The 144179-nt window shown below is 38.0% G+C and overlaps 2 protein-coding genes and 1 pseudogene across 2 annotated transcripts; 2 read left to right on the forward strand and 1 right to left on the reverse strand.

The window, feature by feature from the left end:
• Nucleotides 1-34958: 34958 nt before the first annotated feature.
• On the reverse strand, nt 34959-69917 carry LOC149151032 (S-type anion channel SLAH3 pseudogene; annotated as a pseudogene).
• A 1898-nt stretch (nt 69918-71815) lies between these two features.
• Nucleotides 71816-75465, forward strand: LOC149151033 (uncharacterized). Its single transcript, XM_089440089.1, has 3 exons — nt 71816-72405; nt 72647-72876; nt 74799-75465. Exons 1-3 carry the CDS (start codon nt 72036-72038, stop codon nt 75078-75080), a joined length of 882 nt encoding a protein of 293 aa, XP_089296215.1. The 5' UTR covers nt 71816-72035; the 3' UTR covers nt 75081-75465.
• A 46305-nt stretch (nt 75466-121770) lies between these two features.
• Nucleotides 121771-124690, forward strand: LOC149151034 (uncharacterized). Its single transcript, XM_089441014.1, has 3 exons — nt 121771-122424; nt 122650-122879; nt 124033-124690. The coding sequence occupies exons 1-3, from the start codon at nt 122049-122051 to the stop codon at nt 124312-124314; spliced, it is 888 nt and encodes a 295-aa protein (XP_089297140.1). The 5' UTR covers nt 121771-122048; the 3' UTR covers nt 124315-124690.
• The last annotated feature ends 19489 nt before the right edge of the window (nt 124691-144179 follow it).

Here is a 144179-nt window from a genome sequence, read left to right on the forward strand (position 1 = left end):
TAATTTTTATTTTTTTATTTTAAGTTTTACTTAAGTTAAATTTTCTCTTAATTTACTTCTTTCTTATTTTATTCCTTTTTACTTTTTGATAACTTTACTTATTTTTACTATTTTTATAGTTCTCTTAGTTAACTCTTTCTTGTTTTATTTTACGTTTTGTTAACTTTACTTATTGTTACTATTTTATAGTTTACTTTTATATATACTTATTTAGAACTCTAGTATTGTTATTTACTATTTTATTTATTTGTTTGTTATTATATTTCTTCATTATTTATTATTTATTTACTCTTATTATCTTTTCTTTATTGTTTATTATTTATTTGCTTATATTTTAATATTATATTATTATTATTATTATTATTATTGGACATTACATACTCTCCCTCTTTAAGGAACTTCGTTCTGAAATTAAATTGAATTATTTAACATTTTATTTATTTAGTTATTTATTACTTCATGTTTGCCCTACACCCTCTATTGAACTAGTATAACCATCAGGCATCGAAAGTTTTCACAACGCCTAGGAAATCTCAATGAATCTCTGTCATTTTCCCACTTTAACTATGCATAAGCCTCATCAATCTATATCCTAGCCCAAGGTTGGCCCCAAGGCTTGCGCTCGGCTCAGACCTCATCTGCCCCAAGGCGGGCATCTAGTACGGTACTCAATGACTTCGAGCATCTCGCAAGGTTGGCCCACTCCCTCCACACCTACCAAAGTGCACAACCCCAGGCATCGAAGTCCTTACACCCCCACCAGACTTCAACATCCCAATCCAATACCAGGCACCTAGCCTACAATATCAGGCACATGGCCTCCTCAAGATGGTCCCATAGTCCTTCAAGAGCTATCCATCAAGAGTTATACAAGACAAAGGAACCACTGACATATGTAGTGTTGATTGAGTTTTTCCCCAACCCATATGGTGTTACATATTCTCCCTCGCAAGTATGGGCTCCTACGAGATCATCAAATAAACCGGCCTTCTGGGCCCATTTGTGGATTTCCTGTCCATCGCCAGATCTCAACATACATCCAATGCATTAGCAATAACCATAGTATCATAGAAAATAATCCACATGTCAATTCTTGCATTTCATCGTGATAACAAAACATCATTGTTAATCATCACATTTTGAATAGTAAAGTATTGCATACTCTTGCATATCATAAAATCAACATGTGATTACCACATAAAGTACCCTCATAAATTATAACATCAACATATCAACATCAAACACATATCATGACATCACATAATAAACGAAGCACATGTCAATATAACCTCATATCATAATCCCTATGCCACATTTTTCATATCATATACATCCATCATGAGCATACAACATCATTGTCATAACAAAAATAAATAAATAAGAACCACATGTGCATCGTTATCCTCATACCATCATATCATGAAACCTCATCCAACATTATACTCAACGACCCTATTTGACATAACAGTTAACTAAACCATAATTGAAATCATAGTGTACGATTTATATGTATCAATAAAATTTAAACAATAAGACATGATCTAGATGCTCCATAAAAGTATCTACCTTAGCTAAGTTATGCACTCCTATCTAGTTCATCACACAATTTAATCAAATAGATAAGGAAAGTCATTAAAAATAACATATACATCTTCCCAGGTTGTTGGCCCTAGGCTATATTGGTCCCACTGGCCTTGACTTGCTAAAACTCACGATTCCTAAGTCAATGAACCCGGCGGTCCAGTATACAGAATGGTTCGACCAGAAGGACTCCCTCCTTGGAAATTTGCGGACTCCAAAACAGTGGCTTGGTGCTCATCCTGATGATGGTTTACAATGACATGAATTCGATGTTGGGTCTGTGGTTTTTCTCCTTTTTCTTGATGTCCTTGTTGTCTCAGCCCAACTTGATACTTCGGACAATCCCTTTTATAATGTGGACCCCCACATTCCAAACATTCTAATTGGACTTGATCCCCTATCTGTCATTGTCCTTCGCCACTAAATCCTCTACCCCCACTGTTAGTTCTTCTCAAGTAGGGTTGACCCCTACGTCCTCCTGAAGGCAACCCAAAAGTTGCACTAACAATCTGGGCAACATTGTTTTGTCCTTCATGGAATCCATATGGGTGCCCCCCTGGTCTATTTACCATCGATGTGGGGTGTTCCCTCTCTGTATTCCCATCAACCACCATTCACTTTTTCATATTTATCGTCCTCGGGACTTGTTTGGCTAAACTAGTGGTTACTGCCATAGTGGTGGGTTTCCACATGGCGACCTCTGCTTGGACCAAAGGATCGAATCCATGCAAGAATCTTTCATCTTGACATTTATCATCTGCTATATAGTCCACATGATGGACCAATGCATAAAATTCAGCTTCATAGTCCTCGATAGATCTACCATTTTTTTGCACTACATGAAAAGCCCCTACTTGTTGGTGTTTGTACTCCTCTGATAGGTACCTAGTTCTAAAGGCTTCTTCAAACATTTCCCAAGTAACTTGCAATGGGGTGACTTGCATCTTTGTTTCTTCATTTACCCACCATAATAGAGCTTCTCCTTTTAGTAGACTCATTGTTATTTGGGCCTTTTCCCTTGAAGTGTATGCCTTAAAGCTAAGTGCTCTTTTGACACCAATTACCCATGCTTATGCTTTTGAACCCCTCTCTTGACTTGTGAACTCTGGTAATTTGGATTTTTGGACTTCTTTCATAATATCAAGGTTTGTTTGTCCATCTTCAGCATTGAACTCAAAATTTAGCTCTTGTCTTTGTTTTCGTTCGAACTCTCCTCCTTTACCTTGAACATTTCTTTGACCTTGTCCTTGGCTTGTGACCCAATCCTTAAAGATATTTGTCATTTCCCCATGGGAACGTAATATAGCTTGCTCAGCACGGGTTCCAATCTTTGTAATGGCGGGAGGTGGGTTTTCCACCTCAAGGGTGACTTGGGTTTGTCTTCGACGCTTAGGAGCCATGATCTCCCCTATATCGAATCAAGTTTGAATTCTACATCACTTGCAATGTTACATTTATCCAATACAACATTGCATAGAAAATTCACACTTACAAAAAGAATAGCCCATTGCGACCATATAATAAGCATTTATAAAAATAATAATCATTAAATGATAATTTCATAATCATTCATTATTCTCTAATCATAATTCATAAAATAATTAAAATAACTAAAACCCTAACTTCATACCTAATACCATAAAATATCAATAAATTTAAGTTTTTAAACTCGTTGATTTTTTTTTCACATCTTTCAACAATCATATTTGCTATTTTTTTTTTAACATTATATATATATATATATATATATATATATTAAGAATACCTTGATTTATTAAAAATACCTTCAACAAATATATACCTTTATCATATATATTGTTAATATCATAAAACATATATAAATAACTTTTCCACGCTATTAACTAATATTTAATCTTAAAGATGGGGAGTAAAATATGTTCATATAATGAATGAAATACAATTATAACAACACCCCAAAACAAATATAAAACACACTTATATAGAATTTTGATAAAAGTGAGACCTTGGTTTGAATAATCATGCAGTGTTATTTTAATTACTCCATTAATATATAATAAGAATATATTTATTCTCTTTTTCCTATATAATAATATATTTATCTTTTAATTAATTTAAATATATTATTAGTCGGTCATTTCTCAACAAAATTTTGAAATATCATAAGCTTTGGAATACCACACGGTTTAATAAAATTCTAATTCTGACCGAAAATCGTAGCTCAGATGAGAGTGCTTTTTTTTGGAAAGAGTTATAATATATTAAAAGTATGCATGCACGCAATGTTATGCATATAACATCAATGTTATAAACTTACTTTTTTTAATAGGATATATTTTTGTTATATTAGTAGATTCTTATGTGCCACAGGCTTGATCATCTACTTTTCAAGGAGAAGGTTGTTAAAGCTTCAATTGGTCTGGGATAGGGTTTCAATAATTTTGTAGAATTGAAAGTCTTACATCTCTTTCTCTGTTGGCTTATTCTTAGAAATGTGAGAGAAGCTCAGATTTTCGGGGACTCAATGAATGTTGTGAAGTGGTTTAATGGGGCTCAGCGCTGCAGCAATCTTACTCTGATTCCCCTGTTTAAAGAAGTTTCTCGCCTCAAGAGTCGTTTCATGGAGATCTCCCTCAGTCATATCTTTCGGGAAAGGAATTTCGACGCGGACCGCCTTTCCAAAGCAGGTGTTGAGCTTGATATGGGGTCGTGGTCTGTCTCGGAGGATGAAAATGGGGTGGTTCGATCTGTCGAACAACCTATCTTCGTTTAAAATTTTTCCATCAGTTCTTCGGTTTTTGTACATAATTTGTATGGGTTTATTTTGTTTTTTGCTACCATACCTTTCTGTAGAATTTCTTCTGGTTTCTTGGGTTGTTTTCCTTAATCGTGGAGGCCCGGGAAGCTGCTCTCTCTTCTTTACTTTTCTGTCGTGCGAGAATCCTTCAAGTGTTCACTGTGGATTCTCGAGGTCAATGTATTTATACTGATCTCTTTGCGTTTTTTCCTGCGTGATTATGTTCCCGGGAAGCGTGGTTTTTCTGGAGGAGTCGTCCTTCATGTATTGGCTTGTTGAGCGTTTTACACAACAAGCTGGTTTCGGCAGCCGGCTGAGACTTTCTCCCCTTCTCTGGTGGATTTAAGTCTCTTCGAATTGCTTGCATATTTTATGTAACCCTTTTTTAATAGAAGTTTGGCTTTTTTCTGTGAAAAAAAAAAATTCTTATGTGCCAAACAAAAAGTGCATGAATTTTATATTTAATAATAATAAAAGTTTTTATTTATTTAGAAATGTTATTTATTTAATAAGTTAGATAATAATTATTTTATTTAAAATGACTAATTTTAAAAAACATATATATAATTTTATATATTTTCATATATTATTTTAAATGTATATGAGTTTTTATTTTTCAAATTTATTTGACTAAATTTCCATAAGTAAAATTATTGATAAATTTGATTAAATAATTTTTTCAAAATTTTACCTAGAGGTCACATAGAGTCGACACCCGCTCTGATACCATATGTAACAACCTCGATTTAAGATATACAAATAATTACATCAAATTATATGATTAATAATCAACACAACTATTCCACTAATTAACATAGAATTTTTTAGAAATAGAAGCAAAGACAACTTAAATATAGCGATGATATTCCTTAGTTGTAATTTCGGAGTTGAACGTTAGTTGAATCCTGCTAATAGCAACAAAGTTTTGGGGACGACTCTCCACACAACTGTAGGCTCAGTTGCACAAAATCTTTCTACAACTGGCCACCCCCGAGCCCTCAATCAACGTACTACTACCAGGGAATCCTTTGTCTCACAACACTTTTCTCCCAAGAGAATGGATGATGGAATGATCTCTCATCTTCCTCATCGTCTATTAAATAGACCAAACATTGGAAAAGGAACCGCATGCACACATTCCATGTGTCAACATGCAATTTTTATTTTTTTATTTTAAGTTTTACTTAAGTTAAATTTTCTCTTAATTTATTTCTTTCTTATTTTATTCATTTTTACTTTTTGATAACTTTACTTATTTTTACTATTTTTATAGTTCTCTTAGTTAACTCTTTCTTATTTTATTTTACTTTTTGTTAACTTTACTTATTGTTACTAGTATTGTTATTTAGTATTTTATTTATTTGTTATTATTATATTTCTTCATTATTTATTATCTATTTACTATTATTATCGTTTCTTTATTGTTTATTATTTATTTTCTTATATTTTTATATTATATTATATTATATTATTATTATTATTTATTATTATTATTATTATTATTAGGGGACATTACATAATTCAACAATCATATTTGCATGACTGATATAGAATCATAAAATTTAGCAATCAACACATGTATGACTGAACTCCAAGCCCACTAACTCGAATTTACTGAGTTAACTGAGTGACAAGAGCCATGTCACACTAGTTAACTACCTCCAAGTTGTCTTGCTGATGTGGAAATTTGATTTACTCAATTTGACTAAGGCTAAAGTCAAATTGAGCCTTTCTTGCTACACTTTCTGATAATATTTAGATAGAAGGAGGGTCAACCACCAATTCCAAGGGCAATTAGTAATCTAATGGGACTTAACCAAACTAGAATTAGACCGCTTATAGTGATATTCACCTTGAAATAGTCCTTTTGAAGCAATTTACCTAAACCAATGGCTATATATTTGTGTATGTGTGTGCAAGAATACCTACATTAGATAGTTCTCACCATTGCAAAAATATACAACACAGATAACAACAATAAGCTTAAAAAACCCCTAAAACCTTTTGATAAACGTCAATTCTTATGATGGTGATTGTTTAATACTAGATTGATAGCTTGGGCATTAACGGCAAAGTTGAAAAAGACATCCCTAATGTTCAATTGTAACAAACATGTAAGAAATAAAACCATTTTGTACTAGTGAAACTTTGCCCAATTTAAAACAAGAATAAAAAAATGAATCAACGAAAGTGCAAGAATTAGGAACTAAACCATGCATCATAAGTAGACCAAACGAATTTGTTTTTAGCCATACAAACATGAAAACCTTATTGCCTAAAAAATATGATTGAATACAATCCCTCACATAATGAACACAAATAATCATTAACAATAAACCGTATGTGAACACAAATAATCATTAACCATAAACCCTACCTTGAACATCTTATGGCACTATGTGTTTTTGCATTCTTACTTAATAGTTAACTCCTCACGATAAACAAAAATATATTAATAATAATTATTGAATCACTAAGATAGTTATAATTTGACTTAGCAAGGCACACGAGTATGCTTAACCATACTTCCCTAAGAAGATTCACAACTTCTACTACATATTAGATGATGCAAGTTATAAGTTAGCAAAACACAAGAGCATGGCACAAGAGTATGCTTGACCAAACTTCCCTAAGAATATTTACAACTTCTAATGGATATTAAATGATGTAAGCTATAAGCACCCACTTTTATAAAAATATAAGAAGTTATTTTTAAAAAATCACCTTTAGATAGTTTTCATATATATATATATATATATAATTTAACCCTCTAATTTATAATTTCATATCAATCAAATATATTATAAAGTTATAATTTAATTATTTTATGTTTTGATTTTTTTTTATAATATTTTTTTTGAAATACATTTTTTGGTGATTTTTTTCTAGAGAAGTGTTGTAGCTCCTACAACCACCCTCCAAAAATTCTCCCATGCTTTGATTTTGGAGCCCCCCTTATGTCTACAGGAGCTTATCACTCATTGTCGTCAAGTATTCATGCTATGTTAAAGAATTATCTTTTCATGCAATGCTTGTGATGTCTTGTTTGACCCTGATTTGAACCTTTTGAAACATAAGCCATCGTTTTCCCCAACCTTACAACATTATCAGTCTTCCCTTCAAAAAATGTGCAAACCTGAGAGGTAGGCTAAACTTGAGCTCAGATACTGTGCAATCCTAAGACGCAGCCTGACCTTGAGCTCAGAAACTACACAAATCTTCTCCTACCCTCAGAAATTGTGCAATCCAATGAGCCAAGGAATTTCCTAGTCCCTTGTGGTTGAGAATTGCACAATCCTTCTTGGCAGTGTGAATGGCCAGTTTCCAGAAAAAACAAAAGGCAAAAAATCAATCTCTAGAAAATAGGGAGTGGTCAATTAGTTTCCTTAAGCGTGCCACAAGTTGTTTTTTGGACTTTCCGCCAAGTGATGCTTTTTCCTTGATTTTAGGCATGCGCGTCACAAACATTAACCCGCCTAGATCTATTTAATAGAAGACTCTGGAACTCATTTTCACATTTTATCTTGGAGCTCTAGCCTTCCCAAGGAGATCAAAGAACTTCCAGTCGAGTTTGAAGTGCTTTTTCGAGTAAGTTTTGAATGTGTCACTTTTATCATTTTTTTTCTGTCACTTTTTGTCGTTTCGTTTATATGAGTGATATTTTTCTTAGCTATTTTCATAGTAGCTGGCATTTTAACTTATATTAGCTTGTACAAGTGTTATTTTAGTCCGTCGTTCATGTTTTCCAAGTGTTGCATTGAGTCCTTGCTTTTTGCCCACTAGCAGTTACCACTGTTAGGTCAATTTTTTGCGTGTTCGTTTCTCCTCTTGCATGTTGGATCTTGGAACTTAATTTTCACTGGTCTAGCCTTCCCTTATTCAGATCTAAACTCTTGCTTGCACTATCACTACTTTCCCATTCCCTTCTCGAGCAGATCTTCCCTTTCTTGGACAACAGTTGTTATCTCCAACTACACATTTCGTAACTCTAAGGCTCAAGCCTCATGATTGGCCTCTAAAGACTGTGCAATTCACAATCCCTAGCTTGCCCAACTATGCATTTTGTAGTTCCAAGGCTCAAGCCCCACCCTTGGCCATTGAGACTATGCAATGCACAGTCTCTACCTCAGTCTGCCTAGACGAAGACTACACATTGTGCGGTCTCAAGCCTCAAGCCTCTCCCTTACCTGTTGAGACTGCACAATGTTGAGCCGGATTTAAACAAGAACGCAACAAATTATAGATATAACCATAAATACAAAGATGTAGTATAAATAACACTTCATTTCATTAATATCAAATATTGAAATATGCTTACAAACAGAATGGAAATAAGACTAGCTCGGGCGATGGTAGCTTATCTCTAAGAAGAGATATGGCGGCTACATGCCTCTGAACTGTGTTACAATGAGGCTCAAAGGCCTATTTATTAATGAGAAACAATGGAAAACCCTAAACATCCAAAAACATAACCTGGGAGATGAAGCGCCAAAACTGTGGGCCCCGTTTGGATAAATTGGTATATCAATTTCCCGGGGTCGTACTTTTGGAATATGATCTCCATTTTGCTATCATAATACCTCGTTTCAAAGAGCTCAAAGAGAAGGCCGAAAACAAATTAGCAAGCCAATTTGGGAGGTTTCAAGTCTCTCCGTTTTCCCTAAAAACATCGTTTAGGGCCTCAAAACGGCTCCAGAAGTTTAGGACCCGAAAAACTGCCAAAAATAGTAAATTGTGCTACAATTAAGGAAACCGAAAAACTGAAAGAGACAGTGTTGGGGGTCCAAGTGGAATAGGCAGGTGGCCACCAATATCCACCTGGATCATTCCTCCCCCCTTAAGAAGCAATGGTCCCCATTGCGTTGAGTTCCTCCATGAGATGAGGAAACTTCTACTGAACTTGGTCCCTGGTGAGCCACTTGCCCTAGTGAAGGAGTTGGCCTGCTTTGACAACTCGATATAGTTGGATCCTTTGTTGTTGGGTGTTCTTGATCTGCGTGTCCATGATCCAATCAGTTGTGGCTTGTTCCATGCAATCTGGATTTAACTCTGTAGGTGTGAGTTGTTCTGCAATGTCTGATGTGTCTAGCAATGGTGGGAAGTATGGTCGAAGGCGGTCCACATTGAACACTAGGTGTAGGCCAAGGAATGGGGGAATGTTGAGCTCAAATGCATCGTCTCCCACCGCCTTAGTAATGGTGTAAGGACCATATCGGAGTGGTCTGAGTTTCCGATAGGCTCCGGTAAGGCGTTCCTTTTGCAAATGCAACCAGACATTGTCGCCCACCTCAAACTTGTGTGGCACCCAATGTTGATCATGTCGCTGCTTGTACTTGGCATTTGATTTCTCTAAAATGTCGTGGACCTGTTGGCGGATATGTTGGATGTGCTCAATGAAGTTTTTTGCCTTATCAGTTTCAGACTGGAAATGAATCGAATCTGCATGAGAAGCTGCAAATGGCATGGCCACATCAATGGGACATAGTGGCTGGAATTCCAAGCCCACCTGAAAAGGGTTGTGGCTAGTCGAGCTGTGGAGATCCCAGTTATAGATGTGTTGGACATAGGGGAGGCTCTCATCCCATGTGTGTGGATTCTTTGAGTTGTACATGCACAGAATGTGTACGATAATCATGTTGACGACCTTTGCTTGGCCATCAGTTTGGCGATGGAAAGTTGTGGACTTAGTGAGCTTGGTGTCCAGCATCGACCAGAGACTGGACCAAACTATACTGAGGAACCTGTTGTCCCGATCTGAAATGATAGACTATGGGATCCCAAAGTGTACCCACACTCATTCAAATAAGAGTTTAACAGTGGCTTCTGCTGTGATATTCTTCTTGCAAGCCACCATAATGGCCATCTTCGAGAATCTGTCGACGACTACAAAAACACAGTCGTTGCCATGCTTAGTAAAAGGAAGGCCCCACATGTAATCCATGGAGATGGATTCCCAAGGTTGACTAGGGGTAGGCAGTGGAGTATAGAGGCCTTACTTCTTGATGTTCGGTTTGGCAATGGCGCAAGCAATGCGGGATCTGATGTACTTCCCGACACCCTGTCGAAGATTTGGCCAATAGAAATACTTCTGCAGTACGACCAGTGTTTTCTCGACCCCAAAATGACCAGCGGCCCGACTGTAGTGTGCTTCCCAAATCATCTTGGAGCACTCTCTTGAAGGAACACAAAGGTGTCCCAGGTGGCATAATAGGGCATCCTGGAGGTGAAAATCTAGAACTTGCTGACCCTCCAAGAGTGTCTGATATGTGTGGCCGAATTCTGGGTCACTTTTATAGAGAAGTTGCCAATCAGAAGTCTCATGCCCACAAGAGATGAGCACGGTGGTTAACACCATGATCGGTGGTCAGCTGAGGCAATCTGCAACATTATTGGTGCTTCCCTTCTTATACTTGATATTCAAATGGAACTGTTATAGGTATGTGGACCACTTATGATGGCGATCATTCTGCAACTTCCCTTGTGTCTGTATGAACTGCAGGGGCCGATGGTTTGTGTGGATGACCATTTCCTTCCCCAAAATGTAATGCTTCCATTGTTGGCAGGCCTGCATAATGGAATACATATCTTTTTCATAAGTGGGATACTTTCGGGCTGTGTGTGAAAGTGTCTCGCTATGATATGCCATTGGATGCCCCTGTTGAGTAAGGACTGCCCCAATTGCATAGTCAGAGGCATCTGCCTCGATCTCAAATGGTTGTTGCAAGTCTGGTAATGTGAGCACTGGTGCAGAGCAAAGGCAATGTTTCAACTCTGTGAATGCCTTCTGTTGAGATTCAGAAAAAAGAATTTTTCTTTTGCTCCTCCCTTGGTGACTTAACTCAAGGGCTAAGTGATATGAGAGAATCCAAACACGAAACTGCGGGAGAAATTGGCAAGTCTACCCAAAAATTTGCAGAGCTCTGTCAAAGTGGTTGGAGATGGTCAATCCCGGATGACTTGGATCTTGGATGGATCCACATGCACCCCCCATTCATCAATAATGTATCTTAGATACTGAACCTTGGTCATGCCAAAAGTGCATTTCTCCAAATTGGCACATAGCTTGTGTTGTCGTAGTGTTTGGAGATCCTGTCGGATGTGGTGGAGGTGTTCTTCCCAACTCTGGCTGAAGATTAGGATGTCATCCAAGTATACCACTCCAAATGAGTTGGTGAATGGCCACAAGATGTCATCCATCAGCCTCATGAAGGTTACAGGAGCATTTGTCAACCCGAAATGCATAACCAACCATTCGAAAAGGCCCTCCTTGGATTTGAAGGCAGTCTTCCACACATCGGAGGGTTCGATTGGTACCTGGTGATATCCTGACTTCAAGTCGATCTCGCTAAAATAATTTCCCCCCTTCAATTGGTCCAGAAGGTCATCAATCCATGGGATCAGGTACCTATTCTAGATAGTGATCGTGTTCAACGCCCGATAGTCAATACAGAGTCTCCAAGTCCCATCCTTCTTTTGTACCAACACGATCGGGATCCCATAGGGCATTGAACTCGGACGGATGTGGCCTTTCTGCAACAGCTCTTGAATATGCCTCTTGATTTCGTCGTTCTCCAGAACAGAGTGTCGATATATTGGTCCATTAGGCAGCGACGCACTTGGGGTCAGATCGATGAAGTGCAAGACTTGACAGTGCAGAGGCACCCCTACGGGGGAGGTGAAGATGTCCTCGTGCTCCTCCATGACCTTGCCCATATGTTGTTTTCGTGCAGAGGGGCCCTATCTGGAGGTCGTGGCCACCGTCTTCTTCTTTCCCAGAGGGCATATTATCAGGAAAACAAATTTCCCGGTTTTGGAAATGAGCTTACTGCATTGTTTTGCAGTAACCAAAGAGGTGGAAGTAGGCAGTCTACCTCCGGTAGCCTGTACAACTTATTTCCCAAAGTAATAATAACAACACGAGGCCTTGACTCATAGACATAATCTCGCTTCCATAAGTATGGTTGGACTAATAATACATCACAAACATTAAGGGGAGAAATGTCACATAATACCTCATCCGTGAAGGGCTTGATGCTGTATGGAAGGTGGCACTACTGGCTCACGCGAAGATACCGTCCTTGGTGAAGCCACCTGATGGTGTACGGTTGTGGATGTGTTGTGGTCGGTAAGCCTAGCCGCTTCATGACCTCTGCCGAAATGAGGTTCTTTTGGCTCACGCTATCAACATTGAGCTGTAGCAGGGAACCCTTTACCCACATCTGGGAGTGGAAGAGGCGCTTCTCCTCCTCTAGATCTTCGGGTTCCTCATTTTGGATCTTCGTGGTGGCAATGGTGGTGTTGGGCTCTGCATCGATAATCTGCTTCCCTTTGTCATTCCCCTTATCGGGTTCTAACTCAAAGTTGGAACATGCATCTGATTCCGAAGCCTTTAGCTCAGCCACCAGTGACTGCTTGGCTCGACACTCACTTGTGTTATGAGTGGAGCTCTTATGGAACTCACACCACTTTCTCGTGTCCTTCTTCGGCTTCACGGTGTTGTTCTTAGCTTGCGGCTTTGGTGGGTTGTCCTGGGTCGCCCCACCTTGGTTTTGTCCTTTGTTCTGTGGTTTGGGGGTACCTTTCCATTACTTCGGATTCACAAATCCAAAGTCTCGCTTCTTCTATTTAAAATTTTGCTCGATCTTGACGGCATATCGGTATATCGTGCCGAGCGAGGAGATGTTTAGGAACTCCATCTCGTCTTGGATGTACTTGTGTAGGTAGCTATGGTACTTGAGAACCAAATGGTTCTGAGAATCCTTGATACCCAACTTCGTGCGAAGGGTATGAAAAACATTGGTAAACTTTGGTACATCTTGGTCCCTTCCCTGTCGCAGAGTTGTCCACTTTATGTATTTATCCTCATAGCTCCCAACAGGGTAGTACTGCTCCTTAATGGCATCCCGGAATGAGTTTCAACTGGGTGTGGCTGAAAATAGTGAGTTCGTACTTTCATCCTTCTGCTCACAGTAGGTTTCCTACCAGTCCTTGACGTGGGGGGCTGCTTTGAGAAGTGCAAAAATGATCTTTTCCCGGCTAGAAAAATCATGAATGGAAAAATATCCTTCTAGTAGATTTAACCATTTATCTAGAGTGTCTGCATCTATTTGACCCTTAAATGTGGGAATTTCAAAGTTAACATGTACCTTAAAGGGTGTGGCGCTTCCAGACTAGCTGCCAGAAGTAGATATGTCGCCCTTGGGTAGTCGCTGAAGGATCTGAACAAAATTGTCCATCATCGCGTTCCTTTGTCGCTCGAGGGCTTCTTCGAGCAAGATTTTGATAGGATCTCCTACCCCCTCGTCTTTCTTTTCATCCGCCATGGGAGGCTGTCAGGATTTGCGAGGCTGGTCTTGCAAAGGTTCGACCAGTTCAAGCCCTAACTCCTTATATCCCGACCTCGTTGGGGACATGCAAAGAAAAATAGAGAAAGAGCAAACCGCTCTGATACCACTGATCCGGATTTAAACAGGAACACAACAAATTACAAATATAACCATAAATACAAAGATGTAGTAGAAATAACACTTCATTTCATTAATATCAAATACTGAAATATGCTTACAAACAGAATGGAAATAAGACTAGCTCGGGTGATGGTAGCTTATCTCTGAGAAGAGATGTGGCAGCTACATGCCTCTGAACTGTGTTACAATGAGGCTCAAATGCCTATTTATTATTGAGAAACAATGGAAAACCCTAAACATCCAAAAACCTAACCCTAGGAGATGAAGCGCCAAAATTGTGGGCCCCGTTTGGGTAAATTGGTACATCAACTTCCCGGGGTCGTAACTTTGGCATACGATCTTCATTTGGCTATCATAATACCTCGTTTCGAATATCTCAAAGAGAAGGCTAAAAATAAATGGGTAGGCCAATTCAAGACATTTCCAATCTCTCTGTTTTCCCTAAAAATGTCGTTTAGGGCCTCAAAACGGCTCCGGAAGTTCAGGACCCGAAAAACTGCCAAAAATAGTAAATTGTGCTACAATTAAGGAAACCGAAAAACTGAAAGAGATAGTGTTGGGGGTCCAAGTGGAATAGGCAGGTGGCCACCAATATCCACCTGGATCAAATGTGCAGTTCATGAAGTCAATCTCCCACCTTTAGCTCAGGGATTGTGTAATTTTTCCTCTCAGTGTGTGATTTGTTTCCTTGATCTTGCTTTGTGAGTTTTTTTGCTCAAGCTAAACTATGTTTTCCATGAGTTTGTTTCCTTGATCTTGCTTTGTGAGTTTTTTTGCTCAAGCTAACTTATGTTTTCCATGAGTGCATTCTTATACAGGTATTGCAATTTTTTAGCACTTCCCATTGTTAGTTATTGTTACTATGGCCCCTAAGTGATCTGTCTCAAAGGATATTATAGGAAACAACACCAGGGAGGTAGTTAAGAGTATTCCAGTCAAATTGCCTTTTTCGTCAGACACTCAACTACTTATAGAGAAAGATTCATACATTACATGGCATAAGGTGAATGAGGTGTTCTGAACAAGAAGTTTCAAAGTAGATCTTGAAAACTGATAGGTTTACATCAATGTCCAAAGGTCAGGATTACACAACATTGCATGCAAGTATCTAGTTTTTCTATACGCAGACATTGTCAACTACATTTTGTCACATACATATGCAAATACCATGAATCTTAACGATACTAGTAGACAAAGGCTTGCCTCCTTCATGGCACACGATTATCACCTTATGTATCATTTTACCGTCACCATAATCATTCATGGATTCCCACTTCTATGCAATCACCAACTACTTGAGCACAAAAGATGTTGTCAAAGGTTGGGTGAAAGAGCCAAAAAAGTTCCGTCAAACACTCACCAACACTTACAAGACCAAATATCTCAGGAAGGAATTTCAGTACTTTATAGTTCTATGTTGCAGGATCTATGGTCAACAAAGTACTAAAACCTTTCTCGAAGGCTGGGCATTCTTGCTGAATCAAATTGTGAATGAAGGAAAACCATTTAACTGGTTAGAATTGTTGGCTAAACAACTAAAGATCCATGTATTCAATGCCTAGAATCCTCCCAAGGGCAAGAAAGCTAGATTATACATGTCTGCCTACTTGTTGGATGCAATATGTGCTCAGAATTCATTTCCTAGCATGAGTTGTATCTAGTCACCAAGAGAAACTATCATGCACATTTAATGTAAGGTTCTTTTAGAGTGCAGCTACAAAGGATTAATTGAAAAGCTAATGGATCACCTCCTCATTCCATTGTATAAGATGATATTTTAGGAAGAACGACCTTACATGTCACGTGGGGCGATGGAATTAGTGTCAGAATTACTATATTGGTCGGAGTGTTTGGCAGTCAGAAGTCTCCACATCTTCTACCGAGGTATGACACTGACAAGTTGGTCATGCAAGAAGTTTCTTATCATCTTTCCATAGTGTTAACAACAGTGTTGCAGAGGAAGAAGAAAGCACATTGGCCCGCTCTTCCTTTGCAAATCGGGTTGTACGAGATCAAGAATATGAAGGTTAATGACACCGAAGGAAAGGAGATAAATAAGTTTTCATTTGGTCATTTAGACTTCAATATGTACGATCCTAGGAGTGTTTGTAAACAACATTGTGCAAGGATTCATTTCCAATGGCTGAGCGAGACTTTTGTTAGACTCTAGGAGGAGAAGATAAATAATGGTTACAATCCAGTAAAGCCTTGCGAACCAGTTAGCTTTGCAAGTACATCACAGGTTACTCCTCAGAAATAAGTCACTCCAAAATTAGGCCCAGCATAAAGGCGCAACCCAATGCGCATAAAGGGCAAGAGAAAGGTTGTGCATAGTCCAACGGGACAACGAAGCTGCAAAATGAAAGTAGATTCGATCATCTTGAAAGTGGCCATAGAAGTAGAGAAGAAGAGGAAAAATAGTAAGAAGGAGGAAGAACAAGAGAAGAAGAGAGTAGAATAAGAAAGACGGAGATTAGAAGAGGAAGAAGTAGCATGGAAGCAAGCAAAAGAAGAGCAGGAACAAAACCAGCTACTTGAAGAGCAGAGTAATCAGTTGCAGGATAATGAGATCACTCAAGAAATTGAAGATCTGATATTAATTCAAGAAATGGAGGTGGAACCAGAACCATTAAACCAATATTTAAATCTCATGTCGAGCACTCAGTAGGTCACCATTCAATCTCCCCCTCCTCTGACAGTAGAGCAAGCTCCAAGTGAAGAAGAGGAAATTGTTCCTCTTGATGATAGTCTAGTAATGGATACATACAATCTAACTTATGATGAGCTACAAAAGAAGATTTTACAAGCGAGAAAGAAACATTTTCCGGATGATCTCACATCTCCTTCATTCATCAGAGAAAGGGTGATTGTGACAAATACTAGAAACAATCCAGAAGCTTATTTTTGTAGCTAACTTGACCTTCCCAGGAGAAACAAAGTAAAATACAAGGTATCTAATGGCCGAGAACGAAAAGATGGAAAATATCTTACAGGTTGCAAGGAAATAAGTTGAACAACTCCGAGCAAAGGTCCAGAAAGAAGCTCCCACACAGGTATATCTAGAAGAACTTAAGGCAAACATACTTGGAGAAGTATCAACATCGGGAGATACCATAACCTTTATGAGGAGATTGTCATCATGTGTAAGGTAGTTTTCCACTTTCATGACATGCAACAAAAGTGCAAAGATAATGCTAAATCCCTCAAGGTTTTTCAAATAGCCATTGTTGTCATGCATGAGTGGTCAATGCAATACAAGGAGGCACCACCGAATTAAGAAAGAAAACAAGGCAATAGACTGATTTGGAGAAAGCACACGTTTGGATGCTCATATAAAGTAACAAACATATTGGCTCTTTCATCGATAACATTCAGACCTTATATGCATGATTATACAACATCATGGATTTCACGGTGAAATCACACAAGATCCCATCAGTTGCCTCACTCATCGAAGCCAAACGCAGGAATCAGGTCAAGTAGGAGGTTGAAGAATGCTTGGACCAACTTAGACATATTACTACCAAGGAATATCTTGAGGTGAACAGAAAAAATATGCAAAATTACATTGGTGGCCCTGTCCAGATCAATACCATGTTGCTCCTACTGAAGAAGGAAACTCAGACTAGTTCCAAGTCAGTGTACATGGATGTAATGGAGGCTAGAGTCTACTTCCAGCCTGATCCCATTGCATAGTTTGGGGAAGTCATCACACAGTACAAAGCTTGGTACCACTATGTGACTGAGAAACTTCAAGTTAAAGTGGCTGAGTTGGAGTTTTCCCAAACTCGGACTTGACTTGTTTTGTATTAGTAGGTTGTCTAGTTGACTCTACCCATTGTTGTCCTACATGGCTATGAGAATATTGTAATATTATTTTGTAATTAATTGTAAGTGAAATTCCAAGTGTTAATTATGGAATGTGAAGAGTCATTTTTTATTGAAGTCCAAAGGTCACGATTGAAGGAAGTCAAAGAGTCATGAGGGAAGTCCAAGAGTCACAAAAGGGAGATAAATAATCACCCATTTTGTTATAAATATTTCCTCATAACTCATATAATGGGCTTTTGGCTTAGCATAAAAATTTTAGGAGTTTTTTGAGAGCCTTGGCTTATCCTTAGCATAGATGGAGTATCTTTCTTTGGAGGAGCAGGTGTAGACTTCATGTTCCATTATTGGAAATAGTGGTTCGTCGATTGTATATGTATGCTTGGGACTTTCACTTTAATTAAAGCTCAGATCTGGCACGCTTTCATGCAGATGTTGTGAATATAGTAGGAATATTCTTGTTATGTTTGATATATATGTTATTTCATTTATGCTAAAACTTATGAATTATTTTTCTTGCATTAGTAAGAATCTTGTTGGATGAGTGTTGTGATTTATTTCAATCATGGTTATCGTGTCAACTATTTTGCAAGCTAACTTGTGATTCCTTTTACACTCTTGTGTTCCTTTCAAGTTGCGTATTATTACAGGCTTCTAAGGGGCTCACTTATTTTCCCCTTGTTGTGTTAGAACCTATCATGCATTGCACTTGACCCTTCACAGAGTTATAAAATTGTTGTATGAAAGTCACGAATACATCATTCTATGTGTTATTGCAACCACAACATACCATTAAAACCCACTACTTTGGAAACTAGATTGTATTCTGGATGAGGCTCCTACTCCAAACGACGTGAGGTCTAATTGGGACTTTATATCGAGGAGACCCCCTGAATGTTGGCAGGTCCAACACCGTCAACAAGAAGAAAAAACATCCTTTTTCATTAAGAAAAAAGGATCACAGTCTCTGCATAAAGCCCAATATAAATACCAAGCATAACCTTTTTAAACAACATCATAACCCAATTTATATGAAGAGACAACAGGTAAGAAATAAAAACTTGAGTGCTACATAAACTAGGAATATTAACACATAGAAACTAACAGGGGTCCAAAAAGTTTATATAACCAAAAGTTCCACCTTGAAGATGACCAATAAACTAAACAACCAACATCAAACAAAAAATTGATTTCCATAGCATAGGGTCGGAAGAAAACATATTGAGCTAAAAAAGATTGGAAGTGTTGAAGTTGTCAACCAGAGGGGAGTTGAAGTCTCCCTCTTTTTAAGAGCATAACACCATGACATTTTTCAAGGTATATGTATCCTTCCTCGACATGAAGCCCTCTCTTCGATAGAGTATCCCCTTGGTGATTCAATTCCCTGTAAATGTGTTGAAAAGAAAGTTGTTGGAAGTGGTCCTTTAAAGCACTGATTTTATCCATCCAACGTTGAAGGGTGATAGCATGAAGTTGATTATTTCCGTTTAACCACTTTATAACACACTCTGAATCTCCACATACCTGCACAGAATCAATATTAATGGATTTTGTGGCATAAATAAGAGCCCAACAAGTGAGGATCTATGCTTTTGTATTTTTACCCCTCCCAAGATTCAACCAAATATGTACAGAGGTGTTTCTAGGGAGGAGAATGATTGCACAACCTCCACATATTGTGCAATGTTAGGCCCCATCGAAAAAACCAGAATTTACCAACTAGGAAGCTAGAGGATATGTGATGAAGCAAGGCTTCCTGGGTTTCAAAGGGAAAAATTAATCAAAGAAGAAACCCAATATCTAAGGTAAAATCAAGTATATATTAATGGGAAAGCCTTCAAAGATCAGCTTATTGCGAACTTTCCAAATGCCCGAGGCAACGAAAATAGGTTAGGATTTAAATTTCCCCATTTTGATATTCCACCCATGGATACAAGTTTCCAAATAGTCGATCAGGCTACATTCCCATATATTGAGAGATGATACAACAACCTGCCACAAGGATTTTGAAAAATCACATAGGAATAAGAGGTGCTCAGTCGATTCCAATCCTCACTTGCATATAGAACAAAAATTATGTCCATTGAAGCCTTGACGGATCAAGTTGTCCTAGGTTAGAATCCTATTATCCAGTGCCAACTAGATAAAACACTTAAGTTTTAATGGATAAGGCCACTTCCAATTTTCAAACTCAACCATTTAGCCTCAAGAAAATCAACATCAATAGTGATTGCATCATATGAAAAGCTAGCAATGACCTTGCTTGAAGAGACGTTCCATTACCAAAAAATAACATCCTCTTTATCATTAAGAATTAGTCCACAACGAGACAAATTGAAGATGAAATCATCCCATTCAAGCACCAAAAATCCCTGTAATCCAATATTAGTAGATAGCTTCCACCTACCATTATACATGGTTTGTGAGTTTGGCAGAAAGGCTTGACCAAGCCTAAAGATGCCACTGGCATTGATCTAAGCAATAAGTTTAGACGAGATTTTATAAAAGGATGATCCCCCTATTAAGGGATCAATTCGAAGCCTGATTATGTTAACATTAATGATCTTCCAACCCAAAGACTTAGTGATCCATGGTACAACTGCCACTAGAACCCTCCATGTATTTGATCCTACAATGTAACACGAGGGATGGCCTGACCAAATCCATTTTGAGAATTTTCATTTATTAAATTACTATTAGAAATTATATTGCTCCATATGTCAAAGCTATTTATAACCCTCCATAACGTTTTCATATCCAAATCTAAATTGAACCAGTGGAGGTTCTTGAAACCCCATCCCCCACTACTTTTTGGCTAAGATAGTATCTCCCACTTAACCAAATGTAAACCATCCTTACTTGTATTTCCCGCCCACAGGGAGTTGAACATGGACTATCTGGTCCTCTTAACAGTTTATTTAGCAATTTTCAATAGAGAAATCCAATACACAATAATGCTTTCTAAAACCAATTTGACTAAGGTCATCCTCCCTCCAGTTGACAACCACTTATAGCACAAATTATTAATGTGTTAGCCAACACGCTTAAGGATACATTCCTAATCCTCCATTAGATAATAGTTAGGCTTGAGATGAAATCCTAAATAAGTAAAACCCTGCTCCAAACCAACCACCTTATATTGAAGTGATCCAGGCGAATCTAGAAATGATCAGAATTAAAAGATGGCTTTGGAAAAGCTTAAAAATCAAGGTCCTTGAATTGCAATAAAACTAGGATCGCATCAAAGAGCTTGTTACAATATTTCCAATGGCATAGATGACACTGAAATCCGAGTCTGTATGAAAAAGTTATTGCAGTTTGAAGTTTGTACCCAAAAAAAAAGTCAACTAGAGGGTGCCACATGGTGCACCCACAGGTTGCCACATGGAATCCCAATGAGCAAATCAGGTGGACCACAGTAGTTGATGTGGTAATATCACAAGTCTAAACATGGCATGTAGATTACAAAAGTGGCATATGATGTGGACCAATGAGAGCATGCCACATGGCACCTCAAATTAGGCCCAATTGGCCTTAGCATGGTGCAACCTACATTTTTGTCTTATTCTCATGGTTTGGGGAGTCATTACAATATGGTCATACGTATACCATATATTATATGGTTTGAAAACTATATTAAAACCAAAATTGGGAGTCCATGGGTTTTGAACCCAAAACCTCCCTGACAACAAGTAACTTAATATGACCAGGCCAACCATTGTTCCAACCACAAACTTTGTCTTGTTCAACCTCACACTTTGTTATAAAATGACATTCAAATGGTTCAAAGGGAACCATGGAGAATGATGGAGAATACACGAGAGATGAGAGTGCAGGCAGGGCAATGAAGACATGAATCTCAAGAATATTCTAGGAATATTGTCAGCACATATGTTAGGGAATATTCCCAAGAATATTCTCTATGAGGAATCTTTAAGATTCCGTGAGGGGAAATTTTTGACAGTGTCAGAATTATGTCAAGTTTATACTCAAATTAACCAGAATTTCACTAGGAGTCTGTTGGTGTCATCAGTTTCCTCATCTCAGCAGCATAATTTAAGTCAACATGTAGAAAATAATCTTTTTGGAACCTTTCAGATTCCCTAGAGACCCAAAAATGGTAGTTTTAGAACTAGGCCAACTTTATACTCATTTTTCTCAGCTTTTCTCAAGGAACACAATGGTGTGATCAGATTCTTCATTTGAGCATGTTGAGGCTCCATTTTGTCTAGATTTTCATACTTTTTGCAGAATCACTCTTATGCATGCACTAGGTGTTTATAGTCATTATTATCCTTTTTATGCATTATTGGGCTATTATCTAGAGGCATTCAGAGGCAACAAGTTATTGATCTATGAATTCCACTTGTTTTGTTAATTTGAAAATATTTGATGTGAAAATATCATTAATAATAGGCTCTCCTTATGGCAAGTGTACAATTCTTGTTCTAACAACATAGTTCTTGTTCCAGGAATGCAAATCTTGTTCTCACCTCCACAATTTTCATACATCGAGTTGTCATTTTGGAAAACGAGCATATGGGTTTTGAAGAGCAGAGGGTTGATGTGCTAATATGTTCCCTTGATCGCACCCAGGTTTTCCAGATAGCATATAAAGCAATGTTCAAAGTATGCGGTCAAATTATTTCTAGAAGCCATAAGGTTTAATAACAGTGTGATATGCCCATGGACAGATGGCGACGATTCCATGATTTGATACTGGTTTTTGTGGTTATATGGAACCTCAAATCGATGGCGATCTAGTCAATAATCAAACTCCTTATTTTGGTTCAAAATCGGTTTGCAGACTCTAAACTTATGTGTTGTGTAATCATGGATCCGGGTAGCTAAGAGGCATTGTTGTTATAAATATGAACACTGCGTATTGTGGGGGGGGAGATAGTTGTATTCTGTAAATTTTATTTTGAGAGACAGAGGTCAATTTTGTTGGGCAAGGAAGGGAGGAGTCTGTGCCCAGTGGGATGATCCCTTAGGGGGAACACTGGAGCTAAGCTCTGCATTGTTCAATGCTTACGTAACAAGATTTCAGTATTAATATAATCTAGCATTCGATTTTATCTTTGCATTTCTTCTGAATCTTCTAGGATTTTGATTTATCCTTTATAAGGGCAACGAGTTGGGTGGTTTGGGCCCACTAGCCAGTCCATTGCCCCATACCTCTTAGGATGTTTTCTGCATTCTATTTTGACAAATGCATAGTGTGTATGTGTGAATAACTCTTCTTTATGCTTTGATTATTCAAGATTTGTAATTTCATTCCATAGTTCTTTTTCATTACTCTGATCATTTGATTTTATTAATGATGTTGTTGTTTTCTTGGAATGTATTTCTATGAAGAATGAGACAGAGTATAGTAATGAATGTTTTCTTACTGCATCTCTCTTTTTTATTACAAGTGTGATACTTTCCCTGATCTCATTTGTTGCATAACAAGGATACAATGGCTTATTAAGAGTTCTGGTTGATTTAACTCATCGTGTAGCATTCATGACTGCCTTAAAACCATTATTTTAGATATGAAACTGATCCTCACACTCACTCCTGAAATCTTAATAATCAAATGCTAATATTAACATGAGGAGAGATTGTAATCTTGTTTTGTTGGCAAAGTGAAGCGCTCACAAAATTCTTAGAATGTCTTAAGGTTAAAAGTTGTGATTGATATTCCTTCATGCTACTTTAAGCAATACACATATCTTGTAGAATATTTCTATGTTGAAGAGAAAGTACTTAATGATTTTATAAGATCAGGGTGAGCTTGAAAGTAGCAGGAAATGTATTTATCTTATTTGTTCCTATTTCACACTTTCCTTACAGTTGAGTACTGAATTGTCTCCAGAGAAGCAGTGTATATATAGTCTAGATTCCTTTTAAAGCATTCAATGGTTTTCTCAGATTAGTTGGAATGAAGTTGCTTTATGCTTCCTAGTTTTATTTCATGCTTTCCATTTTTGCAACATAGCAAGTAATCCTTTAAGAGGCTTTACATTCTTTATTTCCTGAATGGTTTGTCAATTTGAGGAGAATCTACATTCCCTTGTCCCCTGGACAACTGAGGTAGACTTTCTACAGGAGTCACTCAACCCAGAGGAGAAGCCAAAAGTAGACTCATTGTGTGTTTACTTTTCCTTGAAGAATCTTGTTCCTTTTTTTGAATGATGCCTTTGAATTGTTTTCAAGAGCTTGATTTTTATTCCACAGATCCTTGAGGTCTTCTTCTGGCATATATTGTGCTACGCCTCTAAGTTTACCAACCCGGATTGACAATTTAAATGTTGGTGTAAATCTTGCATTTATATCGCTTGACATTTTGGCGTCATTGCCAGGGAGGCATTGTAGAATAAGGCCTCAACAATTTTTCATGCTTTTCCCTTTTCTTCGCAAATGAATTTTTAGATTAATGAGATTCCCCTTGCTTGCTGGAGCATACTGGATGGTATTGCTAAATAGATCACAAGCCAAGTTTTCTTTATTGCAAATGAGTTTTTTTCCTTTACTACAAAGTGTGATGCCTGATTTGTTTCTTTTACTGTAATAGAGTTTTTACTGCAAAGTGTGATGCTTGATTTACTGCAATTGAGTTTTTAAGAGTTACTTTTCTTAATACAAAGTATGATATTGGGTTGTTTTCTTTACTGCAATTGAGATTATTTGGTTTGCAAAGTGTGATTTTCTTGTTGGTTCGTTCCTTTTAGCTGCAATTGGACTTATGAGTTAGGTGTTCCTATTTTTCTGGTGTTGTAAGAACCTCGGGCTCTAAATCAATGTGCTAACAAGACCTTCCATCTAGTAGGAAAATGCTAGGAAGTGTGATGTTATTCCAATAATTATCTCAAATCTTAGTAGAAGCTAGGGTCTCTGCTTCACAGAAAGAACACATTTTAGCATCAATTAGAAATAGGTTTATTCCCCTGGAAGAAAAGACTCTTGAAGATCCAGAAGATTTTCCTAGGGAAATCGAGAAGCTAAGGATCATTCTTGATGAGGAGAAGCCATTAGAAGAAGAGAATGAAGAACATCCATCTGATCTAGCCTGCACTTTAGGGGATAAAAAGAGAAATTTGGAGGATTTGCATGATGACCAAGAGTATATGGATCCCATTGAATCTTGGTTTCAGATGACTATCAGTATCCACTCCTCCTTTATCATTCAACAATTTGTAGCATCACATCAGTTAATGCAACTAGTTCCTCATGTTCTGGTATTTTCTCAAATATACTTTTCAAATTTGAACATGAGTAAGATTATCCTCTTGTTGCGCACATGGTTGCATTGGAAGTACTCCTATACTTAAGAGGAAGTCTTCCACTTCTTAGGGTAGAGTAGGATAGAAGAATAAATCAATGCCATGAATAAAAATGTTACAACAATGTTATTAGGGCTCTGACTTCCAAAGTATGGCCACTAAAACTACTTTAATCCACATTGGTTTTTAACACACACATTTGTGGTAAGTCTTGTTGAGCATGATTCACTCTAATACCTCATGATTTTGCAAAAGTGACCATGATTAATCACTCTAATAAGTTTTCATCTGAGATATACAATTTCAATTTCCCTTAGAAGGTATCATTGGAAAACCTCCTATGGTAGACCGCTCTTGTAAAGATCATAATGAGCCATTCATGACAACACTAGCATTATTAACTCAAAGAATCTTTTAGTCATTATCTGGGACATCTTATTTAAATGAATCTTTAGGGTAGAGGAACTAGCCAATAATGATTAGTCATTTAAAACTTTTCATGCCATACCATACTCTTAAGGAGTAGATCTGCCTCCCCACTTATTAAGTAACCTTTGAAGTTAATGAATATCAGAGTTTACGAAGGATTGATTGGAGGATATGAGGTCTCATGATGAGTCGACCTACCACGATCATGAGATCTAACATGCATGACATTACTGATATTGGTCATCAAGCCGGAGTAATGGCTTTCAACTTAAAAGTTGGAATACAGGAGGTCTCATCACGAGCTGGCCTGTTCAACCATATTACTTCTTGTGAGTGGCACTACCATCAACTGGTTACCAATCCAGGACAATGGCCTTCATCTAAATTTTAAAATTAAATAAGATAACTCTGAATCTATATCTAGTAAGTGGGACACAGGCATTTCGTTGGGTCAAAAGACATCCCTATCGAGGTTATATATGCCTACGGGCAGTAGGCCCATGTTTGTGGTATTAAAATTAATTTGACATTATGATTTACTCGGTTATCTTTCTCTTTCCCTAAAACTCATCATTTTATTTCTTAGACAATGGTTTTAAGATGATTTGAGCATGATGCTTTGAGTTCTATTTTTTTCGAAAATTAGGAATCTTTAATGAATGTGGTACCCTTAGTGAAGGTAATTCTTCGTATTGGATTAAGAAGAAATTTATTTTTTCATCTGGATGACAACAAAATTTAGAGTGTTCAATGAAGAATTTGTTGATTGATCTAGGAAGGTGTCATCTTGTTCTATTTTTATTTCCCTTTTCTGGTATCATAACTCACTTCAATTTTTTAGGGTATTTAGAGTGATGAATTACTCAGTGATGATTACTCACAAGGTGTTGATGGACAAAAATGTGTGTTGATTGTGGCCGCCTCTAAATAATCACTACATGGCCTAGGTACATGATTGCTACAATAGGTGCAGGAATCTTGTGGTAGTCTTCTTGAAATTGCACCTTTTCAACAAAGATTTGATTTTTTTGATGTTAATAAGACTCTGAGCAAACAATAGAATTATGAAAATAAATCTATGACAAACAGGGAGTTCATTTAGGATGGGGCAACATGTATGTAATATCTATCATAATGGTGTAATAATTTTTCATAATGTTTTGTACAAAGTATTGCTTTCCTATACCTGATCTTGTTACATCAAAGATTTCTTCCCCTTGATAATTTTATCATTCTTGCACTCAATGCTTACATAAGGGTTGTAACACGGTTTAGTAGACACTATAATTATGTTGCAAACTTGATGGAAACTTTAAAAGGATGTATCAGTGTCTTGTTGATCATTAATCTTTAAGTAATTCCCCCCTCCCATCTTCCATGATTTTGCATTCGGTACTCCATGCCCTAGACTTTCAATAAATATAATGGTATATGCACAAATATTTTTGATGTGTCTGGTACTTTGATGATAAGTGTCTGTGCTAGAGATGCCCTGATTTTGTAATTATGATCTCTCTTTCTCCATGATCGGAATATCTGTCGAATGCTCATGCACATATAACAGTTATGGATTAGGGTAATTATGTTATAAGGACGAGGAGGCTATTCGAAATCACTTTTATAAAGAAGAAGTTCAATTCGAAAGCCCTATGACAAAGATGAAAACAGGGTTTGAGTTCCCATTCAATCCTCCTAGAGCGAAAACTATTGACCTTAATTCCACCAATCAACAGAGATCAAAAAGCTCCATTAATGATTATATATTGAGGAAGAAAGATAGGACGATAAAAAGATTGAAAAGGAAGATAAAGGAGCTTATTGTTCATGAGGAAAAATTAAAAGGAGAAAACAGAGATTTGTAGAAACTTTGTATTAAGATGCATAATAAAAACAACAAGCTGAGTGTTAAGAATGAGAAGTTGCGGAAGCTGGCCGGGGATTGGATCGAGCAAGCTAAGTATTATGCTACCCATACAGGATTTTTAAAGGGGAAATTAAAATGGTCAGAAGAACGAAGGGAAAGAACCTGAACATTTCAATTAATACAACAGGGCTCTAGGCCACAACTTTGCATTTTTGAAATTTTGAAATCCATCTTATGGTTTGGCTTGCACGAGGACATGCAAGAAGATCAACGTGGGGGAGTGTTAAGCCTCCATTTTGTCTAAATTTTCATACAGTTTTCAAAATAACTCTTATGCTTGCACTTGGTGTTTATAGTCATTATTATCCTTTTTATGCATTATTGGGCTATTATCTAGAAGCATTCAAAGGTAACAAGTTATTGATCTATGAATTCTTCTTGTTTTGTTATTTTGAAAAGATTTGATGTGAAAATATCGTTAATAGTAGGCTCTCCTTGTGGCAGGTGTACAGTTCTTGTTCTAACAGCACAGTTCATGTTCCAGCAGTGCAAATCCTGTTCTCACCTCCACGATTTTCATACATCAAGCTGTCATGATGGAAAACGAGCATATGGGTTTTGAAGAGCAGAGGGTCAATGTGCTGATGTGTTCCCTTGATCGCACCCAGGTCTTCCAGATAGCACATAAAACGATGGTCAAAGTATGCGGTCAAATTATTTCTAGAAGCCACGAGGTTTAATAACAATGTGATATGCCCATGGACACGATGGCGAGGATTCCATGATTTGATACTAGTTTTTGTGCTTATATGGAACCTCAGATCGATGGAGATCTAGTCAGTAATTGAACTCCTTATTTTGGTTCAGAATTAGTTTGTAGACTCTAAACTTATGTGTTGTGTAACCGTGGATCTGGGTAGCTGAGAGGCGTTGTTGTTATAAATATGAAAGTTTCATACTATAGGGGGGGGAGATAGTTGTATTATGTAAATTGTATTTTGAGAGATAGAGGTTGATTTCATTGGGCAAGGAAGGGAGGAGTCTGTGCCCAGTGGGATGATCCCTTAGGAGGACCACTGGTGCCAAGCTCTGCATTGTTTAATTCTTATGTAACAAGATTTCAGATTAATATAATCCGACATTCGATTTTGTGTTTGCATTTCTTCTTAATCTTCTGGGATTGTGATTTAGCCTTTACAAGGGCAATGAGATGGGTGGTTTGGGCCCACCAGCCAGTCCATTGCTCGATACCTCTTAGGATTTTTTCGACATTGTATTTTGACAAATGCATAGTGTGTAAGTGTGAATAACTCTTCTTTATGCTTTGATCATTTGAGTTTGATTAATGATGTCGTTGTTTTCTTGGAATTTATTTCTATTAAGACTGAGACAAAGTATAGGTAATGAATGTTTTCTCACTGCATCTCTCATTTTTATTACAAGTTAAGTGTGATACTTGCCCTGATCTCATTTTTTGCATAACAAGGATACAATGGATTATTAAGAGTTCTGGTTGATTTAACTCATCATGTAGCATTCATGACTGCCTTAAAACCATTATTTTAGATATGAAATTGATCCTCACACTCACTCCTGAAATATTAATAATAAAATGCTAAGATTAGCATGAGGAGAGATTGTAATCTTGTTTTATTGGCAAAGTGAAGTGCTCATAGAATTCTTAGAATGTCTTAAGGTTAAAAGTTGTGATTGATATTCCTTCATGCTGCTTTAAGCAATACACATATCTTGTAGAATCTTTTTGTGTTGAATAGAAATTACTTAATGATTTTATAAGATCGGGGTGAGCTTGAAAGCAGCAGGAAATGTATTTATCATTTGTTCCTATTACATACTTTCCTTACAGTTGAGTATTGAATTGTCTCCAAAGAAGCACTGTATATATAGTCTAGATTCCTTTTAAAGCATTCAATGGTTTTCTTAGATTAGTTGGAATGAATTTGCTTTATGCTTCCGTGTTTTATTTCATGCTTTCCATTTTTGCAACATAGAAAGTAATCCTTTAAGAGGTTTTGCATTCTTTATTTCCTGAATGGTTTGTCAATTTGAGGAGAATCTGCATTCCCTTGTCCCTTGGACAACTGAGGTAGACTTTCTGTAGGAGTCACTCAACCCAGAAGAGGAGCCAGAAGTAGATTCATAGTGTGTTTACTTTGCCTTGAAGAATATTGTTTCTTTTTCTGAATGATGCCTTTGAATTGTTTTCAAGAGCTTGAGTTTTATTCCACATATCCATGAGGTCTTATTCTGGCATATATTGTGCTACGCCTCTAAGTTTACCAACCCGGATTGACAATTTAAATGTTGGTGTAAATCTTGCATTTATACCGCTCAATAGAGCAATAGATTTCTAGTCAGCCCGTAAAAGAGAATCTTTGGGAAATATTTGAGATTCCTGAGGAGCCCAAACTTGACTGAGTCATAAATGGTTCGAGTTTATAGTCATATTTCCCGGTTTTTCGCCAAGAATTTAACCGTGTTGTCCATTTCCTCATCAGAGTTATGCATGTTCAAGCCGTCCCCGGAAGTGGAGGTATAAGATGGATTGATGCCATGTCTTCTTTTGATTCTTGATGAGATGATGATTTGATGTTGACATCTTTGTTTTCCATTTTGTTGGAGGACCTTTGTATGCCACTTCATGTGAGAGTTTGTTTTTTTCATGCTGAACGAGAGCTTGTATGAGTGAGAATTCTTATAGGAGAATGTCTTATGGAGGGACCTGCCACTCTAGTTAAGGGAGTTATTCCTTGTATTGAAAAATAATACATCACGTACTCATCATCAACTTGCAACATTTAATGAAGCGGCCTCCCACTCTTGACACAGGGCCCCTAGACGTAACCCACACTAGGTGAACTTTGTTATCATGTTGTGTATGTTCTTTGATTTGATGGTTGCATTTATTTTTCCTCTTATTTAAAGTGTGCACATGTGGTTTTTCATACCCTTTCACATGCAATTATGCTAATGTCACAAAAGTAAAAGATATTGGTTAATTCTGGTAGCTGAGAGAATCAAGATCAAGTTTGGTATCAGAGCAGTCTTCTCAGTGATGTGAATTGTGAGTGTGAATGATAACCAGATATTGAACGTGTAATGAGAAGGAAAATGGAGGATCACAAATACCTCTATGAGGACCTCTTCAGGATGGAACACATGGTAGATATAATGTATGCAGATTATGAGGAGAAAATGGAAAAAGAGGAACAAGAGAAAGAAAGAGAAGAGGATGATGCTCCATCTCCATCTTCAGATGAATATTCTTCTTCTTCATATTCTTCTCATCATTCAAATGAAGATATCAACGAGAGCCTTCAAGTAGAGAATGTTGAATTGAAGAGACTTCTACAAGAAGTAGAAGAGGAGAATTAGGGGAATTTTGAGGTCTAAAATGAGCCTCCTAAGAAAAATGTACAACCAAAATAAACTTTATAAGAACTAATAGGATTCAAGATGATGATGTAAACCATGGGGGATGATTCACCATTTTTGGAGTAAAAAAGTAAAAATATTAAGAGATAATAAAATAATCAAACTACTTTTTTTAACTCGTATTTTGAACTTATCTCCCTAAGGTTTTACTCAAATTTCGAGTGGGAATACTCGTTGGATGAAAAATTTAATTCCTAATCCAAGGAGTACCCATGTTGCATGCTTTTGATGGCCCATGCTACATGAAACATGAGAAATACATGAAAAAACGTGATTGCAATCACGTTTTCCATGTATTTCTCATTTTTCATGTAGTAGGGTCCATCGAAAGTATGCAACATGGGTACTCCTTGGATGAGGAATCAAATTTTGCATCCAACGAGTGTTTCCGCTCGAAATTTGAATAAACCCATAGGGAGATAAGTTGAAAATATGAGTTGAAAAAATAGTTTTTTCTTTTTTCCCTCTAAAATCTGATTATGTAATCTAATATTATTTTATTATTTCCACTATTATTTTATAATTCCCTTAGGAGGCCCATTTTAGACCTCAAAAGTCCCCTAATGAAGTAGATATTGCAATTTCAATACGAGCCACAGAAGAGGCCTTGGAAAAGTTGAAGTGCAACAAAGGCTTAGCGAAGCCATCATCACTTGCTTCAGAGGTAAACAATGTTGGTAATTCTTCAGTTTCAATTTCACATGATGTTATTTTTGTTGGAAGCATTGAGGTACCCATTTCAGGAACTAGCATGAGATTCCTTACCAAGATGGGGTATAAAGGAGGAGGACTTGGTGTTAATGGTCAAGGAATGACTCATTCATTGGAGGTTATACAAAGACCTCGATTTGCAGGATTGGGATACATTGAAGGAGAGTGTTTGAAGGTAGAAGAAGCAAGGGGTTCTTCACACAAAGAATCTAAGCCATTGTCAAAGCCAACGAGGAAAGTGTTAGAAAATTATATATTACAGAGCAATGGAAGACATATAATATTGCATAAATATAAACACAAAAAACACATAAAAACAAGAGAGACAAATATATACATGATTCACCCAATTTGGGCTACATCCGTTGTAATTCCCTACAGCAGATCCGTTGTAATTCCCTCTTTGCTCTCACACAATCTCATCTCTCTTTTTCGCTCAAAATACACATCTACATAGCCACAATACAATTCCCTCATATATAGCGAGGGGTTTCCTTCTAGGGAAAAAAAACCCTAAATTAAACATAACTTCTACTACCATATTTCCGCCTAATGAATGGCCCAGATTGACTACGCAATTACAACATTTTACAAGGCAATTTTACATCTTTTTTTTAGCTTCGGGGGTGTTGCCGCCCCCCCTAGACCCCCCTTGTAGCGCCCCCCCTAGACCCCCCTTGTAGCGCAAATAATGGGCGGCGTTGTTGCCACATTATGAAATGGGGTCTAATGTGGCGACACCTCTGAATAAAGAAGATAATCAGGCTCCACACCCAACAAAAAGAGTACGCTAAAAACATATCACAATCTTCCCGTGAGTGTGAGCATTGCAGAGGAAGAGCTAAGGAAATTTATTCTCGTCATATTTGCACCATAGACAACCAAGCAAGGTATAAAAGAGCTCATTATTCTAATGTTTATTTTCGTTACAAGAAGATTAATTATGAGCAGAACTTGTGGAGGCAATGTACTTTTTGTGGCTTGTATAACCATGTTGTTGCCAAGTGTTGGAAGAGAATGGTAGCAAGGAAGAGAACAAGACATTTAAAACCTTCTCCATATCAAGGAAGGAAGAAGGTCCTGCAGGTCTAGAGGAAAATTAATTTTTGCAGCCATTGTAACAAGCATGGACATCAGAGAGCCACATGTTCAGAGTTCCATATAGATCAGTGATTGAAGGACCAAAAAGAACCTAAAATGGAGCCTGTCAATGAAGCAAATCAAAGAGAAATCCAAGTACAAGTAGAGAGCCCATCAACCTGGTTGGTTAAGAGATGGTTAACATTTTAAAGTAGTTGAGCATGGCCACATTTGTAAATCATATGTTGCGAAATAATTGTAAAAGTGGTGAAGTGTTTGCCATCACTTATGAATGCAACAAGATGACATTTTTGGCCTTTTTTGTTGATAATTGGGTATTGGTTTCTTGTTAGGTTTTTGATGTAAACTTGACCAATTAGTGTGTTATAAAATCTTTGAAAGTATGGGGTTTGGTTGGGTCATGTTTGGTCTTGTAAAAGAACATGTATTTTGCAAGTTGTTCTACAGGTTTGCATAGAATACAAGTGTCGGTTGATCACTTATAGCTCTAAAGTACAAAGGTGAAGGAGAAAGAAGTGTGACCTATTAAGCCACTTGTTGTGCAGATGAGGGAGAAAAAAAAATTGCAGATTGTGTTCATGCTTTTGGAGGACCAAAATCTCCTCAATGGGGAGGAATGATTTAGGTGGCTCCAAAAATGCTCAAAATTCAAAGATGGCTTTAGAGAAGCTAAAAAATCAAGGTCCTTGGATTGAAATAAAACTAGGATCACATCGAAGATCTCGTCGCAAGATTTCTAACAACACAGACGAAACTAAAATCCGAAACTTTATGAGAAAGTTATTGCATTTTGAAGTTTGTACTAAACAGCGAAAAAAAAAAGTCAAAGTCAAAAGTCAACCAGAGCGTGCCACGTGGCTCTTCCACATGGCAGCGCAATCAGTAGACTAGGAGGACCATTATAGGTGATGTGGCAATATCACAAGTCGACACATGACATGTATGTGACAGAAGTGGCATATGATGTGGACCAATGAGAGCCTGCCACATGGCCCAACCACATGGTGCCACATGGCACCTCAAATTAGGCCCAAGTGACCTTAGCATGGTGCAACCTACAATTTTCTCTTATTCTCATGGTTTGGGGAGTTTTTGTCTTATTATCATGTTTGGGGAGTCATTACAATATGTCATACATATACCATATATTATATGGTTTGAAAACTATATTAAAACCAAAATTGGGAGTCCATGGGTTTTGAACCCAAATTCTTCCTAACAACAAGTAATTACGCCGAAAGGCGTTTTCTCTATGGAGTTGGCTGGGAAAAGACTATTCACCCCAACAATTCTCCTCGCTCCATTTTCTTCCTCCTCTATGCCATCAAAATTCAACATGTGGTCATCCTTTATCCCATCAAAAAGTCAACACATGGTCGTCAATCCCTTCGTTGTTTGTCCTTTAGGGGGTTCTTCCGCAAATTCTAGTTTACTCCACATGTAAAACTTCTTCTACTCCACATGTAAAAATTCTTCATTCGCGTACATGAAATTGGTTCTGGACTTGATCCCGTCGCATTGATTCGCACAGGCTTAAGTGACTCATGTAGTTGCAACTAGCCTCCATGGATGTCACATAAGAAGTGGCCACACCAAACATTTCATCCAGTGACCACACCTTGTCTTCTACCTTGCAAATAAAATTTGAGCTAGGTCTACTTCTTCTACCTTGTAAAGAAAATTTGAGCTAGGTCTACTTGAGGCGACTAGGAACAAGCATCCCTACCACAAAAATATACAACCAAATTATTACTCTGCCATGTTGGATATCTCTGCTCGATTCTAGATACAAAGTCCTAAACAAAAATCAACTGAAAATACCAATATTAGCACTCTAATGCTCATAAATCTAACACTTTTGATGCTTGGAGTCAATCCGGAAATAAGAAAATTGAGCTTGAGAAAATCACGGATTGAACACAGAGTCTTAGAGGATGGATTGAACACGGGGTACAATAAGATTCAGAGCGCTTACAAAGAATAAGAACATGCATCCCTGCCACAAAAATATACAACATTGCTATGCCTTATTACTTTGTCTTATATAGCGATAGACGAGAAATCCCCAAATTCAGATTCACGAGAGCCTCATTTCCAACTAGGTTTCAAGATTTTGACCCTGAAGATTTTGAACCTGAAAATATTATACCATGGAGTCAGAGATTAGGCCTATGATTCCAATACAGTGAATGCCAAAATACATAAATAAAATATAAGAAAAATTGTTACACTAGCAAACAAATCCATTACAGTAGAATGAATAGAGTTCTTCTGCCTACAAATGCTTAAGCATTCTGCTCTTATGAAAATTCACTAACTCAAAAAGTCTGGATGAACCAAAGAACAAAAATAGTTACAATGACCAAGAGAAGTAAAAAATATAGCTCCAACAAATATCCAAAGGTTTCTTGAAGAAAAATCTAAGCTTGTGCCTAAAGAAAAAGCTAAGCCTGCTCTAGGCTCGCTCATATAAGAAATTATAAATTAAGTCGAACCACCAGATAAGTATACATAAAAAGAGAAATGAAATAGGCGAACCTGGAAACATAGCCAAAGTCTCCTTGAATTTTTTCCCAAGCCACAGATGCTACACTAGGAGTCGCTATAAATAAGAAAAAAATAGGGTGAAGCTCTGTCACAAGAGACTCATTTGTGGGTAATCTTTGGTACATTGTCACAAAAGGTACTAGGTAATGGGCTAGCTCCATGGCAAAGAAAAAAATATCTCCCTCCTTCTACCTAGTTGTTGCTCCAAGCAATGCCCCAACAAAGTTTCCAACAATTGCCAAATAGTTTGAAGGATTAGCTACTTTAGATAATCTTCTACTACCTCCTGACATACACTGCATGTATATCTTTAGCTCCAAACAAAGTATAGGGGTCATAAAAACAAAACATATAGCAAGATGTAGAGTAGTTGTTATGTGTGGCAGCATCCCAATAGCTAAGAACATACAAGCTATCCATGGTGCAAAGAAGAAATTCACTCGAATTAGATGATCATATTCACGTCGAACTTGTTTCCATGTTTTTTTTCTAGCAAAGTTGAAGTATGTATTCAAAGAATTTTGTGTTATTGGTCCCTATGGATCTTCACCAACTTTCTAAGGTTGAAAAGAGACCTTCTTTGCTTGATCCATCTAAAATTTGGCAGGTGAAGATGGCATACTAATTGAAATTACATGGTAATGAAGAGGATTGCCTGGTATAGCAGGTGAACTTGGTAGTAATGGAGGATGGATAGTTTTAGACATGCTTGAGATTGTAGCTGCTTCATCAAAAATTCTCAATGGAGAAGTTAATTCTAGAGGAGAATTTGATGTTTCCTTGGTGATTGCTTGCGAAGGGTTTTCAATGTCATTATCACATTTATCAAACACACAAGTTGTTTTAGATGATATAAGCTACAATAATAATGGTAGATTTTCATGTGGTTCTCTTCCATATGAACTAACGATTTTAGTTGACTCCATATTGATGTATACTCCAGAATCTGCAGCAAACAAGAAACCATTGAGGCAATGGAGGAAAAATTAGTTGACTAACCAATTTATTGATTAAAATTTCTTGAGCAATTTCACAACACATGAAGATGGAAGTCGAACCCTCAACAACACAAACCTAGACGTGAATGTGATATTTAAAGCTGCAAGGCTCGTATTAATCTTTGTTAATCTGAATGTCCTCTCTTCTAAAGTATATGGTCCCACTCAAAATCTTATACCAAGTTATCGATCGCCACCTGAAATCACGTCAAGTACCCTAATTTTTTGCACACTTCATTTTCTAGCTAGCAGGGGCTTTTTTTTAGCCTTAATGGTAGGAAATTCTCTCAACGTGCAGGAATGCAAATGGACAGAGAAAGCAACTTCCATCAGCGAGATGGTGCTACCTCAGCTACAGATGAGAGATACGGATTCATGAACCACACTTCCTACTGATCAATTTGCGACGCTTGTTGTAATGTCAAAAAAGATAACTATTGCATTCAGACAACTGATGGCATAAAGTAGTGGGAACCTTGTCCAAAAAAACAAATTCATGTTAAAGTTAATCAATTAGGTACGCTTGTGTTTCAATATTCATCTTTGGATCCAAGGGTGTAAAATGGATCCTAGGCCATCTCAAGAAGCACCTTTCTCGAAACCAAGAGAAAGTCTTGTTTATCAGGTTGATATAATTTTTGTTTTCATTAAGTTATAAAATTATAAATGGTTTCTTTTATAAAATGAAAACCAAATATAAAAGTTGTGTTTTTAACTTAGTATAAAACCTTCTTTTAAACAAAATACGTAATAAAAATAATATATATTGAATTAATTGTGTTTTTATATAAATATTTTAATATATTCATTATAAGTTCAATTAAAATTATAATATTGAAAAATAAAATAATAATAAATAAAATAAAATAAAAATTTAAATGAAAGAGTGGAAATTAGTAGATTTTTACATATAGAATAAGAAAAGAGTTTTTTGAATTAAATATTAATATTAAATAATATTATATGAACATCTAATAACAATGTAGAGAATATGTAATTTCAAAATCTTAATTATTCAGAAGGCGTTTCTCACTGCAGCTACGAGTTTAATTGTAGTCGATTTGTTTGTATGTTTCCTTGCATTCATGCCTACTGTACTGGCTTTGCTACAAATTGCACAAGTATGGAGGCCTCTTTTACTTGATTATTACCTTCTACATTCCCCACTTCTCCTTTCAGAATTCCTTTTCACCTCTTGAAGCAATTTCTAGTATAATATGACTATGCCAACCATTGTACCAACCACAAACTTTGTCTTATTCACCCTCACACTTTGTTATAAAATGCCATTCAAATGGTTCAAAGGGAACCATGGAGAATGATGTAGAATACATGAGAGAGAAGGGTGCATGCAAGCCAATGACGACATGAATCTCAAGAAGATTCTACGAATATTTTCAGAGCATAGGTTAGGGAATATTCCCAAGAATATTTTCAATTAGAAATCTTTAAGATTCCCTGAGGGGCAAATTTTGACAGTTTCATAATTATGTCAAGTTTATACTCAAATTAACTAGAATTTCACTAGGAGTCTAATGGTGTCACCAATTTCCTCATTTGAGTAGCAGAATTTCATTCAAAATGTAGAAAATAATCTTTTTAGAATCTTAAGGAATCTTTGAGATTCCCTGGAGGCCCAAAAATGGAAATTTTAGAACCAAGCCAACTTTATACTCATTTTTCTCAGTTTTTTGCAAGGAACGTGATGGTGTGTTCAGATTATTTATCTAAGAAATAGATTTTTAGTTAGCCCACAGAAGAGAATCATTGGTAAATCTTAGAGATTCCTGGGGAGCCCAAACTTGACCGAGTCAGAAAGGGGTCGAGTTTACAGAAAACTTTCACGATTTTTCGCCAAGAATCATTGGTAAATCGTCAACGAATTTTTTCCAAAAAAATGTCATTTAGGGCCTCAAAACGGCTCCGGAAGTTTAGGTTCGGAAAAACTGCAAAAAAAAGTAAATTGTGCTACAATTAAGGGAACTTAAAAATTGAAAGAAACAATGGTGAGGATCCAAGTGTAATAGGCGGGTGGCTACCAATATCCACCTGGATCAGTCCTCCCCCTTAGGAAGCAATGGTCCCCATTACGTTGAGTTCCTCCATGAGATGAGGAAACTTCTACTGAACTTGGTCCCTAGTGAGCCATTTGCCTTGGTGAAGGAGTTGGCCTGCTTTGACAACTCGATATAGCTATATCCTCTATTGCCAAGTGTTCTTGATCTGTGTGTCCATGATCTAATCAGTTGTGGCATGTTCCATGTAGTCTGGGTTGAGCTCTGTTGGTGTGAGCTATTCTGCAATGTCAGATGTGTCCAACAATGGTGGGAAGTATGGCCCAATACGATCTACATTGAACACGGGGTGTAGACTAAGGAACGGTAGGATGCTAAGCTCAAAGGCATTGTCACAGACGACCTTGGTGATGGTGTATGACCCATATCGGAGTGGGCGAAGCTTTTGGTGGGATCCAGCAAGGCGCTCCGTCTACAAATGTAGCCAAACTTTGTCGCCCACCAGGAACTTGTACGACACTCAATGCTGATCATGGCTTTGCTTGTACTTAGCATTAGCTCTGTCCAATAAATCATGGACCTATTGGCAGATGTGTTGAATACACTCAATGAAGTTGTTAGCCCTTTCAGCTTTGGACTGCATGTGAGCCGAATCTACCTAAGTGCCTGCAAATGGTATGGCCACATCAATGGGGCATAATGGTTGAAACCCCAATCCTACCTAAAAGGGGCTATGGCCTGTTGAGCTGTGGAGAGCTCTGTTGTAGTTGTGTTGGACATAGGGTAGACTTTCATTCCATGTGCATGCATGCTTTGAGTTGTACATGCGCAAAATGTGTACGATCATCCTGTTGACAACCTCTATTTGACCATCAGTTTGGGGATGGAAAGTCGTGGACTTAGTAAGTTTTGTATCCAACATCAACCAAAGACTTGACCAAAATGCACTCAGGAATCTGTTGTCTTGATCTAAGATAATGGACTATGGGATCCCAAAGTGTACCCACACTCACTCAAAGAAGAGCTTAGTAGTGGCCTCTGTTGTGATACTCTTCTTGCAGGCCACCATGATGGTCATCTTAGAGAATCTGTCGACAACCATGAAAACGAAATCATTGTCGTGCTTAGTAGAAGGAAGGCCCAACATATAATCCATGGAGACAGATTCCCAAGGTTGACTAGGAGTAGGTAGAGGAGTATACAAGCCTTTCTTCTTGATGGTTGGTTTGGAAATGGCGCAGGTGGTGCAGGATCTAATGTACTTCCCAACATCCTGACAAAGTTTCGACCAATAAAAATACTTCTGCAATACCACCACTATTTTCTCTACTCCAAAATGTCTAGCGACCTGACTATAGTGTGCCTCCCAAATCATCTTGGCACGCTCACTTGAAGGAACACAGATGTGTCCCAAGTGGCATAACAATGCATCCTAAAGGTGAAAATTTGGAACTTGCTTCCCTTCCAAGAGTGTCTAGTATATGTTGTTGAATTCTGGATCGCTCTTGTAAAGATGTGGCCACCCCGATGTCTCATGCCCATAGGAGTTGAGAAAAGTGATTAGCACCATGACCAGTGGTCGGCTGAGACAATCAGTGACATTATTGGTGTTGCCCTTCTTATATTTAATGTTAAAATGGAATTATTGTAGATAGGTGGACCATTTATGATGGCGATCGTTCTGCAACTTCCCTTGCGTCTGTATGAACTATAGAGGTCGGTGGTCTGCATGGATGATCGTTTTCTTCCTCAGAATGTAATGCTTCCATTGAAGGTAGGCCTGTGCAATGGAATACATTTATTTGTCGTAAGTGGGGTACTTTCAGGCTGTGTCTGAAAGTTTCTCACTGTGGTAATCCACTGGATGCCCATGCTAAGCAAGAACTACACCAATAGCATAGTCAGAGGCATCTGTCTCAATCTCAAATGGTTGTTGCAGGTCTGGTAATGTGAGCACTGGTGCATAACAGAGGTGATTCTTCAACTCAGAGAACGCTCGTTGTTGGGTTTCCAACCAAAATAACTTTTCTTTCACTCCACCCTTGGTGACTTGACTTAAAGACCAAGTGATATGAGAGAACCCCAACACGAACCTACGGTAGAAATTGGCAAGACCCAAAAAGCTGCGGAGCTCTGTTAGAGTGGTTGGGGCTGGCCAATCCCAAATGACTTGTATCTTGGATGCGTCCACATGTACACCCTTCCCATCAATGATGTACCCCAGATATTAAACCTGGGTCAGGCGAAAGGTGCATTTCTCCAAGTTAGCACACAGCTTGTGTTGTCAAAGGGTTTGAAGGACCTATCGAATATGGTGGAGGTGCTCTTCCCAACTCTGGATGAAGATCAAGATGTCATCTAAATACACCACCATGAATGCATTGGTGAAGGGTCACAATATGTCATCCATCAGTGTCATGAAGGTTGCATGGGCGATCGTCAATCCAAATGGCATGACCAACCATTCGAAAAGGCCCTCCTTGGATTTGAAGGCAGTCTTCCACACATCAGAGGGTTCAATAGGCACCCGGTGATAACCTGACTTCAAGTCAATATTGTTGAAATATTCCCCCCCCTTGAGCTGGTCCAGAAGGTCATCAATTCGCGGGATTGGGTACCTATTACAGACAGTGATATTGTTCAATGCCCGATAGTCAATACAGAGCCTCCAGGTCCCATACTTCTTTTGTAGCAGTACAATAGGGCTCCCACAGGGTGATGAGCTTAGCCTGATGTGCTCTTTCTACAGTAGTTCTTGAATATGCCTTTTGATCTCATTGTTCTCCAGAACAGAGCATCGATAGATCAATCCATTGGGAAGCAACACACCGAGGTCAAATCGATGGAGTGCTTGACCTGACCGTGCAGAGGTATCCTTGTGGGTGAGGAAAAAGTATCGATGTACTCCTCCATGACCTTGTCCATCTACTATTATTGTGCAGAGGAGACCTGCTTGGAAGCTCTGGCCACAACCTTCTTCTTGCCTTGGGGGCGAATCATAAGAAAAACAAATTTCCTCATCTGAGAAATGATCTTATTGCACTGCTTTGTAGTAATCAAAGAGATGGCGGTAGGTGGGGTTGCCTCCGGTATCATGTACAACTTATTAGCCAAAGTAATAATCACAAAACAAGGTTTAGACTCATATACAACATGTCGCTTCCACAAGTATGGTTGTCCTAACAATACATCAAAAACTTCAAGAGGAGCAATGTCACATAGTACCTCATCCATGAAGGCCTTGATGTTGTAGGGAAGGCAACATTGCTGGCTGGCGTGAAGATCTCGCCCTTGGTGAAGCCACCCGATGGTGTAAGGTTGTGGATGTGTTGTAGTCTTTAGGCCTAGCTACTTCCTGACTTCTACTGAAATGAGGTTCTTTTGGCTCCCGCTGTCGACAGTGAACTGCAGTGGAGAACCCTTCACCCACATCTATGAGTGGAAGAGGCATTCCCCCTCCTCTAGATCTTCAAGCTCAATTTTCTAGATCTTCGTGGTGGCCATGGTGCCACTGGGCTCCACATCAATGATCTGCTTCCCTTTTTCAGTTCCCTTATCGGATTTTGATTCAGAGTCAGAACCTGCGTCTAATTTGGAAGCCTTTAACTCGACCAACAGTGACTGCTTGACCCGACACTCACTTGTATTGTGACTGGAGCTCTTATGGAACTCACACCATTTTCCCGTGTCCTTCTTTGTCTTCGTCGTGTTGTTATTTGCTTGCAGCTTCGGCAGGTTGTCCTGGGTAGCCCCGCCTTGGCTTGGTCCGTTGTTCTGTGGTTTGGGGGCACATTTTCCTTGCTTTGGATTCGTAGATCCAAAGTCCCGATTCTTCTGTTTAAACTTCTACTCAATCCTTACAGTGTACAGATACGCTGTGCCGAGCGAGGAGATGTCCAAAAACTCCATCTCATCTTGGATGTACTTGTGTAGACAATAGCAGTACTTGAGCACCAAATGCCACTCAGTATCCTTGATACCCAACTTTGTGTGAAGGGTATGGAAATTATTTGTGAACTCTGGCACATCTTGGTCCCTTCCACGCCATAGCATGGTCCACTTTATGTATTTATATTCATATCTCCCAACAGGGTAATATTGTTCCTTGATGGCATCTTGGAAAATTCCAAGTGGGTGCCGCTAAAAACAACGAGGGTTCACTCTCGTCCTTTTGTTCACAATAGGTTTCCCACCAGTCCTTGACGTTTGGGGCGGCTTTGAGAAGTGAAAAAGTAATATTTTCCCGATTGGAAAAGTCATGAACTGAAAAATATCCTTCCAACAGATTTAACCATTTATCTACGACATTTTCATCTATCAGGCCTTCAAATATGGTAATATCGAAGTTAACTTGTACCTTAAAAGGAGTAGTTCCTCCAGTGTGGTTGTTGGATGAAGATGCATCGCCTGTGGGTAGTCGTCGAAGGATATGGGCAAAGTTATCCATCATTGCATCCCTCTGTCGCTCGAGGGCTTCCTCAAGCAACATTTTGAAAGGATCTCCTACCCCCTCGTCTTTCTTTTCTTCCGCCATGGGAGGTCGTCAAGTTTTGTGAGGCTGATCTTGCAATGGTTCAACCATATCGAGCCCTAACTCCTTATACCCTGACCTCGTTGGGGACATGCAAAGAAAAACAAAGAAATAGTAGATCGCTCTAATACCACTGATCGAACTTAAACAAGAATGTTACAACTTACATATATAATCATGAACACAGATATGTAGCAGAAAAACACTTCATTTCATTAATAGAAAAATATTGAACTATGCTTACAAACAAAATGGAAATACGATAGCTCGGGCGATGGTAGCTTATCTCTGAGAAGAGATGTGGCGGCTACATGCTTCTAAACTAAGTTATAATGAGGCTCAAGGGAATTTTTATTATTCAGTAATAAGAGAAAACCCTAAACAACCAAAATCTTAACCCGAGGAGATGTAACACCAAGAGTTTATAGGCACCATTGGGGTTAGTTGCGTAGCCAACTTCCCGGGTCGAAACTTGGTCATATTATCTTCATTTGACGCATATGATACATCATTGGAAAGATATTTCCGAGGACTACAACTTCTGAAGTGATTTCCATAGAAATTGTTGGAGTTTATGGGCCCCGTTGGGGTTAGTTGGGCAGCCAACTTCCTGTGGTCATAACTTGGTCATCAGTTTGACGCATATAATACCACGTTGGAAAGATCTTTTCGAGGACTAAAATTTCTGATGTGATTTCCATAGAAATAGCTGGTGATTGATATAGAAATCATGTTGGCATTTTTATTCCTTGGAAATATCTTTCCAATAAGGTATCATACGCGTCAAACGGAGATAATATGACCAAGTTACGACCCTGGGAAGTTGGTTGCCCAACTAACCCCAATGGAGTCCATAAACTCTTGGTGTTACATCTCCTTGGGTTAGGATTTTGGTTGTTTATAATTTTCTCTTATTGTTCAATAATAAAAAGTCCCTTGAGCCTCATTGTAACTCCGTTCAGAGGAATGTAGTTGCCACATCTCTTCTCATAGATAAGCTACCATCGCCCAAGCTATCTTATTTCCATTCTGTTTGTAAGCATAGTTCAAAATTTTTCTATTAATGAAATGAAGTGTTTTTCTATTGCATCTCTATGTTTATGATTACATCTGTAAGTTGTAGCGTTCTTGTTTAAGTTCAGATCAAGACATCATCCACAAAGAGAAAATAAGTGAGAAAGATGCACTTGGATAACTTAAGACCTTTTATGATCCCTTTAGTCTTTGCCTTGGTGAATCGTGATAATATTTCTCACTCCCTTAATGATAAGAATGAATAAAAGAGGGGAAAGGGGACATCCCTGTCTCAGACCTCGAGAGGTTGTGAAGAAAGTTGAAGGTGATCCATTTATAAGCACAACAAAATTAGCTAAAGTTATGCATCCCATTATCCAGTTCGTCACTTGCAAGTCCAAGCCAATGTGAAGAAGAAGGGGTCTCAAAAAGCCCCAATTCACTGTAACATCCCTTGTGAAAATTCCATGTAATAAAAGTTAATAAAGGCAAAAATAATAACCACAGACTATGGGACGCTTATTCCAAGCTGAATGTTGGGAAAACATCCTAGTGTGGGTATTCATTTGGTTTTTATGGATAAGAAAATTGGAAAAGGCAATGACTAGGGCATTTGGAAAGGAAAAGTGGAATTTTGGAACATTTATTTATGAAAATAATGGAAATTAGGAGAAAAGGAAGGTGAAAGGTCATAGGTTGCATGTGAGGAGGAAAATGAAGGAAGTTAAACGAAAATAAAGAAAATAGAAGTCTCAATAATAAATGGCTTCTAAGGATCATTTTGTACCCTTTCGTCAATTTAGTTTTGGAGCTCTCTCATTATTCTCTCTCTCACACACTCTTGGACACTTGGAGTTTTCCTGGAGCACTTTGGCATCAGATCAAGAAAGGCAAAGAAGGCAAGAGGAAGGAAGGAGCAAGCAAGGAAGAGCAAGATCAAGCAGCTACATCAAGATTCTTTGCAGGTATCAATTTGCATGTGTGGATTCCTTGGTATATTTGGCATGCATGGTGTTGCATGTGTATTCTGGGTTCTCCTTTTGTCATTGGCATGGGTTTTTCTAGGTGTGATAATGTTTTTCAGCCTAGCCTTTCCATTTCCGGATAGCCATGGTGTGATGGGGTTCTCATGTTTTGGTTGAGTTGGATTTCCGGATGGATTCGAAGCTGAGTGAGGTGGACCTCTGAATAAAAGAACACATGGCCAAGTAACCCCTGAACCAAACCATAAGATATGGTAAAGCCATATTTGTGTTGCCTTGATGGGCCTAAGAATCCTGAATCGGTATATGGCAAGATATACGGTAAAGCTTAGAGGCGGGTGCTCTCCATCAGGCCTAGTAATCCTGGGATGGGATATACAATAAATACTAGAGAGTGGAGTCTCATTTAGGTCCTAGTGATCCAGTGTGGATTGCGATAAAGCCCAAAGACTGGTGTCTCAGTTATGGCCTAGTGATCCCTGGATCAGATTGTGGATTGCGATAAAGCCTAGAGACTAAGAGACAGGAAAAATCTTCACGGTGTAGGTGGAGAAATTCGATGGCATCCATGCTTGTTTTGGCCTAGTGATCTGGTGGAGATCATGGTAACAAGTGTTATTACAGGTTTATTGTTTTGGCCTAGTGATCCGGTGTGGATTGCGGTAAAGCCTGGTTTCTATTGATGAGGGTGAGGTGGTTTAGCCTCAGGATTCCCTAGTTGTTTCTTTTGGTTGAAGTCCCACATTCATGCTTGGAATATGACACGAGGGTGATTGGCTGAAGAGATATTTGGCTTAGCTAATCTATGGTTGGGTGGAACATGGTAGTCCCATACCAGGTTGGCTTTTGTATTCATTAATAAGAGGTTCTTTCCTTGGTATCCTATGTGTAAATGTATTAGTTTATATGTGGATTTTATGGATGATCTATCCTTGATATTTTAGTTGTTATTATGTTGGTTATAAGCATGTATTATGATAGTGATGATGTATGGATCTCCTTGTGTTTTGATTTGTAAATGAATGAACAATGTATCTATGACCTAATAGATGATAATGTAGCTAATGATATAAGGAAATAATTGTTCTTAGCGATTCTCAGATAAGTATGAGACCTTTATGCTCAGGTCTATTATTTAAACCTGTAGATTACATATTTGTGACACTTTTTTACGAAATTCCTATCATGGCTAGTAGGGGTCTAATCTAGTTCTTGTCAATGTCTGCAAAGTATCATTGTTATGTTGTGTAAATTCATTTCTTAAGGTGTCATTAAGTTCTAGGCTATGGGCCTGCAAAAGTGGCACAAATCTCGAAGTCACGGGCACAGGACTAAGGAGAAAAGTCCCCAGATGCACCCATGCCTTGCTGTGGGAGCGACTAGAGCCTCCCAGACACACCTTGTCCATATCAAGGGAGCATCCAGGGGTTTAGTAGTATAAAAATTCAGTGGGACCCAGGGACTAGTCATGGGGATGACTAGGAAGGCTTCTAGGAGTCATGTAGCAAGTACATAAGGTCTGTGTTGCGGGTTTCTATCGATTCCACTTCCTTAATGATCTAGGTGGATATTGGTGGCCACCCGCCTATTCCCCCTATACCCCCCAATCAGTTTCATATGTTTCCTTATTCATTTCAACATTTACTATTTTTAGCAGTTTTTCAGGCCCTGAACTTTAGGAGCAGTTTCAAACCCCTAGACGACATTTTTTTTGGATCCGCAGCAGGCCCATAGCCATAGGAAAGGGCCTGTGACAAAACCTATAGTACTCAGCAAGACCGTGTGAGACGAAGATAATATGACCAAGTTACGACCCCGGAAAGTTGGCTGCCCAACTAACGCCAACAGGGCCCACAAACTCTTGGTGTTACATCTCCTAGGGTTATGGTTTTGGTTATTTAGGGGTTTCTCATGTTTTCCAATAATAAATAGGCCCTTGAGCCTCATCGTAACACAGTTTAGAGGCATGTAACCGCCACATCTCTTCTCAAATATAAGCTACCATCGCCCAAGCTATCTTATTTCCATTATGTGTGTAAGCATAGTTCAATATTTTTCTATTAATGAAATGAAGTGTTTTTCTACCGCATCTCTATGTTTATTATTATACCTATAAGTTGTTATGTTCCTGTTTAAGTTCAGATCACTTAAGGTCACCTAGGAGGTTGAATCCCATTATGGTGGCCTCTCATCGCATATTTACCTCGGTTAGTCGGTTGCTCGGGTAGATGGGGGATGAGGGTGTTACAGAGTGGTATCAGAGCATGGTTCACCCCTTGGACTGGATGGGTGGTGTGTGTCGGTCATGCATTCATGTCAGTTGCACATGTGTTACTCATCCTTGTGGTCTATATGCTTGTGGCATATGTATGGTGATAGTCATGATTGTAGTGACGTTGCCATGTGAAAGTGAGGGTGTTGTCGTGAAATGTGTTGTCATGAGTGTATGATTGGTTACATGTTGTTTATGCTTGCGTATTGTAAGTTTACATTGGTATGGTTTTTGTTTTCATGCATGAGGTCATGGTGTGTGGTTGATATGGTCATGCATTGATGACTGCACTCTAGCTAAAATGATGTTTATGTGTTGATACACCTATTTGTTATATGTTGTTATGATTATTTTTGTACATGTATTACATTGATTTGGTTGATAGATGAGATATCCTCCCCGAATTATGCTAAGGTATGTTGGTTTATTGTGATTTGGTTTTGTTGACATAGTATGCCTTGTAGGAAAGAGATAAAATATGACTAGCAAGATGGTAGACTACAAATATACTCCTTATGAATCAGATGAGTAGCGTGGTGTTGGGCACTCTTCTGATTTAGCAGACACATTGAGAATATTGAAGGAAAAAAATAAGGAGTTGTTGTTGAAAATAACAACAAGAAATGATAAAAATATAATCCAGAATATTTCAATTTTAATTTGTCCTTGAATTAAAATTCGAATTTAGTCTCACTAGCTGCTTGGAATTAATTAATTAATTCATTATGGATTAATTAGTTGGAGAAATTCAAGTTAGAAGTCTTTCTGCAGTCATGCAACAATTATCCCTTAAATTAAGGAGACTATCCCTTAATTAAGGAGATAAGATTGAGTTATATTTGAGTTGTAATTAGTTAGCTCAATTCATTGTGAGTTACTGTTAGCTTTGCTATGCAAATGGATTAAAAATAGATTCAAAAAGCTCTCAAAGGCTGCAAATATGCTTATAGTCATGCCCAAAATCCATGTTTGCTGTTCAAATCATCAAGACATGACAAAAGCTACCCACCGATCAAAGAGGTTGCAAGAGGGAAGCCCTTTGGAGGGCAGAATTACACTATCGGAAGGTGAAAATACCCAAAAAATCACATAAAAACCAAAGTTGCAGGCTTAAGGGTCCGAAATCATATCAGCCGTTGGATCTGGCCGGTCAACGGTCCAGATCGCGTCGGCATTTCGCTATCGGCGATTACGAGGGGCAGGCTTTAACATAAGTTATGCGCCGATGCGATGGGCCGGACCCGATGGCCCTTCAACACTCCATTTTATAAAATATCGGGTCCGCGGCAATATCGGCGATCGGCGGGTCGGTGGTATCGGCAGTGGCATTGCAATTGCGGTCTAGCGATTTGATCAGGGCCGTTAATCGCGTGCACAGATCAACGGCTTGCATCACGTCGACATTTCACTATCAGGGCTGCCAAAGAGTACAGGGCCTTCACATATGTTATGCGCCGATGCGATGGGCCGGACCCAATGGCCCTTCAACACTCCATTTTATAAAATATCGGGTCTACGGCAATATCGGCGATCGGCGGGTCGGCGGTATCGGCAGTGGCATTGCGATTGCGGTCTAGCGATTTGATCAGGGCCGTTAATCACGTGCACAGATCAACGGCTCGCATCACGTCGGCATTTCGCTATCGGGGTTGCCAAAGAGTACAGGGCCTTTCACATATGTTATGCGCCGATGTGATGGGCCGGACCCGATGACCCTTCAACACTCCATTTTATAAAATATCGGGTCCGCGGTGATCGCCGATATCGCATCGGCACTTTCAAAGGGGCGGGGCTTTAACACAAATGATGGTGCAGGCCGATGGGCAGGACCCGATATATGCACAACACTCCATTTCATATTTTTTAAAGTCCGCACCCATATCATTTTCAATGTATTTGGTGTATTTTCTTTGTATAAAGAAAATATAAAGGGAAGCCTTGGGCAGATGCCGATTATGATGGGTTTTGGATCCGATGGGATTCGAAAGTAAAATATATATATTCTTCAAATTCGCCAGAGCCATTTTTCATGATTTTGCAGTTGTTTTATGTATATTGTTCAAATATTAGAAAAACAAGGGACCGGTGCAGGGATTTCATAAGAACGACACCCACTCCATTGCAGGTTCAAGCGGCAAGCCATCCTTGAAGGAACCGTGCAGTTATGTTATATACCAGAAGAAGGATTCGGCGGAGGGACAACGGCCGGCAAACAAAACCCAGAAAGGGAAGGGGAAGGGCCACTACACGCCTCAACCCAAATCAAATAAAATCATGGAGCATTAATGGCCCTGCCAGTGCAGCAGTCATCCTAACGAACTTAATGGGGCATATTTGGCACAAGGGAACTCCTATGCATCACAGCAGGCCACCCAAAATATCTGAGTATGGTTATTTCTCTGTCAGAAGAGGAAAACCGCCGAGCCATGCCTACCTATTGAGGGAATCAATTAGTTAAACAAGACAGAAGGATAGATTAAGACACCTGAAACCTCAAAAGGCTGAGGACCATTGTAAATAAGCTATAAATAGCTGAAAACAAGATGTAACAAGGGTTCAACTTTTGGAGATTATTCCTCCCCTGTTTTCTCAAGCTTCTCATCTGTAGTCTTTAGTAATACAAGCTTCTTTTGCTGCTACATGTTTAATGTCCATTTCTCTTCTGTTCTATGCTTGCACCTGAACAGTTTGTTCAGGTTTTTTGTGTGTTCGAGGCCAGATAACTGTCATCTTATCTCTACTTTGATATATTATATTTGCAAGCTTCTTTGCTGCCTATGGCTAGCCATTTATATGTGTAATTATATACGCATCTGCCGGTATAGTCAGTAAGTTCATTTGCTGCCTGTAGCTAGCCATTCGTATAGGTCCATGTATGCAACCTGCTAGCATAGTCAGTGTTCTCCATCTATCCATTAAATCTACAAACTATTGAGCATTACCAGTCTAAAGCCTTGTGTTATTGGGGGTGTTCATGCATGCCTTGAGTGTGAATAGAGCTGAAATGGTTATCCGACTTGATCCAAACCATCTTTCATTCCAATATTTCAGAGAACAATATTAAAATTTATATGTTACCAGGCATCTCTGATTTACAACCTCGGAGAGTTTCCTGGAGTGATAACATAATTGGCGTCGTTGCCGGGGAGAAGAGAATCGAAGCTCAGCTTCCCTGGGAGACGACACAGCTTCAAGCTTTGATGACAGACAAGGTTTGAACATAGACGTTGGTTGTAATCATCTGTCTGGCGACTCCACTAGAGGAAGGCCATCCTTTGGCGACTCCACTTTGAAGTTCTGGCTCAGTTTGTGAGGCATACTAGAAGAAATCCGCAGAAGTCTCCAGCTGTCCCAGTGCCGGACCCTGAGAAGATTGTTAACCCGAAGAAAACATCACAGAAGGGAGCATCAAAATCAGGTAAGCCCCAGAAATCTTATTTGTCTCTGCATGAGAAGTTCTTAGTTGAGGATACGCAGTTTGAAGATTTAAAGCCTAGTATTGCTAATGAAGAAGTACCTGCAGAGATTCATAAAGCTCCTTGTCCATTTAGTTCCCCTTTGAATCTCAGTCCAAAGAAAGCTTCCCATACTATCCAAAACATCCCAATATCTCTGCCATCCATTACATTATTTCCTACTGCCCCATCTGCTAGTGTCCTTCCACAAATTCCAAACATGGCAGGACCACAAGCACCCACCAAAATGGAAAGAATCATAGCCGCCAGGTATGGACCTTTAATACTGCCCACTCCCTTGAATGATATGCCCACTGGAGAATATCAAAAGTATATGCCCAAGTTCACTGGGACTGAAGGTGTCACTACTGAAGAACACCTTGAGTCATTTTATAGCTATGCTGATAATCTGGATATTAGTGAAGATGATGTGTGGATGAGAGTCTTTGTCCAAAGTCTAGATGGGGAGGCTAGGAAATGGTTTAGAGAACAAGCCCCAAGATCTATAGCAGATATCGAAGCTTTAGATGATACGTTCCTAAAACACTAGGGAGATAAAAAGGACTTGCTATACTATCATACGGAGTTTGGAAACCTGAAGAGGGAAAATGGGGAATCCTTGTCTGATTTTAATAAAAGATTCAACCGTATGTATAGTAAGATACCAGCTGAGGTAAAGCCTACCCCCACCTCTGCCAAACTTGCCTACACCAATGCCTTTGACTCTGAGTTCTGTTTGCTGTTGAGAGAAAGAAGATGTGCCACCCTAGCTGAAATGCAGGATGTGGCACTAGAAGTCGAATCTAACATTATGGCTACAGAAAAGCTCAAAAGTCACGCTGATAGAAGGAAGCCGAGAGGCGAGGCTTCTTTTGCTTCATCCTCAGATACCAAACTTGATAAAACGACTAGAATGATTGAGTCACTGTCTGCTAAAATTTCTAAGCTGGAGATTGAGCAGAACCCTGGGAAGACAAGGCTCCCAGGCACATTTGCACCAAGAAATCCGAATCCATTCAGAAGAGCCAACGAACAATCACAAACCATTCAGAGGGGTAAAGAAACTAACGAAGATCAAAAGGTTAAGGCTCCTTTCCAGAATGTGGTCATGGAGGAGGAACAGATTGAAGATGAGGATGAAATTCTCTGTATGGAAGATAAAGGCAGTGATGCCTTTTTGACATTGGCTGCATACGAAGAGTCTTTGCTGCAGGAGCAAGACAGTCAAAGGTGGGACAGAGGGGCTGTTCTGCAAACGGGGGAGCAGAAAAGATATAATCTAAGGTCAAATGCAAATAATATCAAGGAGAATCCTGCCCAAAAAGCTGCCATCCAAACAGAGACCCAGAATAGCATACAAAGAAGACCAGCAGCTGATCCAGTCACCCTCAAAGCACCAGTTCAAGAGGTAAAAAGTCCTGACAAGCTACCTCTCTCTTTTAGCTTCGAATCAGAAGTTCAGAAGTTAAAAATAACCGTGCCTCTGACAGAACTGGTAAAGAGTGAGATGTTTAGAAAGCCTATCCTCGAGGCTCTCGAGCTGAAGATCACACGAACCTCCACTGACTTTGTCAATTTGCAAGACGATAGGCCTGCAGTTGTGCTAAGCCCAATGACTGAACCTGCCAAGGATAATTCCCCATCTTTTTATGTCTCCTTGACCATTCATGACAAAATTCTCCACAACTGCCTCCTAGATACAGGTGCCAGTCACAATCTGATGCCTAAAACCATCATGGAAGAGTTAGGCCTTGACGTCACCAGACCATATCATGACCTATTCTCGTTTGATTCAAGGAAGGTGAAATGTCTGGGATTGATTAAAGATTTAGCCATTTCCCTAACCCAGCTGCCCATGAAGAGCATGATAATGGATATTGTGGTGGCAGATGTCCCTCCTAAGTTTGGCATGCTATTGTCCAGAGGGTGGATTAAGAGACTAGGTGGAACATTGCAGAACGATTTATCTTATGCAACTGTCCCAGTGTTCGGAGGAGAGAGCAGGAGGTTATATAGAGAAGCACAGCTGGCATATATCATTAGCGATGAGAAGAATCCTACAAACCATCCCATATATGCAGTGGACACTGATTTTGGAGCTTGCATTCTCCAAATAGAAGAATCTCAGAAGGCTGCATTGCAGATCAAGAAACCAACAGCTCAGGCTGAGCATAATACAGGAGGTCAGATTTGGGAGATGTTTTTTGATGGAGCATGTACCAAGGAGACTGCAGGAGCAGGGGTGGTGCTAGTGTCTCCACAACAAGAAACAGTTCAATTGTCTCTAAAGCTGGTTTTTCAGGTGACAAACAACATAGCAGAATATGAAGCACTGTTGTTGGGCCTTCATGCCACCAAAGACAGAGGAATAAAGAAGCTGAAGGTATTCGGAGATGCTGATCTGATAATTCAGCAAGTGAACAAAACATTCCAAGCAAAGCACCCAAGGCTAAAAGCATACAGAGATGAGGTATGGAGAACCAAAGAGTTCTTTGAATTTTTCTGCATTTCATATATTCCTAGAGCCCAAAATCAGCTTGCCGACTCCCTTGCTGTCTCAGCTAGTTTGTTTATACCTCCATCGCCTCCCAAACTAGTTTATGAGGTACAAATGAAGTATAGACCCTCCGTGCCTGATAATGTCCACCATTGGAGGGTTTTTGATGATGATGATGAGCTAAATAGGTTTCTTCAAGTCATTGATGAGTTTTCTGAAATGCAAATTGACCAAAATAATGATGCTTTGTTAGAAGATCCCAAGTCCAAGCTTAGAAATAAGATTGGCAAGAATAGCATAGTCCAACTCCCTAGCAACCATATTCCTAAGGGTCTAATTCCTCTTGAGAGATTGTTTGATCACAATGATGTGCCTTACAAAGCTGCCCAAAAGAAGATCAAACTGCAGTTTGCAAACATGATATAGGAGGTCCAGGCCACCCCAAATTCATAAATCTGTCCACCAATCTATCTGCTGACCAGAGTGTTGAATACTGCAAATTAATGAGGCAATTTGCTGATGTGTTCGCTTGGGAGTACAGCGATCTGAAGACATATGATGAAAATATAATTCAGCATAAAATTCCGCTTGAGAAAGACACTATTCCTTTCAAACAGAAGCTGAGACCAATGAATCCTATGCTCCTTCCTCTGGTTGAGAAAGAAATTAAAAAGTTGTTGGCTGCTAAGATCATAGTGCCTCTCAGGGATTCTAAATGGGTGGCCAATCTAGTTGTTGTGAGGAAGAAGAGTGGAGAAATCAGACTATGTGTTGATTTCAGGAATCTAAATAAATGTTCCAAAAAGGATAATTATCCTCTACCAAAAATGGAGCATTTGTTGCAGCAAGTCTCAGGTGCCAAAGTAATGTCTTTTATAGATGGTTTTTCAGGTTATAATCAGGTTGCTGTGCATCCGGATGATCAGGAGAAGACTGCATTCACCACTCCTTGGGGTACCTTTATGTATTCCAAGATGCCTTTTGGGTTGATGAATGCTGGAGCCACCTTTCAGAGAGCTATGGATATAGCATTTGTGGGAGAAAAGGATAAATTTGTCCTTATCTACCTAGATGATATAACAGTATACTCCAGTAGCCATCAAGACCATGTGCAACATTTGAAGAAAGTGTTTTTGAAGTGCAGAAGGTTTGGGATTTCAGTAAATCCTAAGAAGTCACAGTTTGCATTAGAAGAAGGCAAGTTGTTGGGACATATTGTTTCTGCTGCAGGTGTCCGAATTGACCCAGAAAGAGTAAAAGTGATACAGACCTTGTCTGTCCCGAGATCGAAGAAGGACATCTAGTCTTTTCTAGGCAAGATTAATTTTGTAAGGAGATTTATCCCAAATTTTGCAGAACTTGTGAAGCATATTACCTCTATGTTGAAGAAGGGGTCAGAGATCAAGTGGAATGGTGTAGCGAGAAAGTCATTTGAGTCCATTAAAAGGGCAATTATGGAGGCCCCCACTTTAATCAGTCCAGATTATAGCAAGGAGTTCCGCATATTTTCTTTTGCCTCTGACGACACCCTTGCAACAGTCTTATTGCAAGCAGATGAAGAAGGCTCAGAGCATCCAGTGGCATTTTTCAGTAAAACCTTAAGGGATGCTGAGCTGAGGTATGATATTATTGAGAAACAAGCATACGCTCTTATCAAATCTTTGAAAGCTTTCAGAGTATACATCTTGCATTCCAAAATAGTTGCATATGTGCCTTCTGCTGCAATAAAGGATGTCTTAACGCAACCTGATGCTGATGGAAAAAGAGCGAAATGGATTGCAAAAATGATAGAATTCAACATAGAGTTGAAGCCTACCAAGCTAGTAAGAGGTCAGGGGCTTGCCAAACTGTTGGCTAAAGAAAATTGCAAATCTTTGGACGTCAATTTCTTGTTCAATGTAGAAGGAAATGGTCTAATGAAAGAGCATGAAAGCTGAATCGCAGAGAGGGCAGTCGGTGGCTGAGAACCTAGCTTCATGTAATTGGTATGCTGCAAAAATTAAATTCCTTTAAGATGTCTGGACAAAGAACAGTCAATAGAAGTTATGCAGCAGTTCCATAACAGCATGTGTGGAGGACATCATTATTGGAGAACTACAGCCCAAAAGATTCTCAGAGCTGGGTACTATTGGCCATCTTTATTTTCTGATGCATTTGCTTTTGTTAAATCTTGTGACAGGTGCCAGAGATTTGAAGGAAAGCAGCAGTTAAAATCCCTGCCCCTAAAGCCAATAATTGTAAAAGGACCTTTTCAGCAGTGGGGCTTGGATTTCATTGGTGAAATCAACCCGCACTCCAGTGGCCAGCACAGGTGGATATTAGTTGCCACTGATTATTTTACAAAATGGATTGAAGCAATCCCAACAAGGAAGGCTGATCATAATGTGGTAATGAAATTTTTATCAGAAAACATTTTCAGCAGATTTGGTTGCCCACATAAGCTTATAACAGATAATGCAGCAGCCTTCAAGGCAAAAGAGTTGGTGGAAATGTGTGATTCAATGGGCATTAAGCTTGTTCATTCCACCTCCTATTACCCCCAAGGGAATGGTCTAGCAGAATCCTCTAACAAAAGTCTGATCAGGATTATTAAGAAGCTGTTAGAAGATAATAAGAAGAATTGGGATGCAAAGCTCAAATATGCACTATGGGCAGACAGAGTAACCATCAAAAGATCTACAGGCTGCTCTCCTTTCAAGCTGGTATATGGTACTGATGCTATTTTTCCAATTCAGCTTACTCTTCCTGTGGCAAATTTGCTCCAAATAGCGCAGAATGAAGAAGATGTTATGGCCAATAGAATCACTGATTTAACAGAATTATATCAGATCAGAGAGCAGCTGATTGAAAAAGCTACAGCACATCAGCAGAGGATCAAGGAAGTCTTTGACAAGAAGGCAAAGAGAGACAACTTGCAGGTTGGGGATTTGGTTATGAAATGGGATGCATTTAAAGAAAAGAAAGGCAATCATGGGAAATTTGATGCTCTCTGGAAGGGCCCTTTCATCATTTCACAGATTCAAGGGAACAATACCTTCATACTGAAAAGTATGGAGGGAGAACCAGTTTTTGATGGCCCAATTAATGGGCGGTTTTTGAAAAGCTATGTGATTTAAGGTCTTTAGGCCTTAAAACTGTAAATATTTTATTTTTTCAGTTTTAGTATAAGTAAAGTAGACTCCATGCCCAATGGAACACTAGGAAATTTTGGCTAATTTTTTTTCTACAGGAAAGGCATTGATCTGCAGTTCTTGAGACCTCACAGGGAGGATCTCATCCCCAGAAGGAGCCAGTGTTAGCTTTGCTATGCAAATGGATTAAAAATAGATTCAAAAAGCTCTCAAAGGCTGCAAATATGCTTATAGTCATGCCCAAAATCCATGTTTGTTGTTCAAATCATCAAGACATGACAAAAGCTACCCACCGATCAAAGAGGTTGCAAGAGGGAAGCCCTTTGGAGGGCAGAATTACACTATCAGAAGGTGAAAATACCCAAAAAATCACATAAAAACCAAAGTTGCAGGCTTAAGGGTCCGAAATCATATCAGTCGTTGGATCTGGCCGGTCAACGATCCAGATCACGTCGGCATTTCGCTATCGGCGATTGCGAGGGGCAGGCTTTAACATAAGTTATGCGCCGATGCGATGGGCCGGACCTAATGGCCCTTCAACACTCCATTTTATAAAATATCGGGTCCGCGGCAATATCGGCGATCGGCGGGTTGGCGGTATCGGCAGTGGCATTGCGATTGCGGTCTAGCGATTTGATCAGGGCCGTTAATCGCGTGCACAGATCAACGGCTCGCATCACGTCGGCATTTTTCTATCGGGGCTGCCAAAGAGTACAGGGCCTTTCACATATGTTATGCGCCGATGTGATGGGCCGGACCCGATGACCCTTCAACACTCCATTTTATAAAATATCGGGTCCGCGGTGATCGCCGATATCGCATCGGCACTTTCAAAGGGGCGGGGCTTTAACACAAATGATGGTGCAGGCCGATGGGCCGGACCCGATATATGCACAACACTCCATTTCATATTTTTTAAAGTCCGCGCCCATATCGTTTTCAATGTATTTGGTGTATTTTCTTTGTATAAAGAAAATATAAAGGGAAGCCCTGGGCAGATGCCGATTATGATGGGTTTTGGATCCGATGGGATTCGAAAGTAAAATATATATATTCTTCAAATTCGCCAAAGCCATTTTTCATGATTTTGCAACTGTTTTATGTATATTGTTCAAATATTAAAAAAACAAGGGACCGGTGCAGGGATTTCATAAGAACGACAACCACTCCATTGCAGGTTCAAGCGGCAAGCCATCCTTGAAGGAACCGTGCAGTTATGTTATATACCAGAAGAAGGATTCGGCGGAGGGACAGCGGCCGGAAAACAGAACCCCGAAAGGGAAGGGGAAGGGCCACTACACGCCTCAACCCAAATCAAATAAAATCATGGAGCATTAACGGCCCTGCCAGTGCAGCAGTCATCCTAACGAACTTAATGGGGCATCTTTGGCACGAGGGAACTCCTATGCATCACAGCAGGCCACCCAAAATATCTGAGTATGGTTATTTCTCTGTCAGAAGAGGAAAACCGCCGAGCCATGCCTACCTATTGAGGGAATCAATCAGTTAAACAAGACAGAAGGATAGATTAAGACACCTGAAGCCTCAAAAGGCTGAGGACCATTGTAAACAAGCTATAAATAGTTGAAAACAATATGTAACAAGGGTTCAACTTTTGGAGATTATTCCTCCCCTGTTTTCTCAAGCTTCTCATCTGTAGTCTTTAGTAATACAAGCTTCTTTTGCTGCTACATGTTTAATGTCCATTTCTCTTCTGTTCTATGCTTGCACCTGAACAGTTTGTTCAGGTTTTATATGTGTTCGAGGCCAGATAACTGTCATCTTATCTCTACTTTGATATATTAGATTTGCAAGCTTCTTTGCTGCCTATGGCTAGCCATTTATATGTGTAATTATATACGCATCTGCCGGTATAGTCAGTAAGTTCATTTGCTGTCTGTAGCTAGCCATTCGTATAGGTCCATGTATGCAACCTGTTGGCATAGTCAGTGTTCTCCATCTATCCATTAAATCTACAAATTATTGAGCATTAGCAGTCTAAAGCCTTGTGTTATTGGGGGTGTTCATGCATGCCTTGAGTGTGAATAGAGCTGAAATGGTTATCCGACTTGATCCAAACCATCTCTCATTCCAATATTTCAGAGAACAATATTAAAATTTATATGTTACCAGGCATCTCTGATTTACAACCTCGGAGAGTTTCCTGGAGTGATAACAGTTACTAGTCAGTTGATGCATGCATGCACTCAACTAGTGTACTCTAGATAACTGAAGATTCTCTCATCAGAAACTCATGCATGTTTATTCTGAGAAAGACCCAGTTGAGCTAAAAGTCAAGGACAATGTACTATCAGTTGCATGTTTTCTACTATAAAGGAAACTCATGCATGCAGATGGAATAAGGTTCCTTGAGGATTGCACAATTTTGATAGGGTGTAGGATTAGTGTGAGTGATCAGTCTTCCTCTTGGTAACAGGAGGATCACCCGGGAGAAAGTGCGCAAGGAAATAGGAGCTTGGAGGGCAGAGGAGAAGGCTTGTGAGAAGCTTTGATGGCCTGTGAGCATCCAGGAGGATTGTACTGAGAGCTGGCTAGCTGTGAGAGCTAAGGCTTTGTATAATTCTGATGTATTTTCACCTTGTATGATAATACAGATAGTGGGGTTTTTAGCTGAGGCTTTCCCCTGAGTATTTTCTGTGTTTCATGTGTATTGATTCTTCTTCTTATGGTTATATGTGTTCAGCTCTAATTTAGCTCGATCTTTAAGCTTTCGCAAGTTTGATAGTAGAAGTAGATTATAGTATTTTGCTTTGGTATATTGCATTATCAAGTTAATCTACAGTCAGATTTTCTACATAGATCTCAGAAGTAGATTTGTAGAGAATTTGCAGGAAATTTCTACATGGTATCAGAGCTGAGTTTATCGGAGCTGTGAACAGTATACGGAGAAGAGAATTCAAAGTTTGAAGTTCGGCGTTGCTGGTGCAAATCGAATTCTTATCATATTTCAAGGTTGGCCAATGGCGTTCTATGGCTTGAGACTTGAGTATGCCTTGGAAGGTAGCTTGAATTACATAGCATGGAAAGATCGCATGGAGGTTGTATTAGAAGACAATGGCTTGAAGGATTTCATTGACCAAGAAATCCCAAAGCCAGGTTCAACTAATGCACAAGAATTGGTTGAGTGGAAGAAGTGTGTGGTGAGGGCGAGACAGATCATCCTTGAGGGAGTTCGAGACCATATTATCTCGAGTCTCCATGGGAAGGATACTCCATATTTAATGTGGAATACATTGAAGGACCTCTACCAGAACAGTAGCAACCAGAGGAAATTGGCGCTCAAGGATAAGCGTTGAAGAATAAAGATGGAGAACGACAATACTATTTCCACATATCTGAACAAACTCACCATTTGCAGAGATGAGCTTGGTAGTGTGCGAATAACTACTGCCGATGATGATATGGTGAGCCTCACTCTCCTTGGCCTTCCAAAGAGCTGGAATAGCTACCAGGACTCTGTGAATGGAAGGGAGAAACTGCTGTATTGGGAACGACTGTGGTCGGATCTCATGCAGGAGGAGATCAGGAGGAGCACATGAGATGGTTCTTCATCCAAGGATGATGATGAAGAAAATATGGCCTTAGCAAGTAAGGCAAGGAAAGGGAAGGGGAAGGCGTCCCATTCCGAATCGAATTCTTCTCATGGAGGGAAGAAGGTTGACAAGTCTAAAGTGAGATGCTTTAATTGTCACGAGATGGGACATTATGTGACTAATTGCCCATTGAAGAAGTCCAAGAAGGGATCCTTGGAAGGATCGGAAGGTGGGGCATTGGCCTCTCAGTTCGAAATGGACTTTACCCTCATCGCATGCATGGTGTCATCGATGATGGGCTGTGGTTGGTATCTTGACAGTGGAGCCTCATTCCACATGATCGACGATAAAAGTTTATTCAGTGCCTTGGAGGAGAAAGACCTCAATATGTGCATAGAGATGGGTGACGACGAAAGGTTTAGTGTTTCAGGAGTGAGCACAGTTGCTTTTCAGAGGGAGCATGGAGCTCTTATCACCCTGACCAATGTGAAGTATGTGCCTAGACTGAAGAAGAACTTGGTATCGGTCACGATGTTGGAGGACAAAGGCTACGATGTTGTCTTCAGTAAGGGAAAGGTTTTCCTTAGACACATGACCACGAGATAGGTGAAACAGATCGGTTCACGAGTCAAGAACCTGTATGATCTTAAGGTTCAAGATGTATGCAAAACCTTGAGGAGCAAGGCAAATGTTAGAGACTTGGTGGTTGAGAGGGAGAGTAAATTACCTCTCAACATGCAGTCCCAGAAGAAGTCTCAAACAATTGTGGAGGAGCCACAATTGGAGTGGGCAGAGGGATCACATGCAGCTATACCTCCAAGTGTAAGGTGGGGCAATGTGAAGTGATAGTCTCAAGAAGGCTGAAATTAGGCAGGGTCCATTGAGAGGTTTTATCTCATGGATTGTACCTTGCTACGGGAGCCCAAAGTACATAGTAGCGGGAGGAATCAGTGGGATTGATGCAGTTAGAGATCAAAGTGACAAAGGCTAGAGCAGTCAGATACTGAAAAGCACAGATAAGGATTGACAATAGTGCAGAAAGGCTGAGTCAGCAGAAGCACAAAGTTTTCAATTGACAGAGGCAATAGTAGTCAGAGACTTTGATGACAGATGCATCACTCTAATTCAGGTTGGATGTTTATTTTTTGTTTTTGAAGTTGCTGGAGCAACAACACTAGAGAGAAGTGTTTCATGTAGAACATTCCAAAGGTTCAAGATCAGGATCGAGTTGAATTCCTTTCTTATTGAGAGGGAGTGTTGAAAATAGCAACAAGAAATGATAAAAATAGAATCCAGAATATTCTAATTTTAACTTGTCCTTGAATTAAAATTGTGAATTAATATTCGAATTTAGTCTCACTAGCTCCTTGGAATTAATTAATTAATTAATTATGGATTAATTAGTTGTAGAAATTCAAATTAGAAGTCTTTCTGCAGTCATGCAACAGTTATCCCTTAAATTAAGGATATTATCCCTTAATTAAGGAGATAAGATTGAGTTATATTTGAGTTGTAATTAGTTAGCTCAGTTTACTTAGTTAAGTCTAGTTAAATTAGTTCCAAACTGTTTGAGGAACTAATTGTGAGTTATCAGTGAGTTGATGCATGCATGCACTCAACCAATGTACTCCAGATAACTGAAGATTCCCTCATCAGAAACTCATGCATGTCTATTCTGAGAAAGACCCAGTTGAGCTAAATGTCAAGGACAATGTACTATCAGTTGCATGTTTTCTCCTATAAAGGAAACTCATGCATGCAGAAGGAATAAGGTTCCTTGAGGATTGCGCAGTTCTGACAGGGTGTAGGATCAGTGTGAGTGATCAGTCTTCCACTTGGTAACAGGAGGATCACCCAGGAGAAACTGCGCAAGGAAATAGGAGCTTGGAGGGTAGAGGAGAAGGCTTGTGAGAAGCTTTTATTGCCTGTGAGCATCCAGGAGGGTTGTATTGAGAGTTGGCTAGCTGTGAGAGCTAAGGCTTTGTAAAATTCTGATGTATTTACACCTTGTGTGATAATACAGATAGTGGGGTTTTTAGCTGAGGCTTTCCCCTGAGTATTTTCTATGTTTCATGTGTATTGATTCTTCTTCTTATGGTTATATGTGTTCAGCTCTGATTCAAATCAATCTTTAAGCTTCCGCAAGTTTGATAGTAGAAGTAGATTATAGAATTTTGCTTTGGTATATTGCATTATCGAGTTAATCTACAGTCAGATTTTCTACATAGATCTCAGAAGTAGATTTGTAGAGAATTTGCAGGAAATTTTTATAGCTGTAAGGCAGACAATGACAAAATCATGTAGGCACAAGAGAAACAAGTAGAGGTTAATGCAATACTCCTTTAGAGTTTGTCAGAATTACAGTGACAGAGGCCACTTCAGATCAGCCATGGGCTGGAGGATAAAACTAATGAGGTAGATGGAAGTAGATCTCATGGTGGTCATAGGTCAGATAGAGATGACACAATGAGAGATGGAAGGTTGTTGGATACTCCCGATAGGAGAGATGATGGAAATAAGTACTACTCTAGTTCTAGATAGGCATTATGATCGTCATTGTTATCATCCTTACAGGAGGAGTGATAGGGGATACTTTCCAGATGAATTTAAGAAAGCAAATCCACTTACTTTTGATTGAGATTTGAAAAAGTCGGAAGATGCATAGGCTTGGATACCTGGGATGAAGAATTTTTTTGATTTGCATAATTACATAAATAATATGAAGGCCAAAGTAGTTATCTTCAGCCTAAGAGGTAAAGAATATATCTAGTTACAAGATGTGAAGTGGGTCATATACATCAGGACATAGGACTTGATTTGGCATGAGTTCAAGAGGCTTTTCAGGAAGAAGTACTTGTCAGAAAGGTACTACGATAGTAAGGCCAAAGAATTCTATGAGCTAAAGATGGGATCAATGACAAATGAAGAGTACACAACTAAGTTCTTGGAGCTATTGAGGTATGTATTGTATCTTAAAGATGAGAATGCTAAAGTTCAGTGATTTGGCAATGGTTTTCCATTGGAATTTAGAGATCAGATTGAGTATGATGAGCCTTGATCACTTGAGGAAGTTATTAGGAAATTGAAGCATTTCTAAGAGCAGTCGAAGCATAAGAATGAATCTCAGCAAGTATGGAAAGGGAAAGATAAAATTAAAGGTAAATGGAAGCCGAAAAGAGCAAGACCTTAGAATGCATAAGAGAAAGAGAATGCGACACCTTACAAGAGGTTCAATGTAGCTATACAGGGACATGGATCACAACAACAACATAGAGGTGATGGTACTGGACGGTTGGAGTGTTGGACATTCGGTAAGGAGCATCTCAAGAGAGATTATCCGCAAAATCAGGGTGGTAGGCCTCAGATGTATAATGCATAGGAGGCACAGACAGTTGGGGATGTTGGTTAGAGCGTTCCTCATATCTATGAAACACTGGATAATAGGCAGGCAGACCATCAAGCATCTACCATCGAGATGGACGCTAAACTTTGTGATCAAGTTGTTTCTATTTTGATTGACCCTAGATCTAATTATAGTTATGTTATTCCTGACATAGTGGATAAGTGTGGTTTGAATAAAGAAGTGCATGTTAAATCTTGGTTAGTGCAGTTGGCTACAGGTACAAAGAAAAGAGTTCATCATTGGGTAATAGATTATGCATTTGAGTTGAATGGCATGTCTACATCAGCACACTTGAATGTGTTGTCATTGGGATCATATAGTATGCTATTGGGTATGGACTGGTTGTACCTTCACAGGACCAAGGTGGATTGTTATGAAAAAACCATTGAGTGTTTGGATGACAATGGGGAACCAAGAGTCTTACAGGGAAAGAACAAAGCAACATCAGTTAGAATGGTGACATCTATGCAAGCCAAGCGTAGTCACATGAAAGGGTGTGTGTTATTTGCAGTTCACATTTCTAGTGAAAAAGGTAAGGAAGTTGAGGATGCAGATGTTTTGAGCAGGTACCTAGTTCTACAACAATTTCAGGATGTGTTTCCTGCAGATATTTCATAGTTGCCACCTCATAGGGAAGTAGACTTTTCTATTGAGTTGGTGTCGGGGGTAGCTCCAAAATCAAAAGGACCTTATAGGATGAGCACTCCAAAATTGGTAGAGTTGAAGTTGTAGTTAAAGGAAATGCTTGACAAGGGGTACATTACACCAAGTGTATCACCTTGAGGCGCACTAGTATTGTTTGTGAAGAAGAAGGATGGTACTCTCAGATTATGAATAGAATACAAGGAGTTGAAAAAAGTGACCATCAAGAACAATTATCCATTGCTGAGGATTAATGACTTGTTTGGTCAACTAAAGGGAGCAGCAATGTTCTCAAAGATTGATCTTAGATCTGGAAATCATCAAGTACGCATTAAAGAGGAGGACATTTACAAGACAAATTTCCGACCAGGTATGGGCATTATGAGTTTGTTGTAGTTCCATTTGGTTTAACTAATGCTCCGGCTACCTTTATGTGTTTGATGAATAGTGTGTTGCATCCCTATTTGGACAATTTTTTTATTGTGTTCATTGATGACATATTTGTATATTCTAAAAATGAGGAAGAGCATGTTGAGCATTTGGTAGCAGTGTTGAGGTAGTTGAGAGAGCATCAATTGTATGCTAGGCTCGACAAGTGTAGTTTCTTTCAGAGTAAGGTACGTTACTTGGGACATGTTGTCTCTAAGGAGGGCATAACAGTGGATACAGAAAAGGTAAGAGCTATCATGGAGTGGGCAACTCCTAGAAATGTAGATGTCTGTTTTTTTACACGCGGCAAGCAAAAATGGGCTCCAAAGAACCGAGAAATTCTCATAGACCGCCACAAATCTTTTAAAATGATTTCTGGGTTATCTAATTGACCCTACTAGCGAAAAAACTCATGTTTTATTTTTTCCAAATTCGTCTTCGTTTGGCCAAATCGTGCATCTGAATTTTGACATTTTTCTCTGTTTACGTTTTTCTGAGTTAATATGTTCACTGTTCTGCATTCGGTTGTAAAATTGATTTATTTTGCCGCATATGTTTGAATCATTTGTTGTTATTATGAATAGCAGAACCAAGTAATCGTATCACCCATTTTCTAGAGCTTCAGCTAAACTACTATCTGAATCAATTTCTGGCACATCTATCAAGCCCAAAGCATTCAGCTATCGCTTATATGCATATTGGGCAATATTTGTACGGTCTAAATAGGCAATGCAGTTTGTAAATTTCTTCTTTGATATAGCCCTTATTTAAATAGCCCATGTTCTCTAGAATTTAAACATCGCCATTTGCAATTTGGAATTTGGTCACGGGCGAGATCTCTTCAACATATGAAGGTTGTGGCTGCCAGCACTCTGTCTTGATTTCAAAGTCATGGATTTTGTTTGGGATCAGATCTTGTGATTAGACTATGTAAGCTTCCAATGCATATTCCACCATCGTTATGATATAAACTCACTTCTAAATGCTTTTTTTTTTCTTTTTCTTTTTTTGATTTTGCAAGTTTGTTTCAAGCCAAAGCTTGAACAGGGATGCAGATTTTCTATTGAGGTCACATTGAAAGCTAGGATTGAAGATAGCCATAGATAGTTTTTTTTTTTTTTTGAAATTGTAAATTTTTATAATAAGGATTAATGATTTTCAATTTCAGACAGCAAAGACTTCAAGAAAAACATGCTAAAAACAAGACTTTGACTGAGGTCTTAGGCTGGTTTTTTATTGATTTGAGCTGGGTGAATAGGATAGGATCCATGTCGGGACAATTCTGGAGATGCCCATGTGGTCAGTTTCTTCATTGGACACCTGTAACCTGCTAAACCTTGAAATCAGCTGCGGAATTCTCAACTAGCTGCGGAATCAGGCCACATTCCGCAGCTAAGTTGCAAAACTTTATTAAAACATGATACAGTGTTTTGAGGACCACTACAAACCATAACCAGTCAATATTGGACAGTTGAACCTATCAAAGCAGTTGGGTTTCATTATTATTATTTTTTTTATTTTTTTTGTGTTGAATCAATTGAAATGATGAAGTTTATTTTGTCTCCTCTTTTTTTTTTAACATAACAATTCTTTTTCTGATCCTCCAGATCACACAAAGTGCAGGAGGAGAGCATACTCAAGAATTATTATTTTTCTTTTACATAACAATCATTTTTCTGATCCTCCAGATCATACAAAGGGCAGGAGGAGAGCATACTCAAGAATTATTAATTTTTTTTTTAGATGTAAGAAATAATGTCTCATAATTACACTTCCCCGGCAACGGCGCCAAAAATGTCTAGTCAATTTAACGTCTTAAATTGCTCTACATAAATTATCAATCCAGGTATCATAAACTGATGAAGTGTGGTGCACCATATGTGCTTAGTTAACATTTTTCTTACTTCGTTGTTTTATAGTTTTTGTTTTGTTTTGGGGTTTTGTTCTTGTTGATCTCCTAAAGTGTCTAATGCAAATGGAAATCCTATTCCTAAGTCTCTAGAAGGCAAGTATGGATACAGATTCTAAGGCAATTATGTCCTCTATAATGATTTCCAAAACTTAACACTTCAGAAGGTCTTAGAATATACTAGTGATGACAGTAATGCTTGAACAAGAATGGAAAATGTGCTACTATTTAAACAAGTAAATAATGAACTACTGATCATGAAACTATTATTTCTGCTACTGTCTAAATATAGAAAAGCGATTTAAGCTACTACACTCAAAGAGATAAAAAATTGCAAGGAAAGTAAAACTAAAATCAAATTACACATTCATAATTCGATCCCTCGCCAGTAGTCCTGCTATGGCTTTCGGAGGTAACTGTTAGTGATATGAGCGATTTGATATCTAATTGCAGAAAAGTAAAACTAAAATCAAATTACACATTCATAATTCGATTCCTCGCGCAATAGTCCCGCTATGGCTTTCGGAGGTAACCGTCAATGATACGAGCAATTTAATATCTAATTGCAAAAAAATAAAACTAAAATCAAATCACACATTCATAATTCGATCCCTCGCCAGTAGTCCCGCTATGGCTTTCAGAGGTAACTATCAATGATATGAGCAATTTAATATCTAATTGCAGAAAAGTAAAACTAAAATAAAATCACACATTCATAATTCGATCCCTCGCCAGTACTGCCACTATGGCTTTCGGAGGTAACCATCAATGATATGAGAAAGTTGATTTCTAAACTAACTAACAAAGCAAGTAAAGAAGACTGAAATCAAAACAGAACTGGAATTAAAAAAAAAAACTAAGAAAAGCAAAGTCAGCAGAGAGGTTAATTCCATGTCACTAGTTGATGCAAAAACATATAAAGAAAAACTAATCTACAATCAACTGGTTGAACAAACTTACATGAATTAAAATTGCATGAATGGAAAATCTAAACTATCACACTTGAAAGCAATCAAATGACATAATGAAATCAAAGCAAAATTACAAAATGAAATCTACTCTACCTTACATTCTAATATGCTCCATGACATTTACTTCACATCTCCTTCCATGTTGAGAACATCAAAGCTTTATTCAAATTCTTCAAAATTACAAAGTACAACAAAGCTCTCCAAAGCTTTCCAAAGCCATCTCACAAGCTAACAAGCTTAAGAACTAACAAATGAAGGAGAGAGATCTCTTATTTATACAAAAAGATGAGAGCCATCTCATTAATGAGAGTCCATGAATCTCTCCCTCTACCTCTAGAGTCCTAATCAAAATAGGCACTGATAAAACACATGTCTTCTTAGAGTTACAATACAATTAGGAGATCTGACACATATCCTCATGATCCCATGATTCTTTCCACTCAAATTCGAATTTGGCCTTAGAGTGCCACATAAGGGTCTTCTAGAAGCCTCCTTTCAACCTACACATGTGAACAATCTCAACCCATTTGTTAGGTATAAGCATATGCACATTATTTTCTAATTTTTAACCACAAATTCACTTAAAAAGGCTAAGAATTAATAAAGTTTGGAAAAACATAAATGTGGCCCAATGATAATGAAAGTGGGATGAATGTAGTGACATAGTAGTGAAATGGAGGTGATATAATGGACATAATAGTGAAAGTGTAATGGAAATGAATGGCATTTTCAAGACCCAACAGTGTTACATGTGTGTTCTTGGTTACCTTTATGTCATTGAGATGGTTTTTTCTAAGTGTGATAGTGTTTTTCAGCCTAGCTTTGCCATTTTCGGATAACCATGGTGTGATGTGGTTCTCATGTTTTGGTTGAGCTGGATTGCCGGATGGATTCGAAGCTAAGTGAAGTGGATCTCTGAATAAAAGAACGCATGGCCTAGTAACCCCTGAACCAGACTGTGGGTTGCGGTAAAATCAAATTTTGTGTTGCCTCGGTGGGCCTAGGAATCCTTGATCGGTGAATGACGAAGATATACGGTAAAACCTAGAGGTGGGTGCTCTTCATCGGCCCAATAATCTTGGGATGGGATATACGGTAATCCTAGAGAATGGAATCACAGTTAGGGCCTAGTGATTCGGTGTGGATTGCGGTAAAGCCCAGAGACTGGTGTCTCGATTATGGCCTAGTGATCCCTAGATCAGATTGTGGATTGTGGTAAAGCCTAGAGACTGGGGGATAGGAAAATTCCTCATGGCATAGGTGGAGAAATCCGGTGGCATCCATGCTTGTTTCGGCCTAGTGATTTGGTGGAGATCATGGTAAAGCTTGTTATTACATGTTTATTGTTTTGGCCTAGTGATTCGGTGTGGATTGCGGTAAAGCCTGGTTTCTATTGATGAGGGTGAGGTGGTTTAGCCTTAGGATGTTCTGGTTGGTTCTTTTGGTTTGAGTCCCACATTCATGCTTGGAATATGGCACGGGGGTGATTGGTTGAAGAGAGATTTGGCTCAGCCAATCTATGGTTGGGTGGAACGTGGTAGTCCCATACCGGGTTGGCTTTTACATTCATTAATATGAGGTTCTTTCCTTGGTATCTTATGTGTAAATGTACTGGTTTATATGTGGATTCTATGGTTGATGTATCCTTGATATTTCTGTTGTTATTATGCTAGTTATAAACATATATTATGACAATGATGATGTATGTATCTCCTCATGTTTTGATTTGTAAATGAATGAACAATGTATTTATGACCTAATAGATGTTAATGCAACTAATGATATGAGGGAACAATGCTTCTTAGCAATTCTCAGATAAGTATGATATCCCTATGCTCAGATATGTTGTTTAAACATGTAGATTACATATTTGTAACATGTTTGACGAAATTCCTGTCATGGCTAGTAAGGGTCCAATATAGTCCTTGTCAATGTTTTTGCAAAAATATCATTGTTATGTTGTGTAAATTCATTTATGAAGTTGTCATTGAGTTCTAGGCAGTGACCTGGGCCTAAAAAAGTGGCACAAATCTCAGAGTCATTGGCACAAGACTAAGGAGAAAATTCTCTAGACACACCCATGCCTTGTTGTGGGAGAATTTGGAGCTTCCTAGACACACCCTTGTCCATATCAAGGGATCGTCCAGGGGTTTAATGGTTTAAAAATTCAGTGGGACCTAGGGACCGGTCATGGGGGTGACTGGGAAGGCTTTTAGGAGTCCTGTAGTAGGTATAGAAGGTCTGTGTTGTGGGTTTTCGTCGATTCCACTTCCTTAAGGTCACCTAGGAGGCTGAATCCCATTATATTGGCCTCTTGTCGCATATTTACCCCGGTTGGATGGTTACTTGGGTAGATGTGGGATGAGGGTGTTACATTCACCCCTTCATAGGCTTTGACCAAGTCCATCTTAAGGATGAGTGCATTGTGAATTTTGGTCTTGATGGAGTGGATAGCCTCCTGAGCCACTCCTATGGCATCATGTATAAGTCTTCCCAGAAGGAACCCAAATTGTTTAGGAGAAATGGTGGAGGGGAGAACACTCTTGATCTTAATTGACACAACCTTAGAAATAAACTTATAAATAAGCTTGCATAATGGGATCGATCGATAATCATCAAAAGCACCAGGATTGGAGCATTCAAGGAAGAGTGCTAAAAAAGTAGCATTGATCGTCCCCGAAACATTACCTGAGGTCTGCGCCTCCTCAACAACATTCAATCTGTTGGGGCCTAGATTTTTATCTTTGGCAAAAGATTTGGGTACCTCTTTGATTTCTTCCAGAGAGACTGGTTCTCCAATCTCGGCAGGATCCTCCACAAAGAAAAATCTAGGGACATGTTTTAAAACCTCCAGTTGCTCCTGAATCAAAACATCTCCCAGATCCCTGAAAAGCCTAGAGAAGTGTGCTTTGGCAACCTTTTCCAGGTCCCACTCGGAGCTAAACCAATTTAAATCACAATCTTGTAAATCCCAAATAACATTTTTATTTCTTTGATGGGATGTAAATTTATGAAAATATTTAGTATTTCCATCGACCTCCTTTATCCAGATGGCCCTACTCTTTAAGCACCATCGTTCCTCCATGGCTTTAAGAATATAGACCTTCTTCTTAGCCAAGGAACAAAGGTTTCTTTTAATATCATTCGAGAAACTTGAAGATATAAAAGAGGAATGATAGGAATTAATGAGGGTCTCAAAACGTTCCAGTTCATTCCGTTGATCATGAATGTGTTTTCTTGCCCGCCGTTTGACATGGTGTTTTAAGAAAAACATCTCGAAGTACCATGTTTCCATGGAAGATAGGGACATACCAACCTGACATCTCTGCCAAAAACCATTAAATAATGCGAAGAAGGACATCTCCTTTAGCTAAGAGTGGTTGAATTTGAAAGGAATCTTTTGTCCAGGACCATAAAAATCAAGCTAAAGGCAAATGGGAATGATAAACAACGGTATCATGATAGATCCAAGAGTGGAATATAATCACTCTGGTAACCAAGGATTTAATAAGAAGAAATCCATCCAAGCGCTTAGCAACCCCATTAGCCCCAGATCTCCCATTTCTCTAGGTTGCACCCAATGGGCTAGGACGAATTTCACAAGATTTGAGATAGAAAGTAACTGAGAAATCACCCAAGAAAAATGATTAGGTTGAGCAGAAGCACCCCAAACTTCATTAATAGAAGTCATGAAATTTAAGTCTCCTACTAAAATGAGGTTATGATCATAGAGAAGACCAATATGCAAGAGTAAATTCCAAATTTTTTCTCTGTCCTGATAAGGTCCATAGCAATTTACAAGGGTAACCCTTCCATCAAATCCCCAAAGAGAACCTTCGAAGATAATCCTAGCCAAAGAAGAAAAGGCCTTAGAGAGGCATCCCTAGGGTTCCACATCACAAAGAGGCCCCCAAAACTCCTTGTAGCATCAACTGCACAAATACACTAGTCTAGACATATTCTCAGAAGGACTTCTCTGGCTTTGTCTGCAAAAACCATAGTTTCTTGAAAGAAAATAACTGATGGCTGATGAATAGAAACAAGTCTGTGTAGGACACGAACCTTAGGAGGACCCCAACTCCTCTAATATTCAAAGACATGATAATCATGGACAACCCTTGAAAGAGGGCATTGATGCTCTAAGGGCCCTCGATATGTCCATGGAATTAGAAATGTCCTTGAATAAATCCCCCTAGGAGGAATTGTCACAGGCTAAGTATTTTTTATTAGGGTTTTTTTCTTCCAGATAGTGACATTCTAAAACTAGGGGATAGAGTCATCTAGGGAGGACTACGGAGGATGAGGAGAATGAAAGTTGGAATGGCTGTGAGATTTAGGGAGGATTTGAGAGAGAGATCCAGGGTACCAGAATCTAAAACTTTTAGAGTTTCAGCATTAGATTTAGAAGGAAAAGAGAGATTGCTAACAGGAAGAAACTAAAATTATGTAAATTTCAAAACTCAAACTTGTCATTCCAAATAATTCCCAATTAATTTATTTTTTTTTAAGTAAAAATATCCATAATTAATTTTAAAAAATTAATAAAAAGATATGAAAGAAACCCAAAACTGAGAAGCTTTATACTACCGCTGATCTGACTTCCGAATAATACTAACGGAGTTCTCTATAATGCGACTTTTTGGAGATTCCAGTGACGGAATCCGGCGGAAGAAATTGAGGTTAAATCTTGATTTCTTGCAGTTAAAATGTTTTTTTAACTGCATATTTGGATTCAGCACCTTCGAAAACCCATGGGATGCTTTCATTGTGCAGCAACTAGCTATCAAACTTGCGATTCAAATAAATTCCTGCCGGATTTCGACCAAAAAAACCCGCCGGAAAGACTTTCAAAAAGTCGCGTTATAGACAACTACGTTACTAACCGGTTGGAGAACTGATGAGACTTTGACTTCCGAATAACATGAACCAATGAGATATTTTCACGTGAGTGGATCGTTTAGTTCATTATGGGACATATATCTAGAACTTTGTCCTGCACCATTCACCTTTCTCAATTTGTGAAAATTTTAATAAATCAATTTGTCACTGGCACGGAACGCGAATCCGAGATAATCGATTGAAACTCGACCGGTAATGTGGGATTTTTTTGAGGGTATGCGGAATTTGGATTTGATTTTCATCCCGCGGCATCCCACAGCAGGACAGATATATTTCATCGTATGTGAAGTTGTTTCTGTGCTTTATGGTCAAGAAGGTTGAAGCATCTTCAATGGAAGGGAAAACAGAGAAGAAGGGGTTGAATTATAGAGAAGATTTGGTAGGAAAGGTGGCGTTAGTCACAGGGGCCTCTGCAGGTCTGGGACGAGAATTTGCCCTCGCATTAGCTAAAAATGGATGCCACGTTGTGGTCACAGCTCGCAGGCTGGACCTCCTTCGTTCTTTATGCCATGAAATTGACCTACTCAATTCCTTTTCCCCCTTTCAACCAGCCAAGTCCATGATGATCCAGCTTGACGTTAGCGCTTCCGAGAAGGACATTGATATGGCTGTAGAAAAAGCTTGGCAAGGCCTTGGTGCTATAGACGTTCTCGTCAATAATGCCGGATACAGAGGTATTAAAACCCACAATTTGGTTTAATTTAATTTGGTGCCTTGGTAATAAATTGCTTTCAGTTACTTGTATCAAGTTCATTTGGGTTGATTTCATTTGTTTGCAATGAATTGCATTCGATTAATATATGTAGCCTAATTGGGTTAACTTCATTGGATTGGAAATCTAGGGTTTCGGGTTTTTTTTTTTCAATTGTTGCATGTAAAACTTGGCAGGCTGAATGCTGTTAGAATTTTTGATAGGCACTGTAAAGTCACCTCTGCAATATGACGAGGAAGAATGGAACAATGTGATAAACACAAATATGAGGGGTGTGTGGCTCGTTTCCAAGTGTGTTGCGAAGCGCATGCGAGATGCTGGGAAGAAGGGCTCCATCGTCAATATCTCATCTACAGCCAGTGCTAACCGTGGGAACCTTCCAGGATCAATGATCTATGCTACCTCCAAGGTTGGGGTCAACCAGATCACCAAGGTGTGTGTGCATAGCTGAAAATTGACAACCTTTTCCAAGTTTTAACCCTTTAAATCCTTTTTTTGGCATGTCAAAAAAGAGGGCTGCAGTTAAAACTCGGCAAAAGCATTAGAGATTGAAGCAATAGATGGATCACCTCCAGTCACGAATGATTTGACAACCTACCATGGATGTCATCTATATGAACATGCATGGATGCAAAGTCACCTTATTAACATATTTTTTTTTATATTTTTTATATAGAAGAATAGATAACTGGGCTTGTCTCTACTTGTATGATAAGGGGTTGATTTCAATTACTACTACTATAATCTCTAAATGCCTACACATTCCTTTTCATAAGCACAAGTGAATTTGGGGATTTAAACCATGGACCTCCTCACACATAACACTTCACTTTTACTGTAATTGCCAATTAAACTACCCCAAAGCTAACTGATTTCTATTATTTAAAATAATTAGAATTTTGGTGAATTTTGAGTACTGGGGATTTAATTGCCAAATTCAGCCAATGCAATCGGAAACTTGCCATTTCAATTCGGGACCTAGTTTTGCCGGGATATGTACCTCTGTAATCTAATCTGGGCCCCGCTGTATTCCAGATTTTGGTACAAAATTTATATGCCAAGGTCTAGATTATACGTTTGTCTCATCAAGTTTGGATAATCTCCTTGGCACAGTGGACAAACAAACACTTTGCAGGATTGAAGCAAGTGCGAATTTGAGGACAATTTTTATCATATTTTTTTGAATAGGCTCTATTGTTGAATCCAAATATACATAAATACATGACTGAGTACAGATCCAAGCTTAGATCTGTTAAACATGGGAAGGATTCCAAAACTCAAGTGCGAACCTTAATCTTTTACACCCTCCAACATTATTCAATAAACGTGGAGGTTTCCACTTACCTTTTTGGTAACTTAAAACAAAAAGTCTGTACAACACATATTTTCTTAGAACAAAAATTAGTTTAAAAAGAATAGTTTATATCTATATATAGATATAATTTGAAATGGATTTTGTCTGGTTATACCTGTAAATTATTAATTAAATTTGACTCTCTTATATACTTAAGTAAAGAATAGGTATTGCTGATATCTTGGTGTCATCATTAGAATAAATAGTCTCCCCAAAGGCTACATTAATAATATTTAATATAATTAGTAACACATATAATTAATAGCCATATCAATGAAATAGCATGCCCACTGAGATTTGAACTTGGTTATTGTTATAACCACTCCCTATTGCTACTAAACTGAGCCAAGCCAAATGGACAAAAAATTTGAAGGTGATAGAGGTGTATGTATCTCAATAGAACTCATTGTCTGTTTACTTATAGAATACAAATAATTTGTATTATAACATTTCAATGGTCATGCCCATCATGCTTGACATGCATAATAGGCCATCAAATTTCAACACCACTATGCATGGACTGGAGGTGGTCCATCAGTTACTTCAATCTCTAACGTTTTTCCCTAGTTCTTCATGTTGGGATGAGAAATCCTGCTTTTTGCATGGACATCAGTGTTTTGTTCAGGCATTCATATCGAGTCAGCAATAGTCCCGAGCAACATGGAATTGGGATCAACCTATTCTGAGTTTAGAGAGTAGGACATATCAGTAGATGAATGATGATGGAAGAAAGTTCGTGTTGGATGGCATCATTTGGGTTTATGTGTTTTTTTCTCTATAAACCAAATGGCTTCCTTTCATATTGATATTGTTGTCTTTAGCCCAAGTAGCATGCTTATGAGACTCAAATTTCTGCCAGCCAGGGTAAAGTCAAATCAGTGACTATTGATCACTTCATAGAACTTTGCTAGATGTCATCTGAAAAGTCACAATGTGCTGAAGCCTAATTTATTTTGTTTTGTCTGAATTGTAAAGTTGTGATAATTAGGTCGTTATTGCAGATGATGGCTCTGGAGCTTGGTAGATATGGTATCAGAGTGAATGCCATAGCTGCAGGTATTTTCAAATCTGAGATGACAAAAGGCATATTTGAGAAAGACTGGTCTCACAAGGTTGCAGAAAAGATTGTACCTGCACAGAGATGGGGTATTACAGATCCTGACTTCACAAGTTTATTGCTATTGCTTGCTAGCAATTCTGCTTCTTCTTATGTTACAGGGAATATTTTTATTTTAGACGGAGGCCACACTATACCTGGCATTCCTTTATGGTCTTCACTTTAACAATGCTCTATAAAATACATGCAGCACTCGTGATTCTTCAATGCAGCACTCGTGATGCTATTGCTTGCTAGCAATGCTGCTGCTTCTTATGTTACAGGAAATATTTTTATTTTAGATGGAGGCCACACTATACCTGGCATACCTTGATGGTCTTCACTTTAGCAATGCTCCATAAAATCCATGGAGCAGTCACGATTCTTCAATTCTTCAAAAATATTTAATTTTCTTGTCAAATTTTTTAATTCACTCCCTTTAGTCAGCTACAAAGCTATCCATGCCTAAAGGGTATTTGCAATTTCGATTGATCTTAAAGACATGGCAAAGACCGAACAATGTTCATTTTCAGCTTACACCAGATATACTATTTGTTATTTACCATTGCTTATTCCTAGGGGGTTCTCATTCACTAGGCCAAGAATTTTACTAGGCTTTAGTTGGTCTTTGTGAAATAAACTTTTTGTTGGTGCTTTATTTAGAGACTTAAGACAAAATTTAAACATTAAAATTTATTAGAATTCCGAAATTTGTAATTTTTCATGCAACTTTTATTGTTTTTGGGTTTCGTAAACATATCAATTTATTAATCACCAAGGAGCAACAAAACTCCTATCTAAACACTGCAAATCTGTATAAAATACCAGGTCTCAAGATAAAAGCCAGAGTTAGAGATTGCGATGTTTGTCCAATGAAACAGTGAGATCTGACATTGTTCAGTCAAGTTGATTCACGATTTGAAGCATGTGCGTAGGTTCTTGGTAGATTCAATACTTTCTCAGCTGAACATTCAGGTCTTTATAGCAATACCTACGAAATAAAGCATCAACTACTCAAATCCTATGGTATTGATACCTATCTCTATCATTTCGTAGAAAATGTCGAACTTCACTAAAGAGTGATGACTTGAAAGAGTTATGGATAATTTCCATTGGAGTGAGACGTTGCATTTACAGAATCAATTTGTTTATCAAATTATAAAGATCTTTATATGTGATAAGCTAATTTCAGTTCAACACAATAACCTCTTCAACAATTTCTGAAAATTTCCCAGTTTAATTGTTATTGTGATTTAGTTTCCTTCTTATCAAATACCAGGAAAGGAGTCAAGGAGTCATCTAATCAAGATGATGTAAAGTTGGAACGTGGTAAGGTACTGAGAGAAGAAATCGGATATCTTATTGATGATGTTGTTAGTGATTAATCATTGAAGATATCATATTTTGACAATGTACTCTTATCATTTTTCAGCTACTATGCCTTTTTGTATTAGAAGGTCAAGGTACCAAGTTAAATTCGAGTCAATTAAGTTTGAGTTATCTAATCGCCAAAGTTGATTCAAATTTTAATCAAGGCGTTAAGCTGGCTTATCTTATTTGATGTTGACCAAAGGAAGGATAGAGATTTTCTTGTTTATAATGATGAACCACTAGTATATTCTCTGAGGAATTTATCATTATTGGTAGAGTTGGTATAATTTTCAATCCTGTTTCTTCGATTTTTTTCCAGAGAAGATTTTCAATATTTGATCTAGTCATGTGTGTTTCGCATGCTAACTCATATATCTTCTTCTTTAGCAAACATTGATGGCTTACAGTTTTGAAATCTCCTTTTTGCATCTTAGGTATATGCTCCCGTATGGTGGTAGATCCAAATTTAACAACCTCAAATGCTCCATATAAAGTTGGCCTTAGTTTCAAGTCTTTCCACTTGCATCACTCTATTGGCCAACATATCACACCAGTCGACTTGTCATTCTTGCATGTCATTCTTTGTGTTTCATCTATGTTTTATACAGCGTTTTGTACACTTACAGATCTACCCCTTTAATATGGTTAATAAACCTTGTAGCTTATTAATGGACAATTTCTTCTGGTTAGGTTTTGAGCAACATTCTTTATATTATGAGATCTAGGTTTGGTTCATATTGGAACCCCACACATGTTTTAAATGGTGTTTTAACAATGAAACAACGAATTTTTCATTGTAGTCCTAACAAATATAGGGTCATTATTCATCCACATATTCATACTTTAGGGAGCGTACAATATTGGATTTATGAGTGTTTACATCTATTATGCCCCAGAATGGGCATAGTACATTTAAATTACTTCGGGAGTACACTATCTTTATTAGATAGGACAGGTGCTAGGAGTTTCAAATTTACCTTGAATTGTTATGAAAAGCATTTTGTGGCATGTTTCTATGTAATGATCTTCTTACGTTGCATCTAAATCATCATCTTGTTAAACTTATTCACAAGAATTAGAATGTAGACATGTTGTTTTGATATGGTAAATGCATTTTTTTCTAATAGCAAAAGCATAAGTCCATATTATATCATACAATATATTATGTTTGTGACAACATTCAAATAGTCAATTTGATAACAAAGTCATTGTCTCTCTCTTTTAAAATATGTTGAATATTGTATATCATAACTCGAGCATGTATTTCAAACATTCTTATGGGTAGTTTGGAATATTTGAACATCTCTACATTCATAAAAACATACATATAATCAATAAGACAAAGACATCTCAACTAGAATGTATAGCATGATCAATCTTGCGTTCCTCCCTTGGAGGTATTTCCATTTTGAACTCTTATTATTGTTGTTTTTTATTAACATGGGGTGTTCATGTAAAGAGTGACCCTCTACAGGTGCAAAAATTTGTTGGATTTGGGTTTGCAATGATAAGACATTTCCCTTGAGGTTGTCCATCCTTACATTCTTTTCCACATGCAAGATTTAAACTACTATTGAATGATAAGCAGCTATGTGTTCTTGCAGATCATATATCTCAACTATTTAGCTATTGAATTTGTTGTGATCATATTTATTGTTGATGCTTTCTTTTGCAACATTTGAGTTGATTTGTGCAACCATCTTTTCAACCTTACTCGATTAGAGACTATATCTTTGACTTGCTCAACACCATGTTCAAATTCACTTAACTCCTTTTCACACTAGACTGTTGAAACTTCCCTTGTACCTTAGATCTGGTCTATGTTTAGATTATATCATAAACACACTAAAGGTACTCAATTAAAAGCACTTTGCACAACAAAAATTATCAGCAAACAAATCAACAAAGTACACAAGATTTATTGGCCCAAATCTCGATCTTTATTAGTCCACTAATAAAATAATCATAGGGCTCCCGTACTAGGTATCATGGCCCTTCAAAAACCCTGATACAAACTAGTATACACAGTATAAAGTAAAATACATTGTCTGTCCTTTGACTGATCAAGGGCTTGAGATCTAATCCTTTAGATCTTTAATCTGCGCAATAAAATACATAGGCAAATCTTGACTTACTTGATGGCAGTCCTTTGTAGTTAACTCCTTCAATCCTCTTGTCCACTACTTTTGGTTGTCTTTTGCCTCCAAGATCATATATAGATTAGCTCCATTAACCTCTATCACACAATTGCTCACAATAGGGCTTCTCCTTCAATTCACTGCATAAATATCAACTTAAACTCTCTTGCTGTTAGGGCTTCCCGTAGACCTAACAATCTTCTTTCATCAAGGCTGGCTTGCTCCTGTAAGACATAATAAACTTGCTAACCTACTGGAAAACTTCCTTAATCAACTACTCATGGTCTTAGGCTGCACCTTTAGCCCTCAATCCTCGGCCTTAAATCTAGTTGTTTGGTCCTCCTTCAACAAACAAACTTTTCAACAATTGTTCAACTATCCTCCTACATAGAACAATAACTTGAATCACTACCTTGGTAGCCTCTCCACAAGCTTGAGGCATCTTGGGCTTGCTCCACATGCCTATGAGGCTTCTCACCCCCCTCTCCTCTTCTTGCGGTGAACCTCAGGCAAGTTGCGGCTTAGTCCTTTCTTTTTGTCCATGGTCACGAGGCCTTTTGACCATCTCTTGTATGCCTGCAACCCTCTTGCTCAAAAACAGAGGCCCAACAACGCTTTCAGCCTTATTGTGACAAATTCGAAGCCTCCTTCCTCCTAGGGCTTTGACCACCCCTCTTCTAGTGTAGAACAATCACAAAACAAAACTCAACAACCTTCTATTCTTCATCCAATACACAACAAAAATTCACTTGACAACTCCTCCTTTCGTCCAACAAACACAAATGAAACTAAAGCCTTCTAGGATGTAACTCGTCCTCTTCTAGACAGATCTACTCACCTTACTCGGCCTCCACTTGACATATGTGGCTTCTCTCTAGGTTTGTTAGATCTCACAAGGATGAGATTGCCATTGTGTGAGACCTTTCCATTGGTCTCCTCAATAAATACTTTTGCCTTAGGTTATTTAGGGAACCCTTGGTCCTTTAGGCTTTTACCCACTCAACCTTTTAATTAGTTAGAATAATAAATTAGTTAGCTTAGTTCCAAACCCACAACTTTGGGTACTTTACCCATGCCACTAACTTTTGGTGGGTTTTCACCACTCGGAAATACCTTTTGAGCTACCCAATTTTCAACACTCCCTCTTAGTGAGGAAGGTATTTCCATCACACCTTGAAATATCTAGATCCATGACTTTCCTTGTATACCCATGATGGTCCTCACATGAGTCATGACTTTCCCTTACATGGCCATGACTTCCATCACATGTGCACGTCTTCTTTTGTACTAAGCCTAGATTTATCTTGCATGGTGCATCACTGTCCTCACATGCAACATGATTTTTCCTTGCGTGATCCATAAATAGCCTCGTATGGGCTATGACTTTCCTTGCACCACATGAGGGTTCTCACATGGTTTGTGACTGTCCTTGCATGGGTTGAAAACTTCACTCTCTCTAGAACCTGAAGATTCATATTTCCATTGGGTGACTGATGTTCCTTTGCATTCTCCTTCTGAAGCTAGACTCCCTATGAGCCTACACAACCTCCAGTGGATCACTCTGCTTTCCCTCCCGAAAGGTGTTGCTAATAAACTTGTATCCTTTAAAGTTAGTCCCAAGTTGCAGTTGAACATTGGGTCTAATCCAGTCTAGACCACTGCAACTCAACTCTGCATGAGTTCTCATCCTCCTGCGTCAAATAATTCATGTGCACATGGCTCCATTGCCGGATGTGCAACTTTGTAACCCAACGAAGATACAATCTCATGATCAACTTTCCATTCACACGAAGCTATATTGTCCATGCTAAAACACCTTCTCTACTGAACCTTCTGCTCCATGTCTATCAGTTTCACAACTCCCTCTTAAGCTACATCATGTGCACACTCTAATTCAATTGTCCCTTCAAAGTAGCTCTGATACCATGTTGAAATTTCCCTTGTACCCCAGATCTGGGATATGCCTAGACTAGATCATAAACACACTGAAGGTACTCAACTAAAAGCACTTTGCATATAAAAAATTATCAGTGAATATATCAACAAAGCACACAAAATTTATTGGCCCAAATCTTGATCTTTATTAGTCCATTACTAAAAGAATCATAGGGCTCCTGTACCAGGGATCATGGTCCTTTAGAAACCCTAATACAAACTAGTACACATAATATATAGTAAAATACAATTTATCCTTTGATTGATCTAGGGCTTGATATTCGATCCTTTAGATCTTCAATCCACCCAATAAAATACATAGACAAATCTTGACTTGTTGATGGCAGTCCTTTGAAGTTAGCTCCTTCAATCCTCTTTTCCACTACTTCTAGACGTCCTTTGCCTCCAAGAGCATACAAATATTAGCTCCATTAACCTCTATCACAACTATTCATAGTAGGGCTTCTCCTTCAATCCACTGCATAAATATCAACTTAAACTTTCTTGCTATTAGGGCTTCCCTTAGACCAAACTGTCTTCTTTTATCAAGGTTGGCATGCTCCTTTAGGCCATAATCAACTTGCTGCCCTGTTGGAAAACTTCCTTAATTAACTACTTATGGTCTTGGGCTACTCATTTAGCACTCAATCGTTAGCCTTAAATCTCGTTGTTTGGTCCTCCTTCACCAAATAGACTTTCAACAATTGCTCAACAATCCTCCTACACAAAACAAGAACCTAGATCACTAGCTTGCTAACTTCTCCACAGGCCCGAGGCACCTTAGGCTTGCTCCACAGGCCTATGGGTCCTCTTAGCCCCCTCTCTTCTTGTGGCCTACCTTAGATGGGCTGCAACCTCGTCCTTTTTTTTCTTTCTATCCACAACCTTGAGGCCTTTTGGCCCTCTCTTGTCTTGTCGCAACCCTCCTTTTTCTCATTAATCGAGGCCTAATAACCCTTTCTACTTTACATTGATAGATTTGAGGCCTCCTGCCTCCTTTTAGGGCTACACCATCCCCCTCTTCTAGAGCAGAACAATCACAAAACATAACTCAACAACCTTTTATTCTTCCTCCAATACGCAGCTAGAACTTCACTTGGTAGCTCCTCCTTTAGTCCAACAAACGCAAATGAACCTTGGCCCTTCTAGGATATAACTCGTCCTCTTCTAGACAGATCTGCTCACCTTACTCAACCTCCACTTGACATTTGTGACTTCTCTCTAGGTTTGTTTGATCTCACAAGGATGAGATTGCTATTGTGTGAGACCTTTCCATTGGTTTCCTCTATAAATACCTTTTCCTTAGGTTATTTAGGGAACCGTTGGTCCTTTAGGGTTTTACCCACTTAACCTTTTAATAATTAATTAGAATAATAAATTAGCTATCTTAAGTCCAAACCCACAACTTTGGGTCCAAAACCCCAACCGCTGGGGTACTTTTCCCAACCAACTAACTTTTGGTGGGTTTTCACCACTCAAAAATACATTCTGAGCTACCCAATTTTCAACATAGACCTCCTTGATCTTCATTGTTTGACAATAACATTCTCATGTTGCCTTGATTGCGAGTCTCTTACATAATGAATTCCATTAAGAAACAAAAAATTGAGGAAATAGGGGAGAAGGAAATACTTGTTTATATCAACAAGCGTGAGGGGGAGGGGGATGAGCATATAAATGAGCAATAATATCTAATTGTCTCTATAACTTAGCCTAATTCCTCTTAGACATTGCCAAGTAAAGTAGTTGGCCATTCCTCGAGCCAAAACATCCTTGAATATAATGCTAGTCATATTAAAGAAAGGGAGGAGGTGAAAAGCTAGATGCCACCTCTTCTTCAAGGAAGATTGACTACCCCTTAGATACTCCAAGGGGTAAGTTTGTACTTCTTAGAGTTTGAGACTGTTCCCTTCCATGTTGTAGTCAAACTGCAACCTTTGACTTTCATGAATGCTCAAATATGTTGGATATTTCTTATGTGTAGTGCCCATACCCGCAAAAGGGACCAACACATGCATGGGGATATCTAATGGGAGGGATTTTGGGGAAGCTTATGCCCACCTTGTGCCTTCATACAACTTGAAAACCTCTTATTATAACTTGGCAAATTCATTCACCATATTCTTTACATTTTCATTGAACCATCTCATAACATGGAAAACTTGTACACTACCAAAACATCCTTGAATATAATGCTAGTCATATTAAAGAAATGAAGGAGGTGGCAAGCTAGATGCCACCTCTTCTTTAAGGAAGATGAAATTACCCCTTAGATACCCCAAGGGGTAAGTTTGTACTTCTTGGAGGTTGAGACCATTCTCTTCCATGTTGTAGTCAAACTGCAACCTTTGAATTTCATGAATGCTCAAATATGTTGGATATTTCTTATGTGCAGTGCCCTTACCCTTAAAAGGGACCAACACATGCATGGTGATATCTAATGGGAGGAATTTTGCGGAAGTTTATGTCCACCTTTTTCCTTCATACAACTTGAAAACCTCTTATTCTAACTTTGGCAAATTCATTCACCATATTCTTTACACCTTCATTGAATCATCTCCTAACATGGAAAACTTGTACACTACCAAATTCATTAAAGGTGGATGAGCTCATCTTATAGAGGCATTCTCCTCAAATGCAAGGAGAGGAGGCCAACCCTCTCTTTAGTAGAATCACAATGTGCATAGATTTTGCTAGCTTAAAATCCCTTTGTTATCACCTTAATTTCTCTCATAAGAGAGATTTAGGGATTGCCATCATTAGTTGGTGAGAATACATCATAATAATGCTACTTGATGGCTACTTCATATCACTTTAAAAAATAGGGCAAAAAACCTTTGAAAGTGGGTTTTAGTATATTCATGCAATTTACGTTTATTAGCAATCGTGAGACTTGCATGAGATAATCTTGAAAACTTGTGCAACTTTGTTTTTACAATAAATGCAACCTCTTCCGTGCATTTAAGGTTGTAGGTGCGACTTAGGTGGCTTTAGATTGATGTATATGATAAATTCAAGCTCTCATCCCATTATTGAAGAGTGCATTGGCCTCTCAAAGTCCCTTTCAAGCATTGGGAAACCATTTTGAATGAATAGCTTTCACATTGAATTTAGTTATTCACGAGGTTCATAATTTCCCTATAAATGAAAACCACATGGCAACATTTGAATAAGAGAAGAATGCCAAGTCATGCTGGAGGAATGAGACTAAAGGTCATCTATCTTATTCTCTCATATGTACCATTCATTGCCCTTATGATTGTTTGTGTTCTTTCCTCAAAGAATAAAGACTTCGTCATTCACTATTATGAGATAGGGCTTTCAAGAAGAAAAAGGACGCATCCCAAGGGGAGTGTTGGAGCCCATTTACATCTAACCATTCTCTCCAGGTATTGTTACTTATTTTCCATTGGACTAATATATGAGTATTATTGTTTCCCTCTAACTTCTTATGTATAAATGACATTCTTGTGGTTGTTCTTGTTCTTATTTATTCACATGGGGTGCTCTTGGACTAATATATGGGTATTGTTGTTGTTTATTAACATGGGGTGTTCATGTAAGGAGTGAACCTATAAAGGTGTAGAACTTTGTGGATTTGGATTTGCAATGATAACACATATCCCTTGAGGTTACCCATCCTCAACTTATTTTCCACATGCATGAGTTGAGCTACTAGTGAACGATAAGGAGGTTTTTGTTCTTTCAAATCACATATATGTTCTTGAATATTTTTTATTTAGATCTTGAATTTTTCTTGATCATATTCATTGTCGATGCTTTCTTTTGCAACATTTGAGTTAATTTATGTAACCATATTTTCAATTTTAATTAATTGCTAGACGATATATCTTTAGATTCCTCAACACCACATTTAAATTCACTCCAGTCGTTTATACATTGGGCCTCCTTTATATTAATTGGTTGACAATGATATTCTATTGTTTCCTTGATTGTGGGCCTCTTACATAGGGCATTTTACTTAATAAAAGAAAAATTGAGGAAATAAGTATTGGTTTTTGTAGCATTAGATGGTGTTCTAGTCTCAAGCTTTGTGGAGAGGGTAAAACAAAGGAGATATCCAAAACCCATAAATCGTTTCTGGAAATCCCACCTCGAGATAGCTCAATTAAATCAGTTGACCATAATTTAATTTTTTCTGTAGTCTAACTTAGGAAAACTGGTTAATTAATAGTTTTTAATTGATAAAGGTGAGAATTCTCTAGAAACTCACATGGATTGACTTTGAGATGATTTCAGCCATCGATTAAGTTATCTTGGTCATTAAAGTCTCAACTGAAGATTATAAGAAGAGGTCGACGTGATTGATGGAGAACATACTCAATTTTCCAGAGACCAGCATTTTGTCGGAAGAGTTTGAGCTAGAGAGGGGACACAGAGATAGAGAGGGGAAGAGACAGTGAGTTTGGAGGAATTTTTCCAGTTTCAGAGAGTCATCTACAGGAGGGTCGAGTTCCCTTAGTGGGGCTTGCGCAGAAGCTTTAAAGGCACAATTTGATTTGGCCAGACAGAGGATCGATTCAGTTGCTGGATGCTAGGAGAATTTTTGGAAGGGCCAGCGAGTCATTCTCAAATTGGGCACCCATCGATTCCGAGAACCAACGGCTGGCCGCCTCGCTGTTGAGGGGTCGCAGGTAAGGGGGTGGCCTTTGCTCGTAGCCCTTCGACGACGGAGTGAGGATCCATGTTGAAACACACACACACACACACACATTAAATGTTCTTTTTAAAAATTATTTTTAATGTTTTTTTAATAATTTTTATTTATTTATTATTATTATTTTTTAAGTAAGTACCCACAGGAGATTTGAATCAGTGTTCGATCACAAGGAGTGCCTTAATAGTGCACCCATTCACCATCAATCCAAAGCCCTATGGGCTTATTTTATTTTGAATGTATTTTATTTGATTTTTTCAATGTATTTTTTTTAATATATATTTTTAATTTTTTTTTTCAAGTTTTCATAATTTTTTTTTTCAAATTTGTTTTGAAAATTGTAATTATTTTTTAAATTTCACTTATGTTTTAATTTTTGAAACAATTTGTTTTATTTATTTATTTTTTAAATTTTAAATTTTTGATTTTAACATGCTTATAATATTTTTTATTTTTTGTTTATTTATTTTTCATTCTTTTGCTAAATATTTTTGTTTTTGGTTTTGTATTTTTTTTTTTGGTTTTTTGTTTCTCTAATTTTGTCTTAAATGTTTTTTTGTTTTGTTTGGTTTATTTTCCAATATTATTCTTTACTTAAATTTTTATGTGAATCATTATTTTTTTGAAAAAATGATATTCAAATGTTATCATCTTTGGATATACAATTCATAAAAATTTCATTAAAGTTGCTATTTTTTCAATTTTTTTTATTCATATTTTTCATAAATATCCTCTATATAATATGTTATATTTTATCGAAAAAATCCGAGAATACGTATTTTTTAAATTATATTTATATGGAAAATGTGTATTTTTGTCAAATGTTTAAAATTTTTATTTCTTTTGACAATTATTTTATGTGTATCGAAGTATTAATTAATGATACATACATATATAAAAACCCTAACTTCAAAATAGTAATTTTATTATTAATTTTTTTAACTTTGCAAATAAATTGAAAATTTTATTATAAAAAAAACATTGCAAAGAAAAACAAAAAATACAAGCTTGAAAAACTCTTAAATACGAACATCTTTGGATGAAAAACAAGAAGAGAAATAAAACAACTTGAAAAATGGTTAAATAACCAACATTTACAAAAAAATTGTGCGTACTTGGGACATAAGAAAATTGGAAGTGTAAAAAATATGCCCCCGAAAAAAAGAAAGAAAGTTGATGATGTATTAACACTTTTCAAAATCCACATAAAAATCGCCAACATTTAATTTTTTTTATCCATACTTAATACATGAGAAAATTTAAAGTGTCGAAAATAAGTTCGAAAAAAAAGGGTTGATGTTGCATCAACACTTTTTCAAAATTGACATGAAAATCTCTAACATTTAAAAAAAATGTACATACTTAATACATTAGAAATTTTAAAGTGTCAAAAATATGGTTAAAAAAATGTTGATACTACACCAACACTTTTCAAAATTGGATGAATTTTTGCAACTTCTAAAAAAATGAGAACCTTGTACAGTCCCTGTTAAGTGGTTAACTTTGTTGTAAGACAAAAAACTCATCAAATACCCCTCATAGCTCCACTTGAGGAATTGGGATCCATGTTGCTTGCTCTATTATTTAGCTTTAGCAATATATTAAATAAAAATGCATATCACATCAAATAAACAATGTCAATTTATCCATGTTGGGCATTCCACCATTGTCAGTGTTAGTTATATATTACAAAAATTGGGGGTTAAATCGGGTGTTACAATCCCCCTTCTTGCCCCCTTAAAGGAACATTGTCCTTGGTGTTCTAGTATTCATGGTGAGAACTATTGACATATAACAAAATGGGTATGTCTTCTTCATGACATCCTTTAGCTCCCATGTTTCCTCATCTGCTCCAAAGTGCTTCCCCTACACCTTGACCTACACGCAGACTCAGTTTCAGAGCTAAGTCTTCCTTTTGTTTAGAATGCTTTGGCATTTTGGCTAGAATTCTCCCTTTGTTCCACTTGAATCATAATCCAATTAATAACTACATGGTTATCATCATGTACATATTTCTTAAGCAACGAAACATGGGAAACATTGTGTGCTTTGACCATAGGAGGTAAGGAAATACTGTATTACAACAATGAAGAGGTAGTCACAAAAGTTTCTATGTAGGATAATTGATCCAATCCTTATTCCTACAAGAATGATACATGCAATGCTAAGAAAAGGGTGGCATAGGTGTATTTGACCATGTATTCCCTAAAGCACTACAATGGTGAGGCATATTAAATACAAGTTTCCCATTCCTGTTTCTTGCATCTCCCCATTCCTTGGTTTTCACCCAAGGTAGTTGGTTAAGGGGTTAAAGTCTCTTATCTACTTATTAACACGTTTAAGAGGCACATATTAGAGGTTGGTTGTTGCTACTCTAACAAGTGGAGAAAATGCGAATCGAAAAGATCGATCAGAGGATGCCTGGTAGATAGCTCCTTGAAGCTATGCTGAGATGGTATTGACATAATAGGAGGGTAGAGTCATTGATATCTCTATGAAGGAATTTTCTTAAAACTTTGATTATGTATCTAAATATAATGTTTGATTTTTTTTGTGTGTTTTGTGAGTCTTAAAAATTAATTATTGAGATTACATATAATCACTTGGTACATTCAAATGAATAAATAGATATACAATAAATACACATAGTGGAGGTGGATACATTGATGTTTGATTGATTTACTAAGGTCAACTTGTGTATTTACAAGGGTTAGAGAAGTGTAGTGGTAATACTTGCAAAAGGAGGGCATGGCTATGGAACACAATTGGGTCATTTTCTTTGGTTATTGACCACTACTTGGGCCTTTTTTTCTAGTTGAGAGGTCTCTAACCATATAATAGGGTCACACATCAAGGCTTGTTCTTTAATTTCCTCCTTAAGACCATTGATAATTTTTTTTTGAAGAACTCATCACTAATAACTTGTATTGTAAATGCTAATCTATTAAAGGAGACAATAATGTCTTGCACCATCCAAGTTTGGTTCAACTTGGTTAAAATACTCCAAAAAAGGAATATTAGTTTCAAATTTAAAATCAAAAGCCTTAAAAAAGTAGCTCCAGTTAATGTACCTATTATATTGCTTCCAATTTCATTTCCATCATTGCCAAGATCCTTGTATTGATAGAGGACTCTTACATGGAGTTTTAGTTGTTTTTCATTAATAACACGAAGAAAAAAATATTGTTCCATATAGACTGGCCATTCCATTGTATAGGAGCCATCGCTAAGTTATTCGTCATTAATACATTGGAGAAAAAATATTGTTCCACATAGACCACCCATCCCATTGGATTTGAGCCATCAACGAATTTATTTTATTTAATAAATGCATGATAGGGTCAAGAGCATCATAATAGGATGGTCTGTTATGATGATCACCACCCACTGAATGGTGCCCATGATTCATTGGATTGATATAATCATTGCATATGTTCAACTGACTATGAATGGAGATTTTGAAAGAGGAAATATGATTAAGAGGTTGGGGTGGAGGTGGGAATGGAGGTTTTGAACAAGGTCAATGAGGTGAATAAGTGTCTTCTATGTAGGGGAGTTTGTTGACTTTGTCTTCTAGGTTGTTGAGTACGGTTCTCCACACTCATGGTAGTCAAGAGACTACTTGGGTCCACTGGGAGTGTCATTAAAGATATACACTAATGCAATCAACATTGCATAAAAATTCCTTTGGGATAGGTACCCCACAATGGTATGGGTATGCTAGGTCCATTTTGATGGTTACATAAGAGATACACCAACAAGATAAATCTTTTTCAAATATTCATTTGGGATAGGTCCTTGAAAATGGTATTGACAGGTTATGGACATTTTTTTAAAATGTTTTGAGGTTGTTGTAGTGTAGGAAAAATTATTGTATTAATGAAATTATCGAAGTACTAATATTTGAAAATATGTAAGAATTTCATGGCCTATGATATAGAGGTGCAGGGTTGATAGGGAATTAAGATAAAAATGAGTATTATATGCTATAACTCTTTAACCAATTCTTAGTTTCAATAATAATACTTTATTGATCTTTCAAAAATCTAATTAAGGAGTCTTTGTTGCATCCTTAGCCATACTTCTTGATTCCTAGGGATGTGAGAGTGATCTCCTCAAGCATTGTGCTTGATGTACCATAGTGACAAAACCATTGGTATTTTTTTGTGCGATTGGTTTTAGGTATGCCTAGGGGACTTTTGATATACTCGAGGGTACATAGAAGATTGAATATGCGAGCAGAGTATGTCTAAAGTGGTACTACTCACTAGGCACCAATACAGGCATGCAAGAGCATTCTACAAGGGGACCCGACTTGTATGTTCTGTGCATATGTTTCCCAACTATATTTTTATTGATTGAATACCAATTTTTTGTGTTTAAAGATGTTAGAACATGTTTTTACTTGAAAGACAAAATTGTAAAAAAATTAGCTATGTCTACATAGGAAAGACATCTAATACCACTTGTAGTGTACTCTAGCAAAAATAATAAATTAAGAGCAATATCAGAAGAAATATAAATTGTGGGATTTAAAATAGGAATAAAAAGAGAAATATACTATGAAGCATGAGCCCTTATTTTGCTAATTTAGAAATATAACAATGTTCAAAAGCCTCTTTGACGAGGGAACATTCAAATACACACAAATTTAATACAATGATAATAATTGACACATATTATATAACTTCCTAATTCTATAAATATTTTTTCCTACTTTACTCGTGGTCTCATGATAAATGAGTATCAACTACTAAGTAGGCCTTATTTAATAAAAATGATAATTTTATATTGAGTAGCCACACACCAAGTGCCTAGTGGGTCTTATTCAAAGAACATGGCCATGTACATTAAATATATAAATCCTAAGTATCTTTAAGTGGTGGGGTTAATGTAATAAACTAACGTCCTTTCATTTGCAATTTATACGATCTAATTATTGGAATAGAAACAAAATAAATTTAAAGAGATTTAATTGAGCCATGTTTTCTAGGATTTTAAACTTCAATACAACAAGGAAAGTTTAAAAGTATTGGGAGACTATGAGAGGTCATTCTATATTACCATTCACTGATTTACTTGTTCCTCTCCAAAAAAGAATGCGTACGACTAATTTTCTCTCAAATATGCCTCATTTTAAAAAATTAGAGTTGTCTCAACTATACATCAAAATGGTTTGAAATCTCTTACTTAGACCCAAGATGAAAAATAATACTTGGTGTGGTGATTGCACTGGATGTGTTACCTTCTTTTTAATGGGATATGTTTATTAAATCACATCAATTTAGTGGGAACACCATAATGACGTGAAGTTAGAACTACAAAATTCTAACCAACCATTGTAATTCATTTGCTTTTGAAGAGGAAATGCAAGCTAACAATACCAAGCTTTTATAGTTGCTCAAATTTGAATTTTATTAAGAATGAAACCCAACTCCATAGAGAAAACATGGGATACATGAAAAAGGGAGATTTTCAAGGCCTTTGCAACCAAGGGCACTTTGTAAAAACTCTATGTTGCAAAAATGACCAATCATTGACTCACTAAGGAAGAGGATATTACGGAGGAGTTTTTTATCCATTATAGGTTGATGTTTTAGTCCTAGGGAATCACATATAAACATGTTGGCCATGTAAACTTGTCTTGCAATTGCTAATCATTGATTGGCTAAGGTGTAGGGAAGAATTTATAAGAAATATCTTTGCATGAACTTATATGTACTTCATTGGAGATAGTTGATTATAAGTCATTGATATTGGACCTTATTCAATATAAATTTTATAAGGGCACTTAATATTTTGTTGGGATGGTACTGCACTAGGGATATAGAGAATATATATAAAATAATCATTAAGAGCCTATATAAATAAATGAATAATTATGGTAATTTAAATGCAATGGGAACCTAAACGCATTACTAATGAAAAGATGATACTCAATTTAATGTGTATTACCAAACTCTAGGTGAGGCACTAGCTATGAGCATCAAGCACATTTTTCCTAAGATCATTTGTAGAAGGGATGAGATTCATCAATGGATGGTTCATTCTAGATAATATCATTGTTGAATGGGAAGGCTTAGAGTGGGTTACATGCCTTGACCTCAACACACTCTTCATCAACTTGATTTTTACAAAGGCTATACATGGTCGAGTGACATTTCATTTTGGTCATGCTTAATGCGTTAGGATTTTATATTTTCTTCCTCCTAGTACAATGGGACACACTTAGAGACATTGAATTTCTATTCCATTCGATAATGGTTTCCATTCATCATACATATCCATGTTGAGGCAATAAAGGCATTAGACTATCTCATCTTTAATTGAGTAAGCCAAGGCTTTATCAAAGGTGTTCTTGTTCTAGGGAAAGGATATGCACCACTTGCGAATTGACATTTTTCATATGGATTCTTCATTATTAAATATGCTTAAGGACCATAGCCCCATTTAAATCTCTATAAATTGCCCCTATATATTCCACAGTGCACTAAACTCCATTTGTAGTCCTCGAAAATATCTTTCCAACGAGGTATCATACGCGTCAAACGGAGATAATATGATCAAGTTACGACCCCGGGAAGTTGGCTGCCCAACTAACCCCAACGGGGTCCATAAAATCTTGGTGTTACATCTCCTTGGGTTAGGATTTTGGTTGTTTAGGGTTTTATCTTATTGTTCAATAATAAAAATGCCCTTGAACCTCATTGTAACTCAACTCAGAGGCATGTAGTTGCCATATCTCTTCTCATAGATAAGCTACCATCGCCCGAGCTATCTTATTTCCATTCTGTTTTTAAGCATAGTTCAACATTTTTTTTTTGTAAGCTAGGGAGGGACCTTCTTTTTCTATTATCGCAAATTGAAATCACTACATGCTCGTGGTGATTTCAACCCGCCCCGAGGGGAAACCGGGTTTATTTACCACCTTAAGTTTTTGATAGCTATCCAAAAATAAAAGGTTCTCATTATGTCTTTCCATGCTTTATACACATCACCCTTATGGCTATTAGAACTGTTTTTAGTCTGCATACTAGAATAACAAAAAGTCCTACAGATAACTAACTATAACTAGAAAGAGATTTTATAAAAACCTCTAATTATCATGCTTTCTCTATTGGTTCGCTGTGCCTGCCTGTTGCTCCTTCTCGTTTTTGAGACCCGATCCACTTGCTTGTAACTGCGGCTGAATTTCGTCCATTTTCTTATCCTGCATGAACAAGGTGATTTGGATGTTCCTTAGCTCCTTTTTCAGATTTGGTATCCCTTGGGATAATTCTGCCATTTCCATGGCTACTTGTTCCATAGCCTTGGCAAGCAGTCTCTTCATAACCCAGTAGACGTGAAGAGATTGTTTGTATAGTGTCATGCGACCACGCGTATTGCCCGGATCTGGGAGAAGATATTCCCAGTCCTCTAATTCCGACTCCGATTGACCCTGAATTGCCTCCTCTTCCAGCTGCTTGATAATCCTTCTGATGTTTGGATTGGTATTTTCGCAATAAGCCCTTTCAGCGAACTGCACTTTCCTGCCTATAGATTTCCTCACCCTCCTGACATTCCCTGTTACGCTGTCCTCTCCGATTCCTGCCGTTCCTCCTCTTCCTCTTCTTCCTTGCCCGCTTCTCCCTCCAGCTTCTCCTCTTCTCCTATATCCTCCCCTGCCTCGCCTTCTTCTCCCTCCTGCCGGACTTCCGCATTCTCCTCCTTTCTCATGTTCCTGGTAGCCCCCTGCGTCATCTTTTCCTCTTTCCAGAACCTTGGCCCTTCCTAACCTTCCCGTCCTGCCGAAACTCTCACTCCCTGGTTCTCCTTTCTCTCAGCATAGTTCAACATTTTTCTATTAATGAAATGAAGTGTTTTTCTGCTGCATCTCTATGCTTATGATTATATATGTAAGTTGTAGCGTTCTTGTTTAAGTTCGGATCAAGACATCATCCACAAAGAGCAAATAAGTGAGAAAGATGTGCTTGGATAACTTAAGACCTTTTATGGTTCCTTCAGTCTTTGCCTTGGTGAATCGTGATAATCTTTCTCACTCTCTTAATGATAAGAATGAATAAAAGAGGGGAAAGGGGACATCCCTGTCTCAGACCTCGAGAGGCTATGAAGAAAGTTGAAGGTGATCCATTTATAAGCACAACAAAACTAGCTAAAGTTATGCATCCCATTATCCAGTTTGTCACTTGCAAGTCCAAGCCAATATGAAGAAAAAGGGGTTTCAAAAAGCCCCAATTCACTGTAACATCCCTCGTGAAAATTCCATGTAATAAAAGTTAATAAAGGAAAAAATAATAACCATAGACTATGGGACGCTGATTCCAAGCTGAATGTTGGGAAAACATCCTAGTGTGGGTATTCATTTGGTTTTTATGGATAAGAAAATTGGAAAAGGCAATTACTAAGGCATTTGGAAAGGAAAAGTGGAATTTTGGAACATTTATTTATGAAAATAATGGAAATTAGGTGAAAAGGAAGGTGAAAGGTCATAGGTTGCATGTGAGGAGGAAAATGAAGGAAACTAAATGAAAATAAAGAAAATAGAGGTCTCATTAATAAATGGCTTCTGAGGATCATTTCGTACCCTTTCGTCAGTTTAGTTTTGGAGCTCTCCCATTATTCTCTCTCTCACACACTCTTGGACACTGAGTTTTCTTGGAGCACTTTGGCATCGGATTAAGAAAGGCAAAGAAGGAAAGAGGAAGGAAGGAGCAAGCAAGGAAGAGCAAGATCAAGCAGCTACATCAAGATTCTTTGTAGGTATCAATTTGCATGTGTGGTTTCCTTGCTATATTTGGCAGGCATGGTGTTGCATGTGTATTCAGGGTTCTCTTTCCAAGTGTGACATTGTTTTTCAGCCTAGCCTTTCCATTTCCGGATAGCCATGGTGTGATGGGGTTCTCATGTTTTGGTTGAGCTGGATTTCCGGATGGATTCGAAGTTGAGTGAGGTGGATCTCTGAATAAAAGAACACATGGCCAAGTAACCCCTAAACCAGACCATAAGACGCAGTAAAGCCAGATTTTGTGTTTCCTCGATGGGCCTAAGAATCTTGAATCGGTAAATGGTGGGATATATGGTAAAGCTTAGAGGTGGGTGCTCTCCATCAGGCCTAGTAATCCTGGGATGGGATATACAATAAATACTAGAGAGTGCAGTCTCGTTTAGGGCCTAGTAATCTGGTGTGGATTGCGGTAAAGCCCAGAGACTAGAAGACAGGAAAATTCCTCATGATGTAAGTGAAGAAATTCGATGGCATCCATGCTTATTTTAGCTTAGTGAACTGGTGGAGATCATGGTAAAGAGTGTTATTACATGTTTATTGTTTTGGCCTAGTGATTCGGTGTGGATTGCAGTAAAGCCTGGTTTCTATTAATGACGGTGAGGTGTTTTAGCCTCAGGATTCCCTATTTGTTTCTTTTGGTTGAAGTCCCACATTCATGCTTGGAATATGACACGGGGGTGATTGGCTGAAGAGATATTTGGCTAAGCTAATCTATGGTTGGGTGGAACATGGTAGTCCCTTACCAGGTTGGCTTTTGTATTCATTAATAGGATGTTCTTTCCTTGGTATGCTATGTGTAAATGTACTGGTTTATATGTGGATTTTATGGATGATGTATCCTTGATATTTCTGTTGTTATTATGTTGGTTATAAGCATGTATTATGATAGTGATGATGTATGGATCTCCTTGTGTTTTGATTTGTAAATGAATGAACAATGTATCTATGACCTAATAGATGATAATGCAACGAATGATATAAGGGAATAATTGTTTTTAGTGATTCTCAGATAAGTATGAGACCTTTATGCTCAGGTCTATTATTTAAACCTGTAGATTACATATTTGTGACACTTTTTTACAAAATTCCTATCATGGCTAGTAGGGGTCTAGTCTAATCCTTGTCAATGTCTGCATATTTACCTCGGTTAGCCGGTTGCTTGGGTAGATGGGGGATGAGGGTGTTACAGAGTGGTATCATAGCATGGTTCACCCCTTGGACTGGATGGGTGGTGTGTGTTGGTCATGCATTCATGTCGGTTGCACATGTGTTACTCATCCTTGTGGTATATATGCTTGTTGCATATGTATGGTGATAGCCATGATTGTAGTGATGTTGCCATGTGAAAGTGAGGGTGTTGTCGTGGAATGTGTCGTCATGAGTGTATGATTGGTTACATGTTGTTTATGCTTGCGTATTGTCAGTGTACATTGGTATGGTTGTTGTTTTCATGCATGAGGTCATGATGTGTGGTTGATATGGTCATGCATTGATGACTGGACTCTAGCTAGAATGATGTTTATGTGTTGATACACCTATTTGTTATATGTCTATATGTTGTTATGATTATGTTTGTACATGTATTACGTTGATTTGGTTGATCTTGTAGATGAGATATCCTCCCCGAATTATGCTAAGGTACGTTGGTTTATTGTGATTTGGTTTAGCTGACATAGTATGCCTTGCAGGAAAGAGATAAAAAATGACTAGCAAGATGGTAGACTACAAATATTCTCCCTATGAATCAGATGAGTAGCGTGGTGTTGGGCACTCTTCTGATTTAGCAGACACATTGAGAATCTTGAAGGAAAAAATAAGGAGTTGTTGTTGAAAATAGCAACAAGAAATGATAAAAATAAAATCCAGAATATTCCAATTTTAATTTGTCCTTAAATTAAAATTGTGAATTAGAATTCGAATTTAGTCTCACTAGCTACTTGGAATTAATTAATTAATTCATTATGGATTAATTAGTTGGATAAATTCAAGTTAGAAGTATTTCTGCAGTCATGCAACAGTTATCCCTTAAATTAAGGAGATTATCCCTTAATTAAGGAGATAAGATTGAGTTATATTTGAGTTGTAATTAGTTAGCTCAATTTACTGAGTTAAGACCAGTTAAATTAGTCCCAAACTATTTGAGGAACTAATTGTGAGTTATCAGTCAGTTGATGCATGCATGCACTCAACCAGTGTACTCCAGATAACTGAAGATTCCCTCATCAGAAACTCATGCATGTCTATTCTGAGAAAGACCCAGTTGAGCTAAATGTCAAGGACAATGTACTATTAGTCGCATGTTTTCTCCTATAAAGGAAACTCATGCGTGAAGAAGGAATAAGGTTCCTTGAGGATTGCACAGTTTTGAGAGGGTGTAGGATTAGTGTGAGTGATCAGTCTTCCACTTGGTAACAGGAGGATCACCCAGGAGAAACTGTGTAAGGAAATAGGAGCTTGGAGGGCAAAGGAGAAGGCTTGTGAGAAGATTTGATTGCATGTGAACATCCAGGAGGATTGTACTGAGAGCTGGCTAGCTGTGAGAGCTAAGGCTTTGTATAATTCTGATGTATTTCCACCTTGTATGATAATACAAATAGTGGGGTTTTTAGCTGAGGCTTTCCCCTAAGTATTTTCTGTGTTTCATGTGTATTTATTCTTCTTCTTATGGTTATATGTGTTCAGCTCTAATTCAGCTCGATCTTTAAGCTTTTGCAAGTTTGATAGTAGAAGTAGATTATAGTATTTTGCTTTGGTATATTGCATTATCAAGTTAATCTACAGTCAGATTTTCTACATAGATCTCAGAGGTAGATTTGTAGAGAATTTGCAGGAAATTTCTACATGGTATCAGAGCTGAGTTTATCGGAGCTGTGAACAGTATACGGAGAAGAGAATTCGAAGTTTGAAGTTCGGGGTTACTGGTGAAAATCGAATTCTTATCATACTTCAAGGTTGGCCAATGGTGTTCTATGGCTTGAGACTCGAGTATGCCTTGGAAGGCAGCTCGAATTACATAGCATGGAAAGATCGCATGGAGGCTGTATTAGAAGACAACGGCTTGAAGGATTTCATTGATCAAGAAATCCCAAAGCCAATATCAACTAATGCAAAAGAATTGGTTGAGTGGAATAAGTGTGTGGCGAGGGTGAGACGGATCATCCTTGAGGGAGTTCAAGACCATATTGTCTCGAATCTCCATGGGAAAGATACTCCATATTCAATGTGGAAGACATTGAAGGACCTCTACTAGAACAGTAGCGACTAGAGGAAATAGGCGCTCAAGGATAAGCTTCAAAGAATCAAGATGGAGAATGGCGATACTATTTCCACATATCTGAACAAGCTCACCACTTGTAGAGATGAGCTTGGTAGTGTGGTAATAACTACTGCTGATGATGATATGGTGAGCCTCGCTCTCCTTTGCCTTCCAAAGAGTTGGAATAACTACCAGGACTCTGTGAATGGAAGGGAGAAATTGTCGGATTCAGAACGACTGTGGTCAGTTCTCATGCAAGAGGAGATCAGGAGGAGCACATGAGATGGTTCTTCATCCAAGGATGATGATGAGGAAAATATGGCCTTAGAAAGTAAGGCAAGGAAAGGGAAGGGGAAGGCATCCCATTCCAAATCAAATTCTTCTCATGGAGGGAAGAAGGTTGACAAGTCTAAAGTGAGATGCTTTAATTGTCACGAGATGGGACATTATGCGACTAATTTCCCATCGAAGAAGTCCAAGAAGGGATCCTTTGAAGGATTGGAAGGTGAGGCATTAGCCTCTCAGTTCAAAATGGACTTTACCCTCATCGCATGCATGGTGTCATGGATGATGGGTTGTGGTTGGTATATTGATAGTGGAGCCTCATTCCACATGACTGACGATAAAAGTTTATTCCGTGCCTTGGAGGAGAAAGACCTCAAGATGCACATAGAGATGGGTGATAATGAAAGGTTTAGTGTTTCAGGAGTGGGCACGGTTTCTTTTCAGAGGGAGCATGGAGCTCCTATCACCCTGACTGATGTGAAGTATGTGCCTGGACTGAAGAAGAACTTGGTATCAGTCGCAATGTTGGAAGACAAAGGCTACAATGTTGTCTTTAGTAAGGGAAAGGTTTTCCTTAGACACATCACCATGAGACAGGTGAAACAGATCGGTTCACGAGTCAAGAACCTGTATGCTCTTGAGGTTCAAGATGCATGTAAAACCTTGAGGAGCAAGGCAAATGTTCGAGACTTGTTGGTTGAGAGGGAGAGTAAATTACCTCTCAACATGCAGTCCCAGAAGAAGTTTCAGACTATTGTGGAGGAGCGACAATTGGAGTGGGCAGAGGGATCACATGCAACCATACCTCCAGGTGTAAGGTGGGGCAATGTGAAGTGATAGTCTCAAGAAGGCTGAAATTGGGCAGGGTCCATTGAGAGGTTTTATCTCATGGATTGTACCTTGCTACGAGAGCCCAAAGTACATAGTAGCAGGAGGAATTAGTGGGATTGATGCAGTTAGAGATCAAAGTGACAAAGGCTAGAGCAGTCAGATACTGAAGAGCGCAGATAAGGATTGAAAACAGTGCAGAAACGCCGAGTTAGTAGAAGCGCAAAGTTTTCAGTTGACAGAGGCAATAGTAGTCAGAGACTTTGATGACAGATGCATCATTCTGATTCAGGTTGGATGTTTTTTTTTTGTTTTTGAAGTTGCTGGAGCAACAACACTAGAGAGGAGTGTTGCATGCAGAACATTCCAAAGGTTCAGGATTGGGATCGAGTTGAATTCCCTTCTTGTTGAGAGGGAGCGTTGAAAAAAGCAACAAGAAATGATAAAAGTAGAATCCAGAATATTCCGATTTTAATTTGTCCTTGAATTAAAATTGTGAATTAAAATTCGAATTTAGTCTCACTAGCTGCTTGGAATTAATTAATTAATTAATTATGGATTAATTAGTTGGAGAAATTCAAGTTAGAAGTCTTTCTGTAGTCATGCAAAAGTTATCCCTTAAAGTAATGAGATTATCCCTTAATTACAGAGATAAGATTGAGTTATATTTGAGTTTTAATTAGTTAGCTCAGTTCACTGAGTTAAGCCCAGTTAAATTAGTTCCAAACTATTTGAGGAACTAATTGTGAGTTATCAGTTAGTTGATGCATGCATGCACTCAACCAGTGTACTCTAGATAATTGAAGATTCCCTCATCAGAAACTCATGCATGTCTATTTTGAGAAAGACCCAGTTGAGCTAAATGTCAAGGACAATGTACTATCAGTTGCATGTTTTCTCCTATAAAGGGAACTCATGCATGCAGAAGGAATAAGGTTCCTTGAGGATTGCACAGTTCTGACAGGGTGTAGGATCAGTGTGAGTGATCAGTGTTCCACTTGGTAACAAGAGGATCACCCAGGAGAAACTGCGCAAGGAAATAGGATCTTGGAGAGCAGAGGAGAAGGCTTGTGAGAAGGTTTGATTGCCTGTGAGCATCTAGGAGGATTGTACTGAGAGTTGGCTAGCTGTGAGAGCTAAGGCTTTGTATAATTCTGAGGTATTTCCACCTTGTATGATAATACAGGTAGTGGGGTTTTTAGCTAAGGCTTTCCCTTGAGTATTTTATGTGTTTCATATGTATTGATTCTTCTTCTTGTGGTTATATGTGTTCAACTCTGATTCAATTCAATCTTTAAGCTTCCGCAAGTTTGATAGTAGAAGTAGATTATAGTATTTTGCTTTGGTATATTGCATTATCGAGTTAATCTACAGTCATATTTTCTACATAAATCTCAGAGGTAGATTTGCAGAGAATTTGTAGGAAATTTCTACAGTTGTAAGGCAGACAATGACAAAATCAAGCATGCACAAGTGAAACATGTAGAGGTTAATGCAATACTCCTTTACAGTTTTTCAGAATTACAGTGACAGGGGTCACTTCAGATCAGCGATGGGCATGAGGATAAAATTAATGGGGCAGATGGAAGTAGGTCTCATGGTGGTCATAGGTCAGATAGAAATGACACAATGAGAGATGGAAGGTTGTTGGATACTGCTGATAGGAGAGATGATGGACATAAATACTACTCTAGTTTTGGTTCTGATAGGCATTATGATCATTATTGTTATCATCCTTACAAGAGGAGTGATAGGGGATACTTTCCAGATGAATTTAAGAAAGCAAATCCACTTACTTTTGATGCAGATTTGAAGAAGTCGGAAGATGCATAGGCTTGGATACTTGGGATAAAGAAGCTATTTGAATTGCATAATTACACAAATAATATGAAGGCCAAAGTAGTTATCTTCAGTGTGAGAGGTAAAAAATATATCTAGTGAGAAGATGTGAAGCGGGTCAGATATATCAGGACATAGGACTTGATTTGGCATGAGTTCAAGAGGCTTTTCAAGAAGAAGTACTTGTCAGAAAGGTACTATGATAGTAAGGCCAAAGAATTCTATGAGCTAAAGATGGGATCAATGACAAATGAAGAGTACACGACTAAGTTCTTGGAGCTATTGAGGTATGTACCGTATCTTAAAGATGAGAAGGCTAAATTTCAGCGATTTGTCAATGGTTTTCCATTAGCATTTAGAGATCGAATTGAGTATGATGAGCCTTGATCACTTGAGGAAGTTATTAGGAAATTGAAGCATTTCTATGAGCAGTCGAAGCATAAGAATGAATCTCAGCAAGGATGGAAAGGGAAACATAAAGGTAAAGGTAAATGGAAGCTAAAAAGAGCAAGACCTTAGAATGCAGAAGAGAAAGAGAATGTGACACCTTACAAGAGGTTCAATGTAGCTATACAGGGACATGGATCACAACAACAACATAGAGGTGATGGTACTGGACGGTTGGAGTGTTGGACATTCGGTAAGGAGCATCTCAAGAGAAATTATCCGCAAAATCAGGGTGGTAGGCCTCAAATATATAATGCACAGGAGGCACAGACAGTTGGGGATGTTGGTTAGAGCGTTCCTCATATCTATGAAACACTGGATAATAGGCAGGCAGACCATCAAGCATCTACCATCGAGATGGACGGTAAACTTTGTGATCAAGCTGTTTCTATTTTGATTAACCCTAGATCTAATTATAGTTATGTTATTCCTGACATAGTGGATAAGTGTGGTTTGAATAAAGAAGTGCATGTTGAATCTTGGTTAGTGTAGTTGGCTACAGGTACAAAGAAAAGAGTTCATCATTGGGTAAGAGATTATGCATTTAAGTTGAATGGCATGCCTACATCAGCGCACTTGAATGTGTTGTCATTAGGATCATATAGTATGCTATTGGGTATGCACTGGTTGTATCTTCACAGAACCAAGGTGGATTGTTATGAAAAAACCATTGAGTGCTTGGATGACAATGGGGAACCAAGAGTCTTACAGGGAAGAACAAAGCAACATCAGTTAGAATGGTGACATCTATGCAAGCCAAGCGTAGTCACAGGAAAGAGTGTGTGTTATTTGCAGTTCACATTTCTAGTGAAAAAGGTAAGGAAGTTGAGGATGCAGATGTTTTGAGCAGGTATCCAATTCTACAATAGTTTCAAGATATGTTTCCTGTAGATATTTCAAGTTGCCACCTCATAGGGAAGTAGACTTTTATATTGAGTTGGTGTCAAGGGCAGCTCCAACATTAAAAGGACCTTATAGGATGAGCACTCCAAAATTGGTAGAGTTGAAGCTATAGTTAAAGGAAATGCTTGACAAGGGGTACATTAGGCCAATGTATCACCTTGGGGCGCACCAGTATTGTTTGTGAAGAAGAATGATGGTACTATCAGATTATGAATAGAATACAGGAAGTTGAACAAAGTGACCATCAAGAACAATTATCCATTGCTGAGGATTAATGACTTGTTTGATCAACTAAAGGGAGCAACAATGTTCTCAAAGATTGATCTAAGATCTGGATATCATCAGGTACGCATTAAAGAGGAGGACATTTACAAGACAACTTTCCGGACTAGGTATGGGCATTATGAGTTTGTTGTAGTTCCATTTGGTTTAACTAATGCTCCAGCTACCTTTATGTGTTTGATGAATAGTGTGTTGCATCTCTATTTGGACAATTTTGTTATTGTGTTCATTGATGACATATTTGTATATTCTAAAAATGAGGAAGAGCGTGTTGAGCATTTGGCAGCAGTGTTGAGGTTGTTGAAAGAGCATCAATTGTAAGCTAGGCTCGACAAGCGTAGTTTCTTTCAGACTAAGGTACGTTACTTGGGACACATTGTCTCCAAGGAGGGCATAGAAGTGGATACAGAAAAGGTAAGAGCTATCATGGAGTAGGCAACTCCTAGAAATGTAGATGAGGTGAGATCCTTCATGGGATTGGTAGGTTATTACAAGAGGTTCATCAGGAACTTGTCACAGATTGCTTATCATATTACATCATTGTAGAGGAAAGGTAAGAAGTTTGAATGGAAAAAGGAATGTGCGGCCAGTTTTGAGAAGTGGAAGCAGTTGTTGACACATGCTCGAGTGTTAAAGATCACAGATCCAAACAGAATTTGTAGTGTGTACAGATGCTTGCAAAAGAGGACTTGGTGGAGTCCTTATGCAGGAAGGACATGTAGTGTGCTATGAGTCACAAAAACTAAATGAGCACGAGAAGAACTATTTGACACGTGATCTTGAGCTAACAATGATCATACATGCATTGAAGATGTGGAGGCATTATCTTCTCGGCAGGAGGTTTGTATTGATGAGTGATCACAATAGATTGAGGTATCTATTTAACCAACCAAATATGAACACCAGGAAAGCTAGATGGTTGGCCACGTTTAATGAGTTTGACTTAGAGATTAGGTACATCAAGGGAAAGGAGAACAAGGATGTGGATGCTCTTAGCAGGCAGATACAGGTAAATCATATAGCAGTTATGAGTTCCTATGGGACAAACTTACGAGATCGGATCTTACAGGCATGTCAGCAGGATGACAGGTATATAGAGCTTATGCACAGGTTACATCATAGTACAGGTATAGTTATAGGTATAGTTAGTGGTACAGGTACAGGTACAAGTGCAGGTATAGGTGCACAAGATGTGGATTATTGTCTCACGACAAATGGATTGTTCAGATTTAGGGATAGGATATATGTGCCAGACAACAATGAACTCAAGAAGGTGATCTTGCAGGAGTTTCATGCGAAACCATATTCAGGTCACCCAGGCTATCAGAAGACATTGGCTGCAGTGAAGAAGTTTTATTATTGGTTGAATCTGAAGAAGGATGTGGCAGAGTTTGTGGCTAGATGTTTGGATTGTCAGCAAGTAAAGGTAGATTGTAAGCATCCAAGTGGACTGTTACAATTGATTGAGATTCCAAAGTGGAAATGGGAGGTCATTTCCATGGATTTCATCACAGGTTTGCCCAAGACATCTAGACAACACGATTCCATCATGGTTGTTTTGGACAGTTTGAAAAAGGTTGCGCACTTCATTCCAGTGAAGTCTACATTCATAACGAGTGATGTAGTATAGTTCTTCATCAGGGACGTGTGTTGAAAATAGTAACAAGAAATGATAAAAATAGAATCCATATATTCCAATTTAATTTGTCCTTGAATTAAATTGTGAATTAAAATCGAATTTAGTCTTAACAACTACTTGGAAATAATTAATTAAGTTATTTTGACTTAATTAGTTGGAGAAATTCAAGTTAGAAGTCTTTCTGAAGTCATGCAAGAGTTATCCCTTAAATTAAGGAGATAAGCCTTAAATTAAGGAGATAAGGTTGAGTTATATTTGAGTTGTAATTAGTTAACTCAGTTTACTGAGTTAAGTCCAGTTAAATTAGTTCCAAACTGTTTGAGGAACTAATAGAGAGTTAACAGTCAGTTGATGCATGCATGCACTCAACTAGTGTACTCCAATTAACTGAAGATTCCCTCATCAGAAACTCATGCATGTCTATTATGAGAAAGACCCAGTTAAGTTAAATGTCAAGGACAGTGTACTATCAGTTGCATGTGTTTTCCTATAAAGAAAACTCATGCATGCAGAAAGAATTAATTCCTTGAGGATTACGCAGTTCTCACAATGTGTGAGAGCAGTGTTCCACTTGGTGAGGTGAGAATCATCCCAGAGGAAAAACATAAGGAAATAGGAGCTTGGAGGGCAGAGAGGAAGGCTTGTGAGAAGCCAGGATTTCCTGTGAGCATCTGTGAGGATTGTATTGAGAGTTGGCTAGCTGTGAGAGCTAAGGCTTTGTATAATTCTTATGTATTTCCACCTTGTATGACAATACAAATAGTAGGGTTTTTAGTTGAGGTTTTCCCCAAAGTATTTTTGTGTGTATTGTGCATTGATTCTTCTTATTCTGGTTATATGTGTTCAGCTCTATCTTGCTTGATCTTTAAGCTTCCGCAAATTGTTAGTAGAAGTAGGTTATAGTATTATGCTTTGGTTATATTGCATTATCGGGTTAATCTACAATCAAATTTTCTACATGGTCTTAGAGCGAGATTTGTAGAGAATTTGCAAAATTTCTACAACATGTTCAGATTGCGTGGATTTACGAAGAAGATTGTGTCAGACAGGGATGCAAAGTTCACTTCTAAGTTTTGGAAGGAGTTGTTTGCAGGTTTGGGCACAAAGTTGGCATTTAGTATAACGTATCATGCATAGACAGATGAACAAACTGAGAGGGTCAACAAGATATTGGAGGACATTTTGAGGATGTACATGATGCATCAACAGTGAAAGTGGGAAGAGTATCTTTCACTGGTAGAGTTTTCTTACAAGAATGGGTATCAGGAATCCTTGAGGATGAGTCTGTTTGAGACATTGTATGGGCAGAGTTTCAATACTCCCATCAATTGGAGCGATTTGGTGAACAGGTGATCCAGGTGGATATTGGTGGCCACCCACCTATTCCACTTGGATCCCCACCATTGTTTATTTTAGTTTTCCAGTTTCCTTAATTGTTGCACAATTTATTATTTTTGGTAGTTTTTCGGGTCCTGAACTTCCAGAGCCATTTTGAGGCCCTAAATGACGTTTTTTGGGAAAACCACTTGCGGAAAGTATGAGTTTTTAACTTGGTATTCATTGTTAGTAGTTGTAGTCCTAGGATAGATCTTTCTAACGAGGTACAGTGTGCATCAAACGAGGATCGTATGCCAAAGTTATGACCTTGGGAAGTTGATGTACCAACTTACCCTAACGGGGCCCATAGTTTGGCCTTTCATCTCCTAAGGTTAGGTTTTTGGATGTTTAGGGTTTTCCATTGTTTCTAAATAATAAATAGGCCTTCAAGCCTCATTGTAACACAATTGAGAGGCATGTATCCGCCACATCTCTTCTCAGAGATAAGCTACCATCTCTCGAGCTACTCTTATTTCCATTCTGTTTGTAAGCATATTTCAATATTTGATATTAATGAAATGAAGTGTTATTTCTGCTACATCTCTCTATTTATGGTTATAACTGTAATTTGTTTTGTTCTTGTTTAAATCCGGATCATTGGTATCAGAGCGGTTCGCTCTTTCTCTGTTTTTCTTTGCATGTCCCCAACGAGGTCGGGGTATACGGAGTTAGGGATCGATCTGGTTCAACCTTTGCAAGATCGACCTTGCAAAACCCGACGCCCATGGGGGAAGAAAAGAAAGACGAGGGAGCAGGAGATCCTATTAAAATATTGCTCGAGGAGGCCCTCGAGAAGCAAAGGAACATGATGATGGACAACTTTGCTCATATCCTTCAACGGTTGCCCACTAGCGGCGCGTCCACATCCAACAGCCACTTTGGAAGCGTCACTCCTTTTAAGGTACAAGTAAAATTTGACATTCCCATATTTGAGGGCCAAATAGATGCAGATGCTGTAGATAAATGGTTAAATATGCTAGAAGGATATTTTTCTATTCATGATTTTTCTAGCCAAGAAAATATTACTTTTTCTCTTCTCAAAGCCGCCCCCCATGTCAAGGACTGGTGGGAAACCTACTGTGAGAAGAAGGATGAAAGTACGCCCTCACTATTTTTAGTCGCACCCACTTGGAATTCGTTCCAGGACGCCATCAAGGAGAAATACTACCCTATCGGGAGCTATGAGGATAAATACATAAAGTGGACCACGCTGCGGTAGGGAAGGGACCAAGACGTGCCAGAGTTTACCAATGTTTTTCATACCCTTCACATGAAGTTGGGTATCAAGGATTCTGAGAAACATTTGGCACTCAAGTACTACGGCTGCCTACATAGGTACATCCAGGATGAGATGGAGTTGCTGGACATCTCCTCACTCAGCACGACGTACTGATACACTATCAAAATCGAGCAGAAGCTTAAACAGAAAAGGAGAGACTTTGGATCTGCGAATATGAAGCAAGGGAAAGGTGCCCCCAAACCGCAGAACAAAGGAAAAAGCCAAGGTGGGGCAGCCTAGGACAACCTGCCAAAGCCGCAAGTAAAGAACAACACCACAAAGCTAAAGAAGGACACGGGAAAGTGGTGTGAGTTCCATAAGATCTCCACTCACAACACAAGTGAGTGTTGGTTCAAGCAGTCTCTAGTGGTCGAGCTGAAGGCTTCTAAATCAGATGCATGTTCTGACTCTGAGTTAGAACCTGAAAAGGGGAATGACAAAGGGAAGAAGATTATCGATGCAAAGCCCAACGCCACTGTTGCCACCATGAAGATCTAGAAGGAGGAACCTGAAGATCCAGAGGAGGAGGAGCGCCTCTTTCACTCCCAAATGTGGGTAACGGGTTCCTCGATACAGTTCATTGTTGACAGCAGAAGCCAAAAGAACCTCATTTCAACAGAGGCCGTGAAGCGGATGGGATTACCGACCACAACACACCCACAACCATACACCATTGGGTGGCTTCACCAAGGACAACATCTTCGCGTCAACCAGCAATGTCACCTTCCATACAGCATCAAGCCCTTCAAAGATGTGTTTGTGATGTATTATTAGGCCAACCATACTTGTGGAAGAGACGTGTTGTATATGAGTCAAGGCCTCACGTTGTTATTGTTACCTTGGGAAGTAAGTTGTACAAGGTACCAGAGGTAGCATTTCCTACTGCCATCTCTTTGGTTACTACAAAACAATGCCGTAAGCTCATTTCCAAAACCGAGAAATTTGTTTTCCTGATGATATGACCTCAGGGAAAGAAGAATACGATGGCCACGACCTCTAGACAAGGCCCCTCTGCATGAAAACAACAGATGGACAAGGTTGTAGAGGAGTATGAGGACATCTTCACCTTCCCCACATGGGTGCCTCTGCACTGTCAGGTCAAGCACTCCATTGATCTGACCCCAGGTGCATCGTTTCCCAATGGACCCATCTATTGGCGCTTTGTTTTGGAGAACGACAAAATCAAGAGGAAGATTCAGGAGCTACTGCAAAAATGTCACATCTGATCGAGTTCGTTGCCCTGTGGGAGCCCGATCGTGTTGGTACAGAAAAAGGATGGGAGACTCTATAGTAACTATAGGGCACTGAACAAGATCATTGTCTAGAATAGGTGCCCGATCCCACATATTGATGACCTTCTAGACCAACTCAAGGGGGCTGTTATGAAACTAGCTCAAGAAAAGATAGAAAAGATAGATCAACACCTTAGAATTCAGCCTCTTCGAGGGGGCAACCTCCTTTACATTACATAAATGAACAATTCTTCGATGATTCAAATGACAAAACCTCCTTTCTATATATAGGAGTCTAAGGAGTCACAATATAATCCAGCCGACCTAACAATAATAATATAAAGCCACAAAAATAACAATAGAGGGATTCTATGGGCACATTAATAACAAAATGGGGGCAATGGGGGCACAACAATATAAATAAGGGGTATAACTACAATAGTAATGGGGTAATCACTAGTATTATAGGGACCCAACATGCCCCTCTCCTTCAAAAAAGTGTTGTCCTCAACGCTTGAGTAGTTCTGGATACTTCTGCATAAAATTCTCATCCTCCCATGTGGAATCTTCAGCGGATAAGTTCTTCCACTTGATAAGATACTCTGAAATTGATCGATTTCGTAGCTGTCGAGTTCTTGTTTCTATGACTGCTTCCGGTTCCAATATAATTTTTCCTTCCTCGTCAAGTTCTGGCAATATTGTTTGAACTGGGAGCTTGTCGCCTATAACCTTCTTTAAACATGAAACATGGAAAACTGGGTGCAATCGAGAAGCTGCAGGAAGCTCCAATTTGTATGCCATAGTACCAATCTTTTGCAACACCTTGTACGGACCATAATACTTTGGTGATAATTTATTATCCTTCTTAGCTTGCTTGAGGGACATTTGCTTATATGGTTGTAGCCGTAGGAATACCCAATCACCTACATCAAAACTTCTTTCACTGCGATGTTGATCTGCCTGTTGTTTCATTCTATTCTGTGCCAACACGAGGTTATCCTTTAAGAGTTGGAGGACTTGTTGTTGATGTTCGATGTGATGTTCCACTGCCTGAACCTTAGAATTTTCTCTTAAATATGATGTGATGGATGGTGGTTGATACCCATAAAGTGCCATAAATGGGGTCATTTTTGTTGCTGTATGGAAGGAAGTGTTATACCACCATTCAGCCAGAGGCAACCATTTGACCCATTGTGTCTGTTTATCAGATACAAAGCAACGAAGATATCCTTCCAAACATTTGTTTACTATCTCAGTTTGCCCATCAGATTGAGGATGATAAGATGAGCTATGAGCTAACTGAGTACCAAGACAAGAAAATAATTCTGTCCAAAAATTTCCAGTGAAAATGGGATCTCTGTCACTTACAATAATCTTTGGGTTTCCATGTAGCTTTTGAATTGTTTCCATAAATGCAGTAGAAACTGTACTGGCTTTAAATGGATGTGATAATGCACAAAAGTGTGCATACTTGGTAAGTCTGTCAACTACCACCATGATGACACTCTTTCCCTCAGACTTGGGTAAACCTGTGATAAAATCCATTGAAACCTCCTCCCAACGTTGGCTTGGAATGGATAAAGGTTGTAATAGACCCTGTGTCTTAATTGTTTCAACTTTATTTTGTTGGCAAACCAAACATTCTGCCACAAACTTTTGAATATCTGATTTAAGGCCATCCCAAAAAAATTCCTTCTTAACCCTGTGGTAAGTTTTTAAAAATCCTGAGTGCCCTCCTAAGGGAGAAGTGTGCAATTCCATAAGAATCTTTTGTTTTAGCTGGGAATTCTTACAGAGGTATAAGCGATCTTTGTACCATAACGAATCATTTTGCCAGCTAAATGTATCAGACGTACTGGAATCTTGTTGTAGCTTTCGAATAAGTGCCCACACTTCTTCGTCATTCTTCCATTCCTCCCTTGCTTCATTTATCCAATCTGGTTGGATAATAGAAATGGCGCACAACAATGCTTCCACATCCTCATCCTTTCTTGAGAGTGCATCTGCCACCACATTTTGCTTCCCTTTTTTGTAGATGATTTCAAAGTCATAACCCAACATCTTTGTGACCCACTTTTGTTGCTCTTCAGAGGATAATCTTTGTTCTAAAAAGTATTTAAGGCTATCATGATCATGATCCGTTTTTACCTTGAAGTGTCTTCCCATTAGGTAGGGTCGCCATTTCTTAAGTGCATGGAGTATTGCCAACATTTCCTTCTCATAAATAGCTTTGCTTAAAAACTTTCCCTTGATTGGACGACTTTCAAAAGCAATGGGTCTTTCATCTTGCATTAGAACAACACCAATTCCATTTCCTGAAGCATCACATTCCACAATAAAGGTTTTTGTGAAGTCCGGTGTAGCTAAGACCGGTGCTTGGCACATTGCCTCTTTAAGATGTTCAAAGGCCTTTGTTGCTTCCGGAGTCCATGAAAATGCATCTTTCTTCAATAATGTTGTTAGAGGTGCTGCTATTCTCCCATAATTCTTAACAAACTTGCGATAATACCCTGTCAACCCAAGAAATCCTCGCAGATGCTTTATGGATGTGGGGATTTTCCATTCCTTAATGGCTTTAATTTTGCTAGGGTCTACCTTAACTCCTTCATGAGATACAATATGACCCAAATATTCCACCTCCTGGACTCCAAAGAAACATTTGGATCTTTTTGCATATAATTGTTTCTCCTCCAATAGTTGTAGCACCCTGTCAACATGTTCAACATGATCCTTCCAAGACTTGCTGTAGATTAGTATATCATCAAAAAATACTAACACAAATTTTCTAAGGAATGGTTTGAAAATTGAATTCATCAAACCTTGAAATGTTGAAGGTGCATTGGTAAGGCCAAAAGGCATGACCAAAAATTCATAATGACCCTCATGAGTTCTAAATGTCGTTTTCGGAATGTCTTCAATCTTCATTCTGATTTGATGATATCCTGAACGAAGATCCAACTTGGTGAAGTAAATTGATCCATGCAATTCATCCAGTAATTCATCAATGACAGGAATGGGGAACTTATCTTTAATAGTGAGCTTGTTGAGCTCCCTATAATCCGGACACATGCGCCATGATCCATCCTTCTTGTGCACCAATACTACTGGAGCAGAGAAAGAACTTTGACTCGGTTGAATTATACCAGCCTCTAGCATTTCTGCAACCATACGTTCAATTTCACTTTTTTGGACATAGGGATATCTGTACGGCCTGATGTTTGGAGGAACACTTCCTGGAATCAGATGAATAGCATGATCATGATCACGCATAGGTGGGAGACCTTTGGGAGTCTCAAATACCTTGGAATGATTGTCCAAGACTTTTTGGAGATCTGGAGAAATAGATGATTCCAATGTGGAAACATCTAGCGAACATAATTGTGCAATTACACCTCTTTGCTCCTTTTTTAGAAGCTTTGTCATACCATTAGAGCTGATTATCTTTCCTGGTTTCCCTGCAATACCCCTTAATTCAACTTCCTTTCCTTCAGTAGAAAATTTGATGAAAAGTTCTTGAAAATTAAAAGCTATTGTACCCAAGGATTGTAGCCATTGGACTCCTAGTACAACATCAGCACCTCCCATTGGAATGGAAAGCATTGGGCTAGTCAATACATATTCTCCCATGGATAGCTTGATATTATGGCACTTTCCAGAGCAATTTATTGTTCCTCCATTTGCAATCATCACTTGACACTCTGGTGCTGGATATAGGAAGCAATTCAATTCTTTTGCTACCCTACAATGAATAAAATTGTGGGTGCTTCCTGAATCAATCAACACTATTACCTTTTTCTTCTTGATTTGTCCTTCTATCTTGATGGTTTGAGGAGTGGTAATTCCCGCCAATGCATTACAAGATATGGTCGGATTTATTTTTTCTTCATCTAGGCTTTGTTCCTGGAGTATATCCTCTTCTTTTGACCTTTCTTGCTCCTTTTCTTCTTCCTCTTCACAATCTATGTAGAATAATTTCTTCTCAGCACACTTATGACCTTTAGTGTATTTGCTATCACAACTGTAACAAAGCCCTTTTGCTCTTTTTTCTTCCAATTGTTGTGGTGTCAACCTTATAGGTTGTGGAAGACTAGGGGCAACAACACTTCCGTCTTTATAGTTGTGAGTGGTATGCTTCCTGGTTGCCATAATTTTGCTTTCCATTTTTCTTGCTAACCTGAATGCCTTCTCTAATGAATCAGGTTCCCAAAGGCGAACATCATGTTGGATATTATCCTTTAAAGACCCTATGAACACATCAATCCTATGCTCCTCTGGAATATCTTTTACCCTTATGTTCAATTTTTGGAACTCCTCAATGTGCTCCATTATTGAACCCTTTTGTTTGAGACTTATCAATTGGCTAAAAAAAGTGTTGCTTTTTGTATCCTCATAATGTGCTATCAATTCTTCCGTAAAAATTGCCCAAGTGATAAATTGTTTACGAGAGCAAAGCCATTGATACCATACAAACTGATTTGGTTCCAAATATAAAGTTGCCATACGTACCTTTTGTGTGTTTTGCACATTATTGAGATCGAAGAATTGCTCCATCTGTAATATCCATGTGGCGGGATCCTTGCCATCAAACTTCCTCATATCGATTTTTGGAATATGGTGGGTCTTCGATCCAACATTAGAGTCTATGGAATCATGATTAACATTTCTTTTGTTCACATCATGAGTTTCCTTTACAACCTTTTCACCATTAGTAAGTATTTCTTGTAGAAAATTTGTCAAATCTGTCTTCAAATCTGCCATGTCTGTCTTCAAATCTGTCTTCAAATCATCCATCTTAGCTTCCATGCCTTTTATCTTAGATTCCATGCCATTTATCTTAGATTCCACACCATTTATCTTAGCTTCTGTTAGCTTTTGTGAGCGTGACATTTGTTGCACTTGTTCTTGTAATTTTGATATATCATGTAGCATTTCTTCCTCTTCTTCATGAGTCATGCTAGAGCTTTCAGGTTCCTTACTAGGTGTTTGCATTTTCTTTCCTCGAGGCATCAGTTACCGATAATAATGCTTTACTATGCCCTTTGAATTCCTTCAAACCAAGCTTATGCAAAAATTTAAAAAAAAACTACACACCTTTTTTCACTTTGTAGAAGCCTGATATTGAATCTGATGTATCTCTGTAATTTTGGATCATCCAGTTCTGAAATTTTGACCTGTAGTAGCCTTCTGAGTCCTCTTTCCAATGCCACAAGTCTGACCCAAATTGGTTTCTCCAAGGAAGAGTTATACGAAATCTCCCACAGTGACTTGCTTATAGACTAGTTCAGTAGAGCAAACTTGTATGACGTGCCACGAGTCATTGTTTCGACCTATGGATCTGAAAAATGCATACAAGAAACTACAGTCCGTCCTCTTTTTGTACCTTCTTACGAAATTTCAATCCGATCCTCAGAGAGAAAGTTATGACGATTTTCCCCAGGTCACCTGTTTTGAATGTAATTCAGGAGTCTGCAAAAAGACCAACTTCCTCAGATCATATCTCTGAAAATATCGCGCGAAAAACTTTGAAATTCAGACCCAAGGTTCAGTGTGATTTATTCTCAAATGGTTTTTTTTTGCGACTTCTGAAACTTCACAGAAAAAAAGTTATAGCAAAAATGCCACGATGACCTGTTTGGAGTAGCGAAACCCTAGAATCCAAAGCTCTGATACCAAATGTTATGAAACCAGCTCAAGAAAAGATAGAAAAGATAGATCAACGCCTTAGAATTCAGCCTCTTCGAGGGGGCAACCTCCTTTACATTACATAAATGAACAATTCTTCAATGATTCAAATGACAAAACCTCCTTTCTATATATAGGAGTCTAAGGAGTCACAATATAATCCAGTCGACCTAACAATAATAATATAAAGCCACAAAAATAACAATAGAGGGATTCTATGGGCACATTAATAACAAAATGGGGGCACAACAATATAAATAAGGGGTATAACTACAATAGTAATGGGGTAATCACTAGTATTATAGGGACCCAACAGGGGCAAAATATTTCCGCAAGATCGACTTGAATTCTGGATATCACTCGGTACCAATCGAACCCTTCGATGTGTGGAAGGTTGCCTTCAAAGCCAAGGAGGGCCTTTCCGAATGGATGGTTATGCCTTTTGGGTTGACGAATGCTTCTGCAACCTTCATGAGGCTGATGGATGACATCTTGTGTCCATTCACCAACTCATTTTTAGTGGTATACTTGGATGACATCTTGATCTTCAGCCAGAGTTGGGAAGAACACCTCCACCACATCCGATAGGTTCTCCAAACACTGTGGCAACACAAGTTGTGTGCCAATTTGGAGAAATGCACTTTTGGCATGACCCAGGTTCAATATCCGGGATACATTATTGATGAATGGGGGTGCATTTGGATCCAGCCAAGATCCAAGTCATTCGGGATTGCCCATCCCCAACCACTTTGACAAAGCTCCACATATTTCTAGGTCTTGCCAATTTACACTGCATGTTCATGTTGGGGTTCTCTCATATCACTTGCCCCTTGAGTCAAGTCACCAAGGGAGGAGCGAAAGAAAAATTATTTTGGTCTGAATCTCAACATAAGGTATTCGTAGAGTTGAAACATCGCCTCTGATCTGCAACAGTGCTCACATTACTAGACTTGCAACAACCATTCAAGATCGAGACAGATGCCTATGCCTATGCTATTGAGGCAGTCCTTACTCAATAAGGGCATCCAGTGGCATATCATAGTGAGACACTTTCAAACATAGTCCAAAAGTATCCCACTTATGACAGAGAGATGTATTCCATTGTGCAAGCCTACTAACAATGGAAGCATTACATTTTGGGGAAGGAAATAGTCATCCACACAGACCACTGACCCCTACAGTTCATATAGACGCAAGGTAAGTTGCAGAATGATCGCCATCAAAAGTGGTCCACATACCTGCAACAATTCCATTTTAATATCAAGTACAAGAAGGGCAGCACCAATAATGTTGCAGACTACCTCAGCCGACCCTCGATCATGGCGTTAATCATCGTGCTCAACTCTTGTGGGCACGAGACTTCTGATTGGCCACACATACCAGACGCTCTTGGAGGGTCAACAAGTGCTAGATTTTCACCTCTAGGATGTACTGTTATGCCACCTAGGACACCTTTGTGTTCCTTCAAGCGAGCGTGCCAAGATTATTTGGGAAGCGCACTACTGTCTAGTCGTTAGGCATTTCGGGGTCGAGAAAATAGTGGCAGTACTGCAGAAGTATTTCTATTAGCTGAATCTTCGATAGGATGTCGGGAAGTACATTTGATCGTGCACTTCCTGCACCATTTCCAAACCAACCATCAAGAAGCAAGGCCTCTATACTCTGCTGCCTACCCCTAGTCGACCTTGGGAATCCATCTCCATGGATTACATGTCGGGCCTTCCTTCTACTAAGCATGGCAACGATTGTGCTTTTGTCGCTGTCAACAGATTCTCGAAGATGGCCATTATGGCGGCCTGCAACAAGAATATCACACCATAAGCCACTGATAAACTCTTCTTTCAACATGTGTGGGCACACTTTGGGATCCCACAGTCTAGCATCTCAAATCGGGACAACAAGTTCCTCAGTACATTTTGGTCCAGTCTCTAGTCAATGTTGGACACTAAGCTCACTAAGTCCACAACTTTCCATCCCCAAACTGATGGCCAGACAGAGGTCATCAACATGATGATTGTACACATTCTGCGCATGTACAACCCAAAGCATCCACGCACATAGGATGAGAGCCTCCCCTATGTCCAACACAGCTATAATCGGGCTATCCATAGCTCGACTGGCCACAACCCTTTTCAGGTGGGCTTGGGATTCTAGCCACTATGTCCCATTGATGTGGCCATACCATTTGCAGCCACTCAAGAATATTTAGCTCATGTCTAGTCCGAAGCCAACAAGGCAAATAACTTCATTGAGCACATTCACCACATCCGTCAACAGGTCCATGACATCTTGGACAAAGCCAGTTCTAATACAAGCAACGACATGATCAACATCAGGTGCCACATAAGTTCCAGGTGGATGAAAAAGTTTGGCTACATTTGTAGAATGAGTGCCTCATTGGGCCCCACTAGGAACTTTGCCCGCTCTGATATGGGCCATACACCATCAACAAGGCAGTAGGGGACAATGCCTTCGAGCTCAGTATTCCACCATTCCTTGGTCTACATCCATTGTTCAATGTGGACCACCTTCAGCCCTACTTTCCACCATTGTTGGACGCATCCGACACTTCAGAACAACTCACATCAATAGAGTTAAACCCAAACTGCATGGAACAAACCACAACTGATCAGATCATGGACACACAAATCATTAACACCCAATAACAAAGGATCCAACTGTATCGAGTTGTCAAATCAATCCAATTCCTTCACTAGCGAAAGTGGCTCACCAAGGACCAAGTTCAACAGAAGTTTCCTCATCTCATGGAGGAACTCAACGCAATGGGGACCATTGCTTCCTAAGGGGGGAGGAATGATCCAGGTGGATATTGGTGGCCACTTTCCTATTCCACTTGGACCCCCACCATTGTTTTTTTTTTTAGTTTTTCAGTTTCCTTAATTGTAGCACAATTTACTATTTTGGCTGTTTTTCAGGTCCTGAACTTCTAGAGCTGTTTTGAGGCCATAAATGACGTTTTTTGGGAAAACCATTGGTGGCAAATACCAATTTTCAATTCAATATTTGCTATTAGCAGTTGTAGTCCTCGGATATATCTTTCTAACGAGGTACCGTGTATCTCAAATGAAGATCATATGACAAATTTATGACCCCAGGAAATTGATGTACCAACTTAACCCAACGGGGCCCATAGTTTGAAATTTCATCTCTTAAGGTTAGGCTTTTCGATGTTTAGGGTTTTCCATTGTTTCTCGATAATAAATAGGCCTTCAAGCTTCATTGTAACGCAGTTCAGAGGCATGTAGCCGCCACATCTCTTCTCAGAGATAAGCTACCATCGCCTGAGCTAGTCTTATTTCCATTATGTTTGCAAGCATATTTCAGTATTTGATATTAAGGAAATGTAGTGTTATTTCTGCAGCATCTCTGTATTTATGGTTATATTTGTAATTTGTTTCATTCTTGTTTAAATTCGGATCAACAGGGTGTTGATTGGACTAGACATGTTGGCATACATGAAACAAGAAATGCAGGTAATTAAGAAGAATTTGAAAGCAACACAAGATAGGTAGAAGAGTTATGCATATCAGAATAAGTTGTTCAAGGAGTTCTAGGTTGGAGAACAGGTGTACTTTCACATCAAACCAAAAAAGAGCTCCTTGTGTATTATATCATGTGCCAAGTTGGCACCTCAGTGTTGTGGACCTTTCAAGATTCTTGAGAGGATTGAGCCAATAGCCTATTGACTTGCGCTGCCTTCGACAGTAAAAGTCCATGATGTTTTTCCATGTGTCATTGCTTAAGAAGTATGTTAAAAATGTTGATCATGTGATTGAGTGGTCTGTATTGTAGGTGGAGCCAGATGGATAATTCCAGCTAGAACCTCAGTGTATATTGCAGAAAAAGGTGCTCAGGCTCCGGAACTAAGCAATCGAGCAGGTTAAAGTGCAGCGGAAGCACTTTGGGCCTGATGAAGCTACATGGGAGATGGATGATCAGATGCGCGCTATGTATCCTTCATTGTTTGTCGGTTGAGGCAAAGAATTTTTGGTATGATTTTTTCTATATGTTTTGATATATTTACATATGTATATGGATGTAAATATCACCATGAGCTATGTTATAAATCTCCAATAAGAGATATGGGTGTCACATCATTATAGTTGTCATGTTGGTTTACTTTTTAGCAGGGTGATCATTGTAAATACTGCATCGAGCTATGTTATAAAGCTCCATGGGAAGTATGTTTGTTTTTCAACGGTTTTGTTGAGGTATAGGTGTGGTTAAACACCGAGGACAGTGTCCCCCAAGGGGGAGGGTTATGTAACAACCCTGGTGAAAATTCCATGTAATAAAAGTTAATAAGGGAAAAAATAATAACTATGGATAATGGGACACTTATTCCAAGTTGAATGTTGGACAAAACATCCTAGTGTGGGTGTTCATTTGGTTTATTATGGCTAAGGAAATCAACAAAGGCAATGGCTAAGGCAAGGCAAAGTGACATTTTGGCGCATTTATTTATGAAAATAATGGAAATTAGGAGAAAAGGAAGGTGAAAGGTCACAAGTTTCATGTGAGGAGGAAAATGAAGGAAAATAATGGAAAATGAAGAAAATAGAGGCCTCATTAATTAAAAGGGTTCTGTGGTACCCTTTTGTCAGTTTAGTTTTGGAGCTCTCTCATTCTTCTCTCTCTCTCTCTCTCCCACTCCTGGACACTTAGAGTTTTCTTGGAGAACTTTGGCATCATATCAAGAAAGGCAAAGAAGGCAAGAGGAAGAAAGGAGCAAACAAAGAAGACTAGGGTCAAGCAATTAGAATAAGATTCTTTGTAGGTATTGGTTTGCATGTGTGGTTTCATTGCTATATTTGGCATGCATGATGTTGCATGTGTGTTCTTGGTTACCTTTATGTCATTGACATGGTTTTTTCCAGGTGTGACAGTGTTTTTCAGCCTAGCTTTGCCATTTTCGGATAACCATGGTGTGATGGGGTTCTCATGTTTTGGTTGAGCTGGATTGCCGGATGGATTCGAAGCTAAGTGAGGTGGATCTTTGAATAAAAGAACACATGGCCTAGTAACCCCTGAACCAGACTGTGAGTTGCGGTAAAGTCAAATTTTGTGTTGCCTCGGTGGGCCTAGGAATCCTTGATCGGTGAATGACGGGATATACGGTAAAGCCTAGAGGTGGGTGTTCTCCATCAGGCCCAATAATCCTGGGATGGGATATACAGTAATCCTAAAGAGTGGAATCATGGTTAGGACCTAGTGATTCGGTGTGGATTGCGGTAAAGCCCAGATACTGGTGTCTTGATTATGGCCTAGTGATCCCTGGATCAGATTGTGGATTGCGGTAAAGCCTAGAGACTAGGAGATAGGAAAATTCCTCATGGTATAGGTGGAGAAATCTGGTGGCATCCATGCTTGTTTTGGCCTAGTGATTTGGTGGAGATCATGGTAAAGCTTGTTATTACATGTTTATTGTTTTGGCCTAGTGATCCGATGTGGATTGCGGTAAAGCCTGGTTTCTATTGATGAGGGTGAGGTGGTTTAGCCTTAGGATGCCCTGGTTGGTTCTTTTGGTTTGAGTCCCACATTCATGCTTGGAATATGGCACGAGGGTGATTGGTTGAAGAGAGATTTGGCTCAGCCAATCTATGGTTGGGTGGAACGTGGTAGTCCCATATCGGGTTGGCTTTTACATTCATTAATAAGAGGTTCTTTCCTTGGTATCTTATGTGTAAATGTACTGGTTTATATGTGGATTCTATGGTTGATGTATCCTTGATATTTTTGTTGTTATTATGCTGGTTATAAACATGTATTATGACAATGATGATGTATGTCTCTCCTCATGTTTTGATTTGTAAATGAATAAACAATGTATCTATGACCTAATAGATGATAATGCAACTAATGATATAAGGGAACAATGCTTCTTAGAGATTCTTAGATAAGTATGATATCCCTATGCTCAGATATGTTGTTTAAACATGTAGATTACATATTCGTAACATGTTTGACAAAATGTCTGTCATGGCTAATAGGGGTCCAATATAGTCCTTGTCAATGTTTTTGCAAAAGTATCATTGTTATGTTGTGTAAATTCATTTCTGAAGTTGTCATTGAGTTCAAGGCAGTGACTTGGGCCTAAAAAAGTGGCACAAATCTCGGAGTTGTTGGCACAAGACTAAGGAGAAAATTTTCTAGACACACCCGTGCCTTGCTGTGGGAGAGATTGGAGCTTCCCAGATGCACCCTTGTCCATATCAAGGGATCGTCCAGGGGTTTAATGGTTTAAAAATTCAGTGGGACCCAAGGACCGTTCATGGGGATGACTGGGAAGGCTTCTGGGAGTCCTGTAGTAAGTATAGAACGTCTGTGTTGTGGGTTTTCGTCAATTCCACTTCCTTAAGGTCACCTAGGAGGTTGAATCCCATTATAGTGGCCTCTTGTTGCATATTTACCCCAGTTGGATGGTTACTTGGGTAGATGTGGGATGAGGGTGTTACATTCACCCCTTCATAGGCTTTTACCAAGTCCATCTTAAGGATGAGTGCATTGTGAATTTTGGTCTTGATGGATTGGATAGCCTCCTGAGCCACTCGTATGGCATCATGTATAAGTCTTCCTGGAAGGAACCCAAATTGTTCAAGAGAAATGGTGGAGGAGAGAACATTCTTGATCCTAATTGAGACAACCTTAAAAATAAACTTATAAATAAGGTTGCATAATGGGATCGACTGATAATCATCAAAAGCACTAGGCTTGGAGCATTCAGGGATGAGTGCTAAAAAAATAGCATTGATCGCCCTTGAAACATTACCTGAGATCTGCGCCTCCTCAACAACATTCACAATATTCTGTCTAATCAGATCAAAAAATGCCATATAAAACTCAACAGTCAATCTGTTGGGGCCTAGATTTTTATCTTTGGTAAAAGATTTGAGTACCTCTTTGATTTCTTCCAGAGAGAGTGGTTCTCCAATCTTGGCAGAATCCTCCACAAAGAAAAATCTAGGGAAATGTTTTAAAACCTCCAGTTGCTCCTGAATCAAAACATCTCCCAGATCCCTGAAAAGCCTAGAGAAGTGTGCTTTGGCAACCTTTTCCAGATCCCACTCGAAGCTAAACCAATTTAAATCACAATCTTGTAAATCCCAAATAACATTTTTATTTCTTTGATGGGATGTAAATTTATGAAAATATTTAGTATTTCCATCGACCTCCTTAATCCAGATGGCCCTACTCTTTAAGCACCATCGTCCCTCCATGGCTTTAAGAATATAGACGTTCTTCGCAGCCAGGGAACAAAGGTTTCTTTTAATATCATTCGAGAAACTTGAAGATATAAAAGAGGAATGATAGGAATTAATGAGGGTCTCAAAACGTTCCAGTTCATTCCGTTGATCATGAATGTGTTTTCTTGCCCACCATTTGACATGGTGTTTTAAGAAAAACATCTTGAAGTACCATGTTTCCATGGAAGATAGGTACATACAAACCTGACATCTTTGCCAAAAATCATTGAATAATGCGAAGAAGGACTTCTCCTTTAGTCAAGAGTGGTTGAATTTGAAAGGAATATTTTGTCTAGGATCATAAAAATCAAGCTAAAGGCAAATGGGAATGATAAACAATGGTATCATGATAGATCCAAGAGTGGAATATAATCACCCTGGTAACCAAGGATTTAATAAGAAGAAATCCATCCAAGTGCTTAGCAACCCCATCGGCTCTAGATCTCCCATTTCTCCAGGTTGCACCCAATGGGCTAGGACGAATTTCAACAAGATTTGAGATAGAAAGTAACTGAGAAATCACCTAAGCAAAATGATTAGGTTGAGCAGAAGCACCCCAAACTTCATTAATAGAAGTCATGAAATTTAAGTCTCCTGCTAAAATGAGGTTATGATCACAGAGAAGACCACTATGAAAGAGTAAATTCCAAATTTTTTCTCTGTCTTGATACGGTCCATAGCAATTTACAAGGGTAACCCTTCCATTGAATCCCCAAAGAGAACCTTCGAAGATAATCCCAACCAAAGAAGAAAAGGTCTTAGAGAGGCATCCCTAGGGTCAAGGGTAACCCTTCCATTGAATCCCCAAAGAGAACCTTCGAAGATAATCCCAACCAAAGAAGAAAAGGTCTTAGAGAGGCATCCCTAGGGTTCCACATCACAAAGAGGCCCCCAAAACTCCCTGCAACGTCAACTGCACAAATACACTAGTCTGGACATATTCTCAGAAGGACTTCTCTGGCTTTGTCTGCAAAAACCATAGTTTCTTGAAAGAAAATAACTGATGGCTGATGAATAGACACAAGTCTATGGAGGACACGAACCTTAGGAGGACCCCAACCCCAACTCCTCTAATATTCAAAGACATGATAATCATGGACAATCCTCGAAAGAGGGCATTGATGCTCTAAGGGCCCTCGATATGTCCATGGAATTAGAAATATCCTTGAATAAATCCCCCTGGGATGAATTATCACAGGCTAAGTCTTTTTTATTAGGTTTTTTTTCTTCCGGATAGTGACATTCTAAAACTAGGGGATAGAGTCATCTAGGGAGGACTATGGAGGATGAGGAGAATGGAAAGTTGGAATGGCTGCGAGATTTAGGGAGGATTTGAGAGAAAGATCCAGGGTACCAAAATCCAAAGCTTTTGGAGTCTTAGCATTAGATTTAGAAGGAAAAGAGAGATTGCTAGTAAGAAGAAACTAAAATTATGTAGATTTCAAAACTCAAACTTGTCATTCCAAATAATTCCCAGTTAATTTTTTTTTTTTTAATAAAAATATCCCTAATTAATTTAAAAAAATTAACAAAAAGATGCGAAAGAAACCCAAAACCGAGAAGCTTTATACTACGGCTGATCTGACTTTCGAATAACACTAACCGGTGGGAGAACTGATGAGACTTTGACTTCCGAATAACATGAACCAATGAGATATTTTCATGTGAGTGGATCGTTCAATTCATTATACTAACTACAGGGACATATATCTAGAACTTTGTCCTTGCACCATTAACCTTTCTCAATTTGTGAAAATTTTAATAAATCAATTTGTCACTGGCACGGAACGGGAATCGGAGCTAATTGATTGAAACTCGACTGGTAATGTGGGATTTTTTCGAAGGTATGCGGAATTTGGATTTGATTTTCATCCCGCGGCATCCCACAGCAGGACAGATATATTTCATCGTATGTGAAGTTGTTTCTGTGTTTTATGGTCGCCCTCAGGAAGGTTGAAGCATCTTCAATGGAAGGGAAAACAGAGAAGAAGGGGTTGAATTATAGAGAAGATTTGGTAGGAAAGGTGGCGTTAGTCACAGGAGCCTCTGCAGGTCTGGGACGAGAATTTGCCCTCGCATTAGCTAAAAATGGATGCCACGTTGTGGTCACAGCTCGCAGGCTGGACCTCCTTCGTTCTTTATGCCATGAAATTGATCTACTCAATTCCTTTTCCCCCTTTCAACCAGCCAAGTCCATGATGATCCAGCTTGACGTTAGCGCTTCCGAGAAGGACATTGATATGGCTGTAGAAAAAGCTTGGCAAGGCCTTGGTGCTATAGACGTTCTCGTTAATAATGCCGGATACAGAGGTATTAAAACCCACAATTTGGTGCCTTGGTAATAAATTGCATTCAGTTACTTGTATCAAGTTCATTTGGGTTGATTTCATTGGTTTGCAATGAATTGCATTCGATTAATATATGTAGCCTAATTGGGTTAACTTCATTGGATTGGAAATCTAGGGTTTCGGGTTTTTTTTTCCAATTGTTGCATGTAAAACTTGGCAGGCTGAATGCTGTTAGAATTTTTGATAGGCACTGTAAAGTCACCTCTGCAATATGACGAGGAAGAATGGAACAATGTGATAAACACAAATATGAGGGGTGTGTGGCTCGTTTCCAAGTGTGTTGCGAAGCGCATGCGAGATGCTGGGAGGAAGGGCTCCATCATCAATATCTCATCTGCAGCCAGTGCTAACCGTGGGAACCTTCCAGGAGCAATGATCTATGTTACCTCCAAGGTTGGGGTCAACCAGATCACTAAGGTATGTACTTTTTTGGGCATGTCAAAAAAAAGAGTTGCAGTTAAAACTAGGGAAAAACATTAGAGATTGAAGTAATCGATGGATCACTTCCAGTCACAAATATTTTGACGACGTAGTATGGATGTCAAGTAAAATGGATATGCATAGATGCAAAGTCACCTTGTTCGCTGATTTTTATTTAAAATGTTTAGAATTTTGGTGAATTTTGAGGACTGGAGATTTGATTGCCAAATTCAGCGAATTCAGTCGGAGACTTGCCATTTCAATACTGGACCTAGTTTCGCGGGGACGTGAACCTCTGTAATTGAATCTGGACCCTATACACTAAAGTAAAGAATGGGTATTGCTGGTACCTTGGTGTCACCATTAGAATAAATAGTCTTGCCGAAGGCTACATCAACAATATTCAATATAATCATTAGCCACATCAATGAAGCAGCATGCTCACTAAGATTTGAACCTGGGTTTGTCACAACAACCACACCCTGTTGCTACTAAACTGAGCCAAATGGACAAAAAATTTGAAGGTGATAGAGGTGTATGTATCTCAATAGAACTCATTGTCTGTTTACTTATAGAATACACATAATTTGTATTATAACATTTTAATGGTCATGTCCATCATGATTGACATGCATGATAGGCCATCAAATTTCAACACCGCTATGCATGGACTGGAGGTGGTCCATCAATTATTTCAATATCTAACGTTTTTCCCCAGTTCTTCATGTTGGGATGAGAAATCCTGCTTTTTGCGTGGACATCAGTGTTTTGTTCAGGCATTCGTATCAAGTCAGCAATAGTCCCGAGCAACATGGAATTGGGATCAACCTATTCTGAGTTTAGAGAGTAGGACATATCAGTAGATGGATGACGATGGGACAAAGTTTGTGTTGGATGGCATCATTTGGGTTTATGTGTTTTTTTTTTTTCTATAAACCAAGTGGCTTTCTTTCAAATTGATATTGTTGTCTTTAGCCCAAGTAGCATGCTTATGAGACTCAAATTTCTGTCAGCCAGGGTGAAGTCAATGGCTATTGATCACTTCATAGAACTTTGCTAGATGTCATCTGAAAAGTCACAATGTGCTGAAGCCTGATTTATTTTGTTTTGTCTGAATTGTAAAGTTGTGATAATTAGGTCGTTATTGCAGATGATGGCTCTGGAGCTTGGGAGATATGGTATCAGAGTGAATGCCATAGCTGCAGGTATTTTCAAATCTGAGATGACAAAAGGCATATTTGAGAAAGACTGGTCTCACAAGGTTGCAGAAAAGATTGTACCTGCACAGAGATGGGGTAGTACAGATCCTGACTTCACAAGTTTATTGCTATTGCTTGCTAGCAATTCTGCTTCTTCTTATGTTACAGGGAATATTTTTATTTTAGACGGAGGCCACACTATACCTGGCATTCCTTTATGGTCTTCACTTTAACAATGCTCTATAAAATCCATGCAGCACTCATGATTCTTCAATGCTAATGCTATTGCTTGCTAGCAATGCTGCTTCTTCTTATGTTACAGGCAATATTTTTATTTTAGATGGAGGCCACACTATACCTGGCATACCTTTATGGTCTTCACTTTAACAATGCTCCATAAAATCCATGGAGCAGTCATATTCTTCAATTCTTCAAAAATATTTAATTTTCTTGTCAAATTTTTTAATCCACTCCCTTTAGTCAGCTACAAAGCTATCCATGCCTAAAGGGTATTTGCAATTTCGATTGATCTTAAAGACATGGCAAAGACCGAACAATGTTCATTTTCAGCTTACACCAGATATACTATTTGTTATTTACCATTGCTTATTCCTAGGGGGTTCTCATTCACTACGCCAAGAATTTTACTAGGCTTTAGTTGGTCCTTGTGAAATAAGCTTTTTGTTGGTGCTTTATTTAGAGACTTAAACAAAATTTAAACATCAAAATTTATTAGAATTCTGAAATTTGTAATTTATCATGCAACTTTTATTGTTTTTTCAATTTTGGTTTCGTAAACATATCAATTTATTAATTGCCAAGGAGCAACAAAGTTCCTATATAAACACTGTAAATCTATATAAAATACTAGGTCTCAAGATAAAAGCCAGAGTAAGAGATTGCTATGACTGCCCAATGAAACAGTGAGATCTGGCATTGTTCAGTCAAGTTGATTCACGATTTGAGGCATGTGCGTAGGTTCTTGGTAGATTTAATACTTTCTCAGCTGAACATTTAGGTCTGCATAGCAATACCTACGGAATAGAGCATCAACAACTCAAATCCTATGGTATCAATCCTAGGGTATTGATACATATCTCTATCATTTCGTAGAAAATTTCCAACTTCACTAAAGAGTGATGACTTGAAAGAGTTATGGATAATTTCCATTGGAGTGAGACGTTGCATTTACAGAATCAATTTGTTTCTCAAATTATAAAGATCTTTATATGTAATAAGCTAATTTCAGTTCAACATAATAACATCTTCAACAATTTTTAAAAAATTCTCAGTTTAATTGTTATGGTGATTTAGTTTCCTTCTTATCAAATACCATGAAAGGAGTCAAGGAGTCATCTAATCAAGATGATGTCAAGTTGGAAGGTGGTAAGGTACTGAGAGAAGTTGTATATCTTATTGATAATGTTGTTAGTGATTAGTCATTGAAGATATCATATTTTGATAATGTACTCTTATCATTTTTCAGCTACTATGCCTTTTTGTATTAGAAGGTCAAGGTACCAAGTTAAATTCGAGTCAATTAAGTTTGACTTAAGTTTGACTTATCTAATCGCCAAAGTTTATTCAAATTTTAATCAAGGCGTTAATCTGGCTTATCTTATTTGATGTTGACCCAAGGATGGATTGAGCTTTTCTTGTTTATAATGATGAACAACTAGTTTATTCAAATTTTAATCAAGGCGTTAATCTGGCTTATCTTATTTGATGTTGACCCAAGGATGGATTGAGCTTTTCTTGTTTATAATGATGAACAACTAGTATATTCTCTGAGGAATTTATCATTATTGGTAGAGTATATTCTCTGAGGAATTCATCATTATTGGTAGAGTTGGTATAATTTTCAATCTTGTTTGTTCGATTTTTTTCCAGCGAAGGTTGTCAATATTTGATCTAGTCATGTGTGTTTCGCATGCTAACTCATATATCTTCTTTAGCAAACATTGATGGCTTACAGTTTTGAAATATCCTTTTTTCATCTTAGGTATATGCTCCCGTATGGTGGTAGATCCAAATTTAACAACCTCAAATGCTCCATATAATGTTGGCCTTAGTTTCGAGTCTTTCCATTTGCATCACTCTATTGGCCAACATATCACAACCGTCGACTTATCATTCTTGCATGTCATTCTTTGTGTTTCATCTATGTTTTATGCAGCGTTTCGTACACTTACAGATCTACCCCTTTAATATTGTTAATAAACCTTGTAGCTTATTGATGGGCATGTCGTTCTTTGTGTTTCATCTATGTTTTATGCAGCTTTTCGTACACTTACAGATCTACCCCTTTAATATGGTTAATAAACCTTGTTGCTTATTGATGAACAATTTCTTCTGGTTAGGTTTTTAGCAACATTCTTTATTCTATGAGATCTAGGATTGGTTCATGTTGGAACCCCACACATTTTAAATGGTGCTTTAACAATGAAACAATGAATTTTTCATTGTAGTCCTAATAAATATAGGGTCATTATTCATCCACATATTCATACTTTAGGGAGTGCACAATATTGGATTTATGAGTGCTTACATCTATTATGCCCAAGAATGGGCATGGGTACATTTAAATTACTTTGGGAATAAACTATCTTTATTAGATAGGACAGGTGCTAGGAGTTTCAAATTTACCTGGATTTGTTATGAAAAGCATTTTGTGGCATGTTTCTATGTAATGATCTTCTTACGTTGCATCTAAATCATCATCTTGTTAATCTTATTAACAAGAATTAGAATGTAAACATGTTGTTTTGATATGGTAAATGCATTTTTTTCTAATAGCAAAGCATAAGTCCATATTAGATCATACAATATATTATGTTTGTGACAACATTCAAATAGTCGATTTGATAACAAATTCACTGTCTCTCTCTTTTAAAATATGTTGAATATTGTATATCATAACTCGAGCATGCATTTCAAAGATTCTTATGGGTAGTTTGGAATATTTGAACATCTCTACATTCATAAAAACATACCTATCCTCAACAAGACAAAGACATCTCAACTAGAATGTATAGCATGGTCAATCTTGCTTTCCTCCCTGAGAGGTCTTTCCATTTTGAACTCTTATTATTGTTGTTTTTTATTAACATGCAGTGTTCGTGTAAAGAGTGACCCTCTAAAGGTGCAGAGCTTTGTTGGATTTGGGTTTGCAATGATAAGACATTTCCCTTGAGGTTGTCCATCCTTAAGTTCTTTTCCACATGCAAGAGTTAAACTACTATTGAATGATAAGGAGCGATGTGTTCTTGCAGATCATATATCTCAACTATTTAGCTCTTGAATTTGTTGTGATCATATTTATTGTTGATGCTTTCTTTTGCAACATTTGAGTTGATTTGTGCAACCATCTTTTCAACCTTACTCGATTAGAGACGATCTCTTTAACTTGCTCAATGCCATGTTCAAATTCACTTAACTCCTTTACACACTAGATTGTTGAAACTTCCCTTGTACCTTAAATCTGGTCTATGTCTAGATTATATCATAAACACACTAAAGGTACTCAATTAAAAGCACTTTGCACAACGAAAATTATCAACAAACAAATCAACGAAGTACACAAGATTTATTGGGCCGAATCTCGATCTCTATTACTCCTTTAATAAAATAATCATAGGGCTCTTGTACTAGGTATCACGACCCTTCAAAAACCCTGATACAAACTAATATACACAGTATACAGTAAAATACACTGTTTGTCCTTTGACTGATCAAGGGCTTGACATCTGATCCTTTAGATCTTTAATCGGCCCAATAAAATACATAGGCAAATCTTGACTTACTTGTTGATGGTAGTCCTTTGCAGTTAGCTCCTTCAATCCTCTTGCCCACTACTTCTGGTTGTCTTTTGCCTCCAAGATCATATATGTATTAGCTTCATTAACCTCTATCACACAATTTCTCACAATAGGGCTTCTCCTTCAATTCACTGCATAAATATCAACTTAAACTCTCTTGTTGGTAGGGCTTCCCTTAGCCCTAACAATCTTCTTTCATCAAGGTTGGCTTGCTCCTGTAAGACATAATAAGCTTGCTACCCTACTGGCAAACTTCCTTAATTAACTACTCATGGTCTTGGGCTGCTCCTTTAGCCCTCAATCCTCAACCTTAAATCTAGTTGTTTGGTCCTCCTTCAATAAACAAACTTTTCAACAATTGTTCAACAATCCTCCTACACAGAACAATAACCTGAATCACTACCTTGGTAGCCTCTCCACAAGCCTGAGGCATCTTGGGCTTGCTCCACATGCCTCTGAGGCTTCTCACCCCCTTCTCCTCTTCTTGCGGCGAACCTCAGGCAAGTTGCAGCCTAGTCCTTTCTTTTTGTCCACGATCATGAGGCATTTCGACCATCTCTCATATCCCTGCGGCCCTCTCGCTCATAAACAAAGGCCTAACAATGCTTTCAGCCTTACTGTGACAAATTCGAGGCCTCCTTCCTCCTAAGGCTTTGACTACCCCTCTTCTAGAGTAGAAAAATCACAAAACAAAACTCAACAACCTTCTATTCTTCATCCAATACACAACAAAACTTCACTTGACAACTCCTTTCATCCAACAAACACAAATGAAACTAAACCCTTCTAGGATGCAACTCGTCCTCTTCTTGATAGATCTGCTCACCTTACTCGGCCTCCACTTGACATATGTGGATTCTCTCTAGGTTTGTTAGGTCTCACAAGGATGAGATTGTTATTGTGTGAGACCTTTCCATTGGTATCCTCTATAAATACTTTTGCCTTAGGTTATTTAGGGAACCCTTGGTCCTTTAGGGTTTCACCTACTCAACCTTTTAATTAGTTAGAATAATAATTAGTTAGCTTAGTTCCAAACCCACAACTTTGGGTACTTTACCCATGCAACTAACTTTTGTTGGGTTTTCACCACTCAGAAATACCTTCTGAGCTACCCAATTTTCAACACTCCCTCTTAGTGAGGAAGGTAATTCCATCACACCTTGAAATATCTAGCTCCATGACTTTCCTTGCATACCCATGTTGGTCCTCACATGAGTCATGACTTTCCCTTGCATGGCCATGACTTCCCTCACATGTGCCATGACTTCTTTTGTACTAGGCCTAGCTTTATCTTGCATGGTGCATCACTGTCCTCACATGCAACATGACTTTTCCTTGCGTGCTCCATAAATATCCTCGTATGGGATATGCCTTTCCTTGCTCCAACATGAGGGTTCTCACATGGTTTGTGATTGTCCTTACATGGGTTGAAAACTTCACTTTCTCTAGAACCTGAAGATTCATATTTCCACTGGGTGATTGACGTTCCTTTGCAGTCTCGTTTTGAAGCTAGACTCCCTATGAACCTACACCTCCAGTGAATCACTCTGCTTCCCCTCCCGAAAGGTGTTGCTACTAAACTTGTGTCCTTTCAAAGGTAGTGTCGAGTTGCAGTTGAACATTGGGTCTAATCCTCCCTAGACCACTGCAACTCAACTCTGCTTGAGTTCTCATCCTCCTGGGTCAAATACCTCATGTGCACATGGCTCCATTGTCGGATGTGCAACTTTGTAACCCAACAAAGATACAATCTCATGATCAACTTGCCATTCACACAGAGCTATATTGTCCATGCCAAAACACCTTCTCTGTTGAACATTTTGCTCCATGTCTATCAGTTTCACAACTCCCTCTTAAGCTGTATTATGTGCACACTCTAATTCAACTGTCCCTTCAAAGTAGCTTTGATACCATGTTGAAATTTCCCTTGTACCCCAGATCTGGTGTATGTCTAGACTAGATCATAAACACATTGAAGGTACTCAACTAAAAGCACTTTGCATGTCAGAAATTATCAACAAACATATCAACAAAGCACACAAGATTTATTGGCCCAAATCTCGATCTTTATTAGTCCATTACTAACAGAATCATAGGGCTCTCGTCCCAGGGATCATGGTCTTTCAGAAACCTTAATACAAACTAGTATACATAATATACAGTAAAATATAGTTTATCCTTTGATTGATCTAGGGCTTGAGATTTGATCCTTTAGATCTTCAATCCACCCAATAAAATACAGAGACAAATCTTGACTTGTTGATGGAAGTCCTTTGAAGTTAGCTTCTTCAATCCTCTTTTCCACTACTTCTAGATGTCCTTTGCCTCCAAGAGCATACAAATATTAGCTCCATTAACCTCTATCACAACTGTTCAAAGTGGGGCTTCTCCTTCAATCCACTTCATAAATATCAACTTAAAATTTCTTGCTATTAGGGCTTCCCTTAGACCAAACTATCTTCTTTTATTAGGTTGGCATGCTCCTTTAGGCCATAATCAAGTTGTTTCCCTGATAGAAAACTTCCTTAATTAACTACTTGTGGTCTTGGGCTACTCATTTAGCACTTAATCCTCAACCTTAAATCTTGTTGTTTGGCCCTCCTTCACCAAATGGGCTTTCAACAATTGCTCAACAATCCTCCTACACAAAACAAGAACCTAGATCACTACCTTGCTAGCCTCTCCACAGGGCTGAGGCACCTCAAGCTTGCTCCACAGTGCTATGAGTCGTCTTAGACGCCTCTCCTCTTCTTGCGGTCTACCTTAGACAGGTTGCTATTAGGGCTACCCTTAGACCAAACTGTCTTCTTTTATTAGGTTGGCATGCTCCTTTAGGCCATAGTCAACTTGTTTCCCTACTAGAAAACTTCCTTAATTAACTACTTGTGGTCTTGGGCTACTCATTTAGCACTCAATCCTCAGCCTTAAATCTCGTTGTTTGGTCCTCCTTCACCAAATAGACTTTCAATAATTGCTCAACAATCCTCCTACACAAAATAAGAACCTAGATCACTACCTTGCTAGTCTCTCCACAGGCCTGAGGCACCTCAGGCTTGCTCCAAAGGGCTATGAGTCCTCTTAGCCCCCTCTCCTCTTCTTGCAGCCTACCTTAGACAGGTTGCAACCTAGTCCTTTTTTTTCTATCCACAGCCTTGAGGCCTTTTGGCCCTCTCTTGTCTTCTTGCAACCCTCCTTTTTCTCATTAACCGAGGCCTAATAACCCTTTCTACTTTACATTGATAGATTTGAGGCCTCCTGCCCCTTTTTAGGGCTTCATCACCCCCCTCTTCTAGAGTAGAACAATCACAAAACATAACTCAACAAACTTTTATTCTTCCTCCAATACGCAGCTAGAACTTCACTTGGCAGCTCCTCCTTTAGTCCAACAAACACAAATGAACCTTCGCCCTTCTAGGATACAACTCGTCCTCTTCTAGACAAATCTGCTCACCTTACTCAACCTCCACTTGACATTTGTGACTTCTCTCTAGGTTTGTTTGATCTCACAAGGATGAGATTGCTATTGTGTGAGACCTTTCCATTGGTTTCCTCTATAAATACCTTTTCCTTAGGTTATTTAGGGAACCATTGGTCCTTTAGGGTTTTACCCACTCAACCTTTTAATAATTAATTAATTAGAATAATAAATTAGTTATCTTAAGTTCAAACCCACAACTTTGGGTCCAAAACCCCAACCACTTGGGTACTTTTCCCAACCAACTAACTTTTGGTGGGTTTTCACCACTCGAAAATACATTCTGAGCTACCCAATTTTCAACATAGACTTCCTTGATCTTCATTGTTTGACAATAACATTCTCATGTTGCCTTGATTGCAAGTCTCTTACATAATGAATTCCATTAAGAAACAAAAAATTGAGGAAATAGGGGAGAAAGAAATCCTTGTTTATAGCAACAAGCATGAGGGGGAGGGGGATGAGCATATAAATGAGCAATAATATCAAATTGTCTCTATAACTTAGCCTAATTCCTCTTAGACATTGCCAAATAAAGTAGTTGGCCATTCCTTGAGCCAAAACATCCTTGAAGATAATTCTATTCATATTAAAGAAAGGGAGGAGGTGACAAGCTAGTTGCCACCTCTTCTTCAAGGAAGATGGAACTACCCCTTAGATACCCCAGGGGGTAAGTTTGTACTTCTTAGAGGTTGAGACAGTTCCCTTCCATGTTGTAGTCAAACTGCAACCTTTGACTTTCATGAATGCTTAAATATGTTGGATATTTCTTATGTGTAGTGCCCTTACCTGCAAAATGTACCAACACATGCATGGGGATATCTAATGGGAGGAATTTGGGGAAGCTTATGCCCACCTCGTGCCTTCATACAACTTGAAAACCTCTTATTATAACTTGGCAAATTCATTCACCATATTCTTTACATTTTCATTGAACCATATCCTAACATGGAAAACTTGTACACTACCAAAACATCCTTGAATATAATGCTAGTCATATTAAATAAATGAAGGAGGTGGCAATTTAGATGCCACCTCCTCTTCAAGGAAGATGGAATTACCCCTTACATACCCCAGGGGGTAAGTTTGTACTTCTTGGAGGTTGAGACCATTCTCTTCCATGTTGTAGTCAAACTGCAACCTTTGACTTTCATGAATGCTCAAATATGTTGGATATTTCTTATGTCTAGTGCCCTTACTTGCAAAAGGGACCAACACATGCATGGTGATATCTAATGGGAGGAATTTTGGGGAAGTTTATGTCCACATTTTGCCTTCATACAACTTGAAAACCTCTTATTCTAACTTGGAAAATTCTTTCACCATATTCTTTACACCTTCATTGAACCATCTCCTAACATGGAAAACTTGTACACTACCAAATTCTTTAAAGGCGGATGAGCTCATCTTATAGAGGCATTCTCCTCAAATGCAAGGAGAGGAGGCCAACCTCTCTTTAGTAGAATCACACTATGCATAGATTTTGCTAGCTTAAAATCCCTTTGTTATCACCTTAATTTCACTCATAAGAGATATTTAGGGATTGCCATCATTAGTTGGCGAGAATACATCATAATAATGCTACTTGATGGCTACTTCATATCACTTCAAAAAATAGGGGAAAAACCTTTGAAAGTGGGTTTTAGTACATTCATGCAACTACCTTTATTAACAATCGTGAGACTTGGATATGATAATCTTGAAAACTTGTGCAACTTTGTCTATACAAGTAAATGCAACCTCTTTTGTGCATTTAAGGTTGTAGGTGCGACTCAGGTGGCTCTAGATTGATGTATAGGATAAATTCAAGCTCTCATCCCATTATGGAAGAGTGCATTGGCCTCTCAAAGTCCCTTTCAAGCATTGGGAAACCATTTTGAATGAAGAGCTTTCACATTGAAATTAGTTATTCATGAGGTTCATAATTTCCCTATAAATGAAAACCACATGGAAACATTTGAAGAAGAGAAGAATGCCAAGGTCATGCTAGAGGAATGAGACTAAAGATCATCTATCTTATTCTCTCATATGTACCATTCATTGCCCTTATGATTGTTTGTGTTCTTTCCTCAAAGAACAAAGACTTCCTCATTTGCTATTATGAGATAGGGCTTTCAAGAAGAAAAAGGACGCATCCCAAGGGGAGTGTTGGAGCCCATTTACATCCAACCATTCTCTCCAGGTATTGTTACTTATTTTCCATTGGACTAATATATGAGAATTATTGTTTCCCTATAATTTCTTATGTATAAATGACATTCTTGTGGTTGTTCTTGTTCTTGTTTATTCACATGGCGTGCTCTTGGACTAATATATGGGTATTGTTGTTGTTTATTAACATGGGGTGTTCATGTAAGAAGTGAACCTATAAAGGCGTAGAACTTTGTGGATTGGGATTTGCAATGATAACACATATCCCTTGAGGTTTCCCATCCTCAACTTCTTTTCCACATGCATGAGTTGAGCTACTAGTGAATGATAAGGAGATATTTGTTCTTCAAATCACATATATGTTCTTGAATCTTTTTTATTTAGATTTTAATTTTTCTTGATCATATTCATTGTTGATGCTTTCTTTTGCAACATTCGAGTTAATTTATGTAACCATATTTTCAATTTTAACTAATTGCTAGACGATATATCTTTAGCTTCCTCAACACCACATTTAAATTCACTCCAGTCCTTTATACATTGGGCCTCCTTTATATTAATTGTTTGACAATGATATTCTATTGTTTCCTTGATTGTGGGTCTCTTACATAGGGCATTTCACTAATAAAAGAAAAATTGAGGAAAAAATTGTTCGTTTTTGTAGCATTAGATGGTGTTCTAGTCTCAAACTTTGTGGAGAGTCCAAAACAAAGGAGATATCTAAAACCCAGAAATTGTTTATGGAAATTCCACCTAGAGATAGCTCAATTAAATTAGATGACCATAATTTAAATTTTTATTTAGTCTAACTTAGGAAACTGGTTAATTAATAGGAATTAATTGATAAATGCGAATTTTTTTTAGAAACTCACATGGATCGACTTTGAGATGATTTCAGCCATCGACTAATTTTTAATCTTGGCCATTAAAGTCTCAATTGAAGATTATAAGAAGAGGTCGATGTGGTTGATGGAGAACACACTTGGAGAGTGAGTTTCCTTGGCAGTTCAATTTTCCAGAGAGGAGCATTCTGTTAGAATAGTTTGAGCTAGAGAGGGGACACATAGATAGAGAGGGGAAGAGACAGTGAGTTTGGAGGAATTTTTCTAGTTTCAGAGAGTCATGTATAGGAGGGTCGAGTTTCCTTAATGGGGCTTGCGCAGAATCTTTAGAGGCACAATTTGATTTGGCCAGACAGAGGGTCGATTCAGTTGCTAGACAACGGGATAATTTTCGGAAGGGCTAGTGAGTAATTCTCAGATTGGGCACCCATTGATTCTGAGAATCAACGGCTCGCTGCCCTGCCGTTGAGGGGTCACAGGTAAGGGGGTGGCCTTTGCTCGTAGCCCTTCGACGATGGAGCGAGGATCCATGTTGAAACACACACACACACATATATTAAATGTTCTTCTTCAAAATTATTTTTAATAATTTATTATTATTATTTTTAAGTACCCACGGGAGATTTGAATAAGTGTCTGATCACAAGGAGTGCCTTAATAGTGCATCCATTCACCATCAATCCAAAGCCCTATGGGCTTATTTTATTTAATTTTGAATGTATTTAATTTGATTTTTTCAATGTATTTTTTAATATATATTTTTAAATTTAAATTTATTTTTAAAGTTTTCATATTTTTTTTTTCAAATTTGTTTCAAAAATTGTAATTATTTTTTAAATTTCTACTTATATTTTAATTTTTGAAACAATTTGTCTTATTTATTTATTTTTAAGAATTTTTATAATTTTTTTTTCTTATTTTTTTAAAAGTAAATTTTGATTTTAAAATGCTTATAATTTTTTTTATTTTTCATTCTTTTGCTAAATATTTTTGTTTTTGGTTTTGTATTTTTTTGTTTTTTCGTTTCTCTAATTTTGTTTCAAATGTTTGTTTGTTTTTTTAATTATTTTTTTGTTTATTTTCCAATATTATTTGTTACATTTTATGTGAATCATTATTTTTTTGAAAAAAAAAAATATTCAAATGTTATCATCTTTCAATATACAATTCATAAAAATTTCATTAAAGTTGCTATTTTTTCAAATTTTTTATTCATTTTGTTCATAAATATCCTCTATATAATATGTTATATTTTATCGAAAAAAAATCCGAGAATACATTTTTTTAAATTATTTTTATATGGAATATGTGTATTTTTGTCAATTGTTTAAAATTATTATTTCTTTTGACAATTATTTTATGTGTATTGAAGTATTAATTAACGATATATACATATGTAAAAAACCCTAACTTCAAAATATTAATTTTATTATTAATTTTTTAACTTTGCAAATAAATTGAAAATTTCATTATAAAAAAAACATTGCAAAGAAAAACAGAAAACACAAGCTTGAAAAACTCTTAAAAAACAAACATCTTTGGACCAAAAACAAGAAGAGGAATAAGGCAATTTGAAAAATGGTTAAATAACCAACATTTACAAAAATATTGTGCATACTTGGGACATAAGAAAATTGGAAGTGTCAAAAATATGCCCCTGAAAAAAAGAAAGAAAGTTGATGATGTATCAACACTTTTCAAAATCCACATAAAAATCGCCAACATTTACCTTTTTTTATCCATACTCAATACATAAGAAATTTAAAGTGCTAAAAATAAGCTCGAAAAAAAAGGGTTGATGCTGCGTCAACACTTTTTCAAAATTGACATGAAAATTTTTGTCATTAAAAAAAAAGTACTTACTTAATACATAAAAACATGTAAAGTGTCAAAAATATGCTTTAAAAAATGTTGATACTACATCAACACTTTTCAAAATTGGATGAATTTTTGCAACTTCTAAAAAATGGAGAACCTTGTACAGTCCCCGTTAAGTAGTTAACTTTGTTGTAAGACAAAAAACTCATCAAATCCCCCTCTTAGGAATTAGGATCCATGTTGTTTGCTCTATTATTTAGCTTTAGCAATATATTAAATAAAAATGCATATCACATCAAATAAAGTTTGTTAATTTATGTATGTTGGGCATTCCACCATTGTCAGTCTCAATTATATATTACAAAACTTGGGGGTTAAAATCGGGTGTTACAATCCCTCCCGCCGCCCCTTTAAAGGAACATCGTCCTTGGTGTTCTAGTATTCATGGTGAGAACTATTGACATATAAAAAAATGGGTGTGTCTTCTTCATGGCATCCTTTAGCTCCCATGTTTCCTCATCTGCTCCAAAGTGCTTCCATTGCACCTTGACCTACATGCAGACTTAGTTTCAAAACTAAGTCTTCGTTTTGTCTAGAATGCTTTGGCATTCTAGCTAGAAATCTCCCTTTGTTCCACCTGAATCATAATCCAATTAATAATTACATGGTTATCATCATGTACATATTTCTTAGGCAAGGAAACATGGGAAACATTGTGTGCTTTGACCATAGGAGGTACGAAAACACTATATTACAACAATGAATAGGTAGTCACAAAAGTTTCTATGTAGGATAGTTGATCCAATCCTTATTCCTACAAGAATGATACATGCAATGCTAAGAAAAGGGTGGCATAGGTGTATTTGACCATGTATTCCCTATAGTACTACAATGATGAGGCATATTAGATACACGTTTTCCATTCTTGTTTCTTGCATCTCCCCATTCCTTGGTTTTCACCCAAGGTAGTTGGTTAAGGGGTTAACATCTCTTATCTACATATTAACAAGTTTAAGAGGCACATATTAGAGGTTGGTTGTTGCTACTCTAACAAGTAGAGAAAATGCTAATCCAAAAGATCAATTAGAGGATGCCTGGTAGATAGCTCCTTGAAGCTATGCTAAGATGGTATTGACATAATAGGAGGGTAGAGTCATTGATATCTCTATGAAGGAAGTTTCTTGAAACTTTGATTATGTATCTAATATAATGTTTGATTTTTTTGTTGTTGTGTTTTGTGAGTCTTAAAAATTAATTATTGAGATTACATATAATCACCAGTACATTCAAATGAATAAATAGATATACAATAAATACACATAGTGGAGGTGGATACATTGATGTTTCATTGATTTACTAGGGTCAACTTGTGCATTTACAAGGGTTAGATAAGTGTAGTGGTAATACTTGCAAAAGGAGGGCATGGCTATGGAACACAATTCGGTCATTTTCTTTGGTTATTGACCGCTACTTGGGCCTTTTTTTCTAGTTGAGAGGTCTCTAACCATATAATAGGGTCACACATCAAGACTTGTTCTTTAATTCCCTCCTTAAGACCATTGACAATTATTTTTTTTGAAGAACTCATCACTCATAACTTGTATTGTAAATGCTAATCTATTAAAGGAGACAATAATGTCTTGCACCATCCAAGTTTGGTTCAACTTGGTTAACATCCTCCAAAAAAGGAATATTAGTTTCAAATTTAAAATCAAAAGCCTTAAAAAAGTAGCTCCAGTTAATGTACCTATTATATTTCTTCCTATTTCATTTCCATCATTGCCAAAGATCCTTGTATTGATAGAGGACTCTCACATGGAGTTTTAGTTATTTGTCATTAATAACACGGAGAAAAAAAATATTGTTCCATCTAGACTAGCCATTCCATTGTATAGGAGCCATCGTCAAGTTCTTCGTCATTAATACATTGGAGAAAAAATATTGTTCCACATAGACCACCCATCCCATTGGATTTGAGCCATCAAACTTATTCGTATTTATTTCATTCAATAAATGCATGATAGGGTCAAGAGCATCATAATAGGATGGTTCGTTATGATGATCACGGCCCACTAAATGGTGCCCATGATTCATTTGATTGATATAATCATTCCAAATGTTCAACTGACTATGAATGGAGATTTTGAAAGAGGAAATATGATTAAGAGGTTGGGGTGGAGGTGGGAATGGAGGTTTTGAACAAGGTCAATGAGGTGAATAAGTGTCTTCTAGGTAGGGGAGTTTGTTGACTTTGTCTTCCAGGTTGTTGAGTACGGTTCTCCACACTCATGGTAGTCAAGAGACTACTTGGGTCCACTGGGAGTGTCATTAAAGATATACACTAATGCAATCATTGTTGCATAAAAATTCCTTTGGGATAGGTACCCCATAATGGTATGGGTATGCTAGGTCCATTTTGAGGGTTACATAAGAGATACAACAAGAAGTTAAATCTTTTTCAAGTATTCATTTGGGATAGGTCCTTGACAATGGTCTTGACAGGATATAAACATTTTTTTAAAATGTTTTGAGGTTGTTGTATTACATGAAAAATTATTGTATTACTGAAATTATCGAAGTACTAATATTTGAAAACATGTAAGAATTTCATGGCCTATGATATAGAGGTGAGGGGTTGATAGGGAAGTAAGATAAAATGAGTGTTATATGTTATAACTCTTTCACCTATTATTATTTTCAATAATAATACTTTATTTATCTTTCAAAAATCTAATTAAGGAGGCTTTGTTGCACCCTTAACCATACTTCTTGATTCCTAGGGGTGTGAGAGTGATCTCCTCAAGCATTGTGCTTGGTGTACCATAGTGAAAAAACCATTGGTATTTTTTTGTGGGATTGGTTTTAGGTATGCCTAGGGGACTTTTGATATACTCGAGGGTACATAGAAGATTGAATATGCGAGCAGAGTATGTCTAAAGTGGTACTACTCACTAGGTACCAATAGAGATGTGGAAGAGCATCTAACAAGGGGACCTGACTTGTATGTTCTATGCATATGTTTCCTAACCATATTTTTATTGATTGAATACCAAATTTTTGTGTTTAAAGATGTTAGAACATGTTTTTACCTGAAAGAAAAAATTGTCAAAAATTTAGCTATGTCTACATAGGAAAGACATCTAATACCACTTGTAGTGTACTCTAGCAAAAATAATGAATTAAGAGCAATATCAGAGGAAATATAAATTGTGGGATTTAAAATAGGAATAAAAAGAGAAATATACTATGAAGCATGAGACCTTATTTTGCTAATTTAGAAACATAACAATGTTCAAAAGCCTCTTTGTGGAGGGAACATTCAAATACACACAAATTGAATACAATTATACTAATTGACAAATATTACATAACTTCCTAATTCTATAAATATTTTTTCCTACTCTACTCGTGGTCTCATGATAAATGAGTATCAACTACTAAGTAGGCCTTATTTAATAAAAATGATAATTTTATATTGAGTATCCACACACCAAATGCCTAGTGGGTCTTATTCAAAGAACATGGCCATGTACATTAAATATATAAATCCTAAGTATCTTTAAGTGGTGGGGTTAATGTAATAAACTAACATCCTTTCATTTGCAATTTATACAATCTAATTATTGGAATAGAAACAAAAGAAATTTAAAGAGATTTAATTGAGCCACGTTTTCTAGGATTTTAAACTTCAATACAACAAGGAAAGTTTAAAAGTATTGGGAGACTATGAGAGGTCATTCTATATTACCATTCACTGACTTACTTGTTCCTCTCCAAAAAAGAATGCATAAGACTAATTTTCTCTCAAACATGCCTCATTTTAAAAAATTAGAGTTCTCTCATCTATACATCAAAATGGTTTGAAATCACTTACTTAGACCCAAGATGAAAAATAATACTTGGTGTTGTGATTGCACTGGATGCGTTACCTTCTTTTTAAGGGGATATGTTTATTAAATCACATCAATTCAGTGGGAACACCATAATGACGTGAAGTAAGAACTATAAAATTCTAACCAACCATTGTAATTCATTGCTTTTGAAGAGGAAATGCAAGCTAACACTACCAAGCTTTTATAGTTGCTCAAATTTTAATTCTATGAAGAATGAAACCCAGCTCCATAGAGAAAACATGGGATACATGAAAAAAGGAGATTTTCAAGGCCTTTGCAACCAAGGGCACTTTGTAAAAACTCTATGTTGCAAAAATTACCAATCATTGACTCGCTAAGGAAGAGGATATTAAGGAGGAGTTTTTTATCCATTATAGGTTGATGTTTTAGTCCTAGGGAATCACATAGAAACATGTTGGCCATGTAAACTTGTCTTGCAATTGCTACTCATTGATTGGCTAAGGTGTAGGGAATAGTTTATAAGAAGTATCTTTGCATGAACTTATATGTACTTCAATGGAGATAGTTGATTATAAGTCATTGATATTGGAACTTATTCAATATAAATTTTATAAGGCCACTTGAAATTTTGTTGGGATGGTACTACACTAGGGATATAGAGAATATATATAAAATAATCATTAAGAACCTATATAAATAAATGAATAATTATGGTAATTTAAATGCAATGGGAACCTAAACTCATTACTAATAAAAGGATGATTACTCAATTGAATGCGTATTACCAAACTCTAGGTGAGGCACTAGTTATGAGCATCAAGCACATTTTTCCTAAGATCATTTGTAGAAGGGATGGGATTCATCAATGGATGGTTCATTCTAGATAATATCATTATTGAATGGGAAGGCTCATAGTGGGTTACATGCCTTGACCTCAACACACTCTTACAAAGGCTATACATGGTCGAGTGACATTTCATTTTGGTCATGTTTAATGCGTTAGGATTTTGTATATTCTTCTTCATAGTACAATGGGACACACTTAGAGACATTGAATTTATTTTCCATCAACATGTGTAAATTATATGATGAGGGGTCATTCTATTCCATTCGATACTGGTTTCCATTCACCATATATATTCAATGGTTATGCAATAAAGACATTGGACTATCTCATCCTTAATTGAGTAAGCCAAGGCTTTATCAAAGGTGTTCTTGTTCTAGGGAAAGGATATGCACCACTTGTGAATTAACATTTTGCATATGGATTATTCATTATTAACTATGCTTAAGGACCATAGCCCCATTTAAATCTCTATAAATTGCCCCTATATATTCTACAATGCACTAGGCTCCAAATTTAGTGATCTAGATCGATTGTTTTAAGTGACCTTAAAGACTTCCCTATGTGGCTTATTAATCATGGTTCAACCACCCATGCATTAGAGAAATTTAGAGGTCTAAAATGGGTCTCCTAAGGAATATTATAAAATAATAGCAGAAATAATAAAATAAAAATATATTACATCATCAAATTTTAGAGGGAAAAAAGAAAAAAAACTACTTATTTAACTCATATTTTCAACTTATCTCCTTACAATTATACTCAAATCTTGATTGGGGAAACTTGTTAGATGAAAAATTTAATTCCCCATCCAAGTAGTACCCATGTTGCATACTTTCAATGGACCCTGCTACACGAAAAATGATAAATACATGAAAAAACGTAATTGCGATCACGTTTTTCATGTCCTTCTCATTTTTCGTGTAGCAGGGTCCATTGAAAGTAGCAACATGGATACTCCTTGGATGAGGAATTAAATTATGAATTTAGGGAGTTCTCCCAATTGAAATTTGAGTAAAACCGTATGGAGATAAGTGAAAGTACAAGTTGAAAAAATAGTTTTTCTATTTTTTTTTTAGTTTTTAATATTTTTACTTTTTTACTCAAAAAAAGTTGCAGAGGCCTATTTTTGGCCTCAAAATTTTTCTATTGTATATTATTTCTTTTTGTAGTTTTCTTTTGGTGGTTTCCATAAAATTTCTCTAACGTATTATTTCTCTTTCTACTTTCCTTTTGGTAGTTTCCATGGATGGCTTGAGAAAAAACTATGTAGATTCATCACAATAATATAATTATGGAAAACATATCAATGAAATTGACAAGAACTTCATTGTATTGACATATAGTAGGGAGGCATGAAGATTACCACGACAATACCTAATATTAGTTGTTTTGTTCCAAATGGCTTATTTGGTCAATAAACTAAAATTATCTTGAAAGATGCTTTTGAGGATTTGTATCCACTTGAGAGATCCTTTAGGCAATAAATCTTGGACATGACCTCAAAAAAAACTCTTATTGCTTCCCTCACTTGTGTTAAGGTTAGAGGAAATTTTATTTCTCAAACTTCATAGAAGTCTTATGAGGTGATTAAACTCCATATAAAATAGAATGACCATGGTCTTAAATCTTGTTTGTTTTTTAATAGCATTTCCTACATATGTCTCCCATTCCATGGCATGAAGGTAATTCCTTGATTTTAAATGCTTAATTATTAAGGTTGATATCTTTTATATGAGGTTTCAACACTATCAAGGATGCATTCGATGCCTAAACTCAAGTTTGGGTTCCTTGGTTAAAACTAAAAAACAAATTTTGGTTGGCCAACTCAAGAAAGCTAGTGTTTGATTAACTTAAAGAAATCATATCTAACTTTCTGATCAATATCTTGAAGCTTTGTAGGAGCACTAAATATTGAATAAAACCAAGTCCTTAAAAGATACAAGTATACTAATGGATACAAATAGCTTGATGATAACTATCTTGGGTTGTTAGTCGCATGAGCACAACAAGTTCAATTAAATAAATGACCTAGCTATTTTATTTATTCATCATCTCAAAAGCATTGGTTGGGTCTCAAAATGTATTAATTTTTCTTTTATGGTCCCTCATTCTTGGGGGTTTGTATTTTGTTAGAGTGTTCATCGCTTAATCATTCCTCAACCTAATTTCCTTTATGTGGCAGCTATGAAAACCTCGATAATATGTTATGTTATTTTTCTTAAGGTAACTTTTCTTAGAACCATGTTAGTGAATTCTATGACCATCTCCTCTTCCCCTCCATATAATGGAGAGAATTAAGAGATGAATTTGCCTAGGTTATTCAAATTATGCTTTCTCATTTGAATGAAATAGAATGAAACCATGTTTAATAAAGGAGATCCTATTAAAAATCATGGCATGGTCTCTCTAATTTACGCATATTGATATTTAGGTGTAAAAATGATGTGAAAATGATAGGTAAAAAATCAATAATAGGATCCAACCATTTAAGTTTTACCTTTAGCCTCTAAGATATAAAAACAATTTTTTTAGAGTATTTTGTTTTTCAATGGGAAGCAATCTAAGTTGACTTACTCAAAGATAAATTACTCACTTTGTTGCCACTAATTGCATCGAAACTATAATCCTTGTGAACATCTGATGTTGATGGTTTCTCCTTTGATCCATTAGGATAACTATATGCTTTTCTTTGACCCTTTTATTCCCAGTTACCTTAGGTATTATTTCAGTGATATGGGTTTCCTCTAGTATTGCTTATGTATTTCACTAAGTTTTCTGCATCCATATCTTTTGATAAGGGTGTGATCAGTGCATTACAAAATTCCCATAACTATGGAAATTCCCACACTTAAAGGGAGTGTCTTTATATTTTAGAGTCAATTGGTACGAGTCTATCCCATACTCAATAACCATTTCCTCTAGTAATCCCCTCATTGTCTTTAATCCCACTAATTTTCTTGCCATTCCATAATATCTTGTATCATGAAAGGTGTATTTTTCTTCATAGAACAAGTCAAGAAAATTCCTACTTCAAATTCCTTCACCAACCATAAAACAAGAGGACTACCTAGAACACAAAACCATATTAAGAGAATATAAACCCATGCAATTATTGCATCGAAGTCCGAATGCCATTTCTTAAAAAATAAATTTTGAGAACCACACTTCCATCCATTGTGCAAGACTTGTTTTACCTCAACCATTGTTTTGAATACTCAAACTAACCATCCTTTATCCAAAGTAACATTACGGGGAATTTGAGGTCTAAAATGTGATTCCTAAGGAAAATAATA

Source organism: Pinus tabuliformis, chromosome 9, assembly GCF_031772625.1.
Source record: "Pinus tabuliformis cultivar Carrire ecotype Pingquan chromosome 9, CPIR1, whole genome shotgun sequence".
In the NCBI taxonomy this organism is placed as follows: domain Eukaryota; kingdom Viridiplantae; phylum Streptophyta; class Pinopsida; order Pinales; family Pinaceae; genus Pinus; species Pinus tabuliformis.

Excerpts from the sequence above, each read along its gene's own strand:
- LOC149151034 (XM_089441014.1), top strand. The coding sequence starts at position 122,049 with ATGGTCGCCCTCAGGAAGGTTGAAGCATCTTCAATGGAAGGGAAAACA. Across the intron at positions 122,425-122,649 it reads TAATAATGCCGGATACAGAG|GCACTGTAAAGTCACCTCTG; the intron begins GTATTAAAACCC and ends AATTTTTGATAG. Across the intron at positions 122,880-124,032 it reads GGGTCAACCAGATCACTAAG|ATGATGGCTCTGGAGCTTGG; the intron begins GTATGTACTTTT and ends TCGTTATTGCAG.
- LOC149151033 (XM_089440089.1), top strand. The coding sequence starts at position 72,036 with ATGGTCAAGAAGGTTGAAGCATCTTCAATGGAAGGGAAAACAGAGAAG. Across the intron at positions 72,406-72,646 it reads CAATAATGCCGGATACAGAG|GCACTGTAAAGTCACCTCTG; the intron begins GTATTAAAACCC and ends AATTTTTGATAG. Across the intron at positions 72,877-74,798 it reads GGGTCAACCAGATCACCAAG|ATGATGGCTCTGGAGCTTGG; the intron begins GTGTGTGTGCAT and ends TCGTTATTGCAG.